Here is a 121,896-nt window from a genome sequence, read left to right on the forward strand (position 1 = left end):
CCCACAGCCTCAGCACTGCCTGGGGAATGCCAGGGCTCCCTGGGGAATGCCAGCGCTGCTGTCACTGCGGGCACAGAAGGGACCGCACGGGGAGCGGTGGCTGCTCTGCGAGCGGTGAGGGATAGAGGAAGGTGCGGGGCAGAGAACAGCGGGGGAACACGGCTGTTTCAGAAGGAAAAGCGAAGGGTGAAGGGACGCCGGGTCCGCCCGGGACGGCGGGTGCCCTGCAGCATGCTGGAGCCAGGCCCCGACGGCGGGGGCGGCAGGGATGCTGGCTGCAGGGCCACAAACAGCGCAGGGGGGCCAGGGCTGCTCCTTCTCCTGCAGGTGCCGGCTCGAAGGGTGAAGCTCTCCCTCATGACCTCCGCTCCTCACCTTGCAGGTGCTCTGCTGCCCACAGCGCAGGGGGTGGCGGCTTGCTCTGAAAAGAGCACCCACGCTCGGGGCCGGCTCACCGCGGCCTCGGCCGGCGGCCGGGTCACCCTGGGACTCCTCTTCCCCCGCCCGGACCGAACTAAAGAAAATGTTTTCTTTCCCTGCTTGCCTAAAGGTGACACCTCAGCACCACGGAGAGCCACGGTGACACCTCAACACCGCCGGGACGCCGTGAGCAGCCCTGGCAGGGCTTCAGCCCCGCGGGCACGGAGCCCTGCGAGGGCAGAGTGGGTCCCTGTGTCCTCTTGGGCTGGTCCGGACCCCGGGACAGGGGACATGGAATGTCCTCGCCAGGCTAAAGCTGCACGTCCAGTTCCGCAACCAAGGAGGGGGGCACAGCACTGAGCCTGCCAGAGTGCAAGAAGCGTTTGGACAATGGTCTCAGGCGCATGATGTGATTTTTGGGCATGCCCTGCTCAGAGCCAGGAGTTGGACTTCTATGACCTTTGTGGGTGCCCTCCAATACAGTATTTTCTATGATTCTATGACCATGTTGACTGGGTCCGGCACAGATGCTCTTTGTAGCTGTCACCCAAGGCTGAAACGTTAAAACGGGACAGATAAATTATTAGGAGTAAAAGCCTCGAGCGGCTTAATTGGGAAAAGCAGTCCTGGTTCCAACCAATGTCCGTACAATTGCACACTGCAGTCCACCATTATTCGAGCTTCATCTACTATGCACTATATACCACCGTCTCCAAAGGATTGTTGCCCTAGAAACTTGTTTTAAATCTCCAGCTATATATCAACACCTTGTTTTAGCAGTCCTTGGCTGAATTACAGTTACACAGTTTGGCGCTTCTTTCAAATTTCCTCCCATCAGTTTGGCCAAAGAAAGGAATTTTTCTCCTTTAGAAATGAATTGGCTTAATTAGTAAGTAGATTAATGGCAATTGCTGGTGAGTTGGTTTCCAGCAGAGTTTCACCAGAGAGGGTTAATCGGAGTCAGGTCTGGAATCTTTCCCAGAACTGGCTGCCAGCCATTTCCGTCAACCAATCAACCCCGTAAACAAACGCGCCATCCGCTGAAATAGAGTTTATTTCTTACTGTCATCCCGCTGGAGTCATTTCCCCAAACAGCCGCCACCTCGCCATGGGTTTGAAATGGATCGCCCTGAACTCGGGGATTCTGATTTTCAGTGATTTCCCCAAATCTTTGAAGCCTTTCTCCGGCGAAAAAAATATTTGTTGGGCGTATCGGCATTCAATAAACAAGTAACCTGCTTTCAGCAGCCTCCAGCTGAGATTTTTTCCCTTCTAAGAAGCTTATAATTCGAGGCAAAATCAGTTAGCATAGCAGGGCGATTCAAAACTCTTTTTCAAAGTCACTGTCTCAAACGTGGGGCAAACAAGAGAAACATCAGCATTGACTTTGACATCTTTTTCAGCCTTTCCACTTATTTTTTTTTTCTATACCGATACAACGTATTCATACTTCGACTTGCAGCTGCATTAGTCTTGCAAAAAAAAAAAAAAAAATCCCTGCTGAGAAATGCATATAATAGGAAAAACAGATCGGCTGGACAGCAGCGTAATTAATGCCAGAAAGGGCTGAGGCCGGTTTCATAGTTTGTCTTTTGAGGATATCAAGACGAGACCTGGTGAAAAATGACGCATGCTTTAACATTTCAGAAAGCTGGCAACTAGCAGCGCTCGCCCCCCCTCCACCCCTCCTTTTTTTTTTTTAACTTTATGCCTCTGAACAAAGGGGTCGGCAGAACTAGCTAGGTTGTAATGAGTTCTGTGTCCCTAGCACATTAAGTGCATCATGGAAACATATTGTATCGAAATAGTTTGGAGGAGAATACTGGGGATGAAAGAGAAAGGGTGCTTTGATCAGCTCCCTGGGGTCCTGAGTGCGCGCAGACCGACTTGCAAGGACTTATTCAGCTCCAGCGAGACACACTTACAACGCCATTCAAAGAAATTTGCATATCTGTAATTTATCACATTTGTCCCCAACATTTTTGCAAGGTAAATAAAAGTTGGCTGAATAAAAAATATCAATCATCACAGGGCGAGGGAGAGAGGGAGCCGGGAGCAGGGCGAAGTGTTTGTTTAACCAGACTCCGTTTGGAAAACTTTTGCTGAACGCGGGGTAAAACTGACCCCGAAGCGTTTTGCAGTTTATTTCAAGGCGGTGACCGCGCTTGTGACCGCAACCGGAGCTCCGCGCCCCGGCCCAGCACGGCCCGGCTGGGCCAGACCCGGACCCCCGGGGCCCGGAACTCCGGCATTCCGCGCTAGCAGCACCCCCGCGCAGCACCGAGCAGCACCCCAGGCCCTCGGACCGCGCCTCGGCCCCGCAGGTCCCCGGAGCCAGGGCTGGCACAGGGGAAACGGGGGAGGTGGAAATAAAAACCTCGGAAAGGGCCCCGGCCAGGGCCTTGTTCAGCTTCAGCCTGCGGCGACCGCGCCGCCACCGGCATCTTCAACTTGACCTTGGCGAGGGGTCCGCGCCTTCGCCTCATCTGTCACCCGCGCCCGGTGACAGTGATGCATTTCACGCATTGTCGGGGCAGGGCACGGGGAGAGCCGTCGGGGACGGGACGGGCTGGCTGCGGAGCGGGTGCGCTGTGTCCGGGCGGTGGCGGGGAACAAAAGTTATAGCGAGACGTCTGTGCGGCTAATTCCGTGAAAGGCGCGTCCCGGTCCCTCCCGCGGGAAGGTCACTGTCGCGGGCTGCGCTCCGCCCAGGGGGGGCCACAGTGCTCCGCGCATCCCCGACCCCGCGCTCCCCACGCCGGCGGGCACGATCGGTGCAGACACGTCCCGAAGGCACCGTGTTTTCCCCCATTTCCCAAAACAGCCATTCCCAGCCCACCGGCACGAGAGAGGCTCGCCGAGCCGCGTTAACGCTACAGGGTCCCTCCACACTCGCCCCAACGCGCCTCGAGCCGCTTCTCGCTTCAGCGGCAAGGGGCAGCTCCCCGTGGTACCGCCCGAATGGGGGTCAGAGCCGTCGGGGGTCCCCACCTCGCCCGGGGCCGTTCCCGCCCGCCATCCGCTGGGGAGCATCTCCCCGGGTCCGCGCCGTGGCTCCGGCCCGGCCGTCGCTCTGCCCGGGGCCGGATCGCGGGAGGCGGGGGCGGCGAGCGGCCGCTCTGAATCTGTCCCGGCCCCCGGTGAACTTGGGGGCTTGTGCAGCCGTCGGGGCGCTCGGCGGAGGCATTTCCCAGAACGGGCAGCCGCCTTCATCCGCCCGGGGAGTGCGGAGCTCCTCCGCCGAGGAGTCCTCTCAGCCCGGTCCCCCGGTCCCCTCACCGCGCCCCGGTGCGGCAGAGGGCTCCGGCCCCGTCGGGGCGCGGGGCGCTGGCGGCGGCTGCTCCCGCCCGTGCGACCCCGCCACGCTGCCAGTCCTCGGGGAGCGGACGGCCTCCGCCCGGCAGGGCCGGAGTCTCGGGCCGCGCCGTTCCAACTGGAAATCCCGGCGTGGCGAGGCTCAGGGGGACCGGGGTGGCCAAGGTCCGTCCGGGCGGGGCAGGGCAGGGCCGGGAAGAGCCTCTCGGCACCCCGGTGCTGTCCTGCGGGGCGCCAGAACGGGGCTGACACGGCGGCACCGGGCCGGCCCTGCCTTCTCCAAGCCGCTCGGCGTTCCAGGTTGCGCAGAGCAGGTGCACGGGAAAAGCGGGGTCCGCGCCGATCCGGGGCGGCAGGCGGAGGCTGGGGACGCGGGGACCGGGGCGGGCAGGGGGTGGGCGCTCCCGTGGGTCCTCCGGGTGCCGGTTCCCGGCCGCCCGGTCGGGTACTGCGCCCGCAGACGCAAAGTGGAGCGCTGCCTTCGGAGCCGGCGCCGCCGCCCCAGGGGCCGCCCGGGGGGAGCCCCGCTCATTCCGGCGTGGCCGCCGCCAGAGGTGGCCCCGCGGCGCGACGCGACGGCTCCGCGCGGGGCCCCCCCCGGGGCCGCCCCCGGCGCGGCCACCGCACAGGGGCGGCGCCGCCCTCGCCCGCGGGGGCTCCCGGCAGACGGGCCCCCTCTTGGAGACCTCCATGCGCAACGCGGGCCGGCGGGCGGGAGAGCCCCGCTGCCGCCGCCCGCTGCCGCTCGCCGGAGCCCCGACGGCGGCGGGTCCGCACCGGGGCTGCGGCCGGGAGCCGCCCCCGGCCCGGAGCCGCCCCGCCCGCCCCCTCCCGGCCGCGGCGGCGGCGCGGGGAGCGGCGGGGCGCACGTGCGCCCGCGCGGGGTCCGGTCCCGGCGAGGCGCGCGGCGGCGCGGGGCGCGGGGGCGGCGCGGGGCCGCGGCGGCGGCGCGAGGGGAGCGGCACGGGGGGCGCGCGGCGGCGCGGGGGGCACGGGCACCCCCCCGAGCCCGGACGGGCCCCGGGAGCGGCGGCGGCGGCGCGCTCGGCCCCGCCGGGCGGTCTCCGGAGAGGCCAGCGGCGGCCGGGCGCGCCTCGCCTGCAGCCGGAGCCATTCATTCCCCGCCCCTTTGTTCGCCCTGAGAGTAACGCCGTGAATTAAAAGAAATGACAATATTTCGTATCTGCTCGCCCGGCCAGGAGAAGGGCCCTTGAGCCTGGCAAAAATCAGGCGGATCATTCATCGTGCCACCCCGCACCTGTGGGCTTGGCATTGAAAACCCCGCGGACCTCTTCCTATTCAACCTAATTATTCCCCTAAGGCGCACAATGGTTGAAATGGAGCAGGTTGGAGTCTGTTTATTGGTCGTAAATGTTTTTCTGAAGATCTTCTGAATCTCATTGTTAGCTCGTTGTTTGAGGCTGCCCTCTTTCTTTCAGACGAGAGTAGCCTTGGACTTTTCAATTTTCAATCGTAACATCTGCTTAATCGTACGGATCAAAATATGGAGACACAAAACATATGTAATGGTTGATTTGTTAAATCCTGGTAATGAGTTATTAACAAGGGAAAACAATAGGGCAGGATGGTGAGAGCCTTATGGTAACAGAGTCACTTTATGCAACGCCTGACGTTTCCCTTCTTGATAAATGGAACTAAGGTCTGAGCGCCAGGTGATAGCAAGAAAATCAATGTCTTTAGGGGCCGGCACCGAGACTTTTTTTCTATGTGAAAAATTAGGAGACATAAAATTTAATTGGCTGATCAGGGGAAAGCAGTGGTCTTAAGTTTAATTGCCAGTAGGCTTAGCGAGGGAGACAAAACAAGATTTGGGCCTGTTTGTTTGCTTGCATCCCAGCGCCGAGTCCAAGTGTATCGTTGAAAATGTGTTTTATTATAACACATGTCATGCTTTACAGTTCCCATATTGTGTAAAGACAATAGTTAATGGTACATTAAAGACAAGCAAACCATGCCAACACGTCTTGGACACATTGTAAGGGCCTCTCTCTTTGCTCGCTTTAGGCAGCTGCAGTCCAGGACCCAGAAGCACAAAAAGAACAAGTTTGAAATACCAGGTGCATCCGAGAGAACCACGACAGGGATTGATATGTTATAGCCCAGGACATGAACCTAGCAATAAAGATATCATTGCGATTGTTTGCGGCTTCCACGCCATGTAAAGCCGGAGGCGCCGGAGCAGGCTGCTTTCTGGCAGCGGAGGCTCTGCCTCCCCGGGCTCCCCCGGCGCCCTCCGCCAAACCCGAGCACCTGTTGGCCAGACCCCGGCCCCGTCGTGGGAATCGCCTCCCGCCCACGCTTCCAGGTCTCGGCAGCGCGGTTTGTTGTGGAGTTATTTAGGACCATTCCCACCGGCTGCGGGATGCTTTGGAAAGCGGGAGGTTTACCAGGGGACACTCAACTGGTGTTTGTTCGACCTCGCAGCTGGTACTCGGTGCCAGCGAGAGATGCGTGAATGAAAGAGGGATGAGATCCCGGGCTCGGGAGGCTTCACGCCCCGCGCCTCGCAGGGCGCTCACCCGACTGCCGGCAGATGAGAGGCCCTGGGAACCGCGGCGGGACGGGTTCACAGTGCCCACGGCAGCCCCTGCCTGCGCACGGCTCTGCCCAGGAGTCACGCACGCCTTCCCATCCCTTTGCTGGCTGTGCAGGCGAGCGGTCTGATGCTTCCCTTCCTTTGGGTGGGGGGCTTGTTGTTTTTTGGGTTTTGTTTGTTGCTTTGGTTTTTCGGGTTGGGTTTTTTTTTGTTGTTGTCCTTGGGGTTTAGGGTTTTTTGTTTAGTTTGGGGTTTTTTTATGGAGGACTGTCGGTTTCGGTAATTAAGTTGTCTTTACACCTGGGGCATCACGAGTGATGCTGGTTCCGGAAGCACAGCATCAGCCCGCACACCTAGAATCCGCACCTCCCTGCTGCGAGACCGCGGGAAGCAAACCGCCTGCAAGTGCCTCTAGCACTCCCTCCCACCCCAAGCGGGGCTGGGGATTCCCCCCCTTTTGTTCTCTCCGACCTTGCTTTCGAGCTCCCGCGGGGCTGCGGGGAGCGGCGGAGGGAGGCGGGACGGTCCCGGGGCCCGGACGGGCCTCCCCCGCCCCAGGGGCGCCGTCGGGGCAGTGAGGGCGCGGAGGGGTGGCCCCACGGGAGCCGGTGCGGGGTTTTGGGGGACAGCGGGGCCTCTGGGAGCGGGGCAGGGAGGCGGGGAGCCGCTGCCCACGGGGCCTCGGGGGCAGCGCTAGAGGGTGCAGCTCACGGCCGCGGGGAGGAGGGGGCAGGCGGCTGGGAACCGGGGTTGCGTGGCTGTCAGTCACGCCTTCCCCACGCTGGTCCGTACCGCGCCGAGCCGTGTTTCTCACCAGCAAACCCCCCAAAGGTGCCGCAAGAGCTGCGAGCGGCGTCGCGTGAGCCGCCGGGTCCCTCTGGGCCGGGGGACCTGCACAGGCGCGTCCCTCCTGCCCTGTGCGGCGGATTTTGTCGCAGGAGCGCGGCGCTGGGGTGAATGGATGATGAGTCAGTCAAAAGGAGCTGTCAGTCTCTTTGAAGATTGCGTTTAAAGGGACTTGCCAAGTCAAGACGGGAGAGTGACAAGATAGAGACCCTGGTGCTTTACATGCGAAGGCCGGCTCTTCCGCTTCATCTGCACCATACTAAAGGATGTGTTGAAGCATTGAATCACAAAAAAGTGGCACGCCAAAGAAAAGGTGCCACATAACAATGATTGTAGTGTTTTAATTGTGGGGGAATCGCATCACCAAAGCCAATTGAGACGAACGAGGCTATACACAGAAGGAAACGGTACAACACTTCCATAACTTATAATTAAACTGAAGTCCGACTAACATTTGACTTTCTAATGAGTGTAATGAGATTACATGCCTGATGGAAGCATTTGTGAAAAAGCGACTTTCTGTGTTTAATGAGGTCCTAATACAGGACAAGATCGAATTATAGGTCGGCTCTTTTTCTCTCAAAGAGCCCCGTTTAAGTTCAATGACACCGGTACCGCCCGCCTGCCGCCGGACGGGGCGAGGCTTGCGGCCGGTCAGCCCCGCCACAGCCCAGAATCGCACGAAAAGTGAGCAAATAAATAAGTAGTGATCCCCCACCCAGCCAGCCCCCGCCTCGGGCCAGCCTCAGCGTGTTTGTGTGTGTAAGTAGCTCCTCTAATTGCTATTGGAATAGATCCATGCCATCCGCGCTAGGGAACTAAATGTGTTTAACTAGGTTAATGCAATTAGCATGCATGCAACATATTGCTCCCACTTTGAGGCAGTTTGGGAAAAAAAAAAAAAAAGGAGAAGGAGAGATGTACAGTATATTATGAGTTATAATTATACCTTGGCTCACCCGGGCGGTTCCCATCCGCCTGGGCACCGCGCGGGGACAGCTCTGCTCCGGCCGCGGGCCTGGCCGGGCATCTGGGACTCTGCCGGGGGCTGAGCCGCGGGTGCCACGGGAAAATCAGCACCTGCGGCGTCGGGCCGAGCCCCCCGTCCCAGCCCGGGGCCGCCCCCCCGCTCCCGCCGGGAGCACTCGCAGCCCCCGGCCCGCCCGGCCCCTGCCGCCCCCACCCCTCGCCCCCGGGCAGGTGCAGCCCAGCCGTCCCTTCCGCAGCCGGGCACGCTGAGCTGGGGCTACCAGAGCGATTCTGCCACCAGTTGCACGATGGCTTTGCCATCCCCCTATCCCCCCTCCCCCGCCCGCAGCGGCAGCCCCAGGGCGAGGGGCGCGGGGGCTGTTTCCAAGGCGCGGCCGGTGGGAGAACCGCGGAAGGCTCGGGGCAGCCGGCAGAGCCCCAGGCCCGCCCGGCCCCCAGCCTCGTCCTTCCCTCCCCGGCAACTTTCAGGAGCAGCTTTGTGCGGCTCTGGACAGCGCGCCCAATCCCACGGCGGCGCGGTCGGGGGTACGAGGCGGGGGACACACACCCTCGCAAGGTTTGTGTTTGGGGGCTCGGGTCTTCCAGCTGGAAACCACAAGCGGTGCTGAGACACTGAAAGGAGGGGACCTTCTAGAGATAGACAAAGACATCAGTTGGAAGCACTTCAGGAGAGGACGTCAAAAGGGGTGGAGAGAAGGCGAAAGTGTGTCCCCGCCCGTCCCCGTCCCCCCGGCGCTATAAGCGCAGCCCGAGCCGGCGGTGGGGCAGAGTGGGGCCAGCATCTGGGCTGAGGGTGCCATGAGCCTTGGGGCTCAGCCCGCCTGGACACCGGTCCAGGCGTTCATTGCAAGGCTTCCTCGGGATGTGGCGGGACCCTCGGAAGCCGCTTCCCACAAATATACTGCTCCACAACGTACAATTCGGGTTTATTATTAACAAACACAAGGAGAGTCCACGTGCGGCAATAAATTATTTTCACAGGTTCTGACGTATTGCCCCCATTAAAATAAAAAAAAAAAAAAGGTGCTGGTGGAATAAACCTATTGCATATCTTTAAAAAAATCAAGATAAATTATATAAATTATATATTCAAAACAAACGATTCTACCTCATTATCACTACTCCATAATAAATAGATAAATAAATTTGATTGCCCTTAGAGTCTGAATCTTAAATTACATTTACAATATAGGTCTCTACATACAGCATGTACAGAGCGGGCGGGGGCGGGGACCACCCGCGCGGCGCCTCACGCCACGTAGTCGAAGGGGGGCTCGTTCTCTATGTCGTTGACGGAGGGTTTGTTGTTCACCTTCCGCGGGTCCTCGGGGGTCCACACTTTGGCTGTCCGGATGATGTTTTGCTCCTTGAGCTGCTTTTCATCAGTCCACGACAGCGAGTGACCGGCCAGAGGGGGGAGTCCGTAGTCGGGGTCGCTCGGAGAGGGAGATCCTGGAGGGCAGGAGGGAAAAGGGAGGCAGGGGGTTATTGCCGGGGCCGGCATTCCTGCGGAGCGCGGTGCCGGGCCGCGCCGGGCCGTGCCGGCCCGCCACTTACTTGTGCCGCGGTGGCAGATGATGATTTTCTTGGGCTGGCTGGGGCTCTCGCTGCTGGCGCTGCGCAGCGGCAGGTCGGACTGCACCAGCTCGCTGAGGAAGTTGATGTAGCCGATGGCCAGGCGCAGCGTGTCCACCTTGGAGAGGCGCTTCTCGTAGGGCAGCGTGGGGATGTGCGAGCGCAGCCCCTCGAAGGCGTCGTTGATGGACTGCATCCGCCGCCGCTCCCGCACGTTGGCGGCCTGACGGAGCTGCTGCAGCTCCGCCTCGGAGCGCACCCGCCGCCGCCGCTTGGCCGAGCCCAGCGCCTGGAGCCGCCCCCCGGGGGACAGCAGGGCCGCGCCCGCCGCCCCGCAGCATTCGTAGGCGAAGCCGGGCGAGGCGGGAGACGGCGGGAAGGCGGCGGCCGGCGCCGGACAGCGGTAGCCGCCCTCGGGGTCGCCGCCGTCGCGGTAGTACTCCTGCAGCTGCCGGCTGAGGAAATCCACGTCCGGCTCCAGCAGCCCGTCCGCGGCCAGCACGTCCCGCGGAGGCGGTTCGGAGAAAAAATCCTCCTCGTCGAAGTAGGGGGGCGAGGAGAAGGAGTCCAGCCCCCCGGGGAAGTGCTCCAGCAGCACGGTCTCCATGCTGCTGCTCCCGGGCCCGGCGCGGACGGGACGGGGCAGGGGGGCAGCCCCGCCGGGACGCGCCCGCAGCCGCTGTCTCCGGCCCGCTGCCCGAGCCGCCCCGGCGGTGGCGGTGGCGGGGCCGCCCCCGCCCTGCCCTGCCCTGCCCGCCGCGGTGTGGCGGGGCCGGGCCTCGCCGCCGCTCTCCGGGAGGGGCCGGAGCCGCTGGCGCCGCGGGCCGGCACGCGAGGGGTCTTATAACGACATCCCCGGGCGCGTGCCGCCGGGCCCCGCCGCCAGCCAATCAGAGCGCGCCGGGGAGGGCGGGGGACCCCGCGCGCGGCCGGGGGGCGGCGCCCAGCACCGGGCGGGAGGGGGCGGGCGGAACCCGACGGAGCCCCCGCCCGGCACAGCCCCGCACAGTCCCGCACAGTCCCGCACTGCCCGGCACCGCCCGGCACAGCTCCGCACAGCTCCGCACTGCCCGGCACCGCCCCGCACCTCCCGGCACAGCCCGGCACAGCCCCGCACTGCCCGGCACTGCCCCGCACCTCCCGGCACAGCCCCGCACCTCCCGGCACTGCCCGGCACAGCCCCGCACTGCCCCTCACCTCCCGGCACAGCCCCGCACCGCCCGGAACCGCCCGGCACAGCCCCGCACCGCCCGGCACAGCTCCGCACCGCCCCGCACCGCCCGGCACCGCCCGCACCGCCGTGGCCGCAGCTCCCAACGGCGGCCCCGCACGTCGAGCGAGGGGCCCCGGAGAGCCTCGGCACCTCTCCTCAAGAGCCGCTACCGAAACGCGCCTCTGGGCTTTGGCACGGCCTCCCTCTCGGCACCGTGAAGCGTCACCCCTGCACGTCTTACCCCCAGCGCTTCTCCCGCTTCCCCGGGAGTGCCGGTCCCCGCCGCCAGCAGAGCCGCTGTCACAGCGGGCATAGGGGAATCGATGGCGCGGGTTTTTCGTGGCGTTCGAACTGAAGGCAATTCTATCGCAACATCAAAATTCATCACGTCAGCTCTCGGGCCTGGCCGTGCATCGATTTTGACCTCATCGGGCCCCGTTGCGTTCTCCCTTTTCCCACTCCCATTGCTCCTCTCTGGACGAGCTCGCTCGGCAGAGGCTCTGTTAATAATTCCCTAACAGACTCTCACTGATTAAAGCCTTAAAAATTCTCACTAGGGTGAAATGGATTACCCGCCAGATTAGGAGAGGATTATCTCTGTCATTAGCGCTGCAATAGTTTGTCCGGCAGAGTCTGTCGAGGTTTATCGAAAGTGACTTTCCAGCGTGCCACCAGCGCGGGCAGAGATCAAACTCCGCGTGGAAACGTCCCCGGGTCTATCAGCAGAGCAAGACAGGGCCAGCTCCGGGAAGGTAATAAATGACCGGACTTCAAAGCCGCTGACATCGCCGTGATAAGGGCAGGGAAACGCGTGAGTCACGGGAGGGAACAAAGAGCTTTGCAAGAACCGCTTCTTGGAAAGTCCCGCCTGCAGACGGCCCACGCGAAAGGAGCGAGAAGGGAAGGCGGAGACCTGTGCGCGAAGTCAGGAACCGCCCACGCGTGGCCGTGGGACTGCTCCCACCGTGCTGGAAAGGGGAAACTGTGGGAATGTCCCGTTACAGGGGCGATGCCATGCCAGTGCAATTCCCCGTTCACGTCCACCCGCGGGGCGGGACCGGGGACCTCGGAGGGGCCTGGGATGAGTGCGTCCGGACTCCTGTTTCCATGCACGCCCGCCATCCCTCGATCTGTCACCACGCACTCTGTCCAGAGCCAGGCTGCTGGATGCGCATCCCCGCAGCGCTGCGGAGTGCCCCCGACACTGCCTCTGCCCCAGGCTGAGCCAGCCCCGCTCCAGGAGAGCCCTCCCGCCCCAGGCAGCTGCCCCAGCTTCCCCTGCCTCGTCAGCCCTTCGCCCCTCACGACTGTTTGCTGCACCGGCTGTCCCAAAAATGCCCGCAAGTCTTAGATGCGGTCTCACGAGCGTCGAGTGCGGGCAATCATCCCTTCCCTGGGTCCCGTGGGCTGTGATGGTGCTCACACCGCTCAGAGCTGCTGCTGGCACTCCGTGCGGCCGGGGCACACGGCTGGCTTCCCCCAGGCTCGCTGCCCGGTGGCCTGGTGGGGACCGCTCCGAGTGGCACCGAGCACGGCGGCCAGGAGGCCCCTCGGCGTTCCCAGCTGTATCTTGGCAGAGGCATCGCTCACCGTCGGGTCACTCTTCCCGAGCATCCCTGTCCCGCTGAGCCGACAGGGACCCACCTGGGAGAGCAAACACAGCTGCGACACCGCACCGACAGAGATGTTTTCCCTTCCCCGCCCCGGGGCTCCCCAAGGGGTCGCGCTGCCCCCTAAGAGCATCCCTGTCCCTCCTTTGCCCTCCTCAGCGCTGGCTGGATTAAATGCTTTGCCACTCCATGGTAGATGGGTGTGAGGCGCTGGTGGGAGGCCAGGGACTTGTCGTGGCCAGCCCTTGAGGCTGCTGGGCGGGATGGAGAGGCTGGGTGGTCCGGGAGAGTCCCCGGCCACCCCAGCAGCCCCACGGCCCCCGGGAGCCGCCAGGTTACCCACAGCCGGTGCCGCAGCTGTGCTGCTCTGCCGAGCTGCGGTGCCCGCTCCCCTCCAGCAGCCCGGGCTCCAGGCCTGTGCAGAGCCGGGGAACAGGGGCTGAGCTCCTGACCCTTCTTGTCCCGCTGGGACACACCTGAACGGGAGCCTGCTCCTTCCCCACCTTGGCCCCGTGCAGCGCAGAGGAATCTCCTTTTTCAAAAGCAAGTGGATTTGAGTGCAGCCAGGGAATGATCGCTACGGGCAGAGCACCATAGCCAGAAGCACAAGTATAAATCTAACATATACCTTGCATCCCTCTCAAATCCATGTCACACCTACCACAAAACACACCGAAAATGAAGAAAGCAAACCCCTAGCAACCCCGAGGTGAATTCGGGGGAATTTCCTGGCCACAGAGTTGGCTCTGTTCCCTCCTCCCAAGGAGTCATCACCCATGGGGTGGCAAGTCCTTGCTCATGCCACTTTCTGGCTGGAGCCAGACACTTGAAAGCTGATGAGCAAACCATGTCGAGTGGCTCCTGACCCCGCTGCTCCCGCTCGAGACACGCAGAGCCACATCCAGCCGCCTTGCAAAGTTTCCCCCAGGTCAGACAGGCTAAGTGCCACCGGATCGTGAAGGGGAGTAACACCCCCAAACAGGCTCTTTTCCCCAAAACCTCTGCCACCAGCCTCCTCCCAGCGCAGCGTTTTGACCACGGTATGTCCCTCTCCTCGAGAGCATGACAAGGCCGGGGTACCCCTCCTTAACGCCGTGGTGGAGCATCCTCCCGACAGCCTTACTGAAGGTCTTAAGGGGTAAGAAAGAGGAGAAGAGGATCTCTCCTGTTGATCCAAGAGCAACAAATGCCCAGAGGAACTGGGGAGCCCAGTTCATTTAACCATGGCAATCTTTCCCCTTCCCCCAGGGCTGCCGGTGCCTGCTCAGCTCTGGCGCACGGTGTGATGCGAATGCCACACTGGGGAGGTGGCACGACACCACCGAGCCACAAAACTCAGGCAGGTAGCCTGGGAAGTCAGTCTGTGCGGTCTGTCTGTCCCTGAGAGGCAGCTCCGTCAGGACCGACGGCGAAGGGAGCAAGTTGCAAAGGGAAGCGGAGGGATATTTTGAGAAGCCACTGTTTCCAAACTGTTGGGGGCTCGGAAACCGGTCTTGAAACCGGCCAGACCTAGCAGATCATTGGAAAATTTGGGAGCAGTGCCCCAGGGAGGAAAATGATGCAGGGAGACCCCCACGACAGGCGCGGGCAGCGCTCTGCCCGTGCGCTGGGGTGCGCAGGCAATGGAACATCGCTCCCCGGCTCCTGAGCGCTCGATGCGACACCCGGCAGGAGCGATTCCCTCGCTGTGCCGGACTCAGCCCTCACCCCTGCTGCAGTGATGCCTTTAAAGATGAACGATTCCAACTCGTACATTTGCCTTTGGGAGATGAGTACCGTCTCCGAAGGAACCGCATGAGGTGCGGGAAGGTTCCTCTCGGGTTGCCCAAGATATTACAAAAGGAAATCTGCAAAAACCAGGAACATGTACAAGCGGAACCTGGGCCGCCGCACCGCACTTGGGCACCACCGCCTGTGTCGCAAACTCCCTTCTTTCAATATTTGTCCAGCACGGATGTCTCACCTGGCCCCGTTTTGCTCTCGGGAAGGACACCTCCCTGCACCGCTCTCCAGCAATGAAAACGGATGAACAGCGCTTGACACTTGGTTATTTCAATTCACCGAGGGCAGTAACAAGTGTTAAGGGGGAGGGGGAAGGGGGGTGGACAACGAAAACACCTTTGGACACCTTTGGGTGCACGCCAAAAGGCGCATCGCCTTTCCCTCGAAGTCAGTGACCACACGACAAGTCCAGCTGGCAGCCACCTTCACGGGAACCAGGATTCGCCCAAGGTCCAGAGACAGGGCGGGACATGGGGCCATGCAGGGCTGCCTGAGCAGTCTGGCCCACCAGCACCCACTCCCGACACTCCACGGGACCACGCAAAGCCCCTCGCCGGGGGAATAAGGCGAGGGCACGAACTTTGCATTGAAGCGACCCAGAGCACTCTCGGCCCTGACTCTGCTAGGGTGCTCGGCCCTGTGCACTCCCCCGCGCAGTAAATCGAGCCCAGCCCAGGAGAGAGGCCGAGTAGGAATTTATGATAGAATTTGTTTTATTTTTAGGGTTGTGCTTTGTTTTAGGGGGGGTTGGCAGTTGCATCTAACCACTGCCCTTATTACGGGGCGCTGGGCTGGTTGCAGCGGCAGCTGCAGGGTGTGGTTGGTTGGTAAGCTTGGGGGTTTCCTTTGTGTCTCTGGTGCTTGTTATGGTTTATTTAGGGGGGATGTTGGTAGTGTTTGTTAATTCAATGTCGTTGGCGGCGAATCCTTACCCAGAGGCCTGGGCCAGCTCGGGTGTTTCAGGGGCTCCTCTTGTCCAGGGCAAGAGGCGCGCCGGGCCCGCCGCCACCTATCGCTTCCCGCTGATAGAGAGCTTTCCTCTGAGGTCTCTTGGAACCGGGACGGGAAGCGAGGGCAGTCCCTCGCCCCGGAGGGGCTGCAAAGCTCACGGGACATGCTCTGCCCTCAGCGGGACAGGCTGCCAGTCCCAGCACCTGCCGAGCTGAGCACGTCGGACCGGGCCCGAGGCCCGGGTCCTGGCGGGCTTTGCACTCCCCAAGGCTCTGCCCCGATCCCACGAGCACCTTCGCACGCCCATGTCCGGGCTGTCTTAGCGGCGGGCGCGGCGGGAGCGTCTCCCATCGGGCACCCAGGCAGGAGCACGGCACCGGGAGCTGCTCCTCAGCCCCTCGGCGGGGATGAGCCGCAGGGTGAGGGGCGGCAGCGCCCGGCCTTGTTCCTGTCCGCGCACCCGGAGCCCCCGCGGGTGCTGCGCGAGGGGCAGGAGCTGCCCGGCCCCGCTGCCTCCGAGCCGCCCGAACCCGCAGGTGCCCCGGCCTCCACTGTCTGCCACGTTTCACCCAACAGCCGGGACACGTAAAATGATGGATAACGGGTGGCGTTAAAGGGGCAGCATTCCGAGGTGAAGGGGAGTCACAGGTGAGGGGCGAGATCCGCGCCCCGCACGCTGCCTTTCAGCCCAGAGCCTTGTGAAGTAGCTCCAAACTCATGTGATATTCCAGAGCAACGAATCCTGTTAGCTGAAGCTGAGGCGAAACCCCAGGTCCCCAGAAAGTGCTCAGGTGCGTTTGGTTTCCCATCCAACTCTTATTCCTATATTACCTGCATAATTTTCCTGACTTCTATTGCTGATCCAATACCCTTCAAGGGGTCATTCCACAGTCATGGAAAGACAAGTCAGGAGAGCTCCATCTTCATCCATGCGGGCTCTACCCAATATTCTTCTCAAATCTTCATACCCACACTGTCAGCGTTTGGTTAAACAAGAAGTCTGAAGTCCATAAAGTCTCAGTGGAGTAAATTCTGGATGTGATAATTTTTTCCTCAAATTATAAAACTCAACAGCTCACCTGTTGGGATTCCTTGGCGTGCTGCACTTTATTCAGAGTTGCAATGTTTGATTGAGAAAGGAAGCAAGAGTATTTTAAAAGACGGGACCAGAGTTTGCCCAGTATCTGTGCAAATGATAATTACCAGGAAAGGTTTAGTGAGGAAAAAACCCCTGCATTTTGTTGATCAACTTCTAGGAATTTTTTACCACTGATAGCATAATTGAAATCACACTTTGTCCAGTGCAACCGTGGGGCACTGTGTTTTTCGTGGTAATAGACTTTCACACAACTTTCCTGGTCTGAAGACGCGGTGAGGAGTCCCGCCCGCCAGGCACCAGACAGGGCTGAGCTGCGAGGTACTGGAGACCCAAAAACATTTTGCAGATACGTCTGCGGAAGCTCGTTTGCCAGCAGAACCTCACCAGCCCACAGCACCCCCGGGCTTTGCAGCCCAAGCATCCCCGAAGGCAGGTGCCCGGGACCCGGACCCGGGCGGCTTTCCCGGCGCAGGGACTGGCCCGAGGGGTGCGGAGGGAGCAGAGCAGGCAGTGGCGAGCCCACCCCTTCCCCCTCCACCGTGTGAGGCCCATAAACAAGGCGGGGAAAGGCTCTCCCCCCTCGGAGCCGCTCCCGGGGCGAGCGCGGCGCGGCGCGGCGGGACGCGGCCCCACAAAGGCGGCGCGGCGGCCCCGGGCCCTCGCCCGCCCGGCGGAGGAGGCGGCACCTGCAGCCGGGGTCGGCCCGGCTGTGCGCCCTCCCCTCCGAGCCGGTACCTGGGCGCTGGGCTGGTAATGCACCATGGCGGGCCGCCTTTCAGGCTCTTTCAAACCGAGATCGCGGAGGTCACCGTGTCTGCAAACCCCCCTCCTCCGGCCGCTCGGGCCGGGGTGCCAGTGCGGCAAGCTGGAGAGCAGGCACAGCCCATGGGAATCCCAACACTTGTGCCGCCGGCTCCCTCGGCCCGCCCTTCTCCCCCCTCCCCGTCCCGAGGAACCGCTGAATGTATCAAATGAGCTGCAATCGATCTGCGGGCACGGGGGAAAATCAAATTATATGGTGCGGCTGGGCGGTCGCGGCAGGCAAAAGGTGCGGGCGGGCGGCGGGCGGGCTGCCGGCTTCCCTCCGCCGGAGAGCGGAGGGGCTGCCAGCCCCAGCCGCGCTCCCGCCGAGCCCTGCTTGGCTTCCCCTGCCGCTCCCTACGGGGGCCTGAAAGGCGGGGGGGGTTTGCCGGCTGCGAGAGGCTCGCCCCATTCCCGCTCTACGCCGTCCCTCCGGCCGGTCCCTCCCTGCCCCGAGGGGTCCGACGGGCTCCCGGCCGCGCCGCCGGCCTGCGCAAAGGTTCCCGGCGGGCGGAGGCGCGACCGACTGCGGCAAAACACGTGCGGGGGAACGGGATGGGGCGGACCGCAGCGAGGTCGGGCATGAAAGGTCCTCCCTTCTCTTCTGGTGCCAGTTTCAGGTCTCTCCGAGCTCCTCTCCCTGGGGCTGGCAAAGCGAATCCGCCCCTCCCGGCATCGCTGCCGCCGGGCCCGTCCCGCACCTGCGGATCCCGGGGCTCGCCGTCCTCGGGACGCACCGCCCCGGCGAGGGGCGAGCCGGGCACCCGCCAGCCTGGACGGCAGCACCTGCCGAGCCGCGGGCTGTGAGCAGAGCGGTTTCAGACAGCGAGCTCGTACCTGAGCCCTTTTCTCGCCCCCCAGACGCGCGTACGGGGACGGCTCCTCTTGGGAAAAGCCCCGCGCGGGGCCGGCGGTTGTCTGCGGCTCCATGGGAATCTGGCCACTTGTGCCGGCCGCAGCCGGGAGGGGGCTGTGCTTCCTTTACAAAAAGAGACACAATTAAGCAAAATGCTCAATGAACATTATAAATGATGTGCAATCGCCTCGCAGATTGCTTAGCAAATCAAATTATATGGTTGCTCATGGATGATTTCCATGTTCTTTAAAACGCAAACAGGTACTTTCTAATTCGGGGGGGAGGAGTGTTGGTAGTTTTTTTTCCTAGACAAAACAACAACAACAAAAAAGCGCAGCGCTTTAAAATTGCGAAGCAATGCCACACGCTGAAAGGCGGCTGTGTGAATATTCACGTTCTCCTTTGTTCGCCCCTGAATTTCACAATAGCCCGGGAAGGGCACGTTCACTGCGCTCTTGTAAATTTACCAATCCTTGACGAAAACCGCCAGGCACCTGCTTGGCAAAGCACAAAACTGCCTATGTTTCCACCAACAATTTACTGTTTCATCAGCTTCTAAATTGACCCGTCAATAGAAGGGCCTAAAGTTAATATCATTCACACCCGCGGAGGTGGCCGGGCCCGAGGCTCGGCCCCGCGGCTGTGCCCGGCGCTTCCTGCGGGAGCTGCTCAGGTGCGAGCGGGGCGGCCGTGCCCAGCGGGGGCCACCGGCGCTGCCCGGCCCGGGGCACGGGCAGGCCGGAGGGAAATGCAGCCACGGTGCTGCAGGGTGGGCGATGTCGGGCGGGTTTGCCCGATTTGCAGCACGGGGACGGCGCAGTCTCTCCTTTAGCGCAGCGCAGCGGAATGAGACCGCAACAAACCCCACTGGTCCCCGCAGGGAACGGGCTCCTCCAAGGGGCCGTGACCGCCCCAGAAGGCGTGGGCAGGCTGGGAGCAGGGGCTGGCTGCCCGGGCTGCCCAGAGCCCCCGGTAGGACTCTCCCGGTGCCCCCCGCCCGTGCCGTGCCGTACAGGTGTGCCGTGTCCCTCCCGTTCCCCCGTGGGGAATGCATAAACAGGGCCCTGGAGGGAAGCAGTATGCAAAAAGCACATTTGGTAAGGAGTCTCCTATCCTCCAAGACGCAAAACCACTCAAGAGAAGGGGAAATGGTTCCTTGAGACCGGGTCCTGGCAGCACTGCTCTGAGGCAGGATCGCTCGTTCGAAACACTACACAAGGCTGTCCCCACAAGTGCAAAAGGGTTCGCTGAAACACAGCAGAGCAGGGCTCAGCTGGTGGAGCGCTAGAGACTCGCTTTACCGTGTAACAAGGGCAGTAAGGCTCCCCAACACCAGCTGGCAGGAGGCGCTGTGATTTGGCTTCAATTTTTTATTCCTGACAATTTCCAACAACTAAGAGTCTTATCCCAATGGGTAACAAGGCACTTCTTCATTCTGTTAAGGGCCTGTGTTACATAATCTCTTCCATAAATAAAACCAGCTCTAGATTAAATAGAAATGAAGCTTTCCAGTCATTGATCCTTTTTGTTGGTTAGAGACTCCATTAATTTTCTATCCTCCTCCCTTGAATTCTTTCTTCCTGGTTTATGCCCATCTGTTCTGGTGTGGGTGTTGGTTCCCATGAAAGATCTCAATCTCCATGGGATTTTCCCTTAGGTCTATAGACACACGTTCCTTCCCAGCTCTCACTTTGCCAGGACAAGAAAAGCAAGCTCAGGATTGGACTCCCCCTTTCTTTATCACCTTTTGCTGCCCTTTTCCCCATATAAATTAATCTTCTGGGATAGCCAGAACCGTAATGGTACACAACTGTCCAGCAGAGTTCTCACAGTTCCTTGGAGAATGATGTTAGCATTTGCCTTTCTGCCAAAATCCCTCACTTTGTACTGCAAAGGTTCAATTTACCTTTTTCATGGCCATGTTCCTTCAGTGGCTCATGACCATTCGTCATTTGCTAGTGACCCAAGGTCTTTTCCCTCCTCTCCCTGGCAAGGACTCTCCAGACACAGCCACAGCACATGCTCTTAACACACGTGCCTGAAGTGCAACCTCTTAACACTGGATTTCTTTCCTTCTTTGCCACTTTGATTCTCACAGTCCTAGGCTTCTTCTGATGATTGTTCAAGCCCCTTCCATACTGGGATGCCTTTTCTGCTCCTTGACTGACAAATATTGTTTACAACTTTTCTTTTGTTCTACAATCCTTCCTGAAAATTTTTGTTTTGTCCATAAGAGCAATGAGATTACTATCCTGGGCCATGCATAGATCCATGTGTCTAAGAGTTCTTGATACATTTCCCTCTCTCTCCCTTCCACGAACTTGTCTAATGGCTTTTAAAACTAAAATAATTTTATTAAAAGTATTAGGTACTATTTATTAGAGCTGAGTTTTGAAATTATGATTCCTGTCTTGGAAAGAGATAAGGCTTAGAGATGCAGGAAAAACCAAAGGCTTAAAAGCACCTTAAGAGTCCACATTCCTCAGGAATCTGCCATCAGCTACCACATAGCCTCACAAGGAAATACTCTACATTGGTGATGTATTTTTGAGTAGTCTTGGGTGTAATATCATGTTAAAACTATTGTGATGACTTTTGACAAGAATGGCTCACCTGTCATGGTTGTTCAGTTCCAGGAAAGGATTTCTGCTGCAGATCCCTCAACCCTCACTTCTCAATGCAGTTATGTTTTTGTCCAGCCCAGAGTTAGACATTTTTTGGCTCCCTACTGAGCCCAGTGGGTCTCTCCTACATTCTTTGTTGATCACCTGCCTGTCACTATCCCAGGAGCCTTGGGGCTGTGTGCCCAGCATCTACAATTTAGGCATTGCAAAACCACATCTCTGCATCCATTTAGCCCTGAGGCTTTTATCTTTGTGGGAAATTATTAACCAAGCCAGGGACACGAAAAACATCTACACAAGGAGATGCTGCATTTCCTTTGGAAGTTGTCCACACACTGAAAGTACTGTTTTACTCAGCCTGGTAGCTCTTCTCCAGTGCTCACCTTCCGGGAGGCATGGGAGAACACTGTTCATCCCACTCTATGAAAAACTTTCTCACAACAAAGATTGTTTTCGTGTCTCTTCTGAATGACCTTTTCCTGAGACTAAACAAATCCATATCCCTTCAAGTGTGCACTTCTAAAACATATTAACATTTCTATGGTGTTTGCTGCTAATTTCCCTGTACCGTTTCTTCAAGTGTAGGGTCCAAAGCTGTACTTAGGCTAATCCTCACCAGTGCCAAGTAGAGCAGAATAATTACCTCAATGTTTTACCCAAAACACTGCTGTTAGTGTACCCTCAAATGACATTTGTTTTTCTGCATCTCCCATTTTGCATAGAGCATAGTTCACAACAGCCAGCTGGTCCATTCCTGCACTACTGCTGCCTCATCAGTTATTCATTTCACAAATCATGCATTTGATCTGTCTTTTCTCCCAAGATTGCATTTTGTACTTGTCTTATTACAGTGCAGCTTATTGATTTCAGGCAAGCTCTCCAATCTGTGAAGATCAATGTGAGTCCCAATCCTGTTCTCCAGATCAACCACTCCCAGCCAGTGCTCTCAGGAGTGGAATTAAGCACTCTCTTTCCCCATAGCCTATTGATTATTGAAAACATTGGAGCTGCAACAGACACCTGCAGGACTCCACTTGGCATGTCCAGAATTGACAGTGAACTGTGGATGAGCACTTTCACCTGATTCAAACATTATAGGCTCATTTCAATCCCTATTTTATTTAGATCTCATTAAATGGCTTTGTTTATAATAAAAGTAAAGGCTTTGGACACTAACAGAGTCGACATATATTACATATATGCCTTTACACACTTGCCTAGTTAGTTCTTCAAATAAGAACACTGAATTAATTAGAAGTGATATGCTCTTGATTAATCCATGCTGATATGTTTTACTGCCTTCTTATCACTTACATGCTTACAAATTGATTAATAATTGACTCTCATTATCATGGTTAGGCTGATGGATTTATACTTCCCAGGACTCTCTTCTTTGCTCTTTTTTAGGCTTGTAAACACACGCCTCTGGCATCCTCAAGCAAGTGTGAGTCCTCATTAACTTCATCCAGTCAAGAGCTGGACACTAATTAGGAGAGGGATTCAGTCCCCCACACAGAGCAATGACTTATATGGTCTAGTACTATGTTAAGTACTATGGAGTATCCAAAACTTGGGGCTTGCAGATATGATACAGGATCAACAGGAGACCTGCACCTTTCTGGGAGCTCAGCTGGAGCCTTCATGCAGGCTGTCTTTGTGGGATACCTGAGAACATTTACAGCAGGATTGGGCATCTACATCTATGCTAATGTAACTGCCCTGTATAAGGTGCTCATTAATAGGCAAGAGGAAAAGATGGGTACAATAAACCACCCTCAGGAGGGAACTTTTTTAAGGTGGAGTATGGTGGCCATTGAGGATGCCACTATTGGTTCACTGGCAACAGAAGGAACTGAAACAAATTACCTGCAAGTTAAAGGGCTAATATTTAGGCAGCTACATGTTTCTCAAGGCATTCTGCCATTAATGATTCAAAAGCCTAACAAGAGTTTTGAAGAACTCAAGCACCTTGCACTCAGTCTGGCCCATACTTAGTCTGGCTGATTTTCACCACTACTGAAAATATACCATGTAGGAAGCTAATTACTTCAAATTATTTCTAGACCATCTTTACATGCTTGTAGATCACTAACAACTATGAAGAGAATTTGCACTGTTTAAACTTTAGCTGGCGTGTTTTTGTTGATTCAGAGGAATCCAGGGTTTCCTAACTCAGCCCTACCTACTGAATGCAGAAAACAGCCTTTCACTCCCTCTCAGGTGAGGATAACCAGAGGAAAGCTTGCAGGGCACTCTGATCTGTGATAACAGAGCCACAGGCACCCAAGGTAGATGCATGAAGTAGTTCAGACTGTGAAACTGGAAATTTGCATGAGCTGGTAACACCTCCCTCCAAATCTACAGACAGGACACCGGTGGCAAGACATGCCTAACCCAACAATATGCAACAGACACATGCAATAAATTTGGAAAGCAGTAAATATCACATCAGATGGCAATTTAATATTTTGAACAATTTTTTGTTACCAAAACTCTCAAGACCTCTTCTGGACATAGCAAGTCCCAAAGGTGTGTGAGCATTGCAAATGCCCTGCATGCATACAGTCAGGCTCATCTGATGTACAAGGTTTTTATAATCAATTATTGCTTAATGAATGAATGAATGAATAAATTACATAGAATATGTGTGAGAAAAGGATAGCTTGAGAAAACAGCTTCTCCATCATCTGTGCCTTTATTTGCAAGCTGTCAGAAACCTGTAGGAAAAGTTGCACTGCCAGTATCTTACAGGCTGTTTGATTTAATCCATGCCTCCATCGGCCTCCCAATCAACAGAGCCAGCAAGGAGTTATCAAATCCAAATGAGCTGCTGCAATTTCCCACCGCAGCATGGGGACTGAACCTGACTTGCCCTAGGCCACCTGTCCCCCCTCACCACTGCAATGTACAGTAGAGGGATTTAGGCCTTATTTGTAATCTTTTGTCTGCAGCCTTGTTGTTTGGGTGGGGCTGCACCTGTTCATGGCGAGTGGGAATCCCTTAATTATGGCTGTGGGGCTGGGCAGCAGAGCTGGCCCTGCACCCTGGCACACAAAGGCTTGGGGCAATCGTGTGAATTCAGTGCCCTCTTTCTGCCATGCCAGCATTCATTGCAAATCCTCCATAGGGCTTCACGGCTCAGCTGCATTCCCAGGGCTTCTGCCTGGTGTTTCACACACCAGATTGTCCTCCCTTTAGAGGGCAGAGATGCTGCCTCACTTTATTTTGGATCCCTGGGGACTGCAATTGTTTAGGAATAGCAGCCAAGACACAATAACACATTTTAAGTTAACATTAACATTTTTGGTTATAACATTGCCAGTTTTTTACTGTTATCAGATGCAAATGGAGTTTACCTGGTAAACATATCCCCATGTATTTGAAGAGTCGTGTTGGCAATGACAGCTTGAGCCACAACACACATCCAGGTTACACAGGCTAAGGAGTCCTCAGAGATGCTGTTATCCATGGTGTCAGCACAGGCTGGGGAATGGGCAGAGTGAGAGCAGCCCTGCCCAGAGGGGCTTGGGGATGCTGATGGGTGAGATGCTGGACATGACCCAGCCATGTGCACTCCCAGCCCAGAGAGCCAAACCTGCACTGGGCTGCATCAAAAGCAGCCTGGGCAGCTGGTAAAGGGAGGGGATTCTGTCCTTCTGCTCTGCTGGTAAAGGGAGGAGATTCTGTCCTTCATCCAGCTCTGGGATCCCCAGCAGAGGAGGGACATGGACCTTTTGAGGCAAGCCCAGAGGAGGCCATGAAGTTTATCAGAGGGATTGAGCACCTATGAGGAAAGGCTAAGAAAATTTGGATTGTTCAGGCTGGAAAAGAGAAGACTGACTTAATTGTGACCTTCCAGTACCTAAAGGGACCCTACAAGAAATATGGAGAGAGACTATTTAAAATGGTATGTAGTGCTAGGACAAGAGAGAATGGCTTTAAGTTGAGAGTAGGTTTAAACTAGACTTTATGAAGAAATTATTTACTGTAAGGGTAGTAAGGCACTGGAACAGGTTGCCCAGAGAAGTTGTGGATGCCCCATCTCTTAATGTGTACAAGGCTGGATGGGGCTCAGAGCAACCTGGTGTAGAGAGAGGTGTTCCTGCCCATGACAGGAGGATTGGATCCTTTAGGTCCCTTCCAACCCAAACCATTCTATGACTCTACAGTGGGAATTTCAATCTTTTCCTTCACTCATTCCAGTTACCTGCTGAAACCCCTGTCCATGCTGCCTGACTTCAGTGGGTACCTCATTCCCTTTCTCCCCTGCCCTGTGCCTGGAGTCACCAACTTTTGCTCCCTCTTCTCCTTCCCTACCCAAGATCTGTCCCTCTTCATTTCAAAGGTGACTGTCTCTCACCAAATGCTGGCAGAAAAGATGCTGATGGTGCTGCCAGCCTCCACGTTTTAATTCCAGAGGCAAGCACCACACAGAGCTCTCAAGATTATGAATAAGTTTGTGCCTGGATTGCACTCTGGGGTGGAAGTGTGACCTGTTCAGAAGGAAACGTGTGTGATGTATGTATGATGTACCTGGCTGCAAAAATCGACCAAGTTTCCGTTAAATGTGAGCACAGACATCCCCCAAACTCACCCCACAACAGTTCACTCCACCTTTTTCCAGGCCGGCTCTCCAGATTCCGCACGGGAGCAGCCGGCCAGGAGCGGGAGCCTCGGGGCTCTGCCGCCACCTCGTGTCGCCGCTCGGAGCGGGCCGGGAGCGGCGCTGGGACGGCTCCGCCGCCTGGAGCACCGCGATATGACCGAAACAGCCCCGAAAACCAGACCTTTGCTTTCTCCCTAGCTCTCGCTGGAATGGCCTTTCGTTTGCTGTGCTGCTGCCCGGCCGCAGCCCGGGCTCGGCGATGCCCATCAGTCCGCCCTGGTTCGGGATGGATGGAGGATGGGGCCGAGCCCCGCCGTGAATGACCCCAGCGAAGAGAAAGAGCAAAGGTTCGAGTGGCGCTGCCTCCGTCTGGTCACAGCACCCGGACACCCCCGGCTCCCCTCGCTCCCTGGCAGCGTGCAGATCCGGGACCAGCCCTCCGCACCTTCTCTGAACCTGCTGTAACAGCCAGGAGGATAACCGGGGCTGAGAGCCAGCTGTTGCTGGGCTTATATGACAAATGAGAGATTCAGATGTAAGATTGATAGTAATTAGATTGCCACCTGCTATCGCTTTAATCCGTATCCCGGATTTTTAATTGTTATTGGGGGTGGGGGTGCAGTTGGCACATGAATACATGAGGACAATCTTGTAAGGCACAAAGCATTAGGATTGTATCCCAGGCACCACAATTAGGGCTGCCCGTTTTTTTGGTTTAGCCCCCACCATGAATTTTGGTCTAATTTTTCGACATTTTCCTCCTGAGTTTTCTAGGACTTATGCACTCTGTCCTTCCATCCATCCATCAGTTTGTTTGTTTGTTTGTAGCAAATGCAGTCAATTTCATTTTAGGCTTGGATGGCACTTTCCAGTTTGGCTTCCTGACAACCTCCTGCATCAAGTGGCCTGCATTCATTGGCATTGTGTCTGATTTTCATCAGGTTCCTCTCTGAAGCCTCTTCCTCCTGGCTGTTACGCAGGTGAGCAGTCCTGCTGCAGTCAGTGATAATAGCTGTCTGTAATTAGTACTTAAACAGATTTGTAGGGTTGGGGCTCACTTCTTCCCCCCTGCTTTGGATAGCATCAATCTACTTTCAAGTCACGCTTCATCAGAAAAAGAGAACACCAAGAATTCTGAAAGGTTTGCTATCAGGTTCCACAAAGGGATATGCTTGGGAGGAGCACGTTGGTTTTGTTGGAGAGACACACAAAATAGACTATGATTTGCATAAGGAGCTGAGAGAGAACTGAATGAGGGGTCGAGGGAAGGGGTTTCATTGACTTCAAAGAGTGTTGGATCAGATTCATGCAGACCATCTGCAACTTCCTTTGATGCACCAGCAAACTGGCGATAACAACCCTCTCTTCTCTACATGGCCTGTGTAGGGCATTATGTGAAGAAGGACTTTCAGCCTGGCAATGGCACAAGCCACTCTTAGAAGAGAAAGTAGATCCATATAATATGTTTGGGGGAAGCTGTTTTTCCGAGGTGACTGAGTGTTGCAGAAGGTTTGAAAGCAAACGTGCCCTAGAGGTCACTGCAGAGCAGTCATTTGAGTTGCAATGTGTTTCGAGGGAAAATTGTCGAAACACTTTGGAATACCTGATCTATTTGAGGTGATTTTCTGTAGTCATTGTCCATCTCTCTCCAAAACCACCCAACCATATGCCATACCTCCATAGAGCAGGATCCCAAAACTCTACCCTGTTACCTTTCTCAGGCAGAATGTCACCTCCTTCATGCCGCACCCTCCACCTCCTGTTCCCACCGACTCCCTCTGACACGCCTCACCCCGTGGGGTGTTCCTGCTGTGGAGCAGCCCAGTCCCATCATCCTGTCTGTGTCGCATCTCCCGAGCATGCACAGGCTGCCCCCTCACCCCACCATGGTTCCACCAAATAGCTTTGTTTGCCTTCCTCCATCCAGAGGAGTGGTTCTGATGGCACAGAGGGATTGGTCCTTGCAGGAAGTCACCCCAAGCACAGCTCTACACCTCTGATCAGCTGCTGCATTCATCTGTGGAGAGGTGCTTAGGGGACTTTGGTAAATACTGTGGTATGGGTGGAGCAGGGGAGTTTTATTGCCTCTCTGGAGAAGTTCATCTGCTTCCACCAACACTTATCAATTTGCAAATTCTGGCTATTTACGAGGCAGGTGTAGAGCAAGAAGGTGAAATTTTGCAGAAAAGAAAAATTGGCACATAGGTAATAGAAATAAAAATAGCAACAGGATCAAAATAATAAGCCATCATAAGTGTTTCTACAGCCCCTTTCAACCGGGCAAGTCAAGCAATTTTCAAGAGCTAAAAGAATCAAGCCTCTCAGCAGTGCTCAAACACCAGAAATGGGCAGTTTCTTTCACCTATTGCTTCACTGCTGTCATCCCTGAATTAGGAGAGAGAAGCTGTTCATTGCTCAAGGCAACGATGCCTGGTGATTTAGGGTATGAGAGGCTAACTCAAACTGTAGGAGAAGGCAGCATTTAGAGAGTTGGCCAGGCCACTGCCTTACAAAAAAAGCCATGGATCTTTAACACCAAGTGGTCAGGCCCTCAGTTTGACGTCTCAGCTGATAAAACAGGAAAGGTGAAAGCAGGGGCAGAACCAATCTTTTAACAGCTGGCTATAGGAGAAGACAAATTTGTAAACTGAAAGAGGGACAAAGGAAAAACATTTACCCCCCGCTTTTAATAGAGATTCATTCATAAAACTTAAGTGAAGGCTACAAGGTCATAGAAAGTTACATGTGATCCAGTTTTAGAAAATGCCCTTCTTACAGAGTAAGCCCAGAGGCAGAGGCTATTTTAGCTATTGCCAAGAGAAGTGTCATGGAGGCCCCTTTTCTCCTTCTCTGGGGGCCTAAGGAAACTCCAGCTAAACATATTGTACATGACAAGGTTTAACAATCTTTGTTCATAATGGATCCAAGCGTGAACCCAAGTGCATTCAGGAGAGGCCCAGGACCAAGAGGTAAAATGTAAAGGCTGAAATAGGGAGGGAACATTTTCTGGATTGGGATAGGGTCATTCCTGGGGCAGTGAACGTATGTGGGTTCATTTTGCACCTGGTATTCTGATTAACAGTGAGGTCAATCTCCTGAACTTCCCAAGAATGAACACCTGCTTCTAGCACTGCTCATATCCCAGCTCTTCACCAGGCTTTCTCCTTCAGTAATCCCAGGAAATGCACAGGCATCCCATGTCTCTGTCAGAACTATCCCCAAGAGCCTTTCACACCAGGGAGGATTGATCTCAGCTCTCCCATTTCTGAGAGCTCACAGACAGTTCTTCAACTGACATCCACCAGCTGTGTCATCATCTTTCAATGCTGACTCCTCTGAAAAGGAAAACACAAATTCTTGCTGTCCCTGACTCCAGCACCTTCCTCTGTGCTGCCTTTGCCTCTTACATAGAAGTTGGGCAACAGATGCTGTTCTTTCCTGTTCCTTTTCCTGCTATTACAAGATGTCTGGATCCATCTTTTGGTCTTCCACAAATGACACCTGAGCAAAGATGACCTGGTTGTGGTCCTCATTTCTACATCTCATGCATCAGTAGTACAACAGCCCTTGTCTGCTGAATGAAGCAGGTTGTGCAAGAATCCCTCATGACTTTTTAGCCATCTTTTTCTTGATTTCTGCGTCAACTCCTCTGCCCTTGATAAGTTTTTCTGGAAGTTGCCTTGTAAATGTTGCCAAAGCATGTGTGCAAAGCAGGTGAGCAGAATGAGCACAACCAAGGTTTGCTCTGGCAGGGGATCCAACCCCGGAGCCTGCAGGGGATCCGAGCCCCGGGAGCTGCCGGCCGGATCCCGCAGTCACCCCCGGCACGGGCAGGGAGCTGCTGGCTCGGACATGGCTACAGGACCGTGCGATCCCGTGCTCTCCCGTGTGCTCCGGTGTGCTCCGGTGCTCTCCCGTGTGCTCCGGTGCTCTCCCGTGTGCTCCGGTGTGCCCCCGTGTGCTCCCGTGTGCCCCGGTGTGCCCCCGTGTGCCCCCGTGTGCTCCCGTGTGCTCCGGTGTGCTCTCGTGCACTCCCGTGTGCCCCCGTGTGCTCCGGTGTGCTCCCGTGTGCTCCCGTATGCTCCTGTGCTCTCCCGTGCTCTCCCGTGTGCTCCCGTGTGCTCCGGTGCTCTCCCGTGTGCTCCCGTGTGCTCCCGTGTGCTCCTGTGCTCTCCCGTGCTCTCCCGTGTGCTCCGGTGTGCCCCCGTGTGCTCCGGTGTGCTCCCCTGCTCTCCCGTGCGCTCCCGTGCTCTCCCGTGTGCTCCCGTGCTCTCCCGTGCTCTCCCGTGCTCTCCCGTGTGCTCCCGTGCTCTCCCGTGTGCTCCGGTGCTCTCCCGTGTGCTCCCGTGCTCTCCCGTGTGCTCGCTCATCCCTCGGGCTCAAGGGGAGCGAACTGATGTGGAGCTGGGAGGGATCAGGCGCAAGGTGAGGGTGAGTGCAGTGAAGAAAGCCAGAGCCCAGGGAGCAGGAGCGAGGAAGGATACCACAGAGCAACAGAAAAAAAAAAAAAAACCCAAAAAAACCCAAAACATCACAACAAAAGAGAAGACAGTAAAAGGGAGCGCAATAATGGGCATGCATTTCTCTTTCTTCTGCCCCGTGGCAAGCCGCCAATCTCTTCCACACAAATTCCTCAGTGCTACTAAAACCAGTCCCCATGGACACACCTGCCTTGAGACAAATTCTTTTAGTCTTGAAAAAATCTGGGCACTTCTTCAATAAGGCGCTTTGCTTTTAAACTGCTTTGCCTTTGTGAATTTTGGCAGCAGCTCACACTTGGAGAGCTTTTGAGAAGCCTTTCTGTAATCAGATTTCCCTGCCCTGCCCCAGGGGACTGTGGGCAGTCACTTCCCACAGCTGTCCCTCAGCTTCCAATGCCGTGATGTGTGGCTCAGCACCACCTCAAAGGGCTGGGGCGAGGCATCGTTTGCGTGTGAAGAGCTGAGGAATAAATCCATGAGGTGCTGAGCAGCACATGACGTGCTGTGAGCGTTGTGTCACCATCAGCTCATCACTCGGGTATGGCAGGAGGTGGGGCAGACCCTGGAGTAAGGTTTCAAACACTTCACTGCCCGGTGCAAAACTCCATAAAGTGAATGAAAGAGGAGGCAGTGGAGTCATGTCACAGGACTCATTTCTTCTACACAGTAGGGCCAAGGTTTAAGACCAGAAAATACGAACATGCTTAGGAGTACCAGCTAAATACTCAGAAAAAAATAAAATCTCTGGATGAGACTTTTCCAGATCCTTCTCATGCAGGCTATCTCCTGAGCCACCTTATGCTGGAGGTGTTCAGGGGTGGCAAAAATCCTATATTTGCACTGACAATAGTCTCCCTTCTTTTCCTGTTCTGACCAAAGTCAGACTAGGCTGTCCACAAGCATAAAAAAGAGTCCAAATGATTTGCAGCATGGTGCAGTAGAAAAGAGCATCACTACAATTCTGTGGATACATGGCTAAAATAATGGGCATTATGACTTCTGCCCATTTCTGCCCATTCTGATTTTCTTCTGAGTGAAGTTACTAGTAAGAGTAACCTGCTCCTGTTGTCCTATTTTCTCTCTTTTTTATTCTGCAATTTCTAACCAAGCCCTTATCACATTTGCTCTGAGACAGAGGTCAAGTTTCTCTTTATGAGCCAAGTTGCCTGTGTTGGCTTAGACTTGGTTTTAATACCATAGCTGGAAAACTTATGCTAAGTTTGCTTCCTCTTTTTTGGCAATAGATATGATCTCCCCCCTAAACAAACAACTACCAAGAAAAAGTAGGGTCTGAAGATACGGATGCTGTCATGAGCCGTGGGGAGTCTAATTCTGGCTTGGCTGCAAATTTAATTTGAAGTCTTGAGCAAGCCAATAAATTTTTCTCATCAAGTCTTCCCTCAGCAAAAGAGGGAATAGTTATTTTCCTCGTAGAGATGCTGTAAAGACTGAGAAAGTCATTAAATAGTTTATTTGATATGTAAAAAATCTCTTAAGAATTACTTCGAAACCTCAATTAGGATTTATAAACAGGCTATTTAAAACCACAATGGGATAAAAAGTACCACCATTGAAACTAATTAATGAAATAACCATGGTAAAAACTCCTCAGATATGAAGAATGGAACATAAATCTGCAGTTGCCTGGCAGAGTATATTCCACTTGGAAAAACAACTGCTCTTTGTTCACTATGGTGGAACAAAGTAATGGCAGACACATGAGGAAATTCTTGTAGCCTATGATACTCCTTGATAATGCCTTCCATTACTATTGGTCTTTATTTTTCATGATCTTATAACACTTTGAGCCTTTAGTGGGGGTCTGTCCTGGTGTGGTTGGTACCACAGACGCAGAAGACAATGAAGTACCCTGCCCCAAAGAGCTTTTGGTCAGAGATCCCAAGTGCCCAGCAGTTTACATCTTACTGGAAGGCCATGTACCACTGCTCTGATTTTACACACGTGCTCAAATTCCCCCTTTTCCCCTGTTTCACATGAAGCAGAACAAGGCTGCTCATCTCTGACTGCCCCCTCAGTGGGGGCCTCGCTGTGTTTGCTTGGTGACATACCAGTGTGGGGCAGTCAGGTGCTGCTCTTGGAGCTGTGGATCTGCTCATGTGATTATGTATCAGAAACGCTGCACAAGTGGAACTGAGGCCTTCCAGGACTCTTTCCTCAGGTCATCCTGCTCCATGCTGCTAACCCCAAACGTGCAGTTGCATACAATAATCTTGGTAGGTGTGAAATAGATGTCCTCTCTGCTCTGGCAAGCTCCCTCTGTGAGTAGTAGGCACAAACTTGCCAGTTTACCAAGAGCTGATCTCCACCAACCATGTCCACCCATCCAAGGTACTAAACTGAGTGTGGTTTTCATGTAGGTCTGTGTGGCATGCTTGTTTTGTCAGCTTCGTGGTCTGCTCTGTTTGTATGGCACTTTCATTTATAAAACCTGGAATCTCTAGGGACAGGAAAAAAACAGGTATTTTGCCAGTTCTGTTCTACTTTAGGCCACTTGCAGAAGTGAGGAGCATTTCCATTGGTATCCCAGCCAAATGTCACTCCTCTAAGGCAGGTGCTGGCTTCTTCCACCAGCACTTGGCTGAACAGAGGAGACCTCGTGGGAAAGCCTTCCCCCTTTCTGAGAGAACCCTCTCCTGCTAGGAAACACAAGGAGAGGAGAGAAGGCTGCCTGACTAAAGAATGCCTTTAATGGTCAAATAACCTTTTCAGTTGCTGTGCAATAGATTTTAAGACAAAGAAACATATAAAGAGTGGATGAAAGTATATCAGGGTAAGGGGGCATGTGAATTCAGATAGTGCAAAGTCTGTGATTTCTGTACAACCTGTGGAGACCCTTGAGAGCAGAGACCTAGGCAAGCTGGGCATGCACAGCCTGGCCAGAGCAGACAGAAAATACAGTGGGTGATGCAAGGGCAACCCTGAGAGGCAGAGCATGATGCAGCACAGGCACAGCAGGCAGGGTGCTAGTGCTGTTAATAGACACCTCTGATGGCAGTGGGACTGGCACCAGCCCAGACACTACATAAAATCAGTAGCACCAGGTGTTGGCTTCACTCAGGCTGCCTCACCCCTCTGGTGGGCTTTGTGCCATTCTGGTTTAGGTTGGCTGTAGTGATCATTGCTTCTATGATGTTTTTGGATTTGTAGAGTTATGATGTTATTTGTAGAGTTTTTGGAATTGTAGAGCTCCCCTGTAGAAAGCAGAGGAGAATGAAAAACCACAGAGCTTCAAGATGGAAGGAGCAGAAATAAATTCAGTGCAGTAGAGGTCCATTTTCTGAAGACATTAAACAGCTTTAAGACTACACTAGTAAATGAACACACCCTTTTTATCACTGAGGCAACCAAAGTGGGGAGAGTGGAAACAGGCTGTTATAGGTAAAGCCAAATGAGATGTTGCCTAGTAACTCTCAGCAGGGAAGCATTTAAACCCAGCCAGTTTAGTGAAGCTGATGTTCTGAGTCAGAGATTATTTTCCCTGGAAAAAATTCTGAAGGAAGGAAAGCTCAGTTTAACAGACATAGGATTTATTTTGCTTTTAGGGCAAACCGTAATGACAATGCTTGGGCAAATGCAGAAATATTTACAAACTTGTACAAGGAAGAACAGACAAGGCATCAAAAGCAACACTTTACCAAGCCTGTTTTTTTAATGCTGATTTATTTCCCCCAAATGCAGTAAATTCCATATCGATTTTTATTTTTGGATTCTGAAATACATAAGTGATAATAGAAGTCTGCAAATATTACACATATCATTACATTATTATCATCTAATTGCTGTAAGAGAATTTTCTGGAGCAAACCCTCTTTCAACTCTGCTATTGGATACAGAATCAAAATAATTGATATAAAAGAAGAAAGACTTCATTTCTCCACTGGTTCCATTGCCTGAAATAGTTTTAATTAGGTCCTCCTTCAGGACTTTGCTTTTATGGGTTCCCTGAAACGTCACTTGGCTCAGCTAAGGGTCTCTCACATCAGGGGAAAAAAACCCCCTCAGACCTTATTTGAAGATTAATGTTATTTTTGCTTCCATTAGAAGGATATGATGATTTTATAGAAGTGTAAGATTACCGTGATCAGCCATGTCCATCTGTGTTCCTGAGTGCCTCAACTACTGCTCAGAATAGGCAGTCAGGTTCAGGAGAGCACCTCATTTCACAGCCTCAATACAAATAATGATGATAGCTGCAAATGTGAACTATTGCATAGTTTTTTTTTTTAATTAAAAAATACAATAAGCAGATCAACACACCACGCTAACCATGAAAAGACAGACTGCCAGAGAGTTAAAACAAAAATATGTATTTTATCAACAATGATAACAGCTGGAAAACAAAGCATAAATACTAAAATTTGAGTTATATATCAAAAGCACTAGAGTTTTCCACAAGCATGCTGTAGGAGCAGAGAAAGAATGTTCTGGAAGCCAGAGAGAGCCACTTGTCACTGACCAGAGCCTGGTTTAAAGTTCAATGAAATGCTGTTGATACAGAACCTCTGCCCAGAAGGTGTGGGTCCATCATCAAACACATGGCCTAGATGGGCGTCACACTGCAACAGAAATTATTACCATTTTATTATTGTCTTACTGCAAAATGACAGATTCATTTGGGCTGGGAAAGACCTCTCATTCACAGAGCCCATCTTTGACTGATCACCACCATGGCACTAATTACCACGTCCAGTGATTTCTCTAACACCTCCAGCCATGGTGACTCCAGCACCTCCCTCAGCAGTCCACTCCAATGCTTAACAACACTTTTCACAAAGAAATTCCCACTGATGTCCAGCCTGAAGCTCCCTGGTACAGCCTGAGGCCATGTCCTCTTGTCTTGTCTCCCCTGCCTGGGAGAAGAGCCCAACCCTCACCTGGCTGCACCCTCCTTCCAGGCAGTTGTAGAGAGTGACGAGATCCCCCCGAGCCTCCTTTTCTCCAGCTAAGCATCCCCAGCTCCCTCAGCTTCTCCTCATCAGACTTGTGCTCCAGACCCTTCCCCAGCTCCATTGCCCTTCCCTGGCCTCTCCCCAGCACCTCAATGCCCTTCCTGAACTGAGGGACCCAAAGCTGGACACAGAACTCAAGGTGTGGCCTCACCAGTGCCAAGTACAGGGGATGGATGATCTCTGCCCTGGCCCTGCTGCCACTCCATTGCTGAGCCAGGCCAGGATGCCATTGGCCTCTTGGCCACCTGGGCTCTCTGTGGCTCATGTTCAGCTGCTGTTGAGCAGCACCCCCAGCACCTTTCCCTCCAGGCATCTTTGCAGCCACTCTGCCCCAGGCTGTAGCTGCAGGGGTTGTTGTGAGCAAGGGCAGGAGCAGGCCCAGGCACTCGGCCTTGTTGGACCTCAGAGCTCTGGGCTCTCCCCATCAGTGCAGCCTGTGCAGATGCCCCTGCAGAGCCTTCCTGCCCTCCAGCAGCTCAACACTGCCACCCAGCTCGCTGTGTCTGCAGGCTGCCTGAGGGTGCCCTGGATCCCCTCATGTGGGTCATTGATAAAGACATTGAACAGAGCTGTGCCAGCACTGAGCCCTGGGCAGCACCACTGGTGACCAGAAACCATTGTCATTGCATTTATTATCATTGGAATTATGGACCAACGTTGTTATTACTGTGCTATCCTGAATTAAGAAACTTCCATGATTAAATCACTGCTGAGTTGTGTGAGTGGGAGAGTCCTGAGGAGTGACAAGGAATCACATCTTGTCAGTGGGCAAGCATCTGCCCCAAACAAGCAGATCCCAGAAGAGAAATTCAAATGGTATTGCCAAAAAGTATAGGAAATAAATGAGAGGATCTAATAATCTCAATATGTCATGAGAATTTCAAGTTAATAAGTCACTGTAGGTCATTCTCATAGATCACCTGAGGATTCCCCTCTCAAATTACTGACATGAAAATATTAGACACAGTATAGCTATCAGTGACATTATTAACTTGGAATGTCTTCAGCTGGGGTTCTTGAAGGTGCTTGCTGCATATGGCTGTAAATGTGAACACTTCCAAGATAAAGGGCTGCAGCAAATTCTTGTTATATTTGCAGATGTACCTAAGCCTGCTGCAAGCACATGGAAGGACAGCATTAACCATCTTAACAGTTTACAAAAACAGACTCACAGCAACATAAAAAAACCCAAATCCAAGATGCAAGTTATTAAATTCATACTTTTATATATATATATATATATATATAAATAAATATATATATATATATATATATATATATATATATATATATATATATATACATACTAAAATTGCATACTTTTATACTTTAACCGAAGTAAAAAATAGATTCAGGGTTGGGAAGAAATTGTTAAAGGTGGCTGTTGCTTAGAAAAAGAACCTGGGTATTACAGCAGGTTCCAAAATAAATAAGTGTCTGTGTTATATGGTCTGTGGAAAGGTAAAGGTGTAAGGACAGGAACACCATTTCTAGCACACCTGAACAGCCTCTAACCCCTGCTGCAGGCTGGGCCCAGCTGCAGTGCTGTGTCCAACCTTGCACTCTACTACAAGAAGGAAAAGGCTCAATTGGGAAGGATGCAGAACAGAGCAACAGAATGGTGAGCACACTAAAAAGCACTGCATAAAAAGGAACAGCTGAAGGAACTGGAAATTTCTAGTCTAGAAAAGAGATGACTGAGAGGAGGGAAAATGACTGAGGGAGTCAAAATAGCTAGAAAAAATAGAAGGGTAGTTTCTGTGAAACAAGAGAATCCACAGAAAATAGCTGTGGAGATGCAGAGCACAGCTACCATCCTGCAGGGCAAACAGTAATGGCTGCAAATGGCTTCAAGGCCTGGTCTCAATCTCTGAATATTTTAAGAACATCTACAGCAAGTAAAATAAAAGGCTGAATGAGGAAGAACTGTCCCTGTGATGGGCCAAATGCATGGACCCTATCTCAGATCTTCTACCATCTCTTGTCACACCTTGCAGCACACCTTCAGTACATTTTCTCTGTGAGCTCCAGCCTTTGGCTATACATACACAATTGCTTTCCCCAGACACATACTTTTCTTCAGCTCAGACTTGGAAAGAATGGCTCCAGTGATACTGTAATTATCACTCTTGTATTTAGGTAGATTCAGTCATGGGTACAAAGAAAACTTATCTGCTAAGTTTTGTGTCTTTGTGTGTCATCTCCAAAATAAACAAACCTGTTTGCAGACAACTTCAGTTCTTCTTGACCCCAGTGAGTTGTCTGGTCGTCTCACAATATTGGTGTTACTTTCATCTCTGCCACAAGTACCATAAGCCTCAGAAAAAGATGGCCATCCAGTCCCAGAATTGTATTTCTTCTCTGAGCTGTAGTGGAAACCAGATCTCCTCATTAGTTACTAACAGAGATGTTATAAAAGAGTCTGCTTCTATTAAGAACATTGGCTTCTTCTCTCATTCCTGTGTTGTCCCAATATCAATATTTGGCCCAGTAGAAGTTTTTTTATTGGCATTGAACTGTGCTGGTAACTCTTTTCCAAAGGGAATTCTCAATCAGCTCACAACAGGAGATTTTGTCTCACTGTTTCTATTTCAATGTCAAGTTGGTATTTTATAAAGCTTAGAAAAGGTTTTTTTTTTTTTCTCTGACAACTATGCAATACTAACATTATGCTATAGTGTTTAGCTGAATTTCACCTACAGAGCTGCAGTTTGAAGCCTGGCTCAATCCAGCAATCTCAGAGAAGAGAGTTCACAAGAAGAAATGAAGAGCAGACAAAGGCTGGGCTGGCCCACCAGACCAGGCTCGTGCCTGATGATGATGGAGGCTTTGTCTTGCAGTCAGCCATCAAGCTGGTTTGGAAAATCAAACAGAGCCTTGCTCAAACCATCCATCAACCAATGACAAATCCTCACAGCACAAAGATCTACTTTTCCCAAGAGATAAAGGCAGCCAGAAGAAACAGTACAACAGACTGTCAGCTTGTGGGTGCCCCTGTGAACATCCAGGGTGACCAGCACTGTTTAGCTGCATATTAAAACCCAGAGTGTGTTGGCAAATGTGATCAAAAGACATTTTAGGGATTTGGTACAGAAATGAGATAATCCTTTTGGTTTCAAATTGTGCAAGTTTTGACAGCAATATGAACCTTCTCTCATCAAAGAGGGACCTAGTGTGAGTTAGAACAAGGAATTAAGATAGGTTCACATACTTCTCCGATTAGAGGTCTGGAGACTCACCACAACCATTTCCTCATGATTTCTCATGGTTTTTTCCCAGTTTTGCAAACCCAATGCTCTTACTGGCATCTAGTGGTGGATGGAGACATCAGCACCACTAGCAGCCCGATCGAGGGGATTGAAAGGTTAGTTATCACAGAATTCAAAACAAAGTATGTCATATACATCATGTATATTTTGGTGGGTTGTTCACACGGCAAAGAAAAATCTGAAAATCTTAATTGCAGTGCCTTTTAGAAATATAAGGCAAACAAACGGGACAAAAAGCTTTAAAAATCTAACCCAAAGAGCAGTGCATGAGTCAGCATTTTTATAATAATCTGTACAGGGCTGTCGTTGAGTAATGCAGCTGTGGAAATAAAAGAGGATTTGCTAGCACAGAATGACCAGAGGCTACTTTTTGTGTGGGCTGTTGCTCGGTCATTAACATCAACACACAGCCATGAGAAATGTTCTCCTTCCCCTCCTCTCCACAAAACTGGAGGGAAATAGGGCACAGCAGAGGAGCAGCCTGCTCTGAAGCTCATGCACTTTGCAGACTCTGTGTTTGTACATCAAGGTCCTCAGGGCTCCAGGCCTGTTTCTTTCCAGCTCAAGAAGGCTCCCTGTTTTCCCTGCCACAAACCCACATGAACACTGTCCCTACCAGGCACAGAGTCCCCAAGAATGGCCTGGGGGATACAAATCCATACATGACTTCTGAGCTTCCCTGACATACATCTGTTCTGTTTCTTTTTATCAAAACTCTTTTATTTTTTGACGCAGGAATCCTTATGTATATTCACAGATAGATACAATGATCCTCTTTGAAAACCCACAGAGTCAAGGAAGGTCTTTAACACTGTGTGGGTTTTGCATCTGACCCTGAGTGACTCTGTCCCTTACATGCCACTCACAATACTTAAGTTTATTGTAGATGTTTTCCACTGCTAAAGGAACAATCTTTTGAGCTGTTAAACTAGCTCTCAACAGAAATGGTCTCTGTGTGGTTTTATTAAGAGTAATGTCACTTAGATTCCCTAATAGAAACATTTTAGTACCCAAAAATATTGCTGTTCAAGATCATATTTGTCCTTTGAAGTATTTCACCACTTAATTTATGGATAAATGGACTTTCCCTAAACATATGCATTAGATTAGACCTCGACACACCATTCCTCCAGCACATGTCATTTACTTTGATCCCTGTTTCAGTCATCCTGGATGGAATCCAGATAATTTTAAAAAGTGCTTTTTGCTGTATGAATCTCAGCTGTAGGTTTATGGTTTGATGAAGGTTTGAGTTTTCATTAAAGCACAACAATTTGCTATCTATAAAGGTTAGGGGTTTGTTCCATGTATTTCCAACTCTTTCAAATGTATATTTGGTAGCAGAAGGTACTAAATTATGATTTAAATGTATACACACGTTTCAAAGAAAGGAAGAAATACCTCATGTTTACCTGCAGCTAATGATCTAACGCATTTGAAAAAAACAAAAATTCACAAGAATATTTTTAATGGACTAGGAAATAAATATGATGAATTGATCTCTTATCCAATACCACTTCTCCCCCTCATTCCTTGTGTTCTCCACAGCATAACATCTCCATGGAAAACATATTTTCAGGTGATTTTTCACATTTAATAGTTTCCTTTTTTCCTACAAGATTTTTTTTTCCTGAAAGTTTGGCCTTTTTTGTCTGTGAGGCTTAGCATTATCTTGTGCTGCAAAGAAAAGTGCTTATATTCTCTGAGAGCTGGATAGTGCAAAGGGCAAGCCTGGCTGTTTGGTTATATTGCTGTTTTGTTACTAGTTTAACAACAGAAGCAATTTCCCCCGGTGTTTGTCTCTCTTCATGTTGGCCTGTCAATATCAATTGTCTAATATAGAAGGGGCCAAAATTGAAGGAAAACCTGAAGGAATGGAAGGAACTCTTCCACAGCTTAGTACAATTTCTCTAATTTATCTGAATTTTCCAGAGGTGTTTTTAGGTTTTATATTTCTCTTCAGAATATTTTGTAATATGGAGCTAACACCAGAAATCAATTTATTTAGAAGTATTCATTAGCAAACCTCTATGGAAAATTATACATGTAAGCAAATACATGTTTGCATAACAATAGTTTTCTGCACTTGGCCAAAGGAAAACTAATTATACACAATTACCATTTAATTGCTTAGTTTAGGTTTATTTTCAATACATCCATTACATTTTCCCCTCATTTCTTACTATCCAGATCTCTTGATCCTTACCATCCCATTTGAAGTTCTGATCTATGATTCATCCTTTAAATCAGCCACGTTTCATTCAATTCTCAGTTGGGAATAAATAAGGGCTATTTTCTAGACCAAAAATATGAGAAACTGTCTTTCCTGGTTCATTAACAGAGAGCAGAACACTCTCTGCACATCCTACTCCAAGGCACTCTATTTCCTTTTACTTAGACTTTAATGAAGTTGCAAAATACATAGTATTGTAAAGAGCACAGAGGTTAACTGTGCAATCATTTGCAGCCAGGCTTTAAAAAGTAGATGTAACCAAAAAGGCAAGAATAGTGGGATTTAATTTAGGGAACAAGGAGGGGGTGGGGGTGAAGAGAAGGTCTCAGCTGCAGTGTGAGGGACCCAGCAGTGAGAACATCACAATAGTGGACAAAGGCAGACCAAGGTCTCTCCAGCCCAGCAGCATGAGTGGCAGAAGATGAGTATGGAGGAGCACAAGAACAGAGCAAACACACAGTGACACTTATGCATAAATACATGGATTTTGCAGCAGCTTGTGTCTTAAGGACCTCTTAACCAGAGAATTATTCTCAACTAGAAAGTGTGTCATGAGAAACATGCAGACTACAGCCTGAAGCTGTGTGCTGGCCATGGGCAATCCTCATCAGCTCAAGGACAAGGCATACCATGGATCTGTGTCACCACAGGCATCCTGGAACACTTACACACAGCACTTGGGCACCAAGGGATTGTTCTTCTGACCAACACTTTCCATGCCATTCATGAAAAGACTTTGCCCTTCCTGCCACAATCAGTACATGTTAAAGATGCTGGGAAATCCAGAGGATGTTACCTGAAGAGGGGGGCATTGCAGCACACACAGCAGTATATTCCTGATTCTGTGTTATTCAGGTAGATCCCACTGAATGGCTTTTCAAATAGGAAGGAAAAAAGAGAAGTTAATAATGTAGGTCTTTAAAAGCTCACCATCTGGAAGAAGCATGTAGGAATCAGATTCAAAACAGGAGAAAAACCATAAAAAGAAGGCTTTGCAGGGGGGCTTTGAAGAAGAAAGATTAGCAGCCTGAAAAAATGAAGGGGAGGATGCCTTTGGGCTAGCAGTGAAGACTACCCCCTACCCCCACAAACTTTGAGACCGGTCAGATGCGTAAATCATCCAGGTACCAAGGATGGAGTCGTGACCTCCAAGAAACTGGTGAAATGTGCAGGATCCCAAAGGCCAGGGCTCTGCTATGGACTGCCACAACTTTAAAGTGGCTTTACAAAGAGGCTCTCCTCCTTCCTGCATGGTCTGGTACTGGGATCCTTATTTTACAGATATGGATTTGGGCACAGATCACACGGTACGTGCTCCATGTGTGCAGAAGTCCTGTCTCTGGGCTAGGGACAGCCAGCACTCCACCCACAATGCTACATGGCTTCCTTCCCAGAAGGAGGAAATGTGGGGACATGTGGGTGGGTGATCTGGCACCTGAGGGAGAACCCATCTCCTGAAGGGAGCACTATGTTTAAGATTTCCATGGCTAATCTACATATGGCCATAAAAAGGAGGCTACAGGATAAAAATATCTGAGGATCTCCCTGTCCTCTGGACGGGCCTCTACTCCCACCACACAAACAGTTAATCTGGCAGGAAAGTATCCCAGAAAAAAAATCCAATAAAATATGAAAAGAATGCAGAATGTTTTTCATCTGCAAAACAGTCTGGGTCAGAACAAAATCCACCCTGTTCCGTATGTTGAGTCTAACTTTCATCCACAGGAAGGCAGGGGAAGTCCTGTGAAGAAAGGGAGTGGTGAGAGCTCCTCAGGGCAGGATTTTCTGTGCCCAGCAGGCAGAGGAGATGCTCACCCTTGGGCAGCATCAGCATTTCTGCTCACCGGTTCTGTTCCTTTTTCTCGCGTGACATAGAATTGCTCCGGAGTCAGTTTCTTTTTCCAGTCTGTAGCAGCAGCTGCTTGAGCTTGTTTAGTGAGGGGGTCTGTGTCTTCAATTAGATATAAAAAGATAATTTAGTAAGATAGCTTAGATTCCACTGATGCTTTCCATCATCATCTCAGTTCTCCAAAAGTTTCTGTGGGTACAGACAAAGCACAGAGGGCAGTTCAGGGGCATGAGCAGGGGCACATGCAGGCCTTTGCATCTGCTTTCCATTTGGAGTGCTGCATCCAGAGAGCAGCTCCAGCAAACCACTTGGGAAGGTTTGTAAAGGAAATGGGCACCTCCAACCCCAGGTACCACCCACCCTCCCAGCACAGCCCTCTGCCCTGGCTCAGGATAGCAGCTGGTCTGCCAGTGCTCCTCCTTCATCCCTGGATAGCACTAAAAGGTTTGGAAAACCTCTTGAAAACCCTCAGAAACCAGAAGTAATGTTCATCTGTAGGCTGTGGAACACTGGCAACTCCCACAGGCCCCAGTGAAAAGTGGTGCAAAGAAGGACTGCAAGGCAGCAACACCTACAGCTAAGGGAAATGGGGCCACAGTTCAGTGAGGGACACACAACAGCAGAGCAGAAGTTGCCCATTATGGTGCAAACCTCCTGCAACATGTCCTGTGAGTCTGTACACACCAAGAACGCTTGTGGTGGTACAGGATTGGCAAAGAATTAATAGACTGGCTGAAAAACAGGAAGTAAAATAGTTGAATACTCTCCTAAACAAAAAGTTTGAGGTGGGGAACTGCCTCCCAGCCTGTCTCCCATCAGCACAGGATCCTTGATAAACAATCAGCTCCTGAGGAGCGAACGCTTGCCTGCAAGGTAGGGGTGAGACTGGGGGCAGGGGAAATTAATTTGAACATGATAGTTTAACCAAAAAACCTAGAGCTTAGCCTGCCAGTCCAAGACAAAAACCTACAGCATGCTAACGCAGCCCTCCTTAAGCGGCCAGAAGCCGGCGAGCAGGGGCTCCTTTCCCCCTCCCCATGCGGTACCTGTGTCTCTGTGCGCAGCGCGGGCGGCGCTCGGCAGCGGGAGGAGCGGGCGGCCGCTCCCGAGCATCCTCCCGAGCATCCTCCCGAGCATCCCTCCGAGCATCCCTCCGAGCATCCCCCCGAGCGGACGAGCCGCCATAGCGGCGGGGCGGCACCGGGAAAGATTCCGTGTGTAATCCCTGCGTTCCACCTAAAGAATCAGACCTCATAAAAGCAATGAGTAAAGCACCCGCTTAAATGCCGATGCAGCATTTGCAGGTAAAGGTTTCAATCACTTCTTACCGAGAGCAGCTTAAAAATGAACACTCGCTGCGGCTGTAAACGTAACAAAATCCTGTTGAGACATTTGCTTGCAGCTATTCTAGGTTGTTTTTAAGGAGAACAGGGCTGGTACTTGCATGCAAAAGCACTCCTGCTGTCCTGGATGCGTGTTACAGGCACTGCTCTCAGCGCTGTTGCTCAAGGAATGGCGAAGGAGCTGTGCTGAGCCTTTCCTGCTTTGTGTCATCTGAGGATTTCCTGTGGTGATTTGCAGTCACAGCTGCCTTAGCTTGGCCTATAAATATACCTGTAATAGGACACGTGTGTTAGTTTGGCAGCCCGTCCTTAAAAGGTAGATCTAAACACAACTTAGTTTTCTAGGTTTAGCCTTAATGCTACTGTCTGCTTCTGTTCCAATAATTTCATTTCTGATTTGGAATTAGTTCATCATTTCAGAAGGATGGGGAAGGAAGTGTTTTGATTACATTGGACAACAAAGCTAATAATGATGCTAATAATAAACAAAGTTAATAATAAATTTACTTTCTTTTAGTCTAATTCCTCTAGCCTAATTCTAAAATCAAAGGTAAAAAATAGTCTTGTGTGATCAGTCCTGAATATACACGTTTGTATTGAAGCATCCTTATGCCTAAGACAGTGAGTTCCAAGGCAGCTGAGGGCATCCAAGACAGCATCTGATCAGTACCACGGCTGCAATCACTGCCTCTGCTCGGATCCACAGAGCACTGCAGCAAAGCATGAATGTCAGCGAGGCTCCCCCGTGCTGCAGAGGGGAGCAGGGCACACGGCTGATTTATGGCTTTGTTCTGTGCAATAAGACACGGTGGAGTGAAGGCAGAGTACCTGGATAAAAACCCTGGAGTGGGATGCCTGTGAGTCCTCAGGACTGTGATTCAGGGTGTTAGGAGAGCAGTGCTGCTGGCAGGGACAAGAGGGCTTTGCCACCCCACTTTGGTGCTGGCATCCATGCTATAGGCAGAGGGACAGCATTTTTCCATGTTCAGCCATTTTGGCAAGTGATGGGCCTGTGATCTTTCCATACACTTTCTAACTTACCCCTATGGCATATCAGCCATTTAGCCATGGTTTTGGAGGGAGGTGAAACAGGTTAGGGAGCCTTTGGTGAGGAGAGACCCAGCCCGACATGTCCCCAGTTCTGGCAAGTGGCTTAGGGCTAGAAAGTGGTAGCAGGTGATGGTGTCACTCCTGGCCTCTGTCTCTAGTTCAGCTGTAGAAAAGAGGCATTTCCCTCACATTCCTGGTGTTAATCTCACTCAGATGGTGTTTGCTCCTGAGGAGGACAGGTAATCAATAGAGTTCTCCCTGAATTATCTGAGAAATGAAGGAGGCTGAGAGAAAGTGGTTAGTTCTGCAACTTGCATGTTTTAATGTAATTGACATCGATTTAACTGGTGCTTTTTTTAAAGACAAAATTAAATAAAAAATCAACTGTCAGTATCTTTCTTGCAGGTCTCTGTTACTGGTACCGTCCCAAAATGCAGCAGTTTTGAGGCAGTGGGAACTGAACCAACACAGTTCTGCTGCTGTACCATTTTCCCCAGATTCTGGAGGAGGGAAGTAGGGGTCTGGGGGGCAGTGGGAGCAGAAGAAGCACAAGGCATCAGGCTCATCAGCCCAAGCCTCATCATCCTCTCAGTTACCCTGTTCACTACAAGCCACTCCTTGATTAAAATGAGGGGGGTGGTGGAAGAGGCAGATCCCATTCATCCCAACAGCTGTGATCCATTTTTGAGGTGGTGCATGGCAGACCAGGAGAAAATCCTCCATTTTTCCCTCCAACAGAAGCCTGACCTGCAGTCATCCAAACCAGCATGACAGGTCTTCCTCAAGTGGAAAACAACCCCCCAGCTGGAGGTAATTCATTTTTCAGATCTTCAGTGCTGAAAAACCAAATCATTGTCCTGTCATGCCTGTAATGTTGCCTCCCATGGTTACAGCACACACCAAGCCGTGTAGCTAGGCAGACATCCGGCCTGCCTTTCTCCCCATAGACTGTTCTGAAAGCCAATTAAACTGTTACTCATTTTCCTCCTATTTTTTTTTCTTCCTTATGCACAAGCGGAAGCATTTAAAAATCTCCCCTAGCTACATTATGTAAATTTCTAAGTAAATTCTCCCTGAGTTGTAATTCAGCAGATTTATTGTTAAAATGTCACCTGTCTCCAGCATGTACACAAGCTGCATCCAGGGGAGGGTCACTCATCCAAAGCACAGTGTCCCATTAGACATCTGTGGATGGGGAGAAGCTCCTCGGCTCCTCCTGTAGTGTGGCTCTGTGCCGAGGCAGCAGCAGCAGCACATGTGCAGGTGAGAGCAGAAGGGAAGAGGGAAGCAGTCATAGCCCAGACTATCCTGCTAATATTTATTCAGGCTCCAGCCATTTCCCAGCTCAGGCTCTGCCTGGACTGATGGCTGTGGGGACAAGCAGAGCATCATGTAATGCCTGTGCTGGCAGATACTGAGCACTCAGCCAGGCAGCAATGAGGTGAAGAAGTGAAAAAAAAAAAACTGTTCAAATTCAAACCTCTGCTTACACAGCTTTTGTTAAAAAATCCCCCTGACATTACCATGTATGGAAGAAAACACTTGAAAGAAATTGTGGGGGTTTACTTTATATGTATTTGCATGCAATTGGTTTTCCTCTGCTCACTTTGTCAGACCTATGTGTGTCCCCTCCTATGGGGTGGTTCCACTGAAACATGTGGGAACTCACCATGAACAATTTGTCTTGTATGTAGGGTGCTGGCATGAGCCCCTCAGGGGTGGGTTGTATCTGTGGGGGGCTCTGTTTCCTCCATGGAAACTCTCAATGCTTTGTAGGAGATGCTGCAGGAACTCCACATCCTTCCTCAGCAGAGTCTTCTCTCTCTTCCATAGACTGGATACAGCTCCACAGCCAGCTTCTAGCTGCTCAGGTGTGGTGAAACTATGAGGTCCTGGTATATGGAGATACTGTTTCCACATGGAAGCACTATCGAAAGATATGTGGTAGTGCTCTGGTGCTGGATTCCAGTGATGGAAAGGGATTTTGGCAAAATTTATTAGAAGCAGAAGTGTCAAAGTACCTTGGAAAAGTGTACTGCTGGTTTCCAGAGACACACAGAGACTGTATGCAGATCTGAACCTCCCTGAAGCTGAGCTATGGATTCTGCTTAGATTCATTTATGGAGCAGCCTGATGTGATTTAGATCAAAGATATCATCAGACATAATGAACACACAACTTCTCACTTTGTTTGCTTTATGGTTTATTATCTCTTTTTCCTAATCATAAGCTAGAGGACACCTGATTATTCTAACCTTTGTTTTTGGAACGTAATAGGTCATATTTGTGGCCTAGCTTAAGTGGGAGCCTTCTCTTGGAGTCTAAGGGTGGAATTTGAACAGGACAGAATAGAACAGAATAGTTCCAGTTGGAAGAGACCCAGGGGTTTGGTCCACTGTGACAAATGCTTTGAGTTGGATTAGACCAAGTGCCCTCCATAGGGCCTGTCCAGCATAAATTATCCTAGGATTCTAAATGCTTTGAGAAATTTCCTGCATAACAAGTGAAGGCATGAATTCAAAGTTAAATGGGAATTTGCAATCACTCCTTGATGGAAAAACTGAACTCTGCAATTGAGCCATTGGTTCAGCTAAAAGTAGACATGCAGTCTGGTATGGAGAATGTGTAACTTCAGGGGCAGCTATTGGGAAGCAACAAGTCCAGGATATTTCTCTACATTACCCTGTGCATCCCCTATACCATACCATCCAGTTCCTTGTGCAATGTAGACAGTAATAATACATTCCACAAATTTGTGTGTGATTTCTTATCCCTTTTATCCCATGGTAGTGAAGAACTGAGATGGTTCTTCCACACAGTACCCAAGGCCTGAACGAAAAATTGAATGAACACTTATTTGGCAGCAACTGTCACAGCAGCAACTTTCTGTAGGTTATCTTAATGGATTTATCACCCTGAACTAAGCCCTGACCATCTGTTCTCTTCTCTCATTACAAACACAGAAAAAGCTAATTCATGATTGCATCATAAAAAAGTAAAATATAAATGATTTAAGAGTAGGGCATGCTTCACACTCTGATTAGGAAAATGCTTCTCTTCCTAGAGTGACTTCCCTGATAAGAGTTTGCCTTTTTCCCAGCAAATGGGAATTACTGAGGAATGAGGCTCACTAGAACAAGTTTTATTCGCACTCATTCATCTTAGATATATTTTTAAATTTGGGATTCATGTAAGTGAAGCAATGAATCTTCCTTTCCTTCTCTCTTAGGTGAGCCCCCAAAGATTTATTTTTGTTGGAAAAACTAGCATTCTGTTCTCAAGGCATGAGCTGGTTTTCCACTTCACGAAAATGAAGTGCCTGGTGGCAATCTGGCCCAGCACACCCTGCTCCCACTGGAACAGGAGTTGGGGTTTCTTTTCCAGGACCTATCTGAGCAACTCTGAACTGAGCAAAAACTTCTCCAGCTTCATGTGATATAAAATCTGTCCAGATCTATGGGGACAACCTTCTTATGTGGGAACCTTAGGTGAGGAGCTTTTGAAAAGGCACAGTGTACTGAGTCAGTGGTAAAAGTTTTTGTCCATATCTGCTATGTAGGAAGAGGGTAGAAAGGATCAGAGCAGGCTCTAGGTTTCACATGGACCTCTTGTTTCTACACCATACTGCCATTCATCTAGCAAGAAAAAATTCTGATAAACCAGGTATTGCTAACCCATTTATAGTGAACTGCTTTAATTTCTGAGTGCCAAACAAAGATACCTCCCCACCATACCTAATGTCCAGCAGTGTTTCAGCATCGAAACTGAGCACTGACCTGACTGAAACCTGTGCTACTCTCTACTACTGAATTTCTGTGGTCAGCAAATCCACAGCAAGAGGCAACACTGCACTGAATCTGTGGCAGCCCCTGGATGAGGCACTGGAACACGTTCCCCTGAGAAGCTGTGGATGTCCCATGCCTAGAAGTGTTCAAGGTCAGGCTGGATGGTGCTTGGGACAGCTTGGTCCAGTGGAAGGTGTCTCTGCCTACTATGGGGGTTGGAATGAGATGATCTTTAGGAGCCCTCCCAACTCAAACCATTCTAGGATTCTGTGACTCCCTTCCCTTCTCTATCCCATGGTAAAAAATGCTACAGAGTAATCCCTGTGTAAATAACTGCAGAATTCCAACCAGAGGTTTTGCTCAGAAGAAGGCACCCTGAGCATTGGACCAGTGTGATCCTTGGCACATGGAACCCTGCTTCCTGAGCTCACCCTGCATTTCACATTATTTGTTTTTTGGACCTGTACCACATGCCACACAGCTCTTGCCTTGTGGAACCTGCAGGGAGCTTACTTAGGACCAACATTAAATTTGGCCCAGTGCTGCAAAGTCCAAGTCCCTGTCAGTTCCTGATGCTGTCTTGTCATTGGGAGTTCCTGAAGAAATTTAGTACCTGAATAGCCCAATATTTGGGCTTATAGTCCCTGGCTTTTTTTGCACATACTTATACCTAGGAGCCAGCCTTTAGTCACTAGGTCTCTCTTTGGTAATGCATTAATGGTTTCCCATTAATAGCAGGTGAATCTCGGATTAAACCCACTTACATTAGAAGTCTGCAGAAAAAACAGTGTAATGAAAAGAAACTGGCACTCACAGCATGTGATTCTTCTGTATGATCTACCATGGATAAACTGTGTCTTAAGAGTGCCCATTTGTCAGAGAATTCTCCAACTTTGGAAATTAGGTATCATTACCAACATCTCTTATATCTTGGGACACCGAGCAGACCTCCAGTCTTTCATAATATGTTCCCTAATGCCAATTAAAACTAATGACTTGACATTTTGAAAAGCCTTTTGACTCTTTAAAATCTTTTTGACACCTGGCCTTTAAGGAATCTTCTTTCAGACTGTGTCACTAAAAGCACCTTGTTCAGAGAAGCTCCTACTCAAAAGGAATTAAAAACATGCTATGGTGTGGGGGTTTTTGTTCAAATCCTTCTTATAACTAGGAAGAACAGCTGATCTGTAGAAAAAGGTGTGCTGATTTTGAATGGGATAGAGTTAATTTATTTCACAGTAGCTGGTATGGGGCTTTGTTTTGGTTTTGTCCTGGAGACATTGTTGATAACATGGGGATGTGTTTGTTACTGCTGAGCAGCCCTTACACAGCACTAAGGCCTTTTCTGCTCCTTACTCCATCTGTGAGTGGGCTGGGGTTGCACAAGAACCTGTGAGGGGACAGAGCCAGGACGCTGACCCCAAGTGACCAGAGGCATATTCCATAGCACATAGCATCATGCTCCATGCATAAAACAGGTGGGAGAAGAAGGAAGGGGGAGGACATTCAGGGTGATATCCTTTGTGGTGTTGGTGGAGGTCCACTCCCTGTACGTGTTTAGAAAAGACTGGACATGGTACTTAGAACCATGGTCTAACTGGCTTGGTGGTGTCTGGTCAAAGGTTGTTCTCAGAGATCTCAAAGGTCTGTTCCAACCCAATTGGTTCTGTGATTCTGTTTGTCTTGCTGAGTCACTGCTAACACGTGATGGAGCCCTGTTCTCTTGGGGATGGCTGAATACCTGCCTGGCCATGGGAAGTGGTGATGAATTCCTAGGGTTGTTTTGCTTGCATGTGCAGTTTTTGTTTTACCTATTAAACTGAATTTTCTGATTCTCTCCCCCCAGTTACAGGAGGTGGAGTGCATGAGAGGCTGTGTGGGGCTGATGGCTGATGTTAAACCACAACAGGATGTAGATGAGAAAACACAAGAGATGAGTATCAGACACAGTAAGACAATCTAGGGATGTCTCCTGGAAATAGTAAGAGAAAGCAACAAAGAAATGGAGAACAGCAAGACTGCAAGCTGTGGGAGCAGCAGGCACTGAGGTCTCTGGTTGGGTGGTTAGCTCAACCTTTCTTGCAACAAAAGAATGAAGTGACTTTGAAGCAGTTTCTGCTTCACAAGAACTTGCACCATGTTTTTACAGCAAACTTGCACAACACTGGCACCACAAAAAGGAGATGTTACCCACCATGGAGCCTAGGGAGAATTTTGTTATTTTTATGCATCATGGATGAGGGAGGGAAAACCAGCAGTGAACAGCACTTGCTGAAGAGCTTTTTTTTGTCTCTTATTCTAAAATAAGCAAAGAGATCCTGTGGAGTCCAAGCATTTGGTCTGCTGGAAGACAGGGTCTGCTGTGCTCACTTGCCAGGTAGGACCAGCATGAGGGGAGCTGGTTGTGAACAGCATTGGAGTAGGTGGGTGTAGCCTGGGCAAAGGGCTGCATGAGTAACAGGATCTGCTGCCTACTCTGATACAATTGTTCTTCTCATCTTGCTGCATTTCCCCCAACATCTTTCCAACTTCAAGTAAGAACTTCTTCAATTATGCTTTGTACAAGGTTTCCATAGATGGTGTCTTAGCATATCAGTGAAACATCAATGACCTGGAAGAACCAGCTGGTTCATTACCATGCAAATAAGCTCATTCTTCATGAAAGGAAAGTTTTTACTAGCTCATTGTATCTCCAATACTCCAATTTCTTCCATGTCCTACAAATAACATTTTTATAGGTCAGAGACACATATGTGTGTATATATGGGTTAGGGTTAGGGTTATGTCTCTCTCCTGTATGTCTCTCCAGCTGTGTTTTGCTCATTCCTGTGCATACTGTACCTGTACGTGAATTCTAAATTCTGCCTGGGTGACAGTGGACAAGAAAGGCCAGATAAAGTTATTTCACTATTTCTGATATCTTTCAGTGTCAGAGATAGTGTTTGTATAATAGAAAAATAATAAGCTTATTAAGAGGGCTAAAGAGCTGTTAATTTATCTGCAAAGGTCTGCTGTAGTAGCAGTTCTGGAGAACTGTCCCATGGCACAGCTGTAGAGTTAGAGGGTTTGTGTATTGGATGTGCCAGTGGCTAGTTGTAGAGGTGTATCTGTGCTATGTGTTTTCATCTCTGTGTAAATGTGTTATTAAATCCCTACACACACAGAAATCTCCTCAGCTGTGAAGTGCTGAACCCAGCAGAGTACTCTGGAAATGCAGAAATGTATTTGAACCATGCTTTTTACCTTCTCCATACTGACTATTGTTGGAGATAGGTTACTTTCAAGGACAGACTCCTGGCTTGAGTCTGTCTGTCCATGCTTTCTTCTTATGCTTTCTTCTTCTACTTTGTTGTGATGTGTTTGGGCTTTTAATTATATAGGGATTTTTTTTTTCAGTCTTCTGAAGGAAAATAGGTAGTGCCAAAGAGTTGTTGGGAGGAAGACCCTTGTATAAACCAGCAAGGCAGCTATGAATATAATAAATGTTTTAGTGCACTTTTCTGTGTTAACTAAGTTGACATACTGGCCAGTAAAGGTCTACTGTCTCTGCAGTTTCCATTCTGACACTGTGTGTTGATAATGAGCTGGATTTACAGAGAAATGAATCATGTAGTAGAAGAGGTGCAGATCCATGCAAAGAAGCTGTAAATGAAATAGTATGTCACCATTCAAAGCCCACGTTTCTTAATAAAAGACTTGTTTTTCCCTGAAGACAAGTTTAGTGAGAAAAGTAACAGAAAAAAGTTCTTCTTGCATCTGAAAATAAATATGCATTTTGTTCTGAGAGCTCTGGATTCTTCTCAGGACCCAGAGTTAATCAGCAACAGAGATTTCCTGGAGGAAGAGTTAATTTCAATTTCTACAAGCATGGGAGTGCACAGTTTGAGGGAGGGATGTCAAGCCAATGTTCTAGTTTAGTAATGGGTAATCAGAAACCATTTGAAATGTCCCAAAGCTATAAATTACACTGCAATTGTTCCCTGCCAGCATAAAGATAAAACAAGTGTAAGTTACCCTCAGTGTTCCTACTGCTCAGGATCAAGGGCAATAGCAGAGAAGCATGGAAGAGCTGGTACTGCTGCTGCCAGCAATCTGTACTGCCTTGGCATCTACTGGGGGAAGCAGAGTCCACTTCTGCAGTGAGGTGATTACCAGAAGCACCCCTCAGAAACAGGCCTCAGCCAAAAACTCATCTGCAGAGACTGGAATGACTCCCTTAGCCACAATGATCCCAGACACACAGAACAAGCAAAAGCAGAGGTTTGCAGGGCCAAAGCATTAGACTCTCTCATACCAAAACCTCTACAGGAAGTTGCAATCCCATTGATACCACCATCACTATGGTCTGCTGTTTTACTGACTCACATTCATCAGACAGGTAGGAATCATACCTGACCTTTTATTAACACAGTCCAAATTCATATTTCTTGATATGCAGATGTGCTATATATTAAGCATTGTGCTTTTCAATGCCAAATCCAAACTAAAATTCTTTTTAATGAGTAGTGGGGGCAGTGGGGTGTGTATGTGTGTGCATGTGTGGTGTGTCACTTGCAGATGCCTTGGAAGAGACCATGCAGGAAGCTGAGCAGGGCACTTCATCATTTCTGCACAGCCAATACTAAGCTGGGCAGTTTCCATGAACAGGAGGAAAGAGTCTTCATGCCAGCTTCTCTCAGAAGCACAGACACAATAGTGAGGATGACTTGGGGGTGCCTCATTCAGATCAGGATCTTCAGTCCCCATCACTGTCCTGGGATAACCATCTACATGCCCTCTCTTTCAAGAAGCTGAGCATATCTCATTTGGTTTTCATTCTGCACAGCTGCTGGCCATGAGGCCATTTCTGTGTCATTGCCTGGTGGTTACAGCTCTGGAGGAATGAACCTTGTCTCATTACTTAAGACAGCTCTTCACTTTGCAGGAGAGCACCTAATTAACAGGATCTTGTTCTAGGTAGGATACAGTTTCTACATTTTACAGTAGATATTTACATGTCTAGGCAGAAAAATATAACATTTCTGGAAGTGGGTATTAGAGACCCAGACTATTTTTTTCCCAAAGGAAAAGCCTAATTGCTACTCCCAAATATTAAGTTGAAGAGGTTGCTCAACTTCTCTGTTTCTGTAGTCTATTAATCCTGCACTCTTTTCTGCATGACAGCAGATCTTTAAAAAGGGATGCAGAGTGCTTAGTAGCCAGAACAGATCCTGCAATGAGGTAGCTGCAGACTGTTTTGTTTGTGCTTAGGAAGGCATCAAGCCTGACTCCTTTCTGTGTGACTGATCTGCCCAGTGAACTATTATGTAAAAGGAAATAGGAGCCCTTCCCCATCTGCTCCTTAAATGAAGGTAGGCAATCAATTCCCTCAGGCACAGCCCAAGCCAAATGGTGTGTGCTGGGTATGTCCTGGGAATACTCACCCAGCTGAGCCCCGTAGAAATGTTTAAACATTTTGTTTTCTGATTCAGTTCTGGAATGAGTGTGAGCTGAGCTGCTCTTATCAAAGGTGGGGGATTCTTCACCAGGCCATGGACACAATTACAGGTCCCTGATTAGCATCAAATAAAAAAGTGTGGCATTTCTTGACGTACTTGACAAATAAAGTACAGTTTTCAAAGTAACCATTATAGATTGACGTGTTTATATTCTATCTAGATCTTAATTCTGACAGCCAGGTGCATTACAATTTTGAAGTGACAGAACTCAGTACAAAGTTCAAAACTGTGAAAGACATAAAACATCTTTGGATCCTACATTTCTGGATCATCAAATTCTGCATTATGCAATGCAGGGTATAGTATTTGGTTTTATTTATTTAGATAATTATTTTATGTAAAGTGAGCTTATAGGTCTAAAAATTTCCCAATTTTTATTTTGAAAAACTGCATTTTGTCTGTTTTTTTAAATATTGATTTTTATTAGAAAATTGCTTTCTTTTCAAGACCTCCTCAAACACAGTAAGTCATACTTTAACATTATGGTTCCAATACAAAATAATGAAATTCCAATGTAAGAAAACTATACAAAATGATAGCTAGCAGGAAATTAATTCTTATTTTACTTCAATTTACTGGACTTTCAAAGTTGTGGGTTTCTATACCCAATCATACCTGTCAGTGAGAGCATATGACCTTCCATCAGTCTCCTACCTGCTACATAGCAATGATAAGAAACACATCCTCACCTTTCTCTCAGTTCTGCCAGCACATCCTGCATTTTGTTTCCAGATTTCTTTTTCATTCTGATGTCTAGAGGACTGCTGAACATAAGGTAAAAAAAATGAACATGAGGTCATATAAGCAAATTTACAACATAAATTTAGACAAAATGTTCCCCTAAGGGCTACCAGGAAATCAGGCTGCATGTCAGAGGAGGAAGGAGAGGGAGTGGTGGGATCATGCTCATGAGCAGTAATGAATACAACAGATACAAACTTCCTCCTCCTCAACCAAAGCAGTCAAGGCATGTGACTGCTTATACAAACATTAAAAAGCTAAAAGAATACAGACCCCAATTTTTTTAATCACATTTTTGGTAGGCAGGAAGTAAATTCCTTGTTGTAGGTGTTCTGGTCTTCTGAAACTCAGTTCTGTTAGGCCTGCACTGGCCTAACTGCTGTACAGTACATTCTCTCAGCTTTCCACAGTAAACTCAATTGATAGTGGTGCTCTCTGAAATACTCCAGTACATCCCTGACAGTTTCACTAGGAAGTGTTTCCCAGAGTGTTCTAGCCAGTGTTTTACCTCTCTTAAAAGCACCACCACTCTTCAGCAGCACCACTTTACCCAAGGCTGCAAGAAATACAAATTCCCTGTCTTAAACTGCTGCCTTCTCGGAGTCCATTTTATCTTCAAGTCAAAAATAAAGAACTTAAACAGATCACAAGCACTAACTTATCAATCATCTGTCTTTCCTGTGCCAGGACAAACAGTATATACTTTCATCCAGAGTATCCTTTTTATCTGTAAATATTAACTCTGCCAAGTTCTAAGAAATATAAATGGGATTTTTTTCTATGGAGGCTGAAAGTATACTGTTACTGTAGTTCTAGTTCTCAATTCTTGGATTATTTCACACAAAAATTGTCCAGTTGTTTTTAGGTGTCTTGTAATTTCATCAGATGGCACATTTTTTTGCTTTATGGACATGAAATTCCTATAAGTGTGCATGGGATTTGAAGGAAAATTAAAAAAAAAAGAATATGCTGTATTGGAATTTAACCCATTTAATAGGCATTGTAATGTTAGCATACACCAAATATTATTGATTACCAAATTTTAATCTGTAGTTTTGCAACTTAGTCTTCAAATACTACAAAAAAAATTAACAAAATTTCTAAGCACTGAAGCTAGATATCAAAACCACATTTAATTAAACATTTCAGACAACATGCCAGATATGCTTCTTTTTGATAGTTGGATACAGCACTGCAAACATATTTAAAATATTTATTTTGGTGATGTTCATCAAGATTATTAAATACGTTTGTATTGATCAGCCTTTGCACTTCCTTGTTTTAGCAAACAGCCTGGTTCAAACATTACATCTACAACATACTCTTGAGGAGGAAGCAGAAGCCCTTTGGGAGAGTATTCAACCAATTTAACTTCATTCCAACATCTGTTATACTTGCCACGAACTAAACTACAGCCAATGCCAATTCTGTCTGCTATCACCTAAAAAAGAAAGAAAAAGTAGTTAATGCAGTTAATTCATGTAGCTTCTGTGATATACAGCAAGGCCCAGTGATGCTTAGAAACAAGACCAACACCTGAATGGCCTAGAGCTTTCTTGAAACATGCTTTATAAATTTCCCAAGTGTTCCAAACTTCAAACCTTTATTGTTGGTTTTGTGTAGAAAGTGTAGGTTTTTAAATGTTATTTCTCACATTTCCAAGGCACAGCATGAAAAACATTAATTTTAACTCTTTTCAAACACTGATATGGTAGTACCCAGCAATGGTTTTTGTCTACTTGGAAGACTTTACTTCTGAATAACATTTAAAGTATATTTAAGCAATGAGGTGTAGGCACACTGCACACATATAGCTAGTATGAAATATTAAGTGTAAAAAGGTAACATTTTTATCAGTGTAAGTTTATGACTGTTGCTTCACTCTGAAGCACACTCCTTGCTTTTCAGCCCTGGAAATGTGGGAAGCAATGAAATGCGAGGCAAGTGTCTGCTAGATGAAACACCTGCCCTTCCTCTGGGTTGCACTATCACAGACAGACCTATAATGCTTTCCAGCTACCAAACTGCTTTTTCAACACACATCTGCTGTGAAGGAATGAAATCCTGGAAGATTTTTAACTTGTTAAAAATGGACAGATACCCATTGCTTAGAGTGCTGTGGCTTTAAGAGAGATGACCTGTCCCTACAAAAGTTTCTTAGGACAGTGGAGTATAATTAATTCACAGCCTCAGAATGTCATAAAATAAGTTGGAAACTTTATCTCCCTATAGATACCATAAATTTAGGGTTGTACACTTTCTCCTGTGTACTCTTTCCTAGGTTCTTCCTTCTTGATGTGTTTGATTCTCTGTTTCTTTCCACTCAAGAAAGAGAAAAATCCAGCCAAGGAAAAAGGATGGGACAGATAACCTGCACCAGTACATCTTCATACAAAGAAAGAAGAAATGAAACTTCCCAGTTTCTTCTAAGGAATTAGAACATAGAAGCTGTTATATACTATCACAGAATACTGGATAGATACCAAATAAAAAATTGTCTCAACAAGTTTAGATTTGCAGCATGGAAAAACAAGGAAGCTGCATAATTCAGTATTTTGCAGTTTACAGAAAATGTAAAATGTTTTGACTCCAAATCAAATACTTTGGCTTTTTGCCATTTATCAAGTATTCTGCTGATATCACTTAAGACAATTTAATGACAACAAGAATGTTTAGAGAAAGAAGCGATGCTGGCTTTCATTCACTGGGAAATCAACTTTGCTGTCGAAAAATTATGAAACTGTATACAAAAGATTTTACATGAATATAAATAATGTATCAAACTGATGCAAATATACTTTAGTTTAGATTATCCATTTAACAACAATATGTGCTGTTGCAAAATAAATGATAATGTACCTTGAAAAGTAAAGCTCTATGATAGAATGTCCCTCTTTTGATTCTCCCGATAGGCACAATGTTGCTTTTCAGGTCAAATTCTATTTCACTCATGTCAAGTTCCCAGCAGAAATTATGTAGCTCCTCTTTTTCAACAGGGCCACCCATCCTGTCTGCAACAAACCTGTTTCAAATGTATACTGGGATCAATTACATCTATAATTCCTCTTGTATTTATTGCAAAAATGTAGCACAATAAAATGTATACAAGCAAGAAGTGAATGACCTTTAAGACTGTAATACTTTTTCTACTTTTGCTTAATTAATTTATTTTTAAAATTCATTAATTGGTATTTTAAATATGCTTACTGATTAATACAGATAACCATAACTCAGGTCATTCATATTTTGTCACCTAAACCAAGGTGCAAAAGCAGAGATTCTGGAGAGCTGTAGTATAGGCACAAAGTCATCAGAAAAGGTCATCAATAACAGTGTAATTACTGAAGAAGTAATTACAGAAGCTGATGGTCATGTTTACAGGTAACAGATTAGGTGAGTTACATATTACAGTCTCCGGACCTATCATTTGTTTGAAATAGTAATAAAAGCATGAGAATATGTATGACAAAAATAAAGCCACAGGTAATGACCCCAACATAGAAAAGCAGCTGTATTCATTGAAGGTACTTATCTTCTACGTGTGCTTTCTTATATTGAAGCCAATATTTTGCACGTGAGCGGTATTTATCCATTTAAACAGATGGCTCAGAAACAGAAACAGATCAGAACTCATTGTCAGTGCAAGTTCTGCCAAAACCACATCTTTTGGGGGAGTGTGCACACACAGGACCAAGCCCTGGTTTGTAAGTCTCCCCATAGACACACACACCTTCATCTCCCCTGTGCAGGTCACTGTGTGTAAAGACCTTTGTTCCCCTCAGTGTCTCAGCCACAGGCACAAGGGTTATTAAGGTCTCTCACTCTGGATGAGATGTTGCAGACCTGACATGAAAATCACAAGCCATTGCTTCCAACAGGGAGCTAAAACCTGCATCCCCTCCTCTGCAGAAGCAGTAAACACGTTCCTCTGCCCAGCACAAGCAAGGCAACCTCTGAGGCCTCACTTTTCAAAATTCAGAGTTGAGGAAGCATTGGTTGCAATAGCATGGGCACAGGGAACTATCACCAAGTGTGTCAGACAGGGTATCTTGAAGCTGGGAATTACTGGGTGAAGCTGACAAAGTGTGGGGCAGCACAGCAGCCCCTTGTGCTGTGTGTGCCCACAGGCAGCCCTCATTAAAGAGAGCAATGCTGCCCAGCCAGCGTGCTCACCACCACACAAAGGTGTGCTGTGTTTGTTCCAAAGGACACATCCAGCATTTCTCATGTCCCTCATCTAGCCTGACCTCATCCCCAATGAGCACAGGAGGAACTTCAGCCGGGCTGCCAGGCTGCTGAGGGATGCTGCAGCTGCCTTCTCCCCCACTCCCTATTCAACACATGCTATTCAGGCAGGTGCCTGAAATGGAACACAGACCAAAAAATCCCCACAGAAAACATTCTAGTTAAATTTCCCATGATTGTTTCACTGGGTTGTGTGTCTGCAAGTATTTCACTGGTGTATTAGAAGAGCAGATTTATAAGAGAATTTTATGGATTCCACCTTGAGGAAGGCAGCATGATTTATACACAGATGGATAGTTAAGGATGAATTTCTGTCCTGTCAAATTCTGCAATCAATGGAAAATTCATTCCTCATATCACATTAGACGACTTCATTAAAAACGAGAGTTAGTAAAAGTAACAAATTTTGTGAAAGTAAGTGAGATCTGATGCCAAACTCTCCAGATTCAGGAGGCAGCCTGGAAACTGCTGAGATATAAAGGTTAAACTATGGAGAAGATGAAAACAGATGCACTGCTTGGAGGTGACAGTGATTGGTGCCCAGGCTGAGCAGTCAGCGTAACCAATGAATCACACATTGATACCAACAGTCTGTACATGCACTATTGCAATATTCTGGCACTATTAAATCGTCAGGATGTTAATTACAAGAGCACTTAAAAGCTATGTTAGAAAACTTGCATTATGCTTTTGGCTCAATAGAAAACAAAATACCACAGAGTTGCAGTCCCAAGGGGTTCCAAAACCAAGCAGGCAGGAAAGATGGCAGGAGAGCAAACATGATACATGTCACTTGCAACCATCTTGACTATTGGGTTCGGGTTCTAACCATGTTTTTAGGCTTTGCAAAACCTGGAGCTCTGGGGCTCCTTGATTATGTAGATGCTATATGCAGCTCATGTGTTCACTGGAAAGAATCAGTACAGATGTATAAATGCGAAAAATACCCTGAAATTGTCTATGAGAATATTTTTTTAATGAGAAATTGATAGTCTTTTGTTGCAAGTAATACTTTATTTTAAAATATATTAAATTAATTGCAACAAAATTAGAAACAAGAAGCTTAAAATCTAAATATGTCAGCATTCTGGGCCAAAGCTGATTTTGATTCCACTTAAGCATGGGAAAATAATTATTTTGAAAAAGTTGACTTTGGATAAGAAAACAGTTATTTTACCAATTCAGCTTATGGAAATATGATTTGGTACTCACTGTGCAAGAGCCACAACCTGTTCCCGGGTAGAAGTTATTGGTAGAATTGTTTTGGAAGCATCATTAATGTAATCCATTAAAACGAAGTCAGGTGGTGGTACCCAATGGGAATTTTCTAGCTTTATTTCCTCCAGGATTGTAGGTGCAACTCGAACAACTTCTTTTGGTTTTTCCTCCTCTTTTTTCCCTTTCCCTTTTCTTACAGAGAAAAAAAATGATACACTTATCTAGAATACTGTACTCTCTAAAGTTCAAATTCAAACACATTAGTTCGCCAACAGGACATTTAGACAATTTGACTAGGGAGAGGTGGAAGGTAGGAGGCATCTTTTATTTTGATAACAAATATCTAAAATCTACCAAGCTGTAGAGAACACTTGTGGAACATGACCACAGGAGGTGGTTAGGAACAAATGCCACTAGCTCCATATTGACATTGTTGTCAATTCTCATTTTATTTTTAATTAATGGCTCTGATATGCCTTTCCCATGTATGGATTATATAGAGGAGGAGGCACTTACTTACCTACTATATAGATATAGGGCATATTTTTAGTTATGGTTTAGTTTTGTATGGATATGAACTAAAAACCACAAACTCCAATGATTTTTTACTTGATAAAAATCTGGTCTTCAAATAAAGGAAAAAATGGTATCAAAAGTACTGCTGAAATCTTGACAGGACTTTCCAAAAGACAGCCTCTGTACTTCAAGCATTATGCAAACTACAGCATGGCTTGTCAGAGAAAGATTTTACAATGATTCTGTGGTTTTGTTGACTCTTTTTCAAGGCACGTGCTTCATATTTTCCTAATGCTCGGGATCTGAAAAATGACTATGATCCTAAACAGGTATCTTAAGCACCCAGCAGAAGTATAAATGAAATTACTGTTCTGCTTAAATTAAATATTGTGCATTTCACAAGTTATGCAGCAACTATAAAACCATTATCTTACCAGAAGTATTATTAAGGTCTATACAATCAGACAGTTTAGGATCTTTCATTTGTGGGAACACATGAAACTAGTGTTTTGTAAGCATTGTGTCTTTTTTCAGTGCAGATCCTGAAAATTTTTACTGTGAAATACAACAAAAATTCTTTATTTCATTTTACAGTTCTGGCTCATTTTTTAAAATCTGTAATACTTCTGGTGATCTTGAAAGGAAAAGGAAAAAAAAAGAAATAAAGGACCACTAGAGTACATGGCTCCAAGACACACTATCATTATTGCATGCTCTTCAAATTATTCTTAAAATTTATACTATGAATAGCACTCTTAAGATGGAAGGCATTGAACAAAGCAAAAGGGCATACATCATTATCAGTAGTTGAATTCAAGCAATTTGTCTTCAGAATACTTTGCAAACTTTTCTTTAACCTATGGAGATCTACCATATTCACAAAGAGCCCTTTAAATAGGTGTCAAAAAGCACATTATTTTAGAAGGGTAACCAATTAAGATCTAATCTTAAAATTATAGAAAATTCACCACCCTCTTAAATAAACTGTTCTGGTTATTAATTACCCTTACACTTGGAATAAAGCAGAAAAACAGTTTTCTTTATCTAATTTGACTCTATCTAACTATAGCCAGAGAACCTTATAATGCTAGATTAAATAGCTATCTACTTATCAATTTATCCATTTATACATTATGGTTAAAAATACTGTGTTTAAAAAATCTTGAATTACTCCCAACTCTCTGGTGTCCAGTTTAGGAGGTTTTCAAGAGAGCAACATTTACAAATGCTACAATTCTTGTTTCTCTGTCATTTTCCCTTTCTCCCCCCGCCTTCTTCCCTTCTAACCTTCCAGTACTTTCTTTTCTCTATAAGAAGTGCACCATTAAATTACAGTGCTAGAGGAGAATTTGTTTCCTATTCCTACCTATTCAAATGACTCTAGAATCACACTTATTCTCCTCCTTTCCAATTTTCAGGAAAAAAACACCTGAGAGAGATGGGTTTGAACAGTGATTTGTTTGGGTTTTTTTGCTGCTGCTTATTTCTCTCAGGTATGACTATATTGTGCTCCTTGGTGGAACAGCTGATTTAAGGTTGTCGTCCACACTTGTCTCTGTCTTACTCCTCAACTCTTCAGTTCATCATATCTGTCTAATCCTTATCTCATAAGGAACTGTGGAGCTGCTGTCTTACAGCTCACTGTTATAAAATAACCAGTAACCTCTACAAGAGACTTCTACTGCCCTTTTTTCTTGCCCTCTTTTTTAATTCCCATTCTCTTGCCAGTGGGAATTGTGACATCAGAAAAAAAATCACTCTCATTTCTCAGAGCTGTCTTCTTAGTCATGAGACTGCTTGCTGTGAAAGCAGAGGAATATTGCAAAGGAGAGCTCATGGCACTTAATAGTCTCCAAGCTGTTTCTGATTCTTTGCAACTTTGTACAAGAGTCCAACAGGTCACCAGAGCATCAGCTGGAGGAAAAAGGCAGCCAATACAATATTCTACCATCAAAAGCAGCCATGACACCTATGTTCTTTCCCATTTTGTGTAGCTTAAATGCCCTGGTTCTCTTCTAAAAAGGAACAACTTAGCATTGGGGAGTGTTTCCTTGAATGCAGTACTGAAACATAGGAGGGAATAAATACACATTTATTAGTCTACATTAAATACAATCTTTTAGCCCAGTCAATGTGTATATCAGATATGAAACTGCCTGATTAAAAATGTTGCTGCCAATGAAAATATATGTCAAACTATCAACTAGGCACTTCCTCACATCTAATTCAAACATTTCCAGCAGACAATTACAACTGCCCTTTCTCTTGGCTTTCAACTATGGTTTATATAAAGTAGTATCACTTTTTCAAAACAATGGTTTTAAACAGTGTTCAGTAGTACTTTGCAAAATAATGATGAACAGAAACATATGATCAAAGGAAAAAATACATAGGAAAAAGTCTAAGCATGTTTGAGACTTGGAGTCAGCTACTGACCTTCAAGTACTCCCATATATCTCAGAAATTAATAATAATAATGATGTATGAATTATGGATTCAAAATGAATGACAATGGGGTTATAAATCATAGAACTTGATCATGACATTCAAAAGCAATTATTTCATACTTGAAGAAAGGAGTCCTTGCACCCCTGCAAGGTTTACTATGGGAAATTGAGTCAGGTATTTATTTTTTCCTAAAGAAAATTTTTTGTTTTTCAAAGGAGTTGTGGTTGCAAACAGAGCAGTCATTTACACTGTAAGTGATATAAATTACATTAGAAAGCAACTATCCAAGTGTATCCTCATCACACACTGTAATAAACAAATATATTATCTTGTCAGAACAGGTCTCCCAGCTCCTGAGACTGTATAAAATGGCCTACAACTCTAGGGCATCTTCCAAGGTGAAGGAACACCCCAATGGAGCAGAGAAAAAATAAATGGGGCTCAGCATCTCCCCTTACCTCTGCTCCCTTTGACTAAACTGTCAGAGGCACAGTGGGTCATGAGCAGGGCACATGGGGCAGCAGGAGGACCTGGGAGGGGGCAGAAGCTGGGACAGGCCTCCTAAGGCACTCAAGCTGCTGTATCTACTCTGGTGCATCCTGAAACAGGAACTTTCCACAATGCAATTCATTTCAGGTATCTGCTATGAAATTATTTAAACTGAATTTCAGAAGTGCTTGCAGTCCAAATAACTGCAAGCAGTTATTTGGGAATGTCTGCCTTGTAAGTCAATAACTTTTGAATAGACTAGTCTGACAATTTGGGTCCTGATTTAAGTCAAAAAACATTCAAACATTCAACCCAAGCCTCAAACATTCACCGTCAGTAGCTATAATCTGTCAGTAATTTGCATGCCTGTTCCAAACAAATTGATATAATTCAAACACATTCAAATATAACTCAAAGTACAATACTTTTAGCCTTTTTCTCTAGTGCTGCTTTTGCTGAGTGAACACCATTGTCCAAGTAACTTCTGATTTTCCTCTATTGGAGATACCACTGAATTATTGACATCAAAAGCAGGTTTCAGTTTTGTCTTGATTTTCTTACTGCACATTTCATTTCTCAAGTGCAGATGCAATCATACACAGAAATAAACAAGCAGCGTCAGAAATCAGCCATTATCTCTGTCAATAAAACACCTGTACAGACAGTAGGGTGTCAGTTCATGAATGAGCTCCACAATAAAAATTGGAAACACAGTACATCAGCTCCTACATCAGACACACCATTTCTCCTTTTTCTCCAACCCTGCAGCACTCAGCATTTCCATCACTGACTACAACTCACAGCCCTTAGCCATTGCCAAGGCTCCCTTTACCATAAAGAAAGGAAAATTAGGAAGTCAGGACTGGGACCCACAGAAACCAGCATGCTAAATTGTCACTAAGTTAGCTAACAGAAAAGCCAAGGACAGTTGTAGGTTGTATCACATTCCTATCAAGGACTAGAGACCATTCCACTGATGGCAAGGAGGCTCCATTTGGACTGCTTTTGGATTCCCCTGGAATCAGGCATGCACACCTGCCTTCTGCAGAAGGCTCTGTTGTGGTCATGATTGTGCTGCTGTTTTACAGGAAGGACAGCTGGGAGACCATGGCTCCATTTCCTTCCACAGAAACAAACTACAGGTCAAGTATTTTATATTAGACAAGGACTAAAAGCCTGGTCTTGGTGAGAGTGAGGAGAGTTAAGTACCTGAACAGCTCAAGTAAAACACCCTGTTCATTGCACCTCATCATTAGTGATCAGCTACATCAAACCACAAAGACTGCCAAACCCCAAATATCTTGTGGTCGGCTCTCTGCAGGTGTGAGGGACAGACTCAAATCCTCTTTCTGTAAAAGAAGGAAATTAATTTTCCACTACAAGAGTAGTGGTTCTGATCTACTTGGTATGAAGAGACAGACTGCAGCACTGTACCTGGTGTATTGTATGGATCAGGACAAGTGCTGCAAGAGTGAAGCATTTTTAGGCTAGTTGCCTAAAAATCAGGACAGCTCTGAGCACACCCTTCTCAGCTTTTAGTCTGGAAGACCACTGGAAGAGGTTTAACCTAGAAATAAGGAGGCATGTAGGCAGTGTAGGAACATTTTATGGGTTTCGGTTCTAAACTGAGAAGGAACTTCTACTGTAATTTCCCCATGTCTTGGTTGTTAAGTTGTAAAATAACAGTATTTCACTGCATCCAAGGGATAATGAAGAAAAAAAAAAGAGCAAATAAGTGTGAGCTCTTCAAGTACAGCAGGGGAAGAGAGGAAGAATAATCACTAAGATAGACAAAGGAATATTACTGCAAATAGGAGATGAAAGAAAGACTCCAAAAATATATTTAACATTGTGTTTAGGTATTTGTACTCCATTCAGAAACTATCTGTCACTATTTTCTCAGACTTCTATTTCTAGTGTTACAGCAATAACACAACATTGACAACTAGTAAATCTGAGAACCATACCTTGATTTTTCTTTGCTGCTTCTTCCCGAAACAGACGGTGATACTTCTTGTACTTCTACAACACTGAAATAGAAGAAGATATTTTTGCATTTGTTTGCCAAGTTAATATTTGCATGTGAAGCTATGAAAATGGAGTTTGGATTTTAAAGGACAATAAATATATTCATAGGTGGTATATAAGTGAAAGAAATAACAAACTACTAATAAACCAGACCTTAATTCAGGGATCAAAAATGAAGTATGGAATCACAGAATGACAGAATATGCTGAGTTGGAAGGGACCCATAGAGATCATCATATCCAACTCCTGGCTCTGCACAGAACCATCCCCAGGAGTCATGCCATGTGCCTGAGAGCATTGTCCAAATCCTTCTTGAAATCTGTAAGGCTTGGTGCTGTGACCACTTCCCTGGGGAGCTGTTCCAGTGCTCAGCCACCCTCTGGGGGAAGAACCTTTTCCTAATATCCAACCTAAACCTCCCCTGACACAAACTCAGGCCATTCCCTTGGGTTCTGTCACTGGTCACCACAGAGAAGAGATCAGTGCCTGACCCTCCTCTTCCCCTCGTGAGGAAGTTGTAGATTGCCATGAGGTCTCCCCTCAGTCTCCTCCAGGCTGAGCAGACCAAGTGACCTCAGCCACTTCTTACATGGCTTCCCCTCAAGGCACTGCCTGTTGCCATTTAATATGTTTGAAAAAACTCTTTTTCTTGTCCCCCGAAGTTCTGGCTGGCTTCAACTCCAGACAAACTTTGGCCACATGAATTTTCTCCCAAGAGTGGCCAGCAGTGGCTCTGTGTTTTTCCCATGTCACCTGACCTTGCTTCCACTGGGCATACACCTTTTTTTTTGCCTAATTTTCAAGAGAAGATTCTTGTTCAACCAAGATGGCCATCTGCCTTGTATTCTTGATTTCTAACATTTGGGAATTGCCTGCTCCTGTGCCCTTAGTAGGTGATGTTTAAAAAGTGACCAGCACTGATGGACTGCAGCACCTGCAAAAGCTTTTTTCCAAGGGATCTTACTCACTAATTCCCTGAGGTCTGCTCTCCTCAGGTCCAGAGTCGAGGTTTTTGCACTTTTCCCTCTGTTAACAGAGATTTTATACTTGATCTCTTCATGGTCATTGTGGCCAAAATGGCTTCCAATCTCCACTTGCTCACAAGATCCACCCTGTTGACAAGGAATAGACCAAGGAGGGCATCTTTCCAAGCCTGTTCCATAAAGTTTTCATTCAGGTTTTTAGGAATCTTCTGGCCTGGGTTGTACCAGCTGTGTGATGTTCCCAGTTAATTTCTGGCAACTTGAAGTCTCCCATAGAGACAAGAGCAGTTGACTTGGAAGAGTCCCTTAGTTCCTCAAAGAATAATTCATCCTTGTCCTCTCCAGAAGGTCTGTAGTGGACTCCCACGATGGCATCTGCATTATTTGTTTGTCCCTGGATTCTTACCCAGAGGCTCTCAGCTGTGCCATTGGCAGCTGTGAGCTCCATACATTCTGCCCCTTCAATTCCATAGAGAGCCATCCCTGCACCTCTCCTGCCCTGCCTGTCCCTCCTGAAGAGCCTGGAACCATCCAAGAGGGCACTCCAGGCACAGGATCCATCCCACCAGGTTTCACTTCTGCCAGAGATGTTGAATCTCCAGGACTGGGCCAAAGCCTGGATTCCCTTGTTTGTCCCTCTTGCTGGGTGCTTTAGTGGGGACACATTTCAGGGGTGGTGCATTGTAGCCAACACCTCCTGAGGCAGATTGAGGGATCCTGTTGGTGCTCCTTTCCTCAAGTACTGACACCCCCTCCCATCACTCATCACTGGCCAGCCTGGCTTTGTCCCTTTCCCCCTTCCAGGCTGGTTTAAAGCTCTGCCAATGAGAACTGCCAGTTCCTGTGCTAGAACTCTTTTCTTCTGAGAATGCCCAATGATGAACACAAAAGTAACTGGGGAGTAAGGCTGCTGCCAATGTGCAAAAGCAAGAAGCTATATCAAAGTCAAAGAATGAAGACCTGATAGTTAGAGACAGCTCGAGGGATCAACAAAGAGCATGGAAGTCTAATTTGTCACAGATATTCCCAGACATCTTTATGGTGTCATATACAAGCTTAAAAGGGAAGCTAATGATACTGTAACCCAAATATGTGATGTGTTGACAGAGAAGAAGTTTTTGGACTTGCAAAATGTTGGTAGAGTGATCTTTGATCTGTGAGACTGTTTACAGGAAATGGCTCCCAGTTAAACAAGCCCAATACCAATTTCCTGCATTCAAATCTAAAAAGATTTGTTAGGCTGGCTTCAACTTAAACAGAAAAGAAATGGACACAGGTTCTTTATCAAGCCTGAAAGCTTAATGCTTGTCTTTGTCCCACCCCTTGGAATGATGTGCTTAAAATTCCATGCATTTGTCTGTACAAGAGGACCATCAAATCATAGCTTTCACTGTCGAATGTTGACATTCAGCTCAGATGACATAATTATTACAGCAGATGACCAGCTTTGTTATAACTAATAAAACACTGGGTGTCCCATCATCAGGAATCAAAGAGAGTTAAATGAATGAGTCTTCAAGGCTAGGATAAACAAAGCAACTCAACTGAATGAGGTATTTTCTGAATTCTTATTCTAAAAAATATGAATGTTTTGCCTCCTAGGACTTAAAAGCACTGTGCTGGGAATAAAATAGATGTTGCTATTTATATATGTGTGTGTGTGGATAGATAGATGGATAGATAGATAGATAGATAGATAGATAGATAGATAGATAGATAGATAGATGATAGATAGATAGATAGAATGAAGTTTGTACTGGAAACAGTGAAAACCATTAAAAAGATGAGCTATTACAACAAATACTAATAGATCTAACATGACTCACTTTTCTTGGGGTTTAGCATTAATGAAGATTATTGCCCGACGGTCAGTAAGCTCTTGCTTGCTTAGTTCTTCCAAAGACAAAAATTTCCCTCCATGTTTTACCTACAAGAAAATTAGCATAAAATACAAGGTTTTCTGCTAAGTTAAAGATGCAGAGAAAAAATCTATTTAAAAGATGTTTTTACCTAAACAGTAATTTAAAATTCCTAATCCTAAACCAAATACTGTGTTAGAACTTATAAAGCTATTCAAAAGATCTGAAAATATTTTCCTCTCAATTTGCATTTTCTTAATAATTTTTTCTTAGAAAAGATTGTTTATAAATATTTTAGCTTGTAGTTATTGGTTTGAAGCATTCCAAACTGCTCCAGAATAAGGAGATGTTCCTGCCTCTGAAGGCTTTACAACATAGGACAGAATTTTCAAAAGCAACCGAGTGGCTTAGGAGCAGGTATTTCACTGATTGTCAGTAACACTGGTATTTCTAATTTATCTGGGTATTTTGAAAAGTCCTTCTCAGATTTAAATTGAGCACAGCACTAATAAGTGATACTGGAGTCAGACTTTATACACAAACACTTCTTTTGTGAGAGAAAGGGTCATGACCGAGGTGAAAATATGAACTCTTTGCTTCCTTATGTAAAAATTAACAAACAAAACATCCACATGTCATACAATGTCAAGTTAGCATTAAGTATAATGCAGGGAAAGAGACCAGAAGAACTGAAGTTTGAGAAAGGATCTAGAAGGGTCTAAACAGCTCAGATAGGATTGGGAAGATCACAGCTAGGGAATACCATGAAGATGATTTCATCCATTAAGAAAGATATTCAAAAGAGATCTGTATAACAGCTGTGAAATTTCAGGACAAGAAAACAAAGTATTTTCTGTAGCCAGAATTTGGTTGTTGCTACAGTACTCTTTCTAAATTAAGAGGAAAATGTTACTCTTTCTAAATAGAGTAATTTGTTTAGAATAGCTTACCTGACCACAATCATAGAATCCATTAGTAATGATATTACTTGGTGATAAATATCCCATCCGGCTGTACTTTTGGGAAAGATTATTATCAAGTAGCTTTTCCAGAGCAGCTTCACTAAACTTATTTTTACGCTTTGTTGACAGATTAATTTCTTCTAGGATGTCTAAAGCACTGATAAATTAAATACAAAGGCAAATTAATCATTAAATACTAATTAAATGTTATTATACAGCCCAGAGTTAGTTTTCAGCATTACCAAGGCCAAGATAGATTCACTTCCAAGTGCTGGTCCTGTGCCCTCTGGGCCAGCAAGGAGTGGCTGTGCTGCACAGAATTCTTCTCTAGGGAAGGAAAACAGTCGTCTAAAGCAAAAGCAGTGCTCAAAAGCAAAAACAATTCCTTTAGGTAGTTAAATGCAACCTAAAGAAATGCAGACAGGATGCCACAACCTTTTATCTAGAAGGATGTTATAGAGCACTGCAGAGAACTTGGGAGAAAAAACATGTAAAAGGAATAATGGTCAGAGCTGACCATATGATACAGTCCAGGAAACCTCTCTCCCTCTCTCTCTCTTTTCAGCTGCAAGGCAATTTGCAGATTCAGTTGTGCATTATGCAATGTGAGAATCCTTCTGGTCTAGCACTGTTACAGTGTTTGGGGGAGCAGAGCTGGCAGATATTTGCTAAACATGAACAAGCATGGAAACACAAAGACACAAGGAGTTGTATCAACACCACCAGAATGGCAGGATTTTTGCAGTATAGACATAGAAACAAATAGTAACATGGGGACATGGGAGAACAGGAATTAATTTCCTGAGCTTTTTCTGGTGCTGAGATCCACAAACTGACAACTTTTGACCTGAAAAACTTAGGAAAACATCACTAAGAAAATAAAGGAAGCTGAATCAGGAAAACATTACATACTGCAGTTCTAAGACTGTTCAGGAATGAAAAAAAAACCACCAGGAAAAAAGGATTATATATTCTCATGTGTGTGTAAGAGTACATATTCAAATATCTGTGTGTGACTATGCACACGTGCAGATATTCTTCATGTCCCAAGGAATCAATTTTATATATACACTATATATATATATATTTCTGTGAACTAGATGTCCTCAGCTGTGGACATCTACAATGTAGACTTCTGAAGGGATGAATTCAGATGAATTCCAGAGAACAAGTTTTTCAGGCAAGGCAAATGACATCCTTTTCTTACAGAAGAGAGAAGTGGGAGAAGATAGTGGAAGAGCAGTTCAAGCTGTGTATCTACAACATCTTGTAGATAATCAGCAAGTAACACAGGGAACAATTTTAAAGGGGAAAATTAATAAAGGCAGGTGGGTAAAATGTGTACAGCAGGGTCTAAATCAAATGACATTACAGGCACAATTACCCTCATATGGAACGAAGATAAGCCAAAACAAAAGACAAATAAAACGGCTACACCAAAATTTCCATGAAGAGTTGAAAAGCAAAAAAAAAAAAAAAAAAAAAAAAGCCAAAAAAGCCAGGAAATGGAAACATTGACACTTTCAACAAAATAGAAAAAGTAAGGGACGAACCTGAAAGATGAACAGGCAAAGTGAGACACAACTATTCAGGGACTGAAGCAAAAATGATTGTTTCACATGCTACAAGTAAGAGAGGAAAATGTACATCTATAACTCAATGTGGGAAGAAAACTCATAACAGATGGCACAGAAAGACTGAAGAGTCTGATATCTTTTTTGCTTCAGTTTTCATAGAAAGGTTTCAAGCAGATGCCTGGCAGTAATATTAACAAGGAGGTAGAAACAATAGTCTTAAAATGTCAAGGATAAGTTTGAGGAGACACAGTTAGCAGTCCCTGAGGACACTTACCTCATACACTTTATTAATTTGCAAAATCAACATTGGAACTATTTATAATTGTATTGGAAAATTCTAGGCTAGATGGATGGAGAGTGGAGAAGGGCAAAGATACTATCTAGTTTTGAAAAAACTATGAACATGGAAATTATAATAGAGATCATTCAGCCAAATTTCAGTGTCTGAAGAACACCATAACAAATTATTAAACCATCAGTAGGCAAGCAACAAGAGATGAGAAATAGCCATTACATATTTGTCAAGAATCAACCATGAAAAGTCAATCTAATCCTTGCTGCAATAGGGCAATTGACTCAACACAGAGGCAGAAGAAGTAGATGTGAGATATGAGCTGAATTTGAGATACATTTTGACTTTTATAAGTATTTTCACTTATTCCTACTTGGACACTCATGAGCAGGTCAGGGAAATATGATCGACATGAAAATAACATGAAGTAGTGCTTGACTAGTTGAAAAACTATGCTTAATGTATTATTATCAATAATATGCTGTCAAACTTGAAGGACACTTAAATTGGAGTCCTGCTTGGATAATGTCAAAAAAAGGGATTAAATAAGAACAGTGCCATATGCAGGACAGAGAAAATAATTACTGAGTTTTATTTGATGGTGGTATGACCTCACCTGAAGTACCTCATCCAGGCTGGGAGATGGCACTTCAAAATGGCATAAAAAATTAGAGAAACTCAGAGAAGTGTGATGAAATGATACAAACAAAACTTGTCTAACATTTTTACTTTGTCATGAAAAAGAAACAAGGGGGACATGAAAAATGAGAAAATTCAGTGAGGTAAACTCAAATTGCTATAAAAAGTGGTTATTCAATCTCACTGAAAGCAGGACAACCAAAGGGATATTTAGAACTGAGAAACCCCTTCTAAGTGTAAGGATATTCCAGCACTGGAACAGGTTACCTCAGAAAGTTGTCAAACTCCAGCAGGATCAGTATTTACCCAAATTTACCCAAGCCAAAATATGGCAGTGTACCTTATTCAGTCTTACACTAGGATAGATGGATAATATCACCTTTGAGGGCCCCTCCTGATCTGAATTTCTGAGAGTCTCTGAAATTCCCTCATAGATGGATTTAAAGTATCTGCACAGTCACCAGAGAAGTGCCCAGCAGAGGGAGCAGGGCAATTACAAATATTTTAATTTAACAGTAACTAAAAGAGTCACCTTGTCTGAGGAGTCCCGAGTCATAATTCTTATAACCTAAACCAGCCTTTCTAATTCAGATATTAATATATGGACCTGGGAATTCCTAAGAAAGAATAAAACAGAGCCACTTTTCCATGACACTTCAGCACACCTGCAGTTAACCAGAGCTTTTAAATCAAATCTAGTCTGTGTGTAGTAAGTACAATTTACTGTATATTAAACTTAGTCTGAAACCTTTATTTCACTTTCAAATGTATGGGGCACTGTAGTCCCTGATATTGACTGATATAAGTTATCTTCAATATAAAGCCTATTTCAGTAACAGAAACAATAAATGTTTTATAATTCTAGACAGTTCTATCAACAGGCTTATATTTTGTCAGAAGATCCTGTTCCTTAAAATCAATACCATTTCATCTGTAACATCTGTGGTGCAAAAGTAGTTTCAGCTTATCAGAAAGCTTTGTTATTCAGCTATAAATATGCAAAGATTGACTTAAATTGAGTTCTCTCATCAAAAATTTTCTTTTGACTTTTGATATTATTTCTACTCACCCAAACCTGCACAGTTCAAAAGCAGTTACTTCATCACTTCCACAGACCATAACAGCCCAACAGGCATTTCTTCTGACTTCTTCATCCCTAGAATGCAGCAATTCAACGAGTGGTCCCAGCCCGCCGACATTTCTTAACTATTAAAAAGGTGAAAACATTGCCACTTACATATTTCATCTATTCCAGCAAGAACAGCTTGCGAAATTCACCTCCCAAAACATTCAAGCTTTGTAGAAAAGCTACACTGGGCTGAAAAAAAAGGTAATTTATGGGGATTCTGTGCTTCTGTGAAGTCTGCATAGGCTGGAGCTTTTAAGTGGTACAAGTGAGTCGTCCCTTCTGGCTTTGCCCTGCTTTTCAGTTATTAGGCTGCAGTGTGGAACCCAAAGAGACTATGCAACCCAAGACTGCCACAGAGACTTACACAGCTTTTTCTGTGCTCTGGTGCCTCCTAGCAACTAATTTCCATCACAATACATTTGAATTTGTATTGTATGTATGACAATCTTATTAACATCCTATTCTCTTGTGTGCTACAGTATCTTTCCTATACATGCTGCAGGAAATATTGCTCATTTGGATTTTCGAAGAGAAAGACATTTTAAGGACACTGAAAGAGGTAGATTAATTATCTATGCCCCTTATTCATGTCCTAATTAATAGCCTTGACCCATGAGAAAACCCTAGCTTATGATTTATGAATGCACATAGCATCATTCTTATTTATGAGAAGAAAATACTATGACCAATTCATAAACAGAAAAGAGTTCAACTTGCTGGATGTCACTGATCAAAGGATTAATTATATTTTGAGTTTTGTCTGAAATACATTGACTCCATGCACATCCAGTATCTCATTAATCAAGGTCAGACATTGCCGTTCAGGCCTTGAAAATGGGCAACAGAACACTGAGGGAGAGTAAAGAGGACTGAACTTCCCATCTTCAAAGTTGAGCCGACAGTTGCAGCTGAAAGAAACCTTGATGTTTAATGCTCCTAAATATACAGATCAAGATATAGCCCTAGTTACAGTTCATTGAAGTCACTGAAAAGCTGCAAAGCATTAATTTGGTGCAAGCAAACAAGTCGTGAAAATTGAAGTTAAAGAAAACCCTTTCCAAAATCTCCTAAAAAACTGAGCCATATTTAGCAGAACAGTATCACAAAAATGAGTGACTACATAGAAAACTCAGGCCTTCTAGGTCAGACACAACAGATTCTTGGTTAATATAACTCCCACCTCAGATCTAGAAACATCATCAATAAACACAACCTCAGTTTTACCTCAGCTCGTGCATCAGCATCACAAGCAAAGGCAGCCACGGCAAAGGCTGCTTTGCTCTGCACTTGGCTGTTGGTTGAGCGCAGTGGCCCCACAAGGGCACTCATGATGCCCTGGCTCTGGATACTGGCACGGAGGGGCTCTTGCAGGGACAGATTGGTGAGCACTGCAATGGCATTGGAAATGGCTCCATCCCTCTGGGCGTTCAAGGTTTTAATTAATGGTGCAATTCCTTCAGCCTTAGCTACAACACTAGCAAAATGAAAAAGGGGGAAAAATATTTGTTATTTTAGGATCATTTTTTCTTGTCAGTATGCTGTTTTTATCAACTAAACTAATATTACAATTCAAGGTTTACATATATACATATGTACATATGTATACATATATATACATATACATATATATATACATATATATACATATATATACATATATACATATGTAGCATGTGTACATATAAATGTGTGTTTGCGTGATTTCTATATGATTCACGGTGAGAAGTTCAAGAGGCAGAACCACAGACAGATCAAGTCACAAACTTCTGGATTCTTTAACTTACAAGGACATGGATTCTTTCTGAAGTATTGAACAAGTCAATTAAACCCTGCATCTTTTCAAAGGTGCAGAATTTCTGTATCTTTAGTTCCACACAAATGCTTCTTACCACAGCCTCTTACCACCTCTCCTCATAATCATTCTAGCACTGCTAATGAGGATTATAGTGAACAGAGTGTCCAGATCATCTAGTCTATCAACAGCAGATCCAGTTTACATATTCCCTCTGTTACCAGATGATATTGCATCCATGGCTGAAGGGTGTGCCCCTCAGCAGTGCTGGAACAAATGCTCCTGTGGACAAGTCCTAAGATAGATGTGCAAAATAATCTATTATTTTATTGTTATTTCAATATATGTTAATGTTATTTCAAATAATATTGGGGAAGATGGTTGGGATTTTTTTCTAAGGAGAACTTCATAGATTTAGATTAGAGAACAGTCAAAGGAAAAAAATAGCTGAAGAAGCATTATTAATGAAATAGCAGCTTTGAGCACGAGACAGCAGAAGGTGTACGGAGCTGTACTATTAGAGGATATATAATTTTACTTAAGGCTAATCTGTTTCTTAAACAAAAGTTGGCAATATTGTTAGCAATGGGAATGCACGGATGGCAAGTTGAATTTTCACTGCAACTGCTTTTTATACCCTCTATTAGTACATGTTGTCTACATCAAAACCATAAAAAATCTTCAAAAAAGAAGTTTACACTTTTTATAAGTTCTGCAGAATTTCTGTGAACACAGTCATAAAAGACATCTCTATGTGAAAATCCTTTACTGTAACAGCACCTTACCAAAATTTGATTAATATTTGGATAACTTTCATAGTCACAAAATAAACCAAGATTAGAAGTATCACATATAAAAGAAACCACTATACTACCAAAGACTCTTGGCATTGATAACAAACAAAAAAACCCATGAGGAAAGCTGACGGTCGCACTTTTATGCAGACAGGACAGTAGAATACTTGCCAACCTGCGCCACTAATGATAATTACTAAAATAATCCCCATACATGGGCAAGATTATGTAGGTCTTACTGTGAACTCATCTTAGTGCAAGTATCTCCACATGGTCAGAGAGGGAGGATACAGATGCTCCTGAGCATACCTGGAATGAATGAGCAGAGCCTAATGGGGTCTGTTACTCTCATCTCTGCCTCAGGCGCAAGGCAGTGGCAGCTCACAAGCCGTGCTGGAGCATGGATCTTACAATATCTGGCAGGCAGACAACAGTTACATGTTCAGAAAACCAGGGAAAAAGCAGCAATCCAGGGACTGAAGGTGCAGCATTAAGATACGGGGTCAGTTTGGTGTTGCCTAATTAACCCTCCTGGAGCACCAGTAGCTTTAATGCAAGCACTTTGGTCTCTATTCAGAAGTAAATCCCATGTTTTCAGATGTCCCACACTGCACCCCTCTGTCTTCCTTCAAGTAGCTGGATTTCCCTTTGTGTCCTCTTTCCCCTTTCCTACTTGACCACAACAAGAAGAGCTGAAAATGTTTTATTTGTTGGGTGGCTTTTTTTTCCTGTGGTTGTTTTGGGTTTTTTACTTAGGTAAGGCCACTATACTTATTTAGTTAATACTGTCTTATCTTGCCCATGAAAATTTTATCCAAATTTTCAGTTTCAGGAAAAAAACGGTTGTAGCTCTATCCAGGCTGCTGTATGTGAAGAAATTCTGGACATGATGATTGCACATGTAAGAATGAGCTGTACACCATACATATCACAGGCTGGCTGGAAAACATCACATTAACAGCACGTGTAACAATGGCATGAGGTACCTGCTGGCACAGCCTGGGTGAGACCCACCATACACACACAGCTGCACACAGTGAGCTGAGTGTCCATGGGCTATCAGATTTACTGCATCATGCAGTGCATACACACACACTTTGCCCATGAAGGAAAAAAACAAAACCAAAATCAAGCTGTTTCTTCTTTACAATGGATACACAGAAATTCCAGGATTTATGGGACAGATTCACTAGTCATAAAATGCAGCACTGCATCTCACAGGTGTAGTATATCCAATATTTCTGCAATAAGTACAGGACTTACTATTCCTATAGTACACCCAAGAATACACATTTTCTCCCACAGGATCTCCTAGTAAACATACAGTCCCTAACAGACTGGCTACAGAATGATACACAGCACTGAACGACATAGCTCACATCATAAGCAGATTTACTATAATTTCCATAAAACCAGCAAGTACACAGGCACTTAACAAAAGAGCAAGGTGACGGCTCCTCATGAGCTCAGAGCTGACCTCAGCAAGGTACAGAGCACAGCCAATTTTCTCAAGTGCCACTCAACTTCAAAAAGGTTGAGAACCACTGATTTAGAAGATCATACATATTTATTTCTATCCTGCATTCTACTTCTGCGCAGACTCGTTTTGAATCCCAGTTTCCTACACACAGTTTAATCAAGTAGCACTTCTGAGCACAAGGCAAAAAAAATTTGTTTGAAGTGACAATGGCTGCTAGCAAGAGTTGAAGGTAACCAATACCTTTGGGAATAACTTTTTAAGAGGGCATGAACATCTGAGGCCAGTGCTGTGTCCTGCTAACAGAGACGCACACAGAAGAAGAAGGAATGGGGAATCCATAGTTCAACTCATTCCTACTCCACCGGCCTCTGGAGAACACAGAAATAGCACTGTCACCCTGGCCCACAGAATCTGACCTCAGAAGGGAGCTGAAAGAATGAACATGGCTAAGTTTAAGATGCTAAAATACCACAACACTAAGTATGGAGGTCCTTGTTCCCTTTTATCTTGGGCAGAGACATGCACTGTGTAATTTTTTTATTATGAGCCAACAAAAGTCAGAGAATGCTTTTACCAGCTCTGTCTTCAGTTACTACAGATCAGCACTAGACTCTCCCTGCCTCCAGAGCACTCTCCTTCAGACACATCCTACTGAGACTGTGCAATTTATCAGTGCTTCCACTTCAGAACTATATCTTCAAGGAGGAAGTGAGCCTTGGTTTAGCTGAAAAGAAGTATATACTTTTTTATGTGGAAAAGGAGTAAATTAAATAAATTCACAAGTTTTTTCCTCCATGTTTTGTATATATTCAAAGTACATACTTTCCTAAACAAGAAGAAAAGTGGTTAGAGAAAAGGAAAGAAGATAACCAGAGAAGAAAAAACAACAACAACAAAAAAAGGATGGTGCATCTGCCACATCACCTTTTTTTTCCTCAAAAGTGGAAGCTGCCTATCTGAACTACAAACAGGAAAAAAAATACAAGACAGGTGTAGGAATTTCAGAGTTTAATTAAAGTTAAAATAAATGAAATGTTATTAATTATAAGCATATATTATGATGCTTAGAATGCCTAGCCTAACAGGGTTAGGCATTTACCTTAATCAAAGTATACACAGTTCAGGTACCCTAAGGAGCCTAAGCATGCTCTTTAGTGAAACAGTAAAATTCTGATTACAACTGGATTCAAATTACTGTATTCAAGAATAGCTAAAATATTTTTTCAGCTTTCGTTGAGAACAGAAATATTAAAAGGTTATATAATAAATATTTAATTTATTAATTTTAAATATACATTGTAGTGTTAAGACATTTTCTTGAAATTTCTCTAAGAGCTTACAAGACTCAAAGAATAAATGCTGAGAGACTGAGAAAAAACAAACATTTTCTTTACTGCTTTTACTGAAAAAATAAATTAAAAGTTGACAATAAAATCATTACCAAAAACTTCACAATACAAACTTTTTTTTAACAGACATTTTGGAGATGTGTATGAATGAGTATTTTGGTGCTTTAGTTGCCTGGGGTGTGATAGGAAAGCTCAGATATTGGGACTGTGTTGTGAAAACAATCAGCACTAAAAATTTGATGAAAATCCTGTGGGGTTTTTATACTTAATTTTACTTTTAGTACTATAAGCACTCTGCAGCAAGAACCACCTCTTTGTTGGTATCACAGGACCATAAAAGCTCTGGTCTGTGACCAAACCTTCTAGCCATGGCAAGAAAAATAACAGATTATTTACTTAGAGCATCAGGAATGGTCCAGCTAGCTTTTCTTCCTGAAGAGAAAGTCTAGCCTAAGGGAGAAAGCAACTAAGAGTGTTCAAAGAGCTGCCAGAAAACACTGAGATTGCCCCTCAAACCCCGAAGTGAAACAACCTCTGGGGGAGGGGACACAGAGGAGAAGAGCTGTACAGCTTGACACCACTGTTTACTCAGGATTGTACTAAATTTACACTAGTGAGACTGACACTTCATAAAAATGGTAAAGTATGTTTGGTTTTGTTTCTTCTACCATGACTGAACATAAACTGGTTTATAATGAATTATATTTTTATTCACTTCTATGCTGTTTACTCCCCCCCTCCTGACTGAGGATTTAATATAATTTCTGCTCAGAAAAAATTCAAATTTTTCCTCCTCACTGGACTTCATTTTTTTCAAATGTGTTTGCAACTGCATGTTTAATTTCTGTGCAAAATTACTGTGATTGTGTGTGAGGTGCTTAGCTAGCCATTTATGCCTGTGCATAGCTCATTTTCATACATAATTGCATGTAAATTATGCATAAGAATTATGCATCTAATTACACACATTTTTTAAAATCAACTCTATCTGTGTTAAATCGTATGACTTCTTTTTCACAGAAGACATTTTTGATCCAGCTCTCTTATGCAATTTCTGTCTGAGAAAGAATATCATAACCAGAAGTTTGAAAAAGCATTGAGAAATAGATTCCTTTTTTAATTCCTTAAATGTATTCATATTCTTCATTAGCCTTGTTATGCCATCAGAATAATCACATCCAATAAATGTCTTCTGCACTTATCAAAAATTTCACTTTGTGATTTAATTATTTTCAAAAGCAATTGACTGTTGTAAATAGTCACTCGTATTTTATTTAAAGACTAATATTACTTCCGTTTTCTTCACTAGACAAGGGAGATTAATGTCAGTATGTTTTTTCTGAGTAAGGGAATCTAGCACAAGAGACTCTGATCTACAATCTGGGGGCCTTTGTGCTCCAATAAAAATATTGATGATATCAACAAACTATATTAATTTTTCATGTCAGGAACTGAAGCCTCTTTTCCTATTTTCTAATGACAAGTATCTTGTTAAAACTGTAAAAAAACCAAAACTCAATAAACCTCATAGTCTGGATGCAATAAAACCTTAAACTGTCTGGGTTAGCAGAGTCTGTAATACCTGACTCTCATTTAACAATTCACAGAGATCTTCTAATGTCTATCATTGAACTCATCTGACAAAGTTACACAGATCTCAGTTCTAAAACTGTAGTATACCTAATTTAAAATATTACAGGAGATTGGTAATGAACTATCTGTTCATGATGCCTGAGACTTCCAGCTATAATAATATTTGCAACCTTTGTAAAGAATTTCTGATATTTCCACTATTATGTGAAAGGCTTAAAATTCAACAATAGAAACCCTTTTTCCTCCTGAAAGATCCCATGGTTCTTCTTTGGAAGCACCAGCTGAGGAAGGATAAAAGAGCTGTGCCAAGTCAGTCTCTACACACAGTACTTTGGATTGTGAACTTCAGCTTTCACTTCTAGATAACTCTTTTCTGGACAACTGTGAACATATCTCAAATGGCAGCTGTATGTTTTGCCTTGCTACAAGCTCAAGCTCTTACGATGATTTAGGGTGCAGAAATTTATGCTTTTAGCTTTCTCTCTTTAAATTACATCTCTAAGAAAATACACATAATATGAATATGTTATGATAAAATTCCTAAGGTTGTATTTCAAAATGTTAAAGTTACTTGTGAAATCCTATTTTTACCAGATGACAGTCCAAGTGGCCAACATGCTGTAATCAGTGCACAGGTTAAATTCACAGCAGGGCAGAATTTAGTTTGCATGGTCAGTCATAACCCTGGAATTTCCTTACAGAAAAATTTCCTTACTTCAAATAAATAACTTCACACTATAGTTAAGTAGTGAAGTGAAGTATATTTCACTTAAGTAAGTGAAAATATATACTTAAATAATTTAATTTAGAAATCTACTATAAAGAAAATGTGCATGCAAAAGCACCAATACATTTGTCTGAAATATTTACTTTTATGTAGAATAACCCTTGCCACTTTTAATTCATAAAAAGCATAATTTATCTCAGTGCACATCACTGAATGACATTGCAAGGATACACCCTCAAGAGTAACCATGGTATTTGTGCCCACTACACAAAAGAAAATTTTCTCTCTCACGCTTAGGAATCTCCATCCAGGAAGAAAAAGTTTTCACCTGATCCCACAGAAATCCATCATGGGAAGTTACAGGTGACAACAAACATGGTCTAAGTGAAATTCCAGCTGTCCACAGCTAAGATAAACAGTGGTCATGCTGCAAGGCTTTGAAAGTAGGGTTGCACAAACAGGCCAAAACATTCTGCAGTATCTACAAGGAGTAAAATTTCTATGTAGTTATCATCATCCCAGATCAGAAGTATTCTGCATTCTCCCTGAAACTATTTTGGACCTACTTAGGTTTCCATCCACTTTAGGATGTGGTGACATGAGATCTGTGTTAGATAGAGATAAATGTTCTGTATTGGTCTTTGTCTTGAACATAACCCCAAAGTTAAAAAACAACTAAAAAAAAAAACCATCCAGGAGAATGCATAACTTTTTTTTTTTTGTGAAAGTCTACTGGGAAGAAAACAGTTACAGTGTCTGAGCCTACAGAAGGGTTTTCCCATGCAGCCACACCTTCCCAATGTAAGAGAAAAACACAGCAGCTGGCTGTATGAAAGGTTTTTGACTGCCAGCAGGGCACAGCCCCATGTCTGTGGGTTGTGTATCAGTCATCTATGTGATGGTAAAGTCTTAATGGGAGCCCATTTCTGAGTGGCATCCCAGGCACACGGCTTAACTCAGTTTTTCTGCCAAGGGAGAAATTTATCATAAAACATTTTGCAGTTTTCAATGGAAGTCAAGATGTAAGGGAAAAGCTTGTGAGCTCTGAGGTAGTGGGAAATGACTTTGTTGTCTTTTGTTTTTTTGGTTTTTTTTTTTAAATACAGTTGTTCCCACAATATGTATATAGAGTAAGAGAAATGAAAAAGAACCTGTTCGTGGCCTGAAATAACTGTATTTCACAGAGTGTAGACATGGATGCTAACGTAAAAAAGTAACAGCACAACCCAAAAAACTCAAAAACATCCCTTTACCTTGCAGCACATTAGCTCAAAAATATAATTCTGTCACTAGGGGTCAGTATTAAAACATATTACTGCTACACAATACAGTCAGCATTCTATTGTTGATTTCCTCCTTCAGAAAAATGAACTTATGTCATAAAGAACTAAAACCACAAAAAAAGACAAAACCTACAGTGGATCATCATCTTTTTATGCTATTAAATTTGTGTTCCTGTTCTCATAAATTAACACATATTCATGCAAATGTATTATCTTAAATAATATCAACACTTTAATATTTATGTGAATTAGGTTCTATTTACAGTCTTGAAAGAGAAAAGCTATTAGTAAGTTTCCCATTTTCTAATAGAGAAGATTACTACCTAGAGATATTACTACCTAATAGTATTAATCCCTACTTCCTACTAATAACAATATTTGGAATGTAAAAAAACCCGGATGTTCTTCAATTTTTTTCCTTGACAGCCATACTCGTCTTATAAACAATAAAAAAATCTTTTGTGTACTGAAAATCTCAGTTGAAAAAGGTGAGACACTCTCAATGCAGGTGAAACAGATTGAGGATGTATTTTGAGTCATTAGATCAGTGTATGAATTTCAGTTTGCAATAATAGATAGAACACCCACTAAAGTCAGGGGAACAACTCACTTTCTCTTCACTGGGCACTGTCCATAACCAATGAGTTCCCAACCTCTGTTCCTATCCCAAACTGTTCTCAAATCTTGACAATCTTGGTACATTTCAGAAAGCATACATTCAGATGCTGCACCAATGCTTGGAACTGCCTATATGGATATAACCTTTGTGAATTCAAATAGGTTCTCTGATTCCTGTGAATTTAAGAATTAGAAAATTAAATAACATCAAGCTTGCTGACTTTGGAAATTTTGGGATGATACCTCACTATCTTGAATCCAGATACAAAACAGAATTTTGTCACCTGACACTTATTATAAATACCAGGAGAAATATTCTGCCATAAGTCTGTCATGTACGAAAACTTTCTGCAGTCCTTGGTACAGATGAAGAAAAACCATTCTTTTCCTTCTTCCCCCATGCCAAATTCTAACTGAATGCTATAAATTTTGATGTTAAAATAAACAATTGAGGACAAATATTATTGAGGCTTAAAATTAGTTTTCATGTCCAGCATAAAGTTCTAAATTTCAGAGCATATGTTTTCCTTTAGTGGCAAATCCATTAGGTGCCCAGAATTCAGACATTGCCAGATTTATGAAGGCAGCTATTAGAAATGGCATTTGTGCTACGACAATACTGAAGGAAAGAGCTGGTTAAATTCATGTCTGACTAACTGGTATACATGAGAGCTTATTTCTATGTGCTACTTCTCATATCGTATTTATATTTAACATGATTATTTAATCCTGAATACATGAAAAGCAAAAATAATTGATTATACTTTAAATGAGAAAAAATAGGCAGAGGCAGAGGTAAGCCATTTGTTCCAGGATTAGATGTGTGGCACAGAATCACTTATTTTCCTGCCCAACAGATGACGCTGCTGTTTCTTTGTTCGTGTGCAATTGTTCCATTCGTGCATCACATCCGTTACTGGAGTGACTGCACCCACACTGCCTGGTGCCTGGACACAGCAAACCCAGAGAGCTTCAGGATTCTTCAAATGGCATTCTGCTGCCCAAAAAACTGTTTTCAGTAAAGCAAGTTATTGCTCTGGATTAAAAAAAAAGTGATAGAAAAGATGGATGCAAATACACAGGTGAACATAATTCTCCTTTTCCAGAAGCAGACCACAGAAACAAATTCTGATATATATATATATATCAAGGATGACCTCAGAGCTATGCACACATAGTAACATAAGACATTAGAATAAGCCCATGATATTTTAAACTGCAATATACTTTGCAATTTTATTTTTACTGAGCTTAATTATTAACATGGATTTATCATTAATATTGATCAGCATTAAAACTCTGTCCTTATGGTAAAATTCTCATAAAAGCATATTCTGAGGATGTCAGTCTGTAAACTAAGGAGGCATTTGACCACCATATTTTCTCCTATGTGCTATTGAAGTGGGACACAACATTAGCTCTGCAGCAAAACTTAAATGCTGAAATATTTTAGAAGTTATTTATACTAACTGCTATGTTTTCTGGTAGAGATCCTATTGAAAATCCATGTTGTCCAATAAACCTGAAAACTCAAACCACTTGTATGGGACTCATGTCCTCTTCTGCCCTAGATTTTTTGTTAAAATATACCAGGAAGCAGAGTAATTAATTAATTTATTTATTTTTGCCAAATCATGGTTGCTTGAGGACTTGTGTCAAATGACAAGCTGGTCTCTGTCCCGTTCATTGTGAACAGGTGTTCTAATTACCAAACCTCCACCGTATTTGACACCGTTATTAGCTGTCTCAGTGGAGGAACAAAGGATTGATTGGGTAGGGGTATAGAACCAGCCTTTCATTGCTGTGGGGAAGCACCTAAAGGTCAAGGTTAATATACATTAGTGGGGGGTAGTATTGCCCATTGCCTATGCTGTTCTTGTGCTATTAATCAATGAAAGACTTTATCATTATGAGCTACCTATGGTGGGAGTTTTAATTACACGATTGCTTTAAATTGCTTCTTTTTCCTGTATTATATGAAAAACTGGCAGCACCTTTTGATATGCCTAATAAGAACAACAAATCTCCAGCAAAAATAGAAACATCTTGTATTCATTTTATATCCTCAAACATATACTGTACCAAATAAAAGGGCAAGGTACACATTCTTCAATCAACATAATATAGAAAAATGCTTATGAAATGAAATACAGCAGAATGCATGCATATGAGTTCAACAAGGTTGAATATTTGACTGGCCAGTGAAAAGCATTTACAGCAAATAGTCTTCCCCATCACTGGACCAATTTTGTTCTTGCTACATAAGGTCCACCTGCTGCTACTACCTTTCTGATTTTATATTCTTGAAGGGTTTATAACAAGAATCTAATACATAACTGATAAAAGGGCACTAGTCTCATCAGTTTCATTTGAGATCAGAATATTGTCAACATAATCACACAGTGAAGTAACATTATTATAAAAGTGCATCAGCATCTTCATTATTTATACACTTATTTTTCAGTGGTCTACAGGACATACAAATGAAACATTCTAGTATGAAATATGATTATGGTAACTCAATATGGAATGAATTTTCTCCAAACTATTTTTTTCCCTATTATGTGAATGTAAAATAAATATGGGCCTGATAGTCAGTCAGTGAGCTGGAACTATACCAATTTGTATCAGCTAAGGGTTCAACACTATATATTCATTTATAGATCCTAGTCACACTCAGACCCTTCTGTGACTTATTAATGGTTTTGATTTAGAAATGAAGCTTTGAAGTAATTATATAGTCACATGGAATTCATCCAATATACATATTTAATGTAAATTATTGCTTCCTGATTTTCACAGAAGACCTCTGATTAGATTATCTGGTGCTTCCATATTGTACTCGAAGCTGGATTGCAAGAAGAGAGAAGTATATGTAAGCCACCTTTACAATTTCCTGACTCTGCCCAGCAAGAAACAAATACGGACTTCATTATAATGCAGAGGAAGAGAGGCAGCTATTTCCCTGCCTGAGGTCTCAGAGAATTGTTCCAGCAGTTGAGCTAAACAATGTCCTGACTATCTCCTTAGCAAAAGAAATGGAATGAGTTGGCATAAGCTGCTATACCAACTCAAAACTCTCCAGAGATCCCCTTTTCACAATGTGAAACCTCAAAGGGCTGCACTACGAAAACCAGCTGTAGCAGAGCTGAAAGTTTGACCTCTGGACTCCAGCGCTGTGCTCGTTTTATGTGTGTGTGACTCCCACTGACACTAACTGAAGAGTCCAGCACATGAGGAGAGCAGAATATCAGACAAAAAAAATGTAGTATGTGAATCTGAGAACAGAGTATTATTCTCTTGTGTCAAATTATTGCTCCATCTGGTAACATTAAGTGAATATAAGTGACTATTAGAGATGAATCAATAAATTGAAACAATTTGTTTTGTGAGTTACTTTACTTTTTCACTTTAAAGAATGCCTGTGACTCTATTATAACTTCTTTAAGTATATTCCAAGAAACTTTGAAGGAATTTTTTTGTTTGTTTGTTTGTTTGTTTGTAAATTACATGTGATTGCTCATATACATCACACTGCTCTGTTACTCTTCTCTGAACAGGACTTCTAATAGAGTTGGGATAAAAGAATGCTGCAGAGTTGGCAGTAGAATTTAGTTTATATAATTGTTTTGGAACATATAGTGAGCTAACCATTGTTACCTTTGTTAGTAATTTTGGATTCTGAAGGCACACTTCTTTTCTTTCAGAGAATGCACTACAAGCATTCTCTATGACTTGGTAAATAATTAAAAAAAGGAAGAGCAAAACAAGGCCAATATTCAGGAGATCTATCTCCCTCAAAGAACGGATTTAGATCACTCAAAAAGGTTGTATGAACCATCAAATTTTAAAATATGTCAATGATTTTGGATTTTGGAGTTTAAAAAAAAACTCCACATCAAATGCTTTAGACTATAAGGCATATTTTGCTCATATATTCTCTTCAGAACATGATTTACAGCTCTGCCTTCATTACATCTGCTTCATACCTTCCCTTGATGATGCTAATGTTAGTAGAGACAGCACAACTCTTGTAACACTGATGAGAACCTAGCTATTCCAGGTGACTCATAAGCACCAAAAAGTGCCTTACCGTCAAATTCAACAGACCTGCCCTGTACCATAAGAACAAGATGAGGCATTCTTTAAAAATCAAAATATTAACACTTCAGATAAGTGTTTAAAATAATAATTTAATTACTGCAGACTCACCTTGCATTTCTAAGATTGGCTGTTGTCAAATTAGTTAATGCTGTCACTACAGCTTCTTTTAGCTCTTCATTATCACTGCTTAGCAACTTTACTAGCTGAGGAATCCCTTTGAAAGAGATAATTATATATATGAACATTTAAATAAGCCATAGCAATCTGCAAAATTGTAATATTCTCCTAATAAACAGAAAAAACACAAATTCATATTTCATCTTTTCCCACCATACTTACCCTGGAGTCCAAGGACACATTTACTGTCTATATTCTCACACATGGCAGAAATGGCTTGGGAAGCAGCAATTTTAACTTCATCATTGTTAGTTTCCAAAAGGCTTAGGAGAAATTTCTCAACCTGTTCCCAATGTAAGATTTTTCGTATTTCAGCTTTAAATGAGAAATAACAATAGCATTAATCAGCATTTGTTTTCCAAATCAGTGAAAGGACATTTGATTTAATTTAGTTTTTGGAAATATTTTAGTAACAGAGGCTAACTAACCAGCCACAAAGAGATATGCACAAAGGACCTGAGCCAAATCCCATCACAGAACATCCTGAGTTGGAAGGGATGCGCAAGGATCATCCAAAATCGAGCTCCTGCATTAGGCTTCACTGAACTCTGAACCAAGCCCAAACGATGACCATTAAACACAGTATAAATATACATAGCCCAACAGAATGCAAAGTTTGTTCTCTGAAAGACTTTAAAACCATAGAGTGCATACAGGCTTGATGGAAACAGCTTTTCCAATGCAACAGATCATACTTATTCAGGATCGTGCTGAGCTTCAGTTTATGCTAACAAAGTCCAAATGTATAAAACTGAAGAACATACCAGTAAATGTACAACTGAACGTGGTGAAATACCACTCAATGTATTAAAATAGCAAAAATAGGCAAGGAGCATTACAAAGAAAGTTTTCTGTCCAGTTTGCAGAGAATTTGAATTTTGTAGTTTAACACAGTGTTCACTGCTGACCTACACTGCACTAACCAGCAGCAACTGCAGAAGGACAGAGATGCTCCTTCCTCTGCACAAGTAACAACACACAGCACCCATGAAGTACCTACAGACATCTGTATGTAGATACCAATAAATTAATAAACTCCCTCATCTCAAAACTGATGAGATCAGAAATACAGGTGTTTCTTAGAAAGATCCCTGAAAGAAACTTTCTCATGCAAAAAGGCATTGGAGAGCACGGAAACTCTACAAGGTGAGACAATAAACATTTAACCATATGCTTAATTTAAACCAGACTAATTACATGCTGGAAGTTATATCTACATAGTAGAATTTGGAATGTTCTAAAGAATTTCAAGAACTGAGAAGTCAGTGAGACTTCAAAATATTTAGAAATTTTACCACTGCTTGCTGTCCTCCAAATAAAATAAAAAAAAAAATTAAAGGGGAAAAAAGATATTGTAAGTATTATTTTAGATAAATCTGAATCTGTAGTGAAAAGTAAACAAATACAAGTCCACAAAGTCAATGAAAAGCAAGTTTGATCAAAAATGTAATTAGAGCAGAAATGACTCAAAGCATGGAGATGAGACAAGTGCAGACGATTTCTCCTCTTCAGCTCAGTTTTAAACTCTTTTAGAACCCTCAGATACACAAATGAAATCTCAAAACAAAGATGCAACAAATAAAACAGAGAGGATTTTAAGTGTCAACAGAACTTTGGCCACAACCTTGATGCATATCAGCCAGCTCTCAAGAGAAGGCCTCAGTTGGGATGAGAGAATGTTTTGACAAGTTGACAAGTGTGTCACTGGCCTGTTGCTTCCCAAGGCAGTCCATAATCCCTAATAATGATCTCTAGAGGGTCTTCATGCCTCAGTAATGTGTTTATTGTACAGCAAGTTACTTATTTGTTTACAGATTTTCTTTAAAATTATTCTTGCTTTTAAAAGCAGCTATGATGAATAAGCATTTATTTTAAAGATAATTTATGCCTACACAAAATAATAATATTAATAATTTGAATGACTGAAAACAGTAATTAAAATACTTTAAACAGAAAAATAATTTTATAATAATAAAGTCATCTTGAAATTGAACTTACGATAAAGAGTATGGATGTATATTTAGGTAGTAAGATCAATGAAAATTATTAATATTTCAATATCCAAGTGCCAATTCTACCTAAGGGATGAACATTTTTTGCTAATCCTCTCTCTGTATGTATGAGTTGTTTCCTTTGTGTCCTTTACTACAGACTAGAAAGATTGCACAACTGAAGTACTTCATATGTCAGTGCCAACACCGATTTTACAGTGATTAATTTCTTGACCCCTAAGTGATTTGAATACATTGATTTAACATGAATGAAAATAAAGCATACACGACTAAAAGAGTTTGGAGTATCTACCATTCTGTCCAGATTTTAATGCATTGACCTCGTGGTGAGACAACCTTTATTTTTCCATATATTTTCCTATTTCTCCCTCTTACCCCAAAATCATAATCTGAGTTCTACTGATTACTTTTCAGGTCACTGTCATCACCTTATGTAATTATTTATACCAATTTCAAATGAAAAAATTTAATGCTAAATAGGATCATGACCTCCCACTGATCTTGAGTTAACTCAGATAAACAAAGATCTGTATTATGAATTGCCTTTGTTATTCAGGCCACAGAGCATGTTTAGTGTGCTTCCCTTTGAGCATGAGATGCACTGAGATACACAGAAAGAATGTGGCGAGCTTCAAACCAGAAGTTTGGCAGAGCAAGAGTGAGCATCACTTTCTCCATATACACTCCACAGCATTTTGTTGTTGCTGGTGTGTCTGGCATTGTCAGGGGAAAATCAGGCTCTCCTTAATCAACAGTCTAGATAATCCACTCACAGACATTCAATAATTTATAGCATTAGATTACAATTTAGCATTCTGAAATGACTGCATTATTTGGTGGGCAAGGCAAGAATTACAGTACAATTCACCAGTGTAATTCTGAGCAAACAAAACAAAATAATCAATAAATTAATATAATACATTCAAAATTATGTTAGAGAACAAAAAAAAAATTCAGAGACAAAGGCATAATGATTATGTATAGAAATATGATCCATTTTAATGTACTTAAACAGAGAAGCATCCTAAAGATGCTATTTAAAGCTGAATATCATGTTTATACCATGTAATTTATTCTGATACTAAGAATAACTCTTAAGGGATATATATATCTTATAACAACAACACCAAGTTACAAGAGTCCCTTTCCAAAGGGTTGAAAGGGACATGAAACAAAACTGCTTGCTATGATCACATCTATCAGGAAAAAAAACCCCAATCCAAAACCAAACTCCATCTGTCAACAATAATAATTTCAAAACCAGATACTGCTGTATACTCAGCTGCCAGGATTAAAAAAAAAAACCAGCTAGATACATGTTCTGTCATGGCAGAAGTAGGTTTTTCATTCCAATGAAAAGCAGTATTTTTTTACCCAAGTATACAGGAAACGTTGGTAAATTGCAACCATGATTATCAAACCTGTAGAATGTGGGTATAGCTATGGCAAATTTAATGAAAAAGTCACTACAGAACTAAGAGCTGTGTTGTCTTATACTGGATTCACATCAAGGCAAGTACTAGTATAGTATATGCTAGTGTTGCATTTTGGATAGGCTGTTTAGAATGCTTACAACCACAATCCAATCAAAAAACAAAAACTGAAAATATTTCTGTTCTCTTTTTGCACTTGGGCTGTTTCTTATAATGGCCTTTTCTTTTCACTGCAAGGCTGACTTTAGACCAGTATCTCTAGGTAGCTGAAAAATTTTCAGTGCTTTTGGGGACTACATTGAGCAGCAATTTTACTGGACTGTGTTCTCCCCTGCACCAGGACAAGAAGTTTCCTGTTGTCTAACTGGGTGTCACCAAAATTCCACAGCTTGAAAGCAAACATTTTAAATCTCCTTTTGATGTATTTTCCCAGCTTGCTGCATCCATACTAACTGTCATAGGCTGAAGAAGAGAGCAAACCTTTATAATGAAACCTCATTGACTCCATTTGTAAAGAAGCATGACAAGAAGATGCATCTTCACTGACGGTAACAACCCATGATATAAGATCACAGGCAGTACTGTAATATATTATCTGTGGTTCTTGCAACCGTGCTTTAAAAATGTGCTCAGACATGCTTCTACTAACAGCTGCTAAAATATTAGGCCACAAAAACTGAAAAAAAAAGTGTGAAAGAGGAAAAGAAGGCTATGCTTATTTGAAAATAAATATGATAAAGGAGGAAGATGCAGTAGAAAGCAGTGGGAGCAAATATAAATCTGCTTAGCATACAACTTACAAGCCTGTCACAGGACTATAAAAATGATACTGACAGTCCTAAGTAGCGTAATAAAATAACAACACAGGAAAATACACAAAGAAAATACTGACATAAGAAGGTCCCTTTCTGCCTTTGATACCTGAACATTAATGAAAACAATTTTCAGTGACTTGCCAAGCTTCCAACAGATAATGACAAAAGCAAAGAAAAATCCACAGAATACTCGGACATTCTTTCTGTATATCATTTTCAATCCAAATAATTACGAATATTCAGGATATCAAACTAAGCAAGGTGAGAAAAGAATCAGAAAGATAGCATGGGGAGAGATGAAAGGAGGTCTGAAATAGGGCAGAAAGATTATTTTATCCATGTATTAAATTAAATGACCTATTTTTAAAATACACATAAAGCCATGATTCAACCACAAGGTGCCAGAATTATGAATGAAATATTTAAATTCTACTGTCATAAAAATCCCTTGACAGAAGTAAAATCTATAGTCAGAAGTATGTTATTAGTTACATTGCATTTTGTTATACAACACTACTTGGCACATGTTGCAACTCAGTAGCCAATGTATGGAAGGAATTTCAAATGTAGTTTGATTAAAAGACCATCCTTGTGGGCATAAATGATGAGCATGTTCTGCCTAATTCAGAATTCCTCAGTGAATTAAAGAAAAGTATATAAAAAAGAACTATAGGATGAATAATTATAAAAAGATTACAATGAAACTATTTAACTCCCCTGGGAATATTAATCTGCAAGCTATTTGAAAGGTTTCCTTTCATGCCTCTGTTAAAGGAATTTGTATTTGAAATTGCCTGACATTTAGAAGAGCAGTTGAATGCAAAAGGAAGTCAGCTTGCAATGAAGTCTTAACAGATAGAGGCAGAAACAGTGCCAGCAAAGGTGGCTTAAGATGGCAGTCAGCTGGCATCACTAAACAAAAGACAGGGATCATATTTTCAGAGGCCATTTTCCTTTGAGGACATAATTTTACAAGAACATATTAAAATAAAATAATAAAAATAAATTGAAAATAAATTGAGGCAAAACCATCACATTTTCAAATATAAACATATATATATATAAAATCTCCTAGCATTCAATTGCTGCTCTGATTGGCAAGATTCATCACTGTAATTAATTCTTGCCAGTGCTTTCCTCAACACAAGTACTACCCTCAACCAGAGAAGATGACCCCATTCTGGATAAAAATTTACTTCATAAACAATTTCATGTCCATGGATTGTTGAAAAGTCACATACAGTCATAAGCTGCATTGGTAATTGCCTTTGCTGCATTCTTCTGAATATCAGGAACAGTAGAGACTTCTAAAAATGAAAGTAGTTTTTTAATGCCTCCTGTCAGCTGAATCTGTTGCAGAGTATGCACATCCTCGAGGCAATTTCCCAACACAGCAAGAGTTTCGACATGTAGATCGCTGAGTTCCTAATAAAAAAAAATTTTTAAAGCAAAAAAAACCCAAACAACCTTGAAATCAGGACTAAAATAACTTAGGCTTTTAAGTTTGTAAGATAATTGTTGCAACTTTCTTTTGGACAGTTTATTCATACTGCAAAGTACACATTTACAAATACATATTTTCATATAATTTATTTGATGATGACTCTAAGATTCAACACAATTTATTAAAAATAGTAAAACTCCCAGAAGTTTTTAATTTACATCAAAACAGGCTAGACAGGTAGTCAGAATGTGCCTGTGATCTTAAAACTTAAAAAACTTCACTAATATCTCTATGCATTGTATTTCCCATTGTGGCACCTGAACTCCAGAAGCACTAAACTGAGTCTCATAATAACATAAACAATGATAGGAAATTGTGTCTAAAGCCATTATATAAAGTAAACTCAATTCAAAAATTGAATAATTAACACTTTGGGAAATGTCTTTGCTTCTTTTCTTAGTAAGCTAGATATCCTAGCTTATCTTATTTCTATCAAAGCTCCCTCCAAGTAAGTAACTCTTTGTTCTTATATCTCTCTTCCAGAAAATAAGTATTATTTCTCATTAGTCATACAAACATCAGCACCAAGAACAAAAAAATTCTTAAGGCAAGTAAACCGTACATTGTTTTCCAGTATATTCAGAAGGCAATCTAATGCCTTATATTCTTCCAGTAATATCCTGGTTTCTCTGTCTTTGCTAATTACTTCTAAGGTTTGAAGGGCCAATGACTGAATGACTGGATATTCAGATTCCAGTAGTCCCAGCAAGGGTGGAATTACATTCAGTTCCCGAACTGCAGCACGGTTTTGAAAATCCTGCAGTAAAATATTCCAACAAAGAATGTTAGTGATAGAGAATATAACAATACATCAATTTCTCACTTTGCAGAAAGAACACCAAAAATCTGAATTCAGACATTAAATAATGAGTCAATACTGCAGAGCTTCCAGTTTTGCAGACTTCTTTCTTTTAAGCTAAGAATCAAACTGAATATAATCAAGCCCCAAAAACCTGAAATTCTAGGGGTTTTCTGCATGACTGATGTACTCACCACAAAATCTAGTCCTGTATAAAAAAGCATATTCACTCTTTATTTTACCATGTTTGCCTCAACATAAATGTTTCTTTGAGAAAGTTTTTAAATTTAGTTTCACCATTTTTATTTACCTCAGTGGGAGGAAAACAGTTTTTTGCACTCTGCTGTGGTTGCCTGGTTATATCTTCTTTTGTTTTAGCAATTATAAAATGACAATTTAAAATTTCAACTTTAAACAGTGAATGTGCAGCTTAATAAAAAGACAGTAGTTGATTATATTAAAAAAGAAAATAAATAAATAAATTACAATTTGCTTTTAAATAGCTTATTGCACATGTGCAGCATGCAATTATCCTTATCAATATAAGCAAGCACCAGGTGCAGTTATCCAGATATACCCTGCAACAAAGACAGCGAGATAGTAAAAAAGGAGAAAGAGTAAAATGTGATTCTGAATAGACATGCTCTGATGCCCCAAAAGAGATAGAGTTATAAACTGAATTCATTACTGAATTGATTCGCTTAAGCCATGGGAAAGAACTGCCACACAAATGCACCATTCTTTTGCTAAGCAGCATATGGATGACATTAGTGGAAGTAGCCAATAACGAATCTATTCCTCCCAGTATGGAAAGTAGCTGTTGACAGCATTCACCTATCATTAAAAGATGTTCCAAATTGTTCTACGGACTTGCCGGTCAAAACAAGAAACAATGCAATTGGTAGTTCTTTAATTTACAGGGTAATTCCAGCCTTTTGGATAGACAGATTACAACTCTCATTACTAAGATTAACATTTTTCAACTAAGACAGAAGGCAAATTATTATTTAGTTTTAAAAATCTGAACCTCCTACTGATTTTACTTTTACTGCAGTACAGCACAGACAACTGCATTAAGTTTAACAATTAAAAACAGCTCTATTCCTAACCAATTTAACATTTAGGGACTCAGGTGCAAGGAGTCAATATTTCAAAAACATTCATGAACACTGTGGAGTAAATGAAGCAAATATTTTATAATTACTAAACCCCACAGAGAATGTCAGGCATAGGGGTGCAAATGCTTATCTGCCTCTGAAGTTTAACGCAACAAACAAGAGCAAACTTTACCTGTACCAAAAAGTAGATACACTCAAGTGAATTCTTTGTAACATCAGGATCAGGGCTACCCAGCAGTCTGATAAGTGGTTCTAACCCACCTTGCTCAAATATTTTTACTTTAGTAGTATATTCAACAGCCATATATGCTAGACAAAGAGTAGCAAACTCATGGATAACTACATCTTCTGTGGGGAAAAAAAATAAACATTTTGATTAAGTTTTATTCAGCACAGAATATTTTCACAAATTCAGTAGAGAATTAATTTTAATTTAAAGCATTATTTGAAGTCAATAAACAATAGTTGTTAACCATACCCAATATGTCCATAAACATCTTGTTCCATCTGTACAACACAAAACACTACTCAGTGAGCTACAGAGCTACTCCTATAAAAGCACTTACCTATTTAACATGTACTAGGAAAAATCACGTTATAGGGTAGATTTTATTAAATTGTCTGATAAAATGGCAATCATAAATTATTTCTGACTGTGCTTTTGCACAAGGTATGAATACTATAAGGTACCTTCTGGAGCCAGCTGTGATATAAGTGAATTTGTGACATCCAGTTCCCTCAGTAACTTCCTCACATCATCTACAATGAAGAAAATACAAATATCAAGTCATTTGTTTGGCAGTGTTGGCTGAGTAAAGAAACAGAATCCGCTCCAAGCAAAATGTACTTATGATTATTCCCTGAGTGACAAAAAGACCTGACTGGGAAAGACACACAACTAAAGTTAGACCAAGATCATAATGGGCCCAGAAAAAAAAGTAGAGACTTTCAAGTTGCAGATGACATTCTATGGCATTTGATACACATGAAGTTCCTCTATATTTCATTGAAACTTTATTCAAAATACTTCCATCTAGCAAGTACTGTTAAATATTGCACAATTTTAGCTGCCAAAGAAGTCATACCCTGATAGTTAAAATTATTTGTGGTTAAAATTATCAAATTAAAAGCAATCCTTCTGTTATTTAGTTTTCAAGCCATCACTTTGCAATTTTATGCTGATGCCAGCCCACACAGCAAATGGAAAACATGAATTACACAGGTCTTACTAAAATCACAGTAAAGTCTTTCAGATTGCATTTCTAATGTTGTCAATGGCAAAGTAGCAAAACCTCAACCTTTGGATAGAAAAATCAAGTAATATTTTTTGGGACAGACTTCATGTGATCCTACAGGGCTGCGTTGTTATTATCAACATATTCAACATGTTGAAATGTGAGAAAAAAAAAGGTATGAGTTTCATTTACTTTTAAATAAAAAACCAATTAAGATGTGAATATAAATGGGATATATTTGTTCATTCAAATCCGTGTTTGTGCAGCACCACTGACAATATGCTAATGCTGAATTAAAAGTAATCTAAGAGGGCAAGGTCCAGTGCAGCATGACAAGCAGGTAGCAGCTGATGAAAAGACTTAGACTGTGGTTGGGATATCCTCACGGAAGAAAACTGGGTAAGATCTTCACCAAATTAAGACCTGTTTAATTGCATTAATCAGCTATAGGTCTATAAAGCACTATAAAATAACAGGCACTGAAACTCAACCTTACATCACTTTACTCTGGGCCATTAATATAGGATTTTTTCACATGATCAACTTCTTGTCTTGATGACTACACACTGAAAAATAGTAAAACCTCGAGATTCTTACTATTAGAAGCCATGATGCCAAATACCATGACGGCATTTCTGCGTACAAGTGGATCTTCGTGTGAGAGGAGCTTATATAGATGTTCCAATGCTCCAAGACCAAGAAGTGTCACTTTGTTTTCATCACCTGAAAAGGAACTGGGTTAAAAGCCTAAGAAAAAGGCCAGCAACCTTACAGCTCTAATGAATCAAGGTAAAACCTCTACCAATCTTTTATTGAACAGTAGAACCAAAGAACAGAGGCCTGACAGCTCCTTTGAAGATCATTTGATTTACACCCCTAATAAATATGTCTCAAATAGTTTCAAGGATTAATAGTATCTCAGATTAATTCTCATTTTTCAAGCAAAGGACGCCTCTGTCTATTGGACACTCCACTCATTTGTTGGAGACAAATGGAAGTGGAAGTACAAAGGAAAGCTTCCTACTTAGCAAAGTATAGGTGAACAGTATCAGGTGAATACTGTACACCTGATAAAATTCAGGTGAATATGCATTTTATTTTCCTCCTCTCTTGCCTCCCAATTGCATTTTCCTCAACATAACAGTTCACTGATTCTGTGACTCTTTACTATCCCTCAAGGGAAGCAACTACCAGGATTTGTATCATTATTCCTACCTAAGATTTCTACCACCTGAGAATGAAGTGCTTTATAGCTGAATAGGTGCTGGACATGGAAAAACAGAGGAGTTTAGTGTGATTACAGCCTTCTGTCCCTCCTCACACAAAACACACACAAACCTCAAGAAACAAAACCCAATCCTACTCCTATTCTCAGTTCCCACAACAGTTTTATAATTCATTTTCTAATGAAGCATGCCTGCCCTTCCTGGCTACAAGTGAGAAATGTGAGAGGAAGCTGGACATCTGTGCTCATTCTCAGGCCAAGACATGCTTAAAATGGAGAAGTTATTATTTATTATGGGACTTTTTACTAGCAACACTTCAAAAAATTAGATTAACTGCAATTAATTAACTGAAAACAACCCCTTCTCTTGTGCCACACCACAAAGTTACAGTCTAGTCTTCTGGAAGATTACAGGAATATCTACATTAATAATTTAAAGGATTATTCTTTTAAACATAAAAGACATGGCACATCTGCCCTTCTGCAGTGTGACATATTTTGCTGCGGACAGGAGGGAAGGAGCCAGCAAGAGTTTATGGTTCATAGCTGTCTCCCAACAGTCCACATTCTCTCTTCACATCTTCTGAATTTGATCCCATGCCCTCAACCAAGCTTGCCATATTAAGCAGAATCTAAATATCTTTCAGAACCCAGTGACCCCTAGCCAGCTGTCAAAGACTTCTGCCATTCTCACAACTTCATCAGTGTTGGTAATTTACATCAGTATAATAATCAGCATATAAATGCATAATTTTTAAAGAAAACACAAATGAAATGGAAATTAAAATTAAACCAGATTAATCAGAGCAAGAACACCACCAATGCATACCAATGTGAGTGGCTAACATCGAATCACATGGAATAAGTAGGAGACAGCATAGGAAATTACGTGCTACATAAATTTTAGCCTTTGTTATACAGCTGTTTGTCTCCTGAGCACCTTGAACATGATGTTTAGCTATAGATTATACAGGGACCTTTGGAAGATTCAGAATCTTGGAGACCTGTTAGATTCCCAACTCATACAGAAATACGCTTGATAAAGGAGGCTGAGCAGCCTCCAATGAATCACCTGCACAGAAACACCAACACAACAACTTTGTGTCAAAATAACAGAAAAAGGCTAAGAGGTTCTTGTCATTGAAAACTGAAGATTAAAATCACTATACTGTACAGACGTTTCAAACTCCAACATAAAAAAAGAATTCTTTCTCAGCTGCAGATCTGTTGCTTATAAAAACCCATATCTATCTTATATTTAAAATGAGCTCTATTAAACAGTATATATAAAATTCTCCAACAAAATTATGAAAGTTTCCTTCATGCAAACTACAAGACTTCTTTCTTACTGCAACTACAGGTTGGATAGGCACTTCAAAAAACCCCCCCAAACTTCAACAGATACCTTTGAGGAGAAAGTAAGATTTCAATGCTAGGAAATGAAACAACTATCAAAATATAAGCACTGCAAAACAAAGCTTATTGCAAAAATACTAACCTTTTGATGCAAATTTATATAGAGCATCACATGCTTTGGCCAAAACTTCATTTTCAGGAGAACTAAGCATTAGCACAACTGTTGCTGGTGTTTTGCTTTCAATCAATAAAGGATCAAACTAAAAACAAAACAAAAAAAAGGGAAAGAAAAGTTTGATTTATACTGAGTCTTCCTGTGTGCTGCGGTAGATCCCACATTTCGTTAAATAGAAAATAAATCTCGTTTGATATTTACACTGAATTAGAAATATTAATGAGTTGCTGTTTCCTTGGGAAAGTCCAATTCTTTTAATAACAATTAGAGTAAATGTTGAAAAATTAGAAAGAATAATTGACTTCCAAATAAATACAACCATGATTTCAACCCAGATGAGAATTTTGGGAAAACCTTCATGCTTCCCTGCAAATCTAGAAATTTTTGAAGGTAACAAGCTATGTAGTTGTTATACATGTAAGAGCATTCTGAGACTTCAGAACCAGACATGAGAAGTTTTTTTGAGCAGCTGTACACAGAGCCCGTGGACTCAGCAGGTGTACAATGAAGAGGATTTCATTACTCTGTGGCAATATCACTTTGCTGCTGCTTAAAAAATAAAAGAACACTTTCTGTGCCTTTGTCAGCTCAGTTCACCAGCTCACCATGATCCCATACTAGATGAAGTACTTGCAAGATATAATTCCTGCTCACCCAGCTAGAAATGATACAAAGGTTTCATTTCCATTTCTGAGCTCTCTCATGCAGAAAGAAATCTTCCAACAAATCGGACAGTTTTCACCCTCTTAATAGACTCCTTAGGACTAACATCACTTGAGCAAGGGAATCCTCTAAAAAAGTCTTTTTTTTCCTAAGAAGACTCAAGGAATTCTGAAAATTCTACTCATTAAAAAGTTTTAAGCTTCCTTGAATTTAAAGTAAATGATTAGCATGGTTTCTATCCTCACACTTCAGGCCTATACAGTATCTGTGTTACGTACGGAAACTACTGGATACTGGGGTCATGCAGTTCTTCGAAAACAATGTATTACCTTTAAAATATAGCAGATTATAAGATAGCAATACAAATTAATTTTAAATATTAAAATATATATACATATATATTTACAAATGTCAATCATTTCATTTACTTCATTAAAAAAACTTCTAATAGCTACATCACAGGCACGTGTATAATATTTATACACTGATCTAATACCAAAGTCAGAATTGCATTGCTCCATTTTCAGCATTTCTCATGTTTACAAGTAATTGTATAAATCCCAACTCAATGAAAATTCCTGGGATTTAATGAACGGTTGGCACATGAGCTCAGTGAAATTAGTCTAATCTCTAACTATTTGCTTAGACATTAGATTGGCTATTACTGTATGCAATATTCAGTAGGCACTCTCTATTAAAAGCACTTTTGTGCTAAAAATGCAGTAAAAATAGTCACTGAAATCAATGTATCTTTAAGAATCAGAGGCCTGAGCAAATGAGTGATTGAGGAAGAAATTCTTTACTGTGTGGTGACTGTGCACTGGAACAGGTTGTCCAGAGAGGGTGTGGAGTCTCCCTCACTGGAAATACCCAAGAACCATCTGGATGCAATCCTGTGCAATGTGCTCTGGGATGACCCTGCATGAGCAGGGAGGTTGGACCAGATGACTACTGTGGTCCCTTCCAACCTGATCCACTCCGTGATTTTCTGGGAGGTAATGTTGTTCATCCAAACTATCACAGAACTCCTTATGACCTATCGTTATGTCAGCATAGCTAGTGTTCCACCTTTTTTTTTTTTTTATCCAAGGCTTGCATCTAAATCTTCATACATTATTGCAGACTCTTCCTGTAATGGCACATACAGGGCATCATATGCGCTAGAATAATATACTTGAAGTTACAAATAACTTTGAGTTAAACACAGAAATTTAACTAATTTATAAGCAACAACATTTCCATCATTTAGTTTGTATTAAGAAAAGAGCAAGTTAAATGAAAAAAGAAAGCTATAACATGTCTTTGATCTTGACTTTTGTGTATGTTTGGTTTTGGTTTGGGATTTTTTGGGTTGTTTTTTTTTTGTTGTTTGTTCGTTTTTGTTTTGCTTGTTTGTTTTGTTTCCATTAGGGATTTTTTTGAGGGGAGGGGTGTTTTGTTTTTTGTGCTTTGGGTTGTTTTTTACTTCCATCGACTTAATTTAGTTGAAATTGAATGTAATACAAAATATGTTTCCAGTCAGACCAAAGACCCACCTAGTCACTCCTCCTGTCTCTGACAAGGGCCAAGTGATAGGTGTGGCTAAGCAGACTATTAAATTTTACTTATGTTCCCTCTCAGATACTAGCTCTGCAACCTAGAGAACTGGAGAACCTAGTGATTTTATCTCTGGGTTCAAAAAGTCCAGGAAAAACTTGCTACATAATTTTTAAAGCCATCTATATTTTAACACCCTTAATATTCTGAGACACAAGTATCACAGTTAAATATTCATAAAATAACTGTGCCTCTTCTTTGTTTTAAAAATACCACCTGATAATTTTATTTATCCTCCACAGTTCATTCACTATAAGAAAAGGTGAAATAAATTACACTCATTTGCCTTCACTGTGTATTCATAATTTCATAAGTTTCTATGATATTCCTCTTCACAGTGATTCCTCCTGAGAATGAAGAAACCAACTCCCTTTGATCTTTCCTAAAACAGAGGCCACCCGACTGTCCTTGTTGTCCTTCTTAGTTCATTCTTTCTTAGTTCATCCTGATGTCTTTCTAGTTCTTTATAGTTTAGCTCTACCTTTTTGGGTTGGGAACACCAGAACTGTTAATGGCATTCATGTGCATGCTAGTAACACAATGTTTTGTCTTTTATTTCTGGAACTTGACATTTTGTACTTATTCACTTTCTCCTACTTAGGAACTGGATGCCATTTTCATGAAAATATCCACATTCATTCTGATACACACGATGACACAGCTGCAGAATAAAAATCCCACGACTGGCAACTTCTCGCCATTACAATATCTGAACAATAATTTGTTTTCTCACCTTTGCTTCCTATTTTATAACCAGACTTTACTACTACAAGAGTAATTTCTTTTTACCCGTTCATCTTTATGAGAGTGAAAAGCCTGGTCTGAAAACTTTTGGAAAAGCTAAGCAACTGTATCAATTAGAACACCATTATCCAAAGAATATCCCTCTAAAGAATTCAAGTAGATTTCATAGCTCAAACACTCCTCTACACAAGCACTATTGATTCTTCCCCATTACTATCATATTTCTCCATGGGTTTGATTTTGTTTTTTTCAAGAACTCTTTCTACCAATTAACACAGCACAGAAGATAAACTTCATGTAATTATCGCTGTATTTCCTTTTGAAAACAAAATTTTCTACCATCCATTCTTCTAGTACCACATTTTCTGATGTTAGCTATTTTTCATTTAGCACAAGACCTGGGCAAATACTATTTATTCCTACTTGGGCAATTTTATCACATTTATTTTAGTGATTACCACATTGCTTTGTCTTTTGACACAAAAATAAGTAATTTCGCTTTTCTTTCATGACTGCAATCACCTAATAATGTTCACCCTAAGAAGCTTTTTGCATCTAGTCAATTTGAAAAAGCTTTACTGCTACTTTTTGTATCTTTGCTAGTTCTCTCCCAAAATATTTTGATGCAGGGTGACAATGCTTTTACTTCTCATTGGAAGTGGAAGCATTTTTTTGTTTTCCCATTTGGATGAAAATCCCACCTTTTGAAGGATGTATTTATCTGCTAATCATTCTATTATTTAATCATGCTGGTTTTCCTTTTTTTTTTTTAATCCCTTGAATTTGATTTAAGGTCAGTTTTAACCTTTCACCTCTCATAGAATCTTCAGAAGAACTACAGATATCTTCACTACTCTTAGTCCTTTTACCTAGAAAAACAGGTTTAACAGATACCTGGATATGCTAATTATTTCAGTTCTCTGGGTGTCTGATCTCCTGTACTAACAATAAACCCCAAGATATTCACTGAATCACAAACAGTTGATATTAGAATGCACCTCCAAAGACGATCTGGTCCAACAGCTCTGTTCAGAGCAGGGTGAGCTAGAGCTCAGGGCCAGTGCACAGTCTGATTTTGAGTAACCCCAAGGATGGAGACTCCACAAGCTCCCTGGACAACCTATGCTGTGCTCCATCACTGTTAAGGCAAAAGAGGAATTTTTTTTCTTATGCTTAAATGGAAACTTCCTGCATTTCCCTTTGTGCCTACTGCCTCTCATCTTTTCACAGGACACCACTGTGAAGAGCCTAACCTGATTTCTTTACTTCTTCCCATCAGCAAGTTTTACACTGACAGGACTCCTCCAAGCCTTCCCTCAAGACCAAGCAGTTCCAACTGTCAGTATCTCCTCCTAAGACAAACGCTCCAAGACTTTGTTCCACTAAGGCCTCATCTCTCTTGTACCAGAGAACACAGAACAGAACACAGCGCTCCAGGTGTGGCCTCACTCACCAGTACTGAGTGAAACACAAGAGTCCCCTCTCCCAGGTTGCTGGCAACACTCTGCCTAATGCCCAGGATTTTGTTAGCTTTCTTTGTCCCAAGTTCCCATTTCTGATGCAAGTCCACCAGAATCACCAGGTTCTTTCCTGTAAAGCTGCTTTCCAGCTGGTCTTCACCCAGTCTCTACCGGATATTCTTCCCCCAGGTGCAGGATTTAGCCATTTCCCTTTATTGAACTTAATTAAATTCCCTATTTCCTATTTCTCTAGGAAATTGTTGAGGTCCCCCTGAATGGCTGCACAAGCATCTGGTCTGTCAATCACTCCTCTTAATTTTTTATCTTCTTCAAACTTGCTGGGTGTGCACTCTGTCCCATCATTCAGGTCACTAAGGAAGAGGTTGAACAGTATCTGCTCCAGGATCACCCCCTGGAGCACAACACGAGTGCCTGGCCTCTAACAGGATCTCATGAGGCTGATTACAACCTTCTGAGCCTGTCAGTTCAGCTACCTTTTGGTTCATTAACACTGTCTGTTTATCTCTTCTGTTCTTCACCAGTTTACCTATGAGGATGTTACAAGAGGCAGTTTTGAAAGCCTCACTAAAGTCAAGTCAAATTAATATTTAGACATTAATCAAAAGAAGGTGTTTATGTGGGGACAATTTCAGGAGCTGACTGTGCCAATTCATACATTCCACTTTTTTTAATAACAGTCTTGTGAATGAAGCCTTTTTCAAAAATACTCAGGTATCTATAGCTTTCTTTAAGTGATAACACTTCAGTATTTTCTCTAGGGATAATCTCAGGCTCCCCTTTCAATATCCATGGCCTAGCTGATGATCAAACAATAGTATTGTCTAGACCAAACTTAATGTAGATATCATGTGAAAAGTTCCTATCAATCTATGTCAAAGCTAGCATATTTTATCTGCCTGAATTGCTGTCTTAGGTCATTCATATAGAGACAGAGGCTCAAAGAAATGTTTTTCCTCTTGGAGACCAGTTCTCAGAACAGAGAATACTATAAGACAAATTAGGAAAGGCAGTGAAAACAGAGTCCTCAGGAATACTTTCTGAAACATATAAGCAGTGGCTAGGCTAAGAGATGTGTTTCCCACCTGTTCCTAGAAATCTATAAAAAATTAGTGGTCATCTGCAGTACCATATATTCTCAGAGCATTCCACATGCACAAAGGCCTTCTTTTATAAGCCCGTCTACATTATCTCAAGGCTTCTTTTCTTGAACTTGACATTTTCATAAACAGATTATCAATCACAAGATAATAGCTAATACATATTTTATTTTGTCTGCATCTCATTTCCTGCCATCTGAAACACCCAGGTGAAATTTAAAGTTTTCAGATTTGATTTTACTCAATTATTATGAACAAAATTCTTATTATGGTAAGATTTTCTTCATTAATAGTTAAAATGATCTATTTTCATGTTTAATATTGTCCTGATATGCCACATTTCTCCTGCTACAACTGTCAGAATAGACATGCTAGGCTGAAGCACAATAAGGGTAAAAACTAAGCCAAAAGCTGTAGATGCCATCTGGAATTCACTCTTTCCAATTCATTCCTTTTGATAGTTTTACTGACTTTTTCTGTGTATTCACAGGTTATTGTAGATTGTAGTACCTAGCATGCTGTACCACCATTTTCTCTAGAAAATCTAATTGTATATTTTGGATATAGAAATTGTGGTGCTGCATCTACTGATTTTTTAGCTATTTACTTCAGCTCCTCTGTATGACTTAAATGTGTTGCCGTGCCTTTCAAACCTTTTCTTAGGCTGCAAAGATATTCAGTCTTAATTTCTCAGGCCTGTTTGAATTAGACTCATCTACATGCACCTTCTTTGTGAGTGTATTCTTTATATTCTTTATATGTTATATTATATTATATTATATATAATATATATATATTCTTTATATGAGGTTTTATACAATTTCTTTTCATAAGGATTTATTATTGATTGAAGGCTATGAATTACATTTGTAATATTCACCTTTCCACAGAACAGCTGGGTAAACCTGATGTCAACTGCTCTGTCTCAGTGACATCATGACTATTGGATATTACTGTCTTAGTCAAAACTATATATGCTTATTTAACATTGAAATTGCAACGTAGTTTTTGCTGACTTTTCTGTGACCTTTGAAAAAGCTCTTGCAGTACTACAGCTTTTACACATAAATCCACTGTGTTTTTTAAACAGTGTAAAGAACTTAGCATTTGGTGGGACTCACTGAGGGAGTGGGACTCATTGAGGTCTGCATTTTCATTAATTTGGTTGTTATTTGACACAGAGTTGATACTGTACTCTTTTCAATGTTTCTGTATTTCCTCTACTTCTTTCTGAAGAAAACAACTAAACTTTAAAAAATAGCTGTGTTTCAAACAATTATCTTTTTGGGGGCCTCTTTGTACCTTGTGAATTTACAGAAATTCTTGAAAAGTGTGCTAGTATCAGACCCTTAACCTCCACCTTTTGACAAAAAAGTCTCCCGATCACCATTATTCTATATTTGGCTACAGCTCCTCTACTTTTCACTGTACTTCCAATGACAACAGAAAAACCTAAACTGCCTCTTAAGACTGTACATATTTGCAAAAGAGACAGAGTACGTAGTATTATTCAAAATATTTGTCAAATTTTGTATTCTGTAAAAAAACACAGATCCATCTAGGCTTTTAACTCTTTTATCCTTAAAGAAAGAGAATGTATTCACAGTTGAAAAGACAGGCAGATTTCAGGTCGCTCTTCTCCATTCTCCTTTGATTTTTACGAAGAGAAAGCTAACACTGTTCTTCAAATAAAAAGAAGCCTGGATTGTTTCATACATAACTGTTTGCAATGCCTGCCAAAGACAACAATCTCTACAAAGAACTACACATGCCCAGTCACTCTGGTTTGTATGCCGTCCAAGAAAAGCAGAAACAGAGACATCTTTAAAAGCCATTTTTAGAATAATGTGGGTAAACCAGGAGAATAAGGAACTATGTAAGGACGGTAGAGCTGGGCCTGTAATTGTGTAATGTTTATTTTATAGCACATAACAGTTTATAAACTTACCACATCCTTGGGTGGAGACTCTGTTTCCTTCTTTGCTTTTTTACCCATTCTAAAAACAAACAAACAAACAAAAATAAAAGCAGGCAAACAAACTCCCTTCTGTGTTTTAGGAACCAGTTTACCAGTAATTCAGGGAACCTTTTAAGACTGACTGTCTTATTCATTTTACCCACCAAATCAGTCTGAAAATTTCTTTGACAAAGTAATTTCTATAGAGAAAGTAGTCCCTCTTTCTAACATTTGTACACATTTGGTAAAATACGTCAACAACATACATAGCTAAAAAGGTCTCAGACAGCACAGGCTCAGGTTGTAATGTGGTACAAATACATAGAATATTCCTTTCTGTAAATTAGTTTTATCTGCATCTATAAATCATATATGAACTTGAAAGTCCTTTTAGGGCATTTCCCCATGTTTGTCTACACATTCTATGTTGGCAAATATTCCATACAACTGCAGAATGTACAAATAAGTTCTACCTTGAAAACATGGTTCAAATGCAATTTGAATTCTCTGTTCATATTTCACAGGAGACAAAAATCAGGTCTGCAGGTATTAAGAAACAGTTCTGCACAGTATAAATGTCATTGATTTTTAAAAAGTTACATTTATTTACACAAAGTCCAGCTTGTCTTATTAATTTTTCTTTTTGCATTAGCACACGTGCGCATAACCAAGAAGACCTCCTCAGCTGCATCTAATAGCAGCTTCTGAAGCATATGGATGTAATACCTCATGTGGACCTAATTTCATGTAGCTTGCAAAACTTCAGCAGAGCCTTCCAGTTGAGGTACAGCCAAAAGTAAAGGGCAACATGAGCCACTAGCACTAGCTTTGCATAGAACATAACTCAAGTTATGGCAAACTTAAGTTTGTTTTAACAATGCGTAAAAGTGAAATGTGCACCGCTAGTACCCCTTGTTAATTCCTCGGTTAGTTCTCAAAGGGAGACCACACATTCACCCTCAGCCAGAGTTTACTGAGAGCCTACCTCTGCTATAAGAGATTATTTTCTAGTGCAGCATGAGCTGTAACCTGGATGCTTATTTGTTGTTTTCAACAAAAATTTGGAGCTCTTCTTGAATTTTCCAGTACTGCTCCTCTACTAATCTCTACAAATAAATTAACACAGCACTAATGAAAGCAGTTGATATAGCACATCCTAAAAACAGATCTGAAATTTCAGACTTCATAGGCAGGTCACTAATTACAGTTTTGAGAGGAAGATCCACACAGCCAAAGACTTTTCAGCTCTCATCTGCTTTATCCTTTTGCATCTGTACACACACATGCGTGAAACACACACACACAAATTCAGTGTGTCAGAAAGCACAGCTTTGGCCAGAGACAAATTAATTTATATAAGAAAAAGCATAAGAACAATTTATTGACAGTATATTCAACAGGTGTGATGGACATACTACCTTCTGATTTATGCAGTCACTGTAGAAAGTAAGAATCATGCACACATGCAAGAACCAGATTTAGATGGACATTCAGGAAATCTGAGTTATTTAGATTGTGCTAGATCCCAGTATGGAGATATGGACACATACTCAGAATCATTCAGTTCAGCTCAATTCATTTCAGATATAAATTAAGCTGCAGTCATAAAAGGCAATTCTAATTCTGAGTGAGTTTAATTAAGTTTAAACCAACTAATTTTAAAAGTTAATTAATGAAAAATTATTTATAATGTTATATAATTAATGTTCTCAGATTAAAATTATATATATTTCAAGACCAAGAATAACTGAGGCTTTTAATGGCAAATATTTCTTCACTCTGTATAAATACATACAATTTCTGAGCATATTTTAAAGAAACTTTTACATATTTCTCAGTGTTCAGAAATATTTGGTTCCTTAAAAAATTTCATTTAAAAACAAGCAGTGTGATTTGTAGCAACAAGCAGAGAGAACAGGTCGATTACTTTACTGTCAGTAATGCTACTCAGTCTATTTCTTTGGTGCAGTTACTAATCTAAGTTTCAATACATTTTGCCATCAAACATTGGTGTGAGCTTTGTTTCCATAAACCTCTCTGTATTCAGTGGTCATTCTCTGACTTGAAGGAATGATGGACACGGAATTCTTTGGCTTACTGATAATTAAAAATGTGTCTTCTGCATTGAACTGTAATTATCACAGACAATCAATGCGTACAGGTATTGAAAGGCTACTGACCCATAAAAGAGCTTCTTTATTCAAATCCCTTTCTCTCCAAGATAACTGCATGCTGTCTTTTTCTCAGTAGATTCTCAGTTAACCAATCTAAATATTTCAAATTTGGACAACAATTGTAGTCGGGCTTAAATTTTTATACCTATCAAATGCTGGCTTAATGTTCCCTGTAAAACTTATTTTAAAAATGAAAATTATTCAAAATTATTCACTAGTAATTACGTGTACATGTAATTAAATTAATTCATTCCTGGAAAAACTTGCTGTTTATGGCATGGATGGGTTAACACTTTGCCTGGAGGAGACTCAGGGGGACCTTACTGCTCTCTGCAACTGCCTGAAAGGAGGGTGCACCAAGGTGGGGGCTGGTCTCTTCTTCCACATAACAAGCATTACAGCAAGAGAAAATGGCCTCAAGTTGTGCCAGGGTTGGTTTAGATTGGATATTAGGAAATATTTATTCACCAAAAGGATTGTAAGCATTGGAACAGGCTGCCCAGGGAAGTGCTTGAGCCACCAAGTCCTGGAGGTATTAAGATATTTGGTGCTTAGGGACATGGCTTAGTCGTGGGCTGGGCAGTGTTAGGTTAACAGCTGGACTTGTTCTAAAAGGTCTTTTCCAAACTAAATGATTCTATGTTTCTAAATTTTAAAGACAAAATTCTCATTTGAGTAATATCCTCTACTTCATGTCCTGCACATTTCTAGAATCATAGGAGCATGCCTTTTCTACATATGTTTTTTGAGATTAAAGGGTTGATTGTTTTAAATCATGTAGAGCTAGAGGTAATAAAGTACTTTGACCTAACAGATGTGGCCAATACATAGCCAAGCAATCCATGAAGTTATCATTCCATGCTACTTCCTGCCCTTCACCTGGAATTTATTGCCTCAGTGGTAGACAACCTAGCCTTGCTTTTCCTTCTCCAATGCAGTTTTAGTGCAGTGGTGCAATCAGGTGGTGTCTCTCAAGCAGCAGGACAGTCATTATGTCTAACTAAATCCTCATTCCAAAACCACAATCCCCAAAGCTCTCCCTCAGCTCTGGCTATTCTTAGTGCCTTAGCTCAGTAGGCACTTCCCTGTTTCACTCTGAACTTCATTAGCTTTCCCACAGGACCAGAACCACTCCAGTATGAGCATCCTAAGTTAAACCCATATCCAGAATCTATGAGTAGTGTCCATTAAACAAAACTAAGTATCAGCACTAAAGTTAATCACTCTGCTTGATAATTGATGGAGATCTAATCAACCTATTCAATAGCTCTTAAGGCAGATTCATCTTAAAGGAGGTATCTAAAATGGAATAGCACCTTAAAAATAACTACTTTTTCCTTGGACCAAGACCAGAGTCTGGAGTTGTTAGCTCATGTATTTACATTGACATCTAAGTTTGTGAGCTAAGTTTATTACCCCATTTCTCCACATAAATCCACATGCCAGGCTAGGTCTGGCTGACACTATCATAGCAGACTGAACACCAGCAGAACCAGGCATACAAAAAAACACAGCCACCTTGTCTTTTTTGCAATGGCTGCAGGAACAGGCACATCTCCAGTAATATCTCTATGACCAGAACATTGTGCCTGTGAGTGGAAAATGATTTTGCAGAAGGTCAGAAATGCAGATTTTTTGGTTCAAAGTGGAAGCCTCTAACTTCTAAACTATTTTATCAGGAACTGGCATCTCTGCCATGTCAAATAAAATACAGAAAATTTATTTAGTTTTTGGAAGAGTTGCTGCAGATGCCTGCTCAGAGGAGCAGACTCCAAGTACTAGATCATAAGATAATGGCGGCCCTGATCCCTGTACTTATTTATTTTTACTGTGATGCTTTAATGTGAATAGTTGCTTTTCTCAGTGTGAATACTTTCTTAGATTGCAAATTTGAGATACCCACTTATTTCTAGTCACTACACTTTTTATTTTTAAAAACACAAGATGATGGCTAGCAAGTGAGCTTTAACAAAGAAAGAATCTATAAATTGTACTTTGAAATATGAGGAAATATTTCTGATTGTTTGTCTGTTTGAAATATCGAAGACTTATAAGTACTTCCTTTACCCTGTTAGAGTCCTGTTGCATACACCTAAAGAACATGGTATTTCCTGAGTTTAAATCAGACAATGCACTTAAAAAACACTTCCTGTTCCATTTGCATCTTCTGTTTTCTAAAACCTTAAATAACAGCTGCAACAACCTAGGACCCTGCACAAACTGTGAGAGCTGAGTCGAAGAACAGGAGTAAGTCAGAGGCACTGCCAGCAGTGGAACTTACCTCTTAGTCAAGGAATCAAAGGTCTGGGCTGAGAGCAATTACCCCTGTGGAAAAGCAATGCAAGGAGAAGGATTTAGAAATAGCTTCTAACCAGTTGTTTATTACATGATCCACTTTCAAATTAACAGACAATTTCCTTAAAATAGTCTCAATCCGTGTTACTCCAACCTAGCCACGATTTTCAGGTTCTTACTGAAAATGATGCACAAGTAAGATTCTTTTTGCCTTACAGGTGATAATTTCATAATGTCAATTTAGTTGAACAAATTTAATTGAAGTATAGCTGTTTATTTTTGTCTCAGAGAAACTTTTTTCTTGTGATAACAGTGAAAATTGCCTATAAATCAGTCATTATCATTGATTATTTCAACCGATTTTTGTATGGACATTCTAGTACTGCTGCCCTCCAATGGAATCAAAAGATAATCATATCATCAGCAGACAATCTCACTCCTTTCTTGAGTCCATAAAACAATACGTCCTCTGTATACCAGCCTTAATATCCTCATCATTCTCAGATGGCTTCATCTTAATTAAGAGAATAATGTGGAATAGTCTTGAAACTCCTTTCCTTCTCCCAAATTCTCCTTTCATCTTTTTTTCTGCCCAAATCCTTAAATATGGATCAATAGACTTCCCTTTCCCTGTGTTGTCATGACAGTGCAAGCATTACCATACTATTAAAAAACTTGGCTTCATATAATAAAAGAGTTAAAAAGAGATAGCAGGTCCAATTTAATATTCAGTTCCTGCAGATATAGATATTTGTGCCATATGAAAATAATACATTATGTGGGAGACCAATTAAGTCAAGGCCTTTGAATTTGCCCACTGTTTTATCTGTGTGCATGTGTATATTTGTTGAAAAAATGATGAGGAAGTTCCACCTGAATGAGGAAAAGCTTCTTTACTCTGCAGGTGATCAAGCACTGGAACAGATTGTCCAGAGAGGGTGTGGAGTCTCCCTCACTGGAGAGATTTAAGAACCATCTGGATGCAATCCTGTGCAATGTGCTCTGGGATGGCCTTGCTTGAGCAGGGAGGTTGGACCAGATGACCACTGTGGTCCCTTCCAACCTGACTCACCCTGTGATTCTGTGATTCTGTGAATAAGAACAGTCTTCCACATGGCTGATCAGTATCCAGCCTCCAGAATGACAACAGACAAATGTTTCTGATAAATGCCTGAAACTAATCCCAAAAGTCAGATTTCTTCCATCTGTTACAGGGTTTCTATTTCCCTAAAGTACCAAGGTTTAGATCTCCTAAAGTTTTTATGTTCTTCCTAACAATAGTAGCTATTTTTACTGTCCACATAAACGCCTAATCCTTTTACCCCTCATTCTTAGACATGCTACAGCATATATCCAATTGTCAAGTGTCCTGTATAAGAACTACTCCTTAGATTTAAAAATATGTAAATAGTTTAAATGTGTTATTCAATCCAACACAATAACCCTTCCTTCTTATATTACAGCTTTAGTTACCAGATGCCTTGACTTGATCTTTTCTAACTTCCTTTATAAGTCACTGTACATTCTGATTTACCTCCTTTCTAAGCTGTCTTAATTATTTTTTTCCATATAGGTTTTCCAGACATGTATGTTTCCTGTCTCAGAGTCCCTCTGTGACTGTTAAACCTTTCTCAGATATGACGTACCTAACAAGAAATACTGTAATCAATTCTAGAACACTACTGACTTATTCGAGTGACATTGTAACTTTCAGGGTATTTATTTTAACCCAGTTTCCTCAGTGAAGATTTTCACTAAGTTATCCACATATGGTAAACAGCTCATTTTCTCAGTCGATCACAATTAATTTAGATTTACTACTGAAGAGAATATATTGTTCCAAGTATTCCTGACATAAATTACACTGCTTTCATCAACAATGAGTTTTATTTGTCATGGTGTTACTAGTTCACCCAAATGCAGAAGAGCTCTCAGAAGTTTCTACAAGTCTTCTTTAGTTCTAACAAATTATTTTAATCTCCCCAGAATATTTTTATTTCTCTATGCTATTGCTAATTTCCAAATTATAATGAACAGATTAAATAAACATCAGACCTAGGATCTATCCTTGGAGAATCCAAGCTGTGACAAGATGAATCGAGGAGATTTTCGTGTGTAATTCTAAATGTCTGAGATGCATAGTGAAATCCCTCATCCCATGAAAAACAGACTAAAGAAAAATTGACTTAATCTAAACCAAGTAAGAGACACTAGTTGCACAACCATTATCTGAGCTACAATAGCCAGACACTTCCCATTCAGAAGGCAAGGATGGTCTGACTCAGGAAGAAGTACTACTAAAAAATTAAAGACACTCCTAAGATTTTAGCCAGCTGTGACAATCTACATGAATTAAAATGAATGCTTCCTCCTGTCAGTTTCATGGGAGCATCAGGGGAAAGGGACATTCTGAACGAGTGGACTTGTCCCTCTCCCCATCACAGACACTGCATCATATTAATCCCACCTATCACACTATATCTTAAAAACCTTAAATATTTTTCCCACCTGTCTCATTAAGAAGTTGTTAAAAAAAGTTGTTCAATTATTTCAATTACTTTCTTTGCTGGCATGTATGAAAATATTCTTTATAGTAAATATTTATACTATACAATATATATTTACTGTATTCTATGCATGCCATATATTATATTCTATAAATTCCACATATAATTACATATATAGAATCAGAATACATTTAGAATCCTAGAATGGTTTTGTTGGAAGGGCCCTTAAAGATCATCTCATTCCAGCCCCGCTGCCATGGGCAAGGACACCTCCACTAGACAAGGTTGCTCAAACCCCCATCCAACCAGGCCTTGAACACTTCCAGTGATGGATCCACAACTTCTCTGGGCAACTTCTTCCAATGTCTCACCACCCTCTGAGTGACTATGTAACCTAAACCTACTCTCTTTGATTTTTAAAGCCAGTCGCCTATGCCCAATCCCTGCATGCCCTTGTAAAAAGTCCCTTTCCAGCTCTCCTGTGGGGTCATTTTAGGTACCAGAAGGTGCTCTAAGGTCTCCCCAGAGCCTTCTCCTCTCCAGGCTGAAAACCACCAACTCTCTCAGCCTATCTGCATAGGACAGGTACTCCAGCCCTCTGATCATGCCCTTCCTCTATCTGAAGGTAACATTTCATTTTGTTAGCCTAAAGAATTCTGCTTTCCTCAAAAAAAAGATTCCTTATTTCCCACATAGACTCATAGAATCTGCTGGGTTGGAAGGGACCCATCAGGATCATCGAGTCCAACTCCTGGCCCTGCACAGCACCATCCCCAAACGCCACACCATGTGCCTGAGAGTCCAGGTGCTTCTTGAACTCTGTCAGGCTTGGTGCTGTGACCACTTCCCTGGGGACCTGTTCCAATGCTGTGACCACTTCCCTGGAGACCTGCTTCAGTGAACAGGTCCCTGGGGGCCTCTTCCAACCACCCTCTGGGTGAAGAAATTTTTCCTAAAAAAAAATCTCCCTTCACACACCTTGAGGCCATTCCCTCAGGTCATGTCACTGGTCACCACAGAGAAGAGATCAGTGCCTGACCTTCCACTTCTCCCTGTGAAGGCTGGGGAGGGGGGGGGCTCCTCCTGGTCTCCTTCAGGCTGAACAAGAGGAGTGATCTCAGCTGCTTCTCACACAGCTTCCTCTCCAGACTTTCACCATGCTCATGGCCCTCCTTTGGACACTCTTACAGTTAAATGTCTTTTTTACATTGTGGCACCCAGAACTGCCCCCAGCACTCGGGGTGAGGCTGCCCCAGCTCAGAGCAGAGCAGGACAATCCCTCCCTTGCCCTGCTGGCCATGCTGTGCCTGATGCCCCCCAGGACAGGGTTGGCCCTCCTGGCTGCCAGGGCACTGCTGGCTCAGGTTCACCTTGCCATGGACCAGGACCCCCAGGTCCCCTTCCTGTTCATACATCCAGGGTTGTCATATCCCTGACACTTGACCTCGTTAAATTTCACATGTCTGGTAATTGCCCAATCCTCTAATTAGTCCAGATCTTTCCCCAGGGCCTCTTTTAATGTAAATAACTGAAGAAACATGTATCTAAATTCAACCAGAATGTTTAAAGACTTATCTACAGAAAAAGATGCTCAAATAAGGGGCTTCACAAGCTCTCTGAAGACACATGCTGTTGAGTGAAGTGTTCAGATTGCTTTAGAAAGAAAAATCATGTCCCAGCAGCATGTTATTCATTGCATAATGTTTTAATAAAAATTGTAAAACATTATAATAATTATAACTTATAGTGAAATTTTATAATTATTTAGGCTTTTAACAAATAGAAATCCTAAATGAAACACAAACAGAATGTTTATCCTCCTCTCTATTTCAATTCATAATACACATATAATACATAATATATATTATCTCTAATAATTTTTCATGTGTATATGTACATTACATATATAGTAGGCTCTGTCTATTTTAAGGATACAAAACTGCAACCTTAATCAAAGGACTTCTCACACTGCACATACTGAAATCCTATGTTCTTTCCTTTCTTGGTAAAAAAATTTACCACTGCAAATATGTAGTTTATGCATGTAAAAGCAAAAGAGCAAGAAGAGACAAGGCCATATGTCACCATCTGGCTTAACTAAAGTACAGTTGAAGAGCATGAAGTATTTTTCAGAAAATGAAGTTATTTTAAACAATATAAATAGGCTCTGAAAAATGGCTATGATGCAACATAGCAAAGGCAACAAAAGAGTTTCTGCAGGCTGTAAAGGGGACTCAAAAAAAAAAAGGCAGCAACCACAAAACACACACACACACACACACACACACACATGAATTATGAGTAAGGATCACCATAACATAAGTAGAACCCCAGGAAATGAGATAAACTCTAAGTTTAGCCCTTACTTTTCCAAGACCCGGTAAGAATATAGGAATATGGAAACTGCTTCCATTAATAATTTTATCTTCAAAGAAATGTATTGGCTGTTTCCTTTTCTGAATTTTTGCTTTAGAAAGATCATCCTCATAAGCGTTTTTTAAGTCCTTTTGAAAACATGGATGACCTCTGCTGAGCATCCCAGATGAAGCCTCCCCTGCCTTGTACAAAATTGTACTCATACTTCTTTGTCAACACGGGAAACATCTCAGATGTGTTACTATCACGTTCATGATTTTGATGGTTATGTCTGCAAGGGTAGCCCTATTGTTTCATTTGAACTGCTCATTTACCAGGCTCTACTATGTTTTCAGTTAAAAAAAAAAAAAAAAAAGACATTTGTTGCAGTTTAAGACAAATATGGAGGTAGCAGATTTGCAAACCTAAGGACAGCAGTGGACATATAAGCCCATGTTGGGCTTATATTGTGTTAGAGGAATATTAGATAATCAGAAAATGGCAACCCGATAAAAATAAAAAAATGAAAGGAAGTTAAAAAAGGAAATCTTGCTTTCATCAATAAATGTGAAATTGATCTTGCTCACTGTCAATGAACAATAGAAAGCAGATGTCTTTACCTTGCATAATCTCAGACTATCTTGTATAGATGATAACATCAGATAGCCAAAAAGATTTTAAAAGAGTTCTGTACTATAGACGATGCTTCTCTACCAGCTGATCCATATTTTGCTTTGAAATTCCCATCTACAATAGTCCCAAGACTTTTGAAATATTAATAAATGAGGTGAGGTTTTTCCCCTAATAGCCTAATCACCCATTACTGTTCTTTTAGAGAAACCCTCTGTATTTAATTGGGTTTTTTTAAATTCTCATCTCCAATCCATAGAATTTTAGATTTCATACCTTTCATGTTACTGTCACACAGAAATTCCACATCTCACTGAAGAGAACTGTTATTTTTCTTTTTCCATATCATCTATCTAGATTTTTAAATAAAATTCTTTTTCCTCTACCATCTAAGTTTCCTTATGGCAGGTCTTTCCTTACTGCAGTTTCTTGCTTCCCAATTTGCATCTAAAAAGACTGGTACAGTTATCTGCTGAATGTGTCCACTCATTGCTGACATCAGTTCCTAAATTCCCAGTTTCTAGTATGAAATAGTGTGAGGAGCCCTTCAGTGCAGGATATTCTGTCTGGGTTTAAATTTTATCTATGTTCATACTGAGGCACTTCAGTTGTTATTAAACATCACAATTTTAATATAAATCTTGCAATTGCCACTACTGTTCTTAAAGGGGTTGTTATCCTTATCATGGAGACAGTAAGTTTTTAGTGGGCTTTTTGGCTATGGTTGGAGGAAACTTCAATGTATGCCTTTAAGAATTATAGAATCTTAGAATGATAGTTGGAATGTGATCTTGACAATTATCTAGTTCTAACTCCTCTGCTGTGGGCAGGGCACACTTTCCACTAGACCAGGTTTTTCAGAGCCGCATCCATCCTGGCCTTGAGCACCTCCAGGGATGGGGCATCCACAGCTTCCCTGGGCAACCTGTTCCAGTGCCTCACCACCCTCAGTCAAGAATTTTTTCCCAAGATCTAATGTAAACCCACTCTCTTTCAATTTAAACCCATTCCCCCTTATCCTGTCACTACGTGCCCTCGTAAACAGTCTTGCTCCGTCCTTTCTGTAAATTCTCTTTTGGTACCTGGAAGGATGATATCACAAAAAAAAAAAAAAAAAAAAAAAAAAAAAAAAAAAAAACACAAAACCAAAAACCAAAAATAACCCATCAAAACAAAACAAAACCCACGAAAAAAACCCAAAACAAAACAAAACAAAAAACCAAAACAAAATTTTAAAACCCCCAACTTTTAAAACCTTAACTTACTCCGAAGGTCTACAGACACTTGGCCCTCAGTTCACTGGCAAGCGCCGAGGAGCCAGACCCCCCGGCAGCCGGGGCACGGCCCGAGGGCCGCCCGCCCGATACCGCCGATGCCGCCCGGCACCGCCGCGACCCGGGGGCTGTACCGGTGGTTTGTGCTCACTGCCCCGAGCCCCGCTGCCCTCGGCGCGGCCAACGCTGCCCGGCCTTGCCCGCAGCCAGCGGAGCGCAGCGCCCGCGCCCCCCGCGCCGCCCGGGGGCGATCGCGCAGCGCCGCCCGCGCCGCTGCTTCGGCGTTGCCGGGAGACGGCGGCGGCCGCGCCTGAGGGAGGCCGGGCCTGAGGGAGCCGGGCCCGCCGCCCCCGCGCCTCCTTCCTTCCCTCCGCTCTGCCGGTTGTCCCTGGGCAACGGCTTCGAGCGTTTCGTGTGAGCTCCCAGAAGCCTTCAGGGAAGCGTTTCGCCGTGACACACGCGTTTAATCCAGTTCTTCACAGTGTATCCCGACTCCGAAGTGCCGGTGACGCTGCTTTGAGGGAAACTTCAAGTCGTTAATGTTGATGGGCGCTGGGTAATGATGGAAAAAAGAATCAGTTATTTCTGCAGACTAAAGGAAAAGGCTGCTTACTCACCCAAAGACACAATTTTTGAAAATTAACCAACGTGTGCAGTCTGTCTAAAATTTGCAAATTGATATGTTCACACCTTACTTTTGTGATTTTTCTCTACCCTGTTTCACTTTCTATTTTCAGGGCATTCATGCGGAAAAAAAATTAGAAAAGTGGAAGCCAGCAGTTTTCAGGAGCAATGGGCAAAGCCATGGGCAGAGCATCAGCCCAGAGGCACAGCGGGCCCGAGGGGCGACCTCCACTCCTCAGCTCTGGGCTGGTGATGAAGGAAGCTGTGCTCTGTGGGGAATTGTGCTAGTCTCAGAATAATAATTCATTCCAGTGTTCTCTTTTGCCAGCCAGGGCTGTTCTGGAAGGAATCCTAAGCTGAATTCTGAAATCAAATAACGTTTTCTACTTGAAATGCAGCATAATTGCTGTCAGTAGCTGCAGGAGTAACAGAAATCAGGCAAATATAATCATTTGGGGCCTCAAAGTCGGGTAAGTTATAGGTAAAGAAATTACAGCTGCTACTGTCTCTCTACTGTGACTCCTTTTAATCATAAATATCATTGCTTTCTCCCCAGATTTCTTACGATGTTATAAATATAAATTTGGTTCTATTTTTATAAGCCATATCATTCTGTTGAGATCATGGCAGAAACATATCCTGGCCTCACACTATGACAAATATGTGCCATCATAACAGAAGAGCCAGTGGGTCATTTTCAGCCATAGGCAAGACACATGTAAAGGCATCTCCTTCCACTTTCAACATCATAACTCCTATAGAAAATTTATGGAGGTTTATAGTCATCTTCCTTGGAAAGTAACTGCCATGACAAGTCAAGAACAATTTCTACTGACTGGTACCTCTGGAGATAGAGGAAATCACACTTTGTTTTCACAAACTTTGTGACTGACTGACTTTCCATAAGGCCTGACCAATGGATGTCCCAGGTTTACAATGGTTAGTAGAATCTCACCCTGGCAGGAAAGGAAGCAAAAACTTTTGGTATAGGCAAGTCACCAGCTTCCCTAACTTCTTCATGGACTTTTCTCTAAACAGTCAGGCACCACAGTGACAGGTAGGTGCTATAAATATAAGAGATGAATGTAAATAGTAAAGGCAAAAATTTGGGTTTAACTCTGTGCTGAGTGTGGCTGGGCTGCAGATACTTGTCTTCATAGCAGCTTGTACATTGCCATGTTGTATGTTTGTGACCAAACTGTGCTAATTACACTCTTGCTAAGCAGTGCTTGCACAATGTCAAGGCCACCTCTGTTTCTCTCACTGCCCTGCCAGGGGGTAGGCTGGGGGTGGGCAGGAGTTTGGGAAGGGGACACAGCTGGGAGAGCTGACCCCGACTGACCAAGGGGTGATTTTATGCCCAATCACATTAGGCTCAGCAATAAAGCTGGAGGGTGGTCTTCCTAAAGTAGCTGTTGCTTGGGGACTGGCTGGGCACTTGCCTGCTGGTGGGAGGTGCTAAGTCTTTGCAGATCATTGGGGTTTTTTAAAACTTTTTCTTCATTTATTACACAGTCTTTATCTTGAGCCATTTGTTCTTTTCTCACTTCTCTTTTTCTAATTCTGTCCTGCATCCTGCTGTGGGTGTGGAGATACAGTGATCAAGCAGCCCACTGGTACATAGTTGCTGCTTGGGATTTCCTCATCCCAAACACAATATCCATTACTAGGAAAGTTTGTCTTTTTTTTTTTTTTTGTCATCAATAATGGTACTTCTTGTTGCTATTTCAAACATAATTCTGGCCAACTGCTAGGTGGTTAGATATTTTCCTTATTTCATATAAATGATCACATAGAAGATAAACAGATGCAGAGTCCACGTGGAAGAGGAGGGACGTGGTAATCAGGTGTACGTTCACCCTGCGTGTTCACCCTGCATTTCAATACACTCACATGGAACCAGGGCCTCGGCTGTCCCTGAGGACTAAAGGGTCTTCCACAGGTAGGAAAAGCACAGGTACTCTCAGACTCGTAGCCAGGACTTTTCATAAATTTTGTGAAGAGTGTGAGTCTGTTTTGTGAAGCAGAAAGGAAGATGGACAACAGCAGATGACCAGGAGAAAGTCAAGCCTGCAGTGACAGAAAGAAGACTTCGTGTTTTTATTTTCATCTGTGTTTGCCATGAGAAGTGGCAATCAAACATGAGAAGTGGCAATCAAACCCTGTGTGACACACATATATTTGCAGTATTTTTACCTGTGTTTTGGCAAAATTATACAAATATATCAAGAAAAATATTTTATAATTTAATTTTGTGGAAATTTTCTGAATTTGTCATTAAGTAACAACTTACTAATAAGGAAGCAAAGGGAGAGAACAAATGAGAACACCTACAAAATGCCATGAAAACTCACAACAGTCAGAGAGTCAGAAATTACAGGATCCACAGAATAACAGAATATTCTGAGTTGGAGGGGATTCATGAGGATCATTGAGTCCAGTTCTTGGCCCTGCTCAAGACAGCCCCAAGAATAACAGCATGGGCCTAAGAGCATTGTCCAAACACTTTTTGAGCTCAATATTTTATTGAAATATAATTTTTTCTAATGCTAAAAAATATACAAACCAAAATAATATGTATTGCATTAAAGACAGGAGATTATGAAATAAAATAACTTCCTAGAGACTCAATACCTAACAGAGTGAAAAACTCTGTAATTACAAGAGCTTCATTAACTACACATTTCAATGAAATTTTGTGACTAAACTTTTGATAAAGCCACTATAGAATTTGTGTGCTGTCCTATGAAGGGACAGGGCTAATCAGTTTGATTAATTTAAAGGTTCTGAAAAAAAAACCCCTCAAGTATGAATTAAAAGCATATTTGAAAGAATATTGGGGAACAACATTTTAAAACATTTAAAATATTTAATTTCAAAAGGTATTTAAATGAATAAGCTACTGCCAAATCAAAGTACTTGTTGAATTTAAGTGTTGGAAATTTGCATGTTGAAGTGTTTGAAATTATCTTTCTGCTTTTACTGGAAGTGCCACTGGGGGAGTAATTTCTCATTTCCTAAAACATCAGAAGTAGAATTACTATTTGCTGCAGTGCTTGTATGAAATAATTCTTTTTTTTCCATTAAAAAAATCATAATTTATGCTTTAAGAAATGCCTGATGACATACAGTACAAACAGTCTTGTCATATAACATGTTTTATATCAGTCTCAAAAGACACTTAAAAGGAACTTTCCTTTTCTGACAAGAAGCAGCTGGCTTAAGGAGTGATGAATTTACAACACATCATCTTGGCATTTCAGTTTTCTGTATTACTTCACACATTAAATTACTCAATATCAATGTAAATGGACCTCTTTCTCTAGGGAAAAAAAAAAAAAAGAAATCAAAATGGAGAACAAGCCTTTCCTTCTTTCAATTTGCAAGTGAGATTTGTAAGTCTTCATTTTTCATAGGCACCCTGCCTGAACAAGCGTATGGTATGGAGTATTGAAAAATGTTCCCCCAATGCAGTTGTATTCTCGTCTATAAAACAATAAAAATAAATTAATGAATTATAACTTTTAGCAAATAGCATAGCGCTATCATTTAGAAACTGGTGACCAGCAGCCACACCTTGTACCAAGTGCTGGTCATGGTATGTCACAACAGTGCATGTGCATGTGTATTCATAGCTTGAGACTCTCAGAAAGGGACAGGTGGTTCAGTAGTGAAAGCTTTAAGCCAGGAGTTGTGACCACAGATCTTTGAATCTTGAATAAACTGCATAAAATGAAACCAATTTAGTTATTTAACAGAAATTACCAAATACTTTAGTATTTCTGTAGGTGAATATCTGCCTATGAAAGTGGGGACTTCTGAAGTTCTCATCATACACAGTGTTTTGAAATGAAATTCATCACAGTCCTCAAAAATTGTCGCTGCAAAACATAAACATTACAAAATCATGAAGGAGATGCTTGAGTGGTACCTGGGAAATCAATATGTGGCAAACGTATTCCTTAGGGCATATGTATCCCAAGAAAATGAGAGTCACCATGACTATCACATTTTTTTGTAAAAGTAGGTTAGGAGTGACCACTGTAAGCTAATATAAATGA

At 43.1% G+C, this 121,896-nt stretch overlaps 3 protein-coding genes and 1 long non-coding RNA gene across 5 annotated transcripts; 1 reads left to right on the forward strand and 3 right to left on the reverse strand.

The window, feature by feature from the left end:
• Positions 1-9,094: 9,094 nt before the first annotated feature.
• On the reverse strand, positions 9,095-10,310 carry PTF1A (pancreas associated transcription factor 1a). The gene is made up of 2 exons (XM_054646918.2): positions 9,686-10,310; positions 9,095-9,580 (listed from the first exon to the last, which is right to left on the reverse strand). The coding sequence occupies exons 1-2, from the start codon at positions 10,308-10,310 to the stop codon at positions 9,378-9,380; spliced, it is 828 nt and encodes a 275-aa protein (XP_054502893.1). The 3' UTR covers positions 9,095-9,377.
• A 22,943-nt stretch (positions 10,311-33,253) lies between these two features.
• Positions 33,254-43,232, reverse strand: MSRB2 (methionine sulfoxide reductase B2). Its single transcript, XM_054648955.2, has 5 exons — positions 43,094-43,232; positions 42,043-42,149; positions 40,995-41,071; positions 36,915-37,062; positions 33,254-34,303 (listed from the first exon to the last, which is right to left on the reverse strand). Exons 1-5 carry the CDS (start codon positions 43,230-43,232, stop codon positions 34,196-34,198), a joined length of 579 nt encoding a protein of 192 aa, XP_054504930.2. The 3' UTR covers positions 33,254-34,195.
• A 15-nt stretch (positions 43,233-43,247) lies between these two features.
• Positions 43,248-57,594, forward strand: LOC143693378 (uncharacterized). 2 transcript variants are annotated; one of them, XR_013180991.1, is made up of 3 exons: positions 43,286-43,351; positions 50,072-53,181; positions 56,746-57,594. It is a non-coding gene; the product is annotated as an uncharacterized LOC143693378 (long non-coding RNA). The 2 variants fall into 2 exon arrangements; XR_013180990.1 differs by lacking the exon at positions 50,072-53,181 and having other exon boundaries at positions 43,248-43,351.
• On the reverse strand, positions 55,439-117,507 carry ARMC3 (armadillo repeat containing 3). Its single transcript, XM_077174012.1, has 19 exons — positions 117,203-117,507; positions 110,432-110,475; positions 105,968-106,016; positions 98,406-98,523; positions 96,280-96,405; positions 95,138-95,206; positions 94,620-94,795; positions 93,093-93,287; positions 92,268-92,451; positions 86,929-87,081; positions 86,698-86,803; positions 74,074-74,323; positions 72,790-72,926; positions 69,201-69,369; positions 68,218-68,318; positions 65,348-65,410; positions 59,922-60,119; positions 57,324-57,486; positions 55,439-55,905 (listed from the first exon to the last, which is right to left on the reverse strand). The coding sequence occupies exons 3-19, from the start codon at positions 106,013-106,015 to the stop codon at positions 55,705-55,707; spliced, it is 2,457 nt and encodes an 818-aa protein (XP_077030127.1). The 5' UTR covers position 106,016; positions 110,432-110,475; positions 117,203-117,507; the 3' UTR covers positions 55,439-55,704.
• Positions 117,508-121,896: the final 4,389 nt, after the last annotated feature.

Source organism: Agelaius phoeniceus, chromosome 1 (genome assembly GCF_051311805.1).
Source record: "Agelaius phoeniceus isolate bAgePho1 chromosome 1, bAgePho1.hap1, whole genome shotgun sequence".
In the NCBI taxonomy this organism is placed as follows: domain Eukaryota; kingdom Metazoa; phylum Chordata; class Aves; order Passeriformes; family Icteridae; genus Agelaius; species Agelaius phoeniceus.

Coding starts and splice junctions, on each gene's coding strand:
- PTF1A (XM_054646918.2), bottom strand. CDS start 10,310: ATGGAGACCGTGCTGCTGGAGCACTTCCCCGGGGGGCTGGACTCCTTC. Junction 9,581..9,685: donor CATCTGCCACCGCGGCACAA/GTAAGTGGCGGG, acceptor CCTGCCCTCCAG/GATCTCCCTCTCCGAGCGAC.
- MSRB2 (XM_054648955.2), bottom strand. CDS start 43,232: ATGGCGGCTCGTCCGCTCGGGGGGATGCTCGGAGGGATGCTCGGAGGG. Junction 42,150..43,093: donor CGCTGCGCACAGAGACACAG/GTACCGCATGGG, acceptor ATCTAATTGAAG/ACACAGACCCCCTCACTAAA. Junction 37,063..40,994: donor TGCAATGCCCCCCTCTTCAG/GTAACATCCTCT, acceptor TTTCCACTACAG/CTCAGAGAAGAAATACAATT.
- ARMC3 (XM_077174012.1), bottom strand. CDS start 106,015: ATGGGTAAAAAAGCAAAGAAGGAAACAGAGTCTCCACCCAAGGATGTG. Junction 94,796..95,137: donor ATCACAGCTGGCTCCAGAAG/GTACCTTATAGT, acceptor TTTTCCCCACAG/AAGATGTAGTTATCCATGAG. Junction 60,120..65,347: donor AGCAGCAAAGAAAAATCAAG/GTATGGTTCTCA, acceptor TTTCTCTGTAAG/AAAAGGGAAAGGGAAAAAAG.